We start from the raw sequence: 137,025 nt of genomic DNA, 5'->3' as shown, positions 1-137,025 counted from the left end.
TTCTTTATTTTGGAGAAAATCGGATTTGTCCTGAACTGCGGCTCCCCTGGGGGAGTGAGGGCGCGCAGTCACAGCTGCTTCCCACAGCACAGCAGGCCATGGCCGCTAGGTGTCTCTAAATGTTAAATAGAAGTAGTTCAGACAGCCGCTAAGGCTGCGTGAGAACAGATTCCAGACACTGGAACTTCTCTTTCGTAGGTTACAAACCTGCACTTCACAGGCCCTGGTTGTGGTGGGGATTTCAGCTCCCCTGATGTTTGTGGGAAGGACGACCCGGCCGGCAGCCACGGCCTGGGAGGTTCCTCCAGTGCCTTGACGAGAACTTTGTGATGCAAAGGAGAGGAGCTGCTGGACCTCGTCCTCACTGACAACGAGGGGCTGGTCGAAGCGGTAAAGGTTGAGGGCTGCCTGGGCTGCAGCGACCATGAGATGGTGGAGTTCAGGATCTCCTGTGGCAGGAAGAGGACAGCACGCAGAATTGCAAGGACCGAACTGTTCCAGTTTGTAGTTTTTGTCTCCAATACTGCTCGTAGTTTCTCAGGGTGTGAAATCAGCTGACAGGTTTTCTGCTTGTCCTGTTGCTTTGCTCTCTCTCTTTATACCATGCTTTGTTACAGAGCTCTTTATTTCTATCTTCTATCACTTATGGAGTCTACTGAAAATTATAGTATACACCTGGGGATGCACAATCTGGATTTCTGAAAGGTAGAAATGAATTGGATGGAAAAACTGTGTGGGTTTTTGTTTTATGTGTTTTTTTGGTTGGTGTGTGTTTGGGTTTTTTGCGTCCCTGGTTGTGAATTCCTTCTCATTGGTTTCCGTTTTCTGTGTTATCACAATGATGATAATATAGTTGTTGATCTTTGAATTTGATCTGCCTGTTTTTTTCTGTAATAGAAATCTTCTCTCACTAGCTCTCGTTTTAAGCAAAAGATTGAATCAAGGGGAAGGCAAAAAAAACAGTATATCTCGCAGTGTTCTGAGGTGACTGGTACATTTCTACATCTGCTAATGGAAAGAAATGGTGACGAATGTTGATCAGCTGAAGATTTCACTGACTATATTAATTTGCAAAGGAGCAAATTTCCCTTCTTCTCAAGGCAAGAATTTCAGAAGAAAGATAATTTAAAGTGTTTGTGCTCCAAGGTCAAAAGTTCTTTAAAAGGAACCTAAAAGTAGCCAAGGAAAGATGGTTTCAATATGTTCACAGGTAGAAATGTTGGAGATGCAAGGAAACTGCTCCTACACTCTATATTTGTAATATCAGTTGAAATTTGGCTGCTTTTTCCCACCAGGTTTATTTTTAAATATTCTTTTCTATAACTAATATCTTAAACCAACAACAGGCTGTGTTTTCTTTTTCATGTGAGAGTTGAGATTTTTGTCTTCCACATGTTTTTGCAATCAGTATTCAAATGTGCTCTGTTCCTTGTTTTCCATATTATATTAAAATCCGTATTCATGGCCATAGCTGTTGCATTACAATATCCTGTAGAGGAGGAACTTCCTGAGAAGAACAATATGTAGTTTTAATGCCAAGTACGTAAATCATCAGACTGAAAGGTCTTCCGCTGTTCCATCTCAAGAGTGTGTACGGAGGGAGGAAGAACGCGTTGGTCTTTGCTGCCCATCAGCTGGCTGCTTTTCCTCTGCGAAGCGTGGGAGGAGCGCGCAGCAGAAGCGAAACACGCTTGGAGTGAGGAGACAGGAGGAAAAGCCTAACTTAGTCTGCAAGCCAAACTGCTTTTTTCCCATTTGTAAAAAAGCTTCATTTCAATTTATGTTCCTTAAAATATTTTTCTACTGAAATGGAACTTCTTTCTGTAAAAGGTAGGTTTTTCTTAGCATATAAGCTCCTTTGCTAATGTGACAAATATTTGGTAGGTGGCTATAAAAAGCAACTTCACAGACTGCAAATGTGCAGTGCTCATTGAAGCTGATGAGAGTATTTCTTGCAGCACTCCCGTCAAGGGAGGCCAGGCAGGGGCAGCGTGTAAATTCTGCACTCTGCAGCGCAGCTGACCGCAGCGTCCAGCCCTGCTCGTGCCTCAGCAACAGCCGGGCCGCTCCCCGTCTGTCCTGACGGTGAAAGCTTCCTCCGTACGAGACGTGGAGCTATTCGCGCTGTCAGACGTTCGCAAATATGGAGCAATTCCTTGGAGTACTTGGGGATGTTTAGGTCGAGATGAAAGCAAGAATAAGGAAAGGAATGTAGGTGAACTTAGGCAAGTGGGAAGGGAAATGGAACGCAATGGTAAACTTTTGGGAGCCTTTGCGCTGTGAAGTTGCAGACTTGGTGTTTTGTTTTATTGACAATTACTAGCTCCTATAGTAGTGAAATACGATCTATATATAACTATATAGTTAGAGCAGGACTGCAGTGTGATGTTTCATTCAAATTGAACTGAACTGTCTTACGTGCATTGATATGGCAGGAAAATTTAAAGAATATTTAATGATATTATTTCCAAGTTTAAATTCAATGGATTTTAGTAGCCAGACACTTGATACAAAATGATGACCAAGCTAGATTTTCATAGTTACTATCTGAATCACAAGCCTATTAGCTTCATGGCATTTTTCAACAATGGAAGGGATACCATAATGTGGAACTTTCGGCTGTTGAATGAAGCCAGATTTAAAATGTTCACTTTTGAACTGATAATGTGTTTACTGCAGTATGTCTTCTCTAATACGTAAATACGATTCAAAGTGAATACAAATACAGAGGATTCTTTGTAAGATGATAGACACTACTTCAGATTATATGAAGTCTGTAAGCCTGCTGTGACTATTATGGAGAAGCATTCTGAACTAGCGTTATGAGGTGATGGACAGAATGCTATTCTCTCTGGTCACGCAGTCTCCCTTCGTGTTACGTCTGTGTAATTACTAAGTTTCTGTAAACTGCGGGGACTTATGACATGGTTTATGTCCCAAGGAGTTCTGAGTAATCGTGTTTTCGTACTGCGCCTGAGCTTGCATTTTTAGAGTACTAGTTTTCATTTTTGATTCAGGGTTTTCTACCACGCAAATTCCTTAGATTTTTTTTCTTTCCATAAAATGTATGGGCAAGCGTTGATAAGGTATTCTCTGAATATAATATATTTCTCTTTTTTTATATAGTGAAAAAAGGAAGGTTGGATAAAGCAGCTGGTAAGTTTGATTTCTACCTTTTAATTTCTGCTCTACATGCGAAAGGATCATTTAAACCTGGGAGTACTCGCATGCCTTGCATCGTGGTTCAGTTAAAACAAAACAAACCAACCAAAAAAAACCCCATATATTTTAAAGATCAAATTAACAAACAGCACTGTGGCATCACACAATGTGTAGTTTTCAGCTATCGCTATTGTCTCACAAACTAGTGGTATTTAAAGGATATTTCCGCTAAAAAGAATTTTCATATAATTTTATGACCTAAGTGGGTGATCAGTGAAGAGAGGCTATTTTTCTATATAAAGAGAGAGCAGGATTTTAGCTTAACCAGAGCAGCCAGGAGACAGTGTCTGAATTTTCCCAGCGAGGAACTACAGGTGGCAGATCCTGATGGACAGAGAGGATGTAGGCCCTAGGCAATAAACGTGAACCAAATCAAACCCTGCAGGACCCTGTAACTCTGCTTGCAGGAGCAAGATTTGGCCAGAGTGGAAAATGAAGAAATAAGTGGGGTTTAATGCTGTGGTTCTTTCTTTTTCAGATACATTCAAAACCTATGTTGTTTTAAAAGTCCAAAATGTAAGAAGCACGACAATAGACAGAAGGGGGAGTGACCCTTGCTGGGAGCAGGACTTCATGTTGTGAGTAACTGAATTCTTATCAATTGGTTTTGTTGTATCTTCACAGTATCAGGATAGTTTAGAGCAATCAGTAACATCTGAGACTGTGTACAGACTGTAAAAGCAAAGAAAAACCCTTCAGCTCAGAGAAGAGGTGCCAGGCTACTTCCAGGGAACAGAACACAAGTTGCTTTTGCAAGCCACATGGCACGTCAAGGCCAGCAGTCAATAAAGGGAAGAAAATCTTTGTTTCCAGTATCTTTAATTTCATGTAATGTTTTAGGAACATGGGAACCAGAAAGAGAAATCAATCCACATGCAACTTGATTCTTGTAGTACTCGATTTCTTTACTGTATGCTTCATATTTTATATATTCATTTATCTACTTAACTGCCAATTTAAGCAGCTTCTTTATTATTGACCTACTGTTTCTGGCTTCTGTCTACAGCTCTTTGACCTCTTCACCCAACTCTCCATCTCGTTATTCAGTCTTTATCCTCTTTTCTCTGGAGCCCTACGCTACACCTCGCTGGTCGGGGTCTGAGCGCTCGCATACCGACTGATTCTGGGGAAACTCGCTGTCAAATGTCAATTTGAAAGCACTTAAAACCGATAAATATTTAACGTCATTAGATGCTGAGATAATACCTTAATCTCTACTATGTGCGTTCCCTCCTTTCTCCCTGCACGAATCTTTCTGTCAGCTCACGCTCTTTATTCTTGAGGTCTAGAGGGTTTTGTACAGAATTAAACATGTAATTTGCTTTAGTTATTTTTAGGAAAGATGTCCTAATTACAGCTTAATTACAGTTTTGTTTTGGTGTTGGGGGGTGGAGGTCTGTTGTTTTGGGTTTTTTTCCCTCTAATCCAAGTGTTTCAGTATTTTGTCAAAGAATGAGTTGCTTTGAATAACTTTTTGGTACTTTCTGGTTATCAAAAACTATAAATCTATTTGGGCAGGCTCTGTGTGTGTGGAAACCAACATTTTGATTGAAATAAGCCCCCAAATTTAATTTTATTCTACATTAAAACCAGCATTTCTAAAATACTCTCAATTTTTCTTCTTCACTGGTATTTCACGTATATTAATTTATTAGTTTCTTAATCTCACTTAAGGAATTAATCTACACCACAATTTTTTCCTAAAGTTTGAATTGAATTCGGAACACTTTTTTTGTCATTGCGGCAGGACGCAAACCCCTCTCTGCCCCTCCCGCCTTCATCGTGGCGGGAGCGGCCGCATCTCCCTCTCTCGCTGTTCGTCTGGCCCCAGAGCCCCTGCCCAGCGCCCTTAGGAGGGAGCGCCGAGGCGCAGGGACCAGCGTGGGGGTGCTGGGAGGCTGCAGGGGCACCCGCCGCCGGGCGCTGCGGAGAAGCTTCTGGAATGCGCACGTCAGATCTGATCAGCCAATAAAAACGGGGCTCTGCTCGAGACTCCGCCCCTTGCCGCGGGTCTCTCAGAGCACGAGCCAGATGCTGCCGCCGAGACCCCCGGGACAGAGACTGCGCCCGGCCTGCAGCCGCGGGGGTGGGTAGAATTAACCCTCGCAGCACTGCGGGTGCATCTGCTTTCCGTGCACATTTGCACGCGTATTGGTACTTTCCGTGCACATTTGCACGCGTATTTTCCGTACTCAATACGAGTACGTGTATCCCTTCACAATAACCCCACCCCGTGTTCAGGCAGTGTGGACTCCTCCCGGACTCGGGGCGGCTCCGGCATTGTTCTGGAACTCCTGTTGTATTAGTTGTTGCCCCTTAGTAATTGACTCAACTGATATCCGAACCTGTATCCAAGTCACTTTGGAGCGCTAAAACCCTGTTCCTCACCGGTTTACCCTCTTGTCCCTTAAACTAACCTCGGGGTGCCTCCGTGACAGTCGTTCAACTAGTTTCTTAAGACAATTGTAGCAGACAACTAGTTTGTGTAACTGAAGACTGAGGGACTGAAGGGCCTGTTATATTAAATATATATATATATGTGTTGTACATGCTATTTTATGGCTAGATGTAATGACATATCAAAATCATTGCCAAAAATTCTGACTTCTGACCATATAAAACTAATTTTGTTCTGGGGCTAATTCCTCCAATGCTCCCCGGTCATCAGGCTTCTCTAGCAGACTGCTCAGAGCCACAGCCGGAATTATCCAAACAGCAGGATCTGTCTTTGAAAATGCTAAGGAAAATATAAGATCAACAGCTGGCCTTTATAAATAACATACTGCAGCTTTGGCTTTTCTAAAAGGTTGTCATGTTTCAATGTAAAGGAATCATTGCTGTATGATTAACCTATTAACCTAACCTATTAACCTGACTTTTTGGAACTTCACTGATTCAGACATAATAGTTCCATAAAACATTGGTCATTCTGAGTAACTGAGGTGTGTAAAATTTGCACGTGGTCAGTAGGTCAGAGAGGTTCTCCTGCCCCTCTGCTCTGCCCTGGGGAGACCACACCTGGAATATTGTGTCCAGTTGTGGCCCCTCAGTTCCAGCAGGACAGGGAACTGCTGGAGAGAGTCCAGCGCAGCCACCAAGATGCTGAAGGGAGTGGAGCATCTCCCGTGTGAGGAAAGGCTGAGGGAGCTGGGGCTCTGGAGCTTGGAGAAGAGGAGATCAAAACCCGCCTGGACACCTTCCTGTGTCACCTCATCTGGGTGTTCCTGCTCCATGGGGGATTGCACTGCATGAGCTTTCCAGGGCCCTTCAACCCCTGACATTCTGGGGTTGTGTGAAGTAGATAAATTAAATTTCAGCTGTTGCTCTATCTGTTATCTTCAGTGCAGGAAGAAATTAGAAATATTTTAAGGTGACTGTGTGTATACCTGTCCTCCTGAGAAGTGTAAAGTATTATTTAATACATTTGCTTTTCTGTTGTGTATATGTTTTAATGATATTGTAGGTAAATGAGTGTCCCATGACATCAGTGAGAAGTAGCCATTTATTAGGGTTCTTTTCTTAGTCTGCAATTTAGATGTTACAAAACAATACTGAACCACATTTCTAGCAAATATGGAATGGGGCTGGTGTAGCTCCATCTGCTGCCTGCTCAACAACACAGCAGCTTTTAGAAGGCGTTACAAGTAGGCATTCACAAATACATTTATATAGACTTTGCAAAGTCATACTGTAGTTAATTTTCTTCAGGGCTCTCTCTCCATCTCTGTCTGTTGCAGTACATTTGGAGGGTAAAGTAACATGTTCTGTTACATGCAGATATTAACAGCTTGCATTTTAAAAATTATGTATTGTTTAGACTTCCAAAATGCAGTTTTGCTGTTCAGTTGTCAGTGCTATGGTTTTAAAGTAGAGGTCCAAAAATACCAGGAGATAAGAACTCACAGTCTGTCTTCTGTGACATATTTGTGAAGGGAGAAGCTGAACAGAGATTCACTGTGCCTGTTCATCCGCGTGAGTCCAGCAGCCAAGCAGACACCCAGCCAGCCAAGACAGCCTGTTCTGGGGGTGATGTGACAGGTGCAGTGCCGCCTCAGGGGTGGTGCCCTTTGCCCTTCTGCGGTTTCACTTGTCCTTGTCCTGGTGACTTTGAGGATGCAGTAGTTCGTGTAGTGCACCACATGCATCAGGTGAATTCTGTCAAATGTGGGTACATACAATCAGTCACAGCAAAAACACCAGTGCCTACTTTGTTATATTGTTTGTATTTAAAGAACTGGTCTGTAACTGCTTATAGTAATATACAGAGGAAAGGCAGACATTCCATGAGGAAATAACTTCTCTCTTCATTTTAGTTAAGTGTTTCTGGTGAGTCATATGACCTCACAAAATTTGGTTTTAAAATTCTGGCAAAATAAGGTTGTGGTATGGTATAAACGCTAGTTATAAAACGTGTCCTATAAGTAAAACTTGCATAAAGCCTGGATCAGCAACTCTCTGAGTTGAGAGTTGTTTTCCCATTGTATTTTTATTGTATAGTGCAACTTTTCAATTCTGATAAAGGGAATAAGCTCCAGACGTCTTTTATACCCGGAGTCCTTTACAATGAAAACAAGACACTGTTTCTGTTTCCTGTAGGGAGTGGTCTAGCACTTCTTCCTTCTTTGACAACTGGGGCTTCTGTGCCAGGTTTCCAGCAGAGCTGTGCTTGGCAGTTCGTCAGGGCAATCCTGAACAGGAAGAACGGGGACTCGGCTTGTCCGCTCTAACCTTTGCATCACGCCTGCTACCTTGCACTTTGAGTATTACTGAAAGCAAAACACCTCTGTGTCTGCTTTAAGTCACTAACTCAAGTTACTATGGTGGATTACTGAGCAGCTGAGATGGCATTTTCAGTTTAATGGTTTGGGTCTTCATTGTCTTTAGTGAAATCGGTGCTGATGCAAAGGGCTTCATTATAGAGCTGTGGAAGAAAGGCTTGCTCTGGGATAGCATTTTAGGAGTTCTGTGGATTCCCCTTGCGACTGTGGAACATGCAACGGATGTAAGTTGACTTTCTGTGGAAATATAAAACACTGACTGAAGTCTCATATGTGCTATTATAGCTCATAAATGAGTTTCTTATTTTTAGCCTTGCCAAATACTGGTGACATTTATGGTGGATTTGTATTTATTGTAGAGCAAATATTTTATTCTTTTGAATTCCATGCCTGTGAGAAAATTTGAAGTCCTAACTACTACTTACACAAACAAAAGTTGAAAGAATCTAGAATGGATCCTAAGCCTATGAGTGTAATAAAGAAACTCCGATTGACTTAAGGGAACTTTCATTCAGGAAGAAGTGAGTGATGCTATAAATCCTACCCAAGTAACTCTCAGAATGTTTTTCCAGGAAGGTCCAGGTACCTGGTGGACGTTGCATTCTGAAGTAATAAAAAAGGGGAGTGACATTCAAGGCACAAAAACACCAACTTCACATGAGATCTTACTAGATGTCTACTTTGCCTTACCATTTGGTGAGTTACGGGTTCCTGAAATGCGATAGCAAATAGTAATTGTTGTCTAGAATCTGAAATGCTTGTTTGCCTCTGGAGAAGTTGTGTAACATACTGATAAGCCCCTGAGAGCCATTTACCCTGAGGGGCTGGATGAACCATTCCACTGGTTCGTGTTCGTCTACATGTGGATTGTAGAGCTAAAGAAAGAGGTATTAGGACTCGCTCTGCCAGCGCCTGTGCTATGGCTCTGTATCACGTCAGCTTTGACCAGTCTTTGGCACCACGTCGGTTCTAGTCACGTCTAGGACTAATCAGCATTTTCATCTTAGTAGCGAAGGTTCTGTGCCCTGATGAATAGTGCATATGAAGATGGAAACTGCATATATGTGAATGAAAATAGTGTGTGTGAAGGCAGAAACGGAAACTGAACATTAAATAATGTGTGACCTCACATTATTCCCAGATTTAATACAAGGAGATTGACTTTATCAAGATTATCCGACCATTAGCTTAATATTTTACTCTTTAAACAGTCTAATGAACTATGGCTAAAGAGAGTAATCCTAAAATCTATACAATAACAGAATTTAAAAACATGCAGAAATGCTAATGAGAAACAGTATCTTTTGAAAGGCAGAGATAGAAGTCACACCAAAAGTCAAAAGTATGCTCTGCAGCTGTTGAGTGTTCCTTTTCAAACGCGTTGTCTGGAACTGAAGTTGGCAATGCAGTTAATGCTGAGTAGAGCAGACCAGCTGTTCCTGATGTTTCTGTGTGTAGCCTGCATAGCTGCACTCTTGTTGACACGTGGTGGAATGTATACCTTTTCCCACGGTAACTAACGGCTGTTGTGGACTCTTAGGAGCCACAACAGGGCCTAAATCCATTTTTTTGTTTCCCTTCAGACATTGCTCTTTACTCAGTGCTTCTTAGCCTTTGAGAGATCACCTAGGGCCTAGTCACAGTCTGGGGTTTGTTTAGTCTTGTTTTGTTTCATTGCTTCACTGTGTGTTTGGGGATTTCTTTTTATTTGCTGTTGGTTGGTTGGCTTGGTTTTGTTTGTCGTGTTTTGTTTTGTTCTGTTCTGTTTTTTCCCGGCAGCCACAAGGAGTTTTCAGTTATCTGAGCAAAAGTTCCTGTGGCCAGACGTTTTTCTTGCTATTCACATGTGCCTCCATGGCATTTCACAGGATAATTCTATTACTCTAAGCATGATGGAAAGTGCACGTGTGTCAAATAGACTGAATCTTCAAGTATAAAAAGAGAATAGTAGTACAAAGAAGGAGTGCTTTATAAAGAATGTGACAGGAAAGGACAACAGTTTGCGCAGTAACAGTGGAATACCCATTATAAAAGGAAATTGGTACAAATGGTATTTCTTCTATGTGCTGTTAATTCTCCTTGAAACCTCCTTTGAATCAGCAGCGTGTTTTGTGTGTCCTTACAGAGTTTCCGTATCGTATAAACCTGGTGCAGATCTGTTGCAGAAACTCTAATTGTGTTGTTACGAGCTGTAAATCCAGGTTGTTTCTGATTTCAGGCTGCTGCTCGCGGGGAGTGTCGGTCCATAGGTTGCCTGTATTCTGTTTCCAAATATTTACATTTGAATGAGTTTTAAAGGCAGTTCCTGGGAGCTCTGTGGAAATCCTGTAGAGGTCACTAGTACAGCGGGGATTTCTCTGCAGAGGGAAGGCTCCAAAGCCAGTAAGTCCAGGGTGTTGAGAAGCCACATGTTTAACTTTGCCCTCCACCTGCAGCTGGACTAAGACATCCCTTTTGATAGCTTATTCTGTTGAATGGCTCTGGGCTCAGCTGTGACCAGCTGAAACTCTGTCCTTGGCCACTGGAACAGGTACAGCCTCGTTGTTATGAAAAGTGACATTGGAACGGTAGAGGACTGCAGTTATTTTGTCGCCTTTCCTGGAAGGTGTCCGTTTGAGAATGCCAGATACCTGGTGGGAATAGAAGAGCCTTCTACAATGCTTGAACAATATGGCTTCATTTGTACTTGAAGCACTCCCTGTAGTAACAGGCAAGTGGTTTAGCATCATTAGTTCATTCATGAGTGCTTTTGTCTGGAGGTATCGTCTCATGTTAGTTGCAGTAGCAGCAAAGTTATCGTGTCACCATTGCCAGCTAGACTGAACCCCAGTGAAAAAAAAGGCTGCAGAGTAAAATGAGGATCTTGTATATTTAAAATTCTGCAAGCAAATTCACAGTAATAAAACACGGACTCTAGATAAATACTACATCGGAATTGTGAACATGTTAAATATTTCTAAAATATAAGGGTTTTTTTAAAGATAATTAGGTTTTGTTATGAAATACAGTAATTTTGTTTCAAATTTGCTAGGTCACTCTTGTAAGAGAAGACAGAAGAAAAATTAAAGGACATCACTATCTGTCATGCCCCTTAACAGTCAATTATACCTCACATAGAGAGTGTGAGCTGAACAGAATAAAGATAATCGTGCCTAAGTGGAATGTCTTTGGTGATGGCTGTAACTCTGAACGTCATTTGTGTGACGTGGGAGCTACAGTCTCGTTTTGCCAAGTAGCCTACTGAAAGTCGGCACAACTTTGACCTCAGAAGTGATTTTGGTAACTGCCACGCAGGCGTTCACCTTTTAGGCTCTTTATCACATTCTGCCGTATACGTTAATTAGCAAATGAGGATATAAGGTAAAAAGAATGAAGTAACAATGATCAATCCCTCTTTCTGCGATAGGCACCATACTATTAGTCACTGATAGAGCAAGGGACTAGGAAATGAGAACATGAATTGTTCTGATACGATTTTGATCAGCCTGAAACAGGGCCATGAAAACTCATATATCACAGTATGAAATTCTAAGTAGAGAGCACCTTAGTGTCATAGTTCACATATGCTTACAACCTAAAAGCTGGAGTTAATTGACACAGCAGGAAAACCACAAGATCATGTTTATTTCAAAAGTATGATCTTGTATCTTCTCTTTGTTTCACAACAGTGTTGGTTTGATTTGGAGCAAAAGATACAACATAAATTTTAGGGTTTTGGCAGGTAACCATGTGTGGCTAAACAGTGTGAGGGGAAATAAATCAAAACCTGGTTCCTAATGCAGAAGCGAAACATTAAAAATGGAAGAAAAGAAAATTCTTCTAATCAGTAGGGAAGAAAATTTCCCCACCCTTCAGAGCAGAGCAGGAGCCCTTTCCTCCCACGGAAGCTAATCGGACAGTTTGTAGAGTACGTGTTCTGCAGGAAATCGGCTTGTCCCTCCAGTTGCAGCTGAGACTTGCCGGCTTTCTCCAGAGACATAAGCACTTCAACAGAGTTCTAGGCCGACAGCACGTGGAATTGCAGTACAGTTTGATTCCTTACTTAAAACACAAACCGACAACAACAAAAAACCCTAAACCAAACAGGAAAGAGCCTGTCTTGGAACACTGTGCGTGGACACAGAAGAAATGCATGGCTAGTTAAGAACTGAAGTTGGACTGGAAAACGAAGAAATCCATTTTCTTGCCAATCTGCCAATAACTCAGTTTTCAGCTGTAAAATGAACTGTTTCCAAGTTTGTCTAACAAAAAGGTAACTGGCTTAGGCCTGTTTTCAAAGCAGCAATCAGAAGGTAATCTTGGAACTGTTTCAACTATTCTTGTAAAAAGTGATTTAATTGTAATAATGTTTTGTAATTGGCTTGATTAATTCCCTATTACTCTGAACTGAATGAACTGATTTAATGTGCACTCCCTCTTTCAGAGGTTCCTGCTGTGAAACGGGCGGTTTCTTTCCCTGCAGATACCCACAGAGATGTGGGTGGCAGGGGCTGGCACGGGGGGGCGAGACGCTCACATCAAGGTGCACGTGACGGTCTGTTGGCCGCGGGAAGTGGTCTCAGCGTGCAAGAAAGCCAACTAAGGTATTTTAATTTCTCATACCAGATGAATCATAACTTTTTGGTTTGTTTTTGGTTTTAAGTACTGAATGACGTGGATACGTATGCAATTCTTTTAAGCAAGAATGTGACTGGAAGTTTTATAAACATATAAAACCATAAGGCAGATGTTTCCATGATGCTGAGACAGAGCATCATAAATCTTCGTATTTTATTAAAAGAAAAAAAAGCCTGTATCCTGTGAAACCAGTTTGTAAATATGTGTACCTTCCCAAGGAACCTCTGGTGGTCAGAAAAGAGGATTTCAGACGACAGAAAATGTAGATACTGAAGGCAACCAGAAATATCTTGTGTAAATTCCTACAAAACAAGAATGTAATCATCTAATGATTCAAAGAGGCAAATCACATTCTAGAATCTTGTGCAGTAGGTCATTATGTGTATACAGATGGCTTCAGAAGTGCGAACGTTGGTTGATCGGCCTTCAATTAAGGTGATGTTTTAAAGGGTAATATTTTCAAGACAATACGCGTATTTATTGGCTTCCCTGTGTTCTTTAATGACAGATACATGGTAAAGCAAGTTTCTTTCCAATAAAATAAATATCTCACCAGAACTGAAAGTTATTCTTCCAACCCACTTGTCCGTAGACTTAGCAGAGCGCTTTCAAATGTTCTTTTTCAGCATAGATGTTCTGAGTACTTTTTTTTTCCTTCTTCCCTTACCCCGTTTCTGCAGGAGAAATAAAGATCAAGCTGATGGAGGTAATTTTGCAAAAGCAAGATGGGCCAGGGCTATTCAGAAGGTAAGAGCTGCTCTTAAAACTACTGATGTGTTACTGTAATTTGGAGAATTTTCTCAGATGGAGGCAGAATTTGGTGTAAGGGTTGTAGTTGGTGTGAAAGGCTGCGCAGCCGCCGCAGGACCGGAGGGCACGGCTGCTGAGCTCTGCTGGCAGAGACCGTGCCTCCTGTTGGGTCTTAGATCTGCCTGGTCCTCTCACCTCAGGATTTGTTTTATTCTGAAACAGAAGGAGGATGAGATTATGAAACTTCTAGATGCATGAGAAATGACTGTAGTTTGGCCATTTTATCTGTGTTGTATATTAATCCAGAAACCATATCTTCAGACATCTATTTTTTAATAATGTTTGATTTTGAGAAACCTCGGTACTTCAATAATATTTAATAAGAATGGTTTAAAGAACATTGTTTTAATATTTTTTTTCTTAGAAAAATCTCGTCAGTTGTCCTGATGATACCACTGCCTAAACAGATGTGGTAATTAGGGGACGTTACGATGATCACTTGCTCTATTTATGTGGTCAGTGATGGTACCAAGTATTTTCTTTCTTACTGCTGCTCCTGAACTGTACAAACCGTTGTCTCACAGGAACGGTTGAGAATTCAGACCTCATCAGGCTTTGCCGAGGTTGCTCAGTAGTTGAGTCGTCGCGTCAGTTGTGTGCCACTTCTGGGTACGGGAAGAGCTAATAACCCAGCTCTCGAAATGCCACTTTGGCACTGAGCGGTTCAGCGGCGGCTGCTGGCCACGTTCGGTGTTGGCAGGCGGCCGTGCCCCGGGAACCGCGTTGCTCCTGCCCTGGCAGCCTCAGCCGCTCGGGAGGGGGTGGCCAGGAGGCCGTACGCCTGGTAGGACGTTGATACTGCTGTTGTAAGGTTAAAAACTGCCTTAAGTGAATGTTCTCCCCTCCCCGAAAGATCACCGGGCAGCTGCGTGCCCCAGCTGAGGTAGCTAGCGTGCAGCAGTACACCAGAGCGCACCCCCGGAGCTCTTCGGGGGGCCGTGGCTCTTGTGCACAACTATTGATGTTTCTGAGGGGGAAGGAAGTGTCAAAAGCGACTATCTATCATTTTCTGTTGTCATTGGGTTTTATAGGCCTGGTGTTGGGGTTTTTTGCTTTTCTGTAATTCCTTTTGAATACCTCAATTATTTTAAAGGAACCAAGCCCTTTTTCAGCAATGTTTGTCGAGCAGCTGTCTCCACTATATAGTCTTTGAGTGGAAATTTTTTCACACAGCTCTTTCAGATTGGTGTTTTAAAAAAGCTTGAGATAAGTTGTTTAAGAATTTGGATCTTAACTACCCAAGGTCTAGTAAATATGTTGTGCATTAACAAGTGCTGCAGCTGACTACTCACGCGGCGTGTTGTACAGGAGGGCACCTGTCGCTGGAGGCCTTCAGGAACACAGGAGTGACGATGGTGGAGCTCAGGATCTCCTGTGGCAGGAGCAGGGTAGCAAGCAGAATTGCAACCCTGCACTTCAGCAGGGCAAACTTTGGCCTTTCCAGGCAATTGCTGGGGGAAATGCCATGGGCAAGGCTGCTTGAAGGTAAAGGGGCCCAAGAGAGTTGGTTGGTGTTCAGGGACTGCTTCTACCGGGCACAAGATCAGAGCATCCCGACACGGAGAGGTCAAGGAAGGAGCCAGGAGAGCTGCGTGGTTCAACAGGAGCTGCTGGGTGTGCTCAGGTGGAAGAGGAGAGGGCGGGGGGGAGGTTCCTCGGTTGGATGGTCTTTAAAATAGATAACTACAAAATACTTAAAATACTTACCTTAAGCAATAACCCTCTGCTTCTTTATGGGTATTTCCTCACAGGCAAAACAACCATAAATTCTTAGTGCACTAAAAATATGTGTGGATGGCTTAAGTTCCAGTAAGAATATTTTGAATAGTATGCTTTAAATTCTAACCTATGGAAATAAGAAATTGAATTAGGCCGTTCTGATGAAATACGAGATGGCATTCAGCAGTGCACCAGAGGCATTGTAACTAATGAATATTTACTCAAATATTGACCAGATAGGAAAAGTGCCAAATGTTTGTTTTGGAGAAGGTATCGTTTTATATAAGAAGTTGCCTCAGCGTCTGTTTGAAATAGCAATAGTTAGGCCTTCTCACCATCATACAGGATATAGCAGTGCTGAAATAAAAGCGTTAGGGAAATGCTCTCCATGTTTGGGAGGGCAGAGGAGTTCAACGTTTGAGGGAGAACTGCATATCAGAGTGAATAGCTTTTAGAAAGATGGTGCGGGACTAGATAGGGTCCTTCAGTTGTTTCTCTGCTTATCGGTTAGAAACAACAATCCAGACCAGAATTATTTTACAGTAAGCCAATCCTGATATCTATTTTCCAGCTCCCTGTTCGCTGCACTGCTAGGAACAGTGAGCAGTCGGGGTTTTGTTTGTTTGCTTCAGTTCTCTACCGTTTGAAATGAGTGCTGTGAAGTACTGGCAATGATTTTGAAATGGTGCATTTAGAGGGATTTTTTTTAACTTTGTGTCAGCCTTGAGTGCAGTGAAATGGGTTTTCTCCTTTCCTCCTTCCCACCCTGGTTGTGAATGTCACTTTGATCGTGTCTTTAGCTGCTCATCCTGTGTGTAGTAGAGACTGCTCGAATCACTTGAATAGATAATTGCCAGCTCTCTGCGATGGGCGTGCATTCATGAAGTACAGAGCCTAGGAAGCCATTCCTAAGGCTAACATTACACCACTCCTGTGAGTTACCTCCTGTGTCATTCCACAGCCGTGTTCGGTGATAGCAGTGAGTGCTTGAAGCCAAGGGCGGAAATGGGAGGGAAGGTGGCTGGTCCCATAACCTGGAGATCAATAGTGATAGTGACACAGATTTACCTGGGCGTATCTTCCCTACGTGCCTTATTTCTTAGTTTGAGAAACTGGCGTAGGGACTGGTTGGCATTGATATATCAAGATTTGTACCTCATGAATAGTTATTTTCTCTTTTTCACTCTTATTATGAAGTCTTCTTTTTAGAAGAAAACTATGAGATTTGCAGTAAAGAAAATAATCATTGTAAGGAAAAATACATCTTGTATGGAGAATAATGTCCGGCCGCAGCCGGGGCAGCCGCGGGGCCGGCGGAGCCAGCAGGGGGCGCGCTGGGAGCGGCGGGGGGAGCGGCGGGGTCCGGGGGAGCTGGGGGTCCCGGGGGGAGCAGGGGTGTCCAGGGGGGAGCAGCGGGGTCCCGGGGGCAGCAGGGGGTCCCAGGGGAGCAGGGGTGTCCAGGGGAGCAGGGGCGCCCGGGAGGAGCAGCGGGATCCAGGGGAGCAGGGGTGTCCAGGGGGAGCTGGGGGTCCCGGGAGGAGCAGCGGGGTCCAGGGGAGCAGGGGGGCCCGGGAGGAGCAGCGGGGTCCAGGGGAGCAGGGGGTCCCGGGGGGAGCAGGGGTGTCCAGGGGAGCAGGGGCGCCCGGGAGGAGCAGGGGCGCCCGGGAGGAGCAGCGGGGTCTAGGGGAGCAGGGGGTCCGGGGGGAGCAGCGGGACCAGGGGAGCAGGGAGTCCCAGGGGGAGCAGGGGGGCCAGGGGAGCAGGGAGTCCCGGGGGGAGCAGGGAGTCCCGGGGGGAGCAGGGGGGCCTGGGGGGAGCAGCGGGGTCCAGGGGAGCAGGGGGTCCCAGGGGGAGCAGGGGGGCCCGGGGGAGCAGCGGGTCTGGGGAGGTTACTGGCAAGCGACCACAAAAATGCAGGTGGCCCAGGCTGCGATCTGCTCCCTGCGTTGGCTTGGTGAAGGCTGACACGGGCGCCGCTTCAAGAGCCATTCGAGCCATTGGCTCACAAGTACCTGGGCTATCACAACTGAGCATTTTACAGAAGCAAAACTTCTGCTCATATATTTACTGTAGAAAGTTCTTAACATCATATCTGTGTGAGGATCGTGTGAACAGAGGTACAACATAACGTTGTGGTGAAGGTGAATGTGGGTAAGTCCAGTTGCAAGTAATTAGTATGTATTTATACATGAAACTAGATTCTTCATTGGTCCATATCACTATGAGCTAGGTCAGCATTTTGCTGGCTTGGGCAAGTTCTACATGGAATTTTAATTCCAGGGTAGATAAGTCATAATTAGGTATGAATGTGAATTGGTTTTTGTTTTCATGTGGTTGTGGTTTTCCTCTCAAATATCAATGGAGTGGCACCTGTGGCAGAGCAGAATTCCATGCTCCTGCTGGGCTATCAAACAAGTGGCTTCAAACCGAAACATTGAACATCTGGGAACATCAGATTGCTATAAACAACCTCGGTACTTAGCAACTTGCTTGAAGATGACAACATTAACCTAAGACTTATGAGTTAACATTATTTGCATTTTTTTTTTTTTTATTCAATGACCAAACCTTATATTTTTGCAAAACATTCCCAATATTTACTGGTTTTACTGCCTGTAGTCTTAAAACTATTTGCCTTAACCTTGACTGCAAGCCAGTTTATTTCTGTGTTAAGTGTGTATCTGTTGTGGGTGGCCGTGTCTGATTAAGCTGCCAGATTTTTCTTTCGGTCCTGCCGTGCGCAGTCCTGTCTGTTTTGAGTCACTGTTGTTCCTTCTCATGTAATCAGGGCTGTATCAGTCAGTACTGATACCAGCGGAATATTTCCTGTTGTACACTTACATAAACAAGTTTTACTGTATTCTTTCCTGGCTTGCAACGTGGCAGATTTGAAGCATCAGTTTGTTTAGATGAAATACAAAGTAATTGCTGCAGGCTAATAATTACAATGAGATTTGAATAATGAAGTATTCATCTGGTTCTTAACTATAAATCTAATTAGTGGAGTGTTTATAGGTCGCATTCATTTCAGCAGGACAATGATATACAAAAGAATCCAAAATATTAATTTTACCGCTGTATGTAAGATGTTTTATTCTAGAACAATTCCAGTTATAAACTGTACTTAAAAAGCATTGTATCCCAAGTTCTCATTACTGAATAATACAAGGATTGCAGAAATTGAAGGCTACAGCCAATAAGCTTTAATAAGTATTACTAGAAATTATTCAGTGTTTTAACTGCTTCCTTCTATTCTAGGCAATCTTAATATATTTTTGAAGTAAATAGCTGAATGACAAGTTTCACAGATGTGTCAGCTGTTACCAGAAAGTCCAGAGGTATTTTATTTTATACAGGAAACATACATAATTTACTAGCTAAAAACTTGGCGGCACTGAAATGCCGTGTGAAGTGCTGTCTCCCGAGATTACAGGGGGTGATGGTATACCTGTGGGCTCAGGCGTGTGCAGGTGTTTGATGAAACTTGTACACGTGGATTGTGTGTCTGCTTTGTATGTAGACTAGTTTTCCATAGGATCGTTCTGGATGCGTTTCTGTAGTTCTTCGTGTGTCAGAGTTTTAAACATGTCTTCAGTATATGCAAGGCCGAATGTGGCCTTATGCACACTGAAATCAGGAAGCGTTTAAAAACACCCGTTGTATTCTGGACAGGGTAATGCAATAATAAAACATTCTGCTATTTGAGTCCCAGTCAACAAATGCTTGAGTCCTGCTGCCGAGGTGTTAATTGGGAGCATGTGAAATACTTTTCATGGAAGAGTATTTGATATGCTGCTTATTATCTGGAGCATTGTTAGATAATCATGGCACGATGGTAGTTACCTATTTAGCAGCTTCATTGTGAAAACGATCGGCTGTTGATGAAAGCACTGCTGAAAGAAACAGCTGTGCAGTTGTTTCTCTGGGTCATGCCAGACGGATAAATAAAAGGTGAGGTGAAAACGGCCCCGCCAAGCAGGATGTGCTGTCTCACAGTGTCGTCCTGGCGGGCACGGCTGCGCTCGCTCGCCCTCGCCATGCGCTGCGTGTGTTGTTTCCCTGAGCAAGGGCTCTCAATAAGCCTCCTTGGCTCCATCGTGAGCAGAGGAGCTGCCTTCCACGCAGGGGGGCTGTGGCTGTTGCAGCGAATGCTGCATTCAGGAGCGCTGGCAGGAGGAAAACAGCAACGGGTGAAGTTGCCAGCACATAAGTCACCAGGATGATCACTGTTCTGTTGTGTCGATGTTGAATTTGAGCAGGAGTAGGACACTGACTCCCGTTCTGCTATTAGAGAGGAGAAGTGAAGCTGCGCTGCACAATGAATTGGTAGCTAACGCGACAGTTACTCTGAGCTGTTAGCACAAGTTGTAGGTGGGGGAAAAAAGGGAGAGGGAGTCAAAAAAAACCCAACCCATTGAATGCTAGCTGGGGAATAGAGCGGAATTGAGAGCAGAGAGTGCTGCGGACGAGCAGCATGCCTGATTGCACTTGAGTGGAACCGCTGAGCAGCAGCCTCACGCATTATTGTACCGTTTTTAAGGCTGAAGGAAGAACAGCAACATAGCGATGGAGTTGTGTATGGTATTTCTGCATAAATGGAAAACAATATAAAGATGGTGGTATGTAATTTGTGTTTTATTTTTAAGAAGACTTTAATCCAGGTATGTATCCTCTCTGTATTTTTGTGCCTAGTCTACATACATTTTCCTGTTTCCTTTGTTTCCTTTCCTTATTTTCATTCTGAATGTACCTCCCGCTGTTGTAGCTAATGCAATGCATTGATTTGTTACTGATTTGCTTTCTAATGCTGTAATGTTGATGAAACTGCCTCAGCTTGTGGACTTAAGGATAAACACTTCATTAAAAAGCGGGGGGGTATTTTGCAATGTTGGTAAGCTCACAATGTGAGTTGACCAATGCAGTGTAGTATTTGATTTCACAATGAATTGGAACATTTAAGTCGGTATAAAAAGATAATTTAGTATACAAATACATAGTGAAGATGTGGTACATTTTGCTGATCTGCCAGTACTTCCCGGTTCATGACAGGGTTAGTAATAAATTGAGCTTTACAGATGCTTATGTATTTTGGGGTCTTGATTAATGTCCAAGATGAACACTCTGCAGCTCTCTTTTGCTCAGGAGACACACTTGATTCTGTGCCACAGCTAAACCTGTGTTTGAATACCCTCTCATGTAGCTCGCCCGATCCACAGCCTAAAATAACCCTGGAGCTGTTTAATACGTTTCTGTTCATCCGTTTGGGTTCAGGCAGTTAACATTTGTATTTTGCCTTCTGCAGTGGCAGAAGCCAAGTAACATTAGCTGAGACTATTTTCTTACTGTGAGGTTGATGGTTCATTTTGCTTTAAGAGGAAGAATCATGCAGATGTTAAAAAATCCGGCTGTATTCAATAACCCCCAACTTTGTTCAGTCCCCGAGGTCCAACTGCAGTTTCTTGTCTTATTGTTAACATTTCCTTTCAACAGACTACTGACTATGTAATAAAGGAAAGAGAACATAAAGCTATGTGCCCTTAAACTAAGGACACTGAGTTGTCTTCTAATGGGCATGTCTGGTAAAAATGTATTAAAAACATTTAAGGCATTAAAAATAATGCTCATCCAATTGTTCAGTAGTCCTGAGATCTCTTAAAACATTCTGTTGCATTTCTGATTTGGATGCAGCCCAGTTTGAAGTGAGTTGTGGGGTTTTTGTTGGTGACGTGCTTTGCTTTGCTTTGGTTTTAATAACATGTTGATACAGAAAGGGTTAATATCAGCTCCAGCTTCTTAATACTGATGTTAACCCTTGGCTGGCAGGGATTGTTCTGTCATAGAAGTGTTCACTGGTGTAACATTACTTAATTGCTTTCTGATGTGAAAATACACTCTGATTGCAAAGTTGCAGTTATTTTTCCCAGAAGAGGTGATACAATGCTCGTTTCCTGAATGAGGCTGTCAGTGATTATATAAAATAGGTGCCTTTATGCCTTTATTTAGTGCAATACCCAGCTATGATTTGGCAATTGAAAATGTAAGGTTACTTGACACATTAGAGTGTTATAAAAATCAGTGCTAATTCTTACCACAGGAATCGTCATACTGAGAAAAGTGTGGAGAGAATGCTGTTGAGTCTAAAAGCATGAAAGAGTGAAATGTGGTATTTAAGGTTAAAACATCTTTCTTCATCATAAATTACTTTGGTAAAGGCTGTTATGATAGAAATGCTGATTAAGAGTCACCTCAAAGACTTTTAAATTTGGAAAGAAGTCATGGTGCAAGATAAATGGGGGTTTTCTGGTGGGGTGGATTTTCTCACGGCCTGCAGAGAGCTGTGTGAAGGTTTTCTGTCGCTGTACCGCGGGCTCGATCCTGCGGTGATGGCAGCACAGCGCTCTCATGACGACTGTAGCTTGCTGTGGAAACCCTTAGGAGAGCACAGGTGAAGTGGTTCCACAGCGTTATCGAGTCGGAGGTGACTGCTGGCTCAGGAGATCTCCCAGTTCACTGAAGTGTCGAGGAGGATTGAAAATCCCAATGTTTCTTTTAACTTCACTGTTGTGAACATGGGCAGAGTGAAGTAGTGTAGTAGACTCTGCCTGGTGAGACCATTGCGGGAAAACAGATGCTCTGGAGCATAAAAACTCTTTGGCAGCTAAGGAGGTTCTTTCACAGGTTTTGTTTTTGCCGTCTGTGGTGTTAATTGGGTTGAGAGCTCTGAAGCAGAGGTCCTTACTTCCAGGTGGAAATGAGTCTCTCCGTAGCTCTCAGTATATTGAAGCAAAGAAAGCAGGGGATCCTTGTTCGCACGTACCGTTCTTGTCACCGAGAGCCGCTCGTCCTGGCGCGGGCCCGGCCTGCAGGAGCTGCGGCGGCTTGTGCTCCTGGCACTGTTCAAACGTCGGCGTCACAGGTGATCGCAGCCACTTACCGTGCAAAAGACTTCTTTATCCAAAACAACGCGTTTAATACTTCTGTGTTCTAAACATTTAATGGAATCGTTAGTTAACTGCATTTTAGAAAATATTTCAAACCTTTTTGGAGGGAAGGATGGAATCCAGGGAGCCTAAAAGTAACGTTTTGCCCATTTAAAGTTGTTCCCTTAATCTAAACATTTCAAAGAGAATTTTTGCAAGTAGTTTAAAAAATGATCCCTTGGGGGAAAAAACCCCACAGGTCTGTAAACGAATCTGTTCCGTGGAGCGCACGCGTGGTCGCAGGCTCCGTGGAAGGCTCTGTCCAAGGCAGACGCAGTTGAGGGCGGAGAAGTGCCCATCCCAAGGCTCAGCCCAGAGCAATCAGAGGATCAGAATTCTATACCTGGAAGAAAATGGCTGGATTCTCTGAATGTGTTTGGATGCCATGGTTGTACAGATTGTTTACAGTGGCAGAAAAGTTTGACATGTTAGTGTTATATGGGACTTTGGTTGTACTCTCAGTATACTGTGAATATATCCTCTGCATACGTGTTATGCTTCAGTGTTAGTTAAATCACTTGGGCTATCAGGTTATAATGCTCTAAAGAAAACTCCCAATTAAGAACACTGACAAACTTAAGGACAGAGCTGAGATTGGGTCAAATGCATGACGATGCTTTCTGTTGTTTTAAAGGCACTAAATAGGTTCTGATTATTCTGTACTCTATACAGTAAATCTTTTGTGTGTTTGTAGTAATCTGACATAATCGCCGGTGTGTAAGAGTCTGACTCATACTTAGAAGCTGATGTACCTGGTACCGACTCAGGTATGTCAGTGATACAGTTAGCACCATATTGCCAGCAAATAACTTCTCCCTCTCCGGGTTTTCCGGTCCTTTTGTAGGTACATTAAATAGGAATGCGCTAACGAGTGGAGTGATCTCTGAATCGCAGCAGCTGTTGAAGTGAGAGTATTGGCTAAACATAAGTTTATATAGGGTGGAATACATCATATATACAGCTGTAAAAGGGGGGAAACCAACTCTCAGTTTCACTATTGCTGCTGCCTTCATACGCTGCAATCTCTTTCTATTCTCTTCATTTAAAAGGTTGAGGAAACAACTAGAAACATTAAAGAAAAAAAAATAGCCAAATAATAATGAAGCTGTGTTCCAAATCATCTGCAGTCTCCTCACCCCTGTGTGCGTTAATATATCCAGCTATGCTCTACTAGGCTGTCTGCTTCTTTAAATGGAGCTCATGTTAACTGTAGGAGTCTGTTCAATCGCTCTTTACATTGAAGTATTCATCTACTATATTGGGCAAATCTCTTCCTTTCGGTTTTAGTTCCACTCAAGGCTATTATCCTTTAAGGACAATCACTGCAAATTTCATTTTCATATTTGTAATAGAAATAGCGTACTACACAATTGTTACTGAAGAGATTAATGGTGTTCTAAATGTCTTCAGCAGTTTTACTTGTAATTCATCAATAATTGGCAGATTCGACGTCACAGTTACTCTAACTAGACTTCTCAGAGAGAAATGTAGATATTAGGAACAAACACAAAGGTGCAGAGGGTAGTGTCACTAAAAGAGTAAGAGAAGTATTGCAGAATAAGTGTGTTTGTTTCCTGTGCAACTCGTGCCTGTCTCCCGCTGAGGCTGAGGACAAGCCCTCTGCAGCGCGCGCCCTGCCCTTCCCGCCCGGCTCGGAGCAGGGAGCAGCCCGGGACACTTTCAGGGCGGCTGCTCATTCCACTTAACTGCGGATGCACCGTTCCTTGGAAGCTGGCCTGAAGAGAATATGCTCTTACGTGGTACAATGTAGTTTAGTTGCAGATGACTGGTAAACCACTGGGTTAATTCACTGGTACACAAGGCGTTGCATGTTTCAGGTGCTGTTCTAAATCACAATGAGCCCAAGTCAGTTTTCTTAGCATGTACTACTTGCATCTTGATTCAGTTGTATGCTGAAGGAACAGGTAAGTCAAGTAATAGCTGTGAATGACCGGTTTTGCTGTACGCCTGTTACTATTTAGATTGGATTCCATGATGTACTTCTTGGCATATGTGTAAGCTCTTCAGGACAGCGGTAGGTCTTGCGGGTTAAAAAATCAGCAGATTCTAGTCTCTTTAGACTGGGCTGAAACAGCAGTTTGGTGGTTAGTTTTGTTGGTGACATTCCCCATGAATAGAAAGGGAACATGTTTAATGGTGTTCAGATCCATTAACAGCAGAAAGGAGCAGCTTTGTAGCCAGAAGGAGAGTGCTGTTAGCGCTCCACACCTCACCCCGGTGTAGGATAGGGCAAAACTGTTGGTAAAACCCGAGGAATTCCTGGAACAAAGAGTAATGGTCAAACAGAAGGCAGGGCTGCTGTCTCGCTGCCGTCCTCGTCAGGTCTGCAGGCAGCAGATCTGTGTAGCTGCACAGTATTGAGTGTCACCTTCCCTCAAGAGACTCAGCAGTAACACAGGTCTAAAGTGTCCATGTTTAAGAATACGAGGAGAATTTAAGAAGAATATAGAGCGGCAGATAATCGTGAAGTTCTTCTGCATGAGGTCATCTGAGATGATCCTCAGTATAGTGCTGGTATTACAGTAAACTGATGAAGCAATCTGGAATATACAGTTGTGCTCGTCCAAAGGTAGCAAAGTTTTAGCCCAACAGACATACACTGGTGAAAGGTGCAGTTATGGCAGGATAACCTTATTCCCAGCTGACCATAAGACCAGTCGAAGACCATACTTGAGAAATCTGTAGATCTGACTCCTAGTTGTTCTGTTGCTGACAGTAAGAGCGCCTCTCTTAGCCTCGGCCTCTGGGGTGCCGGGTGCACTGGTTACGGTTTCTGTCCCGTGGGATGGACTTGTTTCTGTGAAGCATGTTGCACGTCACAAATAGCTGTTACTGCCCGTAGGCAGCAGTGGCTGCTTTGGCAGTGCTGCAGAAAAAGACTTTGAGGTTTGTTGTGTTTCCCCCGGTGTCTTGGTGTTGTGAACAAGTGCCATGTGCCTTTCTGCAGAGAACGACCGCTTCAGTCCCTCCTGCCTCCCTGTCCGCCTCCAATGCACGCGGGCCCCTTATAGTTCGTTAACAGTGAGCAGGTTAAGCAGGGCCGTGGTCCTGCCTGTCTCCTGCTTTTCTGGGGGACAGTCTGCATCCACAGAGCTGCCTCTGAATGGAGAGGATGCTGCTCCACAGCTCCAGTAACTGGGATCTCAACAGACGGTCAGCAGTGATCTAGCTCTTTTTTTTAATACTGAAATCATTTTAAGATTATTCAATTTTCTTTATAAAAATAAAGGGCTGGATCTTATAAAATGAAAAAAAAAAACGGGAATCTATGAGGATTATTTTGCAGACGTGTAACTAAAATACACTGCTTGCTTTATTTAAAAAGCTACTGTTCTTCACCCAGCCCACTCCACCCCCTTCTACCTGACACGTTAGTTTTAGGCTTAGGACTAAGATCCTTTATACCCGAAGCTTCCAACTGACAAGTTTTATTTTGACAATGCTTTGTTGTCAATGCTGTCCCTGAAATCAATGCAAATTAAAATACCTGTTCACAAAGCTGATTCACAAAAGCCTATATTCGGACTTGCTAAACAATTCAAGGAATTGTCATTGTGTCCTCTCTTTACAGAGGGAATCCATTAACCATTTCTTTTGTTTCTAATCTCGCAATCCGTAACACTGTGCAGTTTCCTGCTCTATAGCTGTCAAGCATGTAGTCTGTGTTGCTCTAACATCTCAACTCAGTTCCTTCTGCTTAGAATGGGTTAACACATCTGTGTTCAACTTTATCTTATAAATTGACTTAAATCAATAAACAAGCAAAGTGAAGATAAGAAATGGGGTCATGATGGCTTATTGGGAGACCTGGATAAATCTGGACAATTGCTGAATAACAACTTGCAGCTCATTCAGATAATTGACTCAGTCCTGTGTCTTCTCCAAAGACTGTTCCTTATTTCCTAGTTTTAGCCTACACTGGTTTTAAAACGGTAAGAACAACCCAATACAAATCTTTACAAAAAGAAATGTATGAGACTTATAATGACTAAAGCTTGATTCCGTATGTAGATACACCATTTTAGAAAAGGGGTATTTGACAGGGCAATGGTAGGCTGTAAGCCGATGAACAGATCATCTGACTAATATAGCTGGATGGAATGGAACTCGCATGAGAGAACATAAATCTGCTCCATTTAGCAGATCTGTGTGTGTCTGTAACAGTGCAACTTCTAATTTACTATGGCATTGTCAGAAACGGGGTGCAGATCAATTGAGTATTGAATTTGCAGCTATTTGTAATACTTTCAATTACCTCTGATAAAAAGCATAGGTTAGGCTTTGGATAAAACATATATATGGCTGGCTATGAAATCAATATTCTTCTACAGGGAATTAAACCTGATTTAAAATGAATGGCAATGTTCATTACTCCAGCGTTAACTTTATTATTTCTTGATGTTCTGTAGGCTGAGCCAGTAAAGAAGCCCTCTGGCTTGTTTATATGTCATTGGTTTGAAGTCTTTTCAATGAGAAGAAGGTCCAAGTTATCTGAGCAGAGTTTGTGTACGAGGGTACTTCAGAGCTTTGGTTGTGCGTGCAGAGGAGACAGGCGGTCCCGCTTGAGTCTTGTCCGACAGACACTGTGTCTCCATCTAGAAACAGCCTTTGATACTGAGAAGTATCTCAGGATGGTTCCTTCCTTTACTAATAGTTTGTGCAAACGAGGCAGCCTTGGCTCTGGTGACAGCTTTGAAACATTCCGAGAGGTGCTCTCAGCTTGCCTTGAAATCGCATGTAGACCCATGGAGCATTCTTTTCCTTCCAAACATTACTTGCTCTTCGTTCTCTCTTAATACTCTGACTTTAGGTATAAGCCTGGATGTAAAAGAGGTCACAAGAGCTATGCTGATGCATATATGTTAAAAATGTGATTCATTTTCCACAAGTATTTGACCTTTTCTAAAATAACAGGCAACAACTTTGGGAAGGATCAGGAACATTGTTCGCTCTCCTGCTTTATCCAAGTTTTGTTTTAACTGGACCAGAAATAAGTCTGTACATCCTGCCCTCCAGGGTTCCAGAAGGCAGCCCAGCGTTGCCAGCTCAGCCTGGGCTCAGAGGAGCGGGTGCACTTTGCTGCCCTACGAATCGGTGGTTCCCGTGTGTCACTGACCGTAACACGAGTGTGATGGCCACGTCAGTTAAGACAGACTTTGTGATGAAAGAGCAGAACTCGAGCTGTGGAGGGGCCATAACATTTCATGCAGTGCCATGATGTTTGCAGACAAGGAGGACAGCTCATAGCCTTTACTTCTCGTAGACACCACAGAGCAGGTTTGAACCCTTCATATGTCCTGTATCTAAACAGACTTCTTATTCTGCCAAAGAATTTTTAGCTGGTTTGGAAAGGTGAAATGGCTGTTTTAAGAACCGCTGCTTTGCTGGATTTTTCGGAACTGTATACCTTGATGTTATTCTGCAGCTGCAAGACTGGGAGGTGCATGATACGCTGTACAAATAAGTACAATTATGTGTTTTAACTGCATTGACTTTGTTTCTGTGGAATACAAGCTCTTGTTTTACGGAATAGAAGTTTCCAGATACCCCATTAAATATTTTCTTACTCTTCTGTATTTTAGATCAAATTGCTGTGTCGTTATAACGGCACCTGAGACTTATCAGTCATGTTGGTTTCTCCCTCTTGTTTTGTGTGGGTTTGTTGTTTTGGTGGTTTTTTAGGGGGGAGGAGGGTTCTCGTTTGTTTGTTTTCCCTGCGACCAAAAATCTGTACAAATTAGTAACCTGGGTAAGAACGTTCCGTTAGTTTCATTATGATTTTCTGTTATTTCTGTAGTGATTTGGTTTTGTTTTCCTTTAAGAAGGGCAGCAAGGATGTCTGCCCACTCTGAGTCCTGGCTTACTGTAATATGTGTTAGAATCTGGTATAAAAAGAAAGCAGCTATTTCTCAAACCATAGTGATGTGCACAATTCAGTCTCAAGATACAATAGTACTTCGTGAATACAATACTGGTTCACTGCTCAGAATCCCGCGTTGCTCCAAAGGTGAACCAAGGCAGACCTGTCTGTTTCTGTTTTACTAGCGACAAGCACCTTGTTCCCGAGTCGGCTCTTTGAGCACTGCCGAGTGCCCTATGGATCTGAATTGAAAGGTCGTTACTCTGAAAGAATGCTGACGACATTAGTGCCAAATATCTCAGTCAATGAATCAAACTGGACAAAGAAGCCAGTAAATGAGTATAGCTCATTCATTTACGTTAAAAATATTTGTCTAGAACTGCTTTCAACTTCAATTTTTCATGCAAAATTCTATTCAGGCAATTATGGGGAAAGTATAAATGCTTAAATGCTCTGTGTTTCCATTGTAATCCAGTAAAAACAACATTAATACTGTTGAATGAGAAGTTTGGCAGCCATTGTAATGTCATTCCCTCCTTTTTAGATACTCCAAGAAGACACGTGCAACAGAGGGAGGTTTGCAGGACTTACAGAATCCCTCCAGGATTTGGGTTGGAACAAGAGGATGTGTCGTTTTTTTGGTTTTTTCCTTCTCTCTGTCAAATGATCAGTAATTTATACATCTAATATATACGTCTGTCGTGTCTGTTGATGAAATATTTGCGGATGACCCTGCTGGAGATACAAATACTTGTCTGGATCAAAAGTTGTGTTCCGCGGAAACAGTTTAATATAAGTTGCGTTCCATGGTTTCTTCCCTCCTGAAGAGCCTGATCTCAGCTTACATAGATAAGATTTGCAAAGGAATGTTTACAAAGAAATCGGGAACTAGTACAAAAAGGAAAGAGAGTTGTCAGAGCAAAAAGGACCAAGACTTAACTCAGATTGGACAAACAAAGAACCCAACGTTTTCCAATACTTTAAAAAGCACCGTCAAGAAGATTACCAAGTGTCCGTCTGCCCGCAACCTGTCAACCGAAGAAGAGGAAAGTAATAGAGAATTTTCGCTTTCTCCAACATTCAGTTACAGAGTCGCTATTGCCAATGGACTGCAAAAGCACATTTTTGTAACAAACAATAATAATGAAGATATAATTCAAGATTTGTCTTCAAATGATAGCTCGTATTCTGAGTCACTAAGTGAAATCAAGAGCAACAGCAAAAAACCCGAGTACTTGTCACACACGATGCCGGTGAGACGCAACAGGAAGAGCCTGAGCAGCCTGGCGCCGTCCGACGGGAGTTCCGACGGGGAGCGCACTTTGCACAGCCTGAAGCTGGGAGCCCTGCGGAAGCTCAGGAAGTGGAAGAAGAGCCAGGAATGCGTCTCATCAGACTCGGAACTGAGTACATGGAGGAAAACATGGGGCCTGAGAAGCAAATCTCTGGACAGAACTGGCCGTCACCAGAAATCACATACTCTTGAACCTGGCTTTAGCTCAACGAGTTGCATTAGTCAAACCCATGATGTTATGGAAATGATTTTTAAAGAGCTTCAGGGAATAAGTCAAATTGAAACGGAACTCTCTGAATTAAGGGGACATGTTAATGCTCTGAAACAATCAATTGATGAGATTTCTAGTAGCGTAGAAGTTGTACAAAATGAAATCGAACAATTGCGGACTGGATTTGTACAGTCCAGAAGGGAAACTCGGGACATACACGACTACATTAAGCAGATAGGCCATCCAGGAAACAAAGCAAGTCTTAGGTTTCTAAATGTGCCTGAAGAGGGACTTGAAAATCCTGAAAGCACAGTTTACAAAATCCTAATAGATAAAATGGGCTTCTCAGAGGCACAAAGCACTATTAACATTGAGTTTGCCCAAAGGCTGGGGCACCAAAGAGACTGTCCAAATGCCAAGCCAAGGCCCATTCTCGTTTACTTTGAGTCATCACAGCAAAGAGACTTGATTTTAAAAAAGTCTTATAAACTTAAGGGAACTGGCATTGGAATTTCTACAGACATATTTTCCCATGACATAAAAGAGAGAAAAGAAAGAGGACTGCCTTCCTCCCAGACGTACGAGAGCATGGACATGAAACCTCTCACTGCGGAGGCAAAAGCTAAACCGCACGGCTGGGAGTCACCCGACAGCGATAAAGACCTGGAATCCGATATCAATCAGAACAGTTACGCAAAGGTATCCAAATCAGCACTTCAAACAAAAACAAGCGCTGCAAAGGGCAATATTGAGTCACCAAATACTCAAGACCTTAACACAGCTGCTGACAGCAGCAGCTTTTCAAACAGAAGAGGTTATGGTAATCAGTCACCGGAATTTGACAACGTGGAAAAACAATCAAAGAACTATTATTCAGACATGACTCCTCTATGGCATTTACAGAATGACTTTGCAACACCAAAACTTAGCCGTTCAGAGTCAGATTTCTCAAAACTGTGTCAGTCTTACTCTGAGGACTTCTCAGAAAATCAGTATTTTAGCAGAACAAACGGCAGCTCGCTGCTGTCTTCCTCTGATCGAGAGCTTTGGCAGCGAAGGCCAGATGACTCTACAAACTGGTATGGCAGCTCCCAGGAGCAGACTTTTGTCCAAGACACACAGCAGTATCCAGAGCCAAACGAAGCAGAGAACACAGCAGCTGTTGACAGTGGAGTGAGCAATGGACTAACACGTGCATCTGGAGACAGAAGCCACTATAGTGGTTCTCAGCTTTCTTTACATGGTGATCTTTCACCATGGAAAGGCTGGAATCAGCTGGACCAAGGGGCAGATTTAGGCCTAGACACATCCAGACAGGAGGTTTTCGTGTATGATATGAGCAGCCCTTCAGATCAACAGACAGACTTTGCAAAGTGCCAGAGTTCTGACCTCCAGTACGATACCGAAAGCTATGATTTTACTCTTGATGGTACTTCTCCGTCATGTCCAGGCCTTGATAGTGAATCACAAAGTCAGTGGACTAGTCAATATGAGGATTATCAGGAAACAAATTCTATCTCCCCCTATCAGAATCAAAACAGTTTGCCTATGATGTACCGCAGTCAGAGTGAGCTCCCAAGTGATGACTCGGAAGAAACAGCCCCGAAGTCATGGCACAGCCGGCTAAGCATCGATCTTTCTGATAGGACTTTCAGCTTTCCTAAATTTGGATCTACACTTCAGCGTGCTAAGTCGGCTTTAGAGGTAGTCTGGAATAAAAGTACACAAAGTTTAAGTGGGTATGAAGACAGTGGATCATCTTTCATAGGGAGGTTCAGGACTTTATCGCAGTCTACTGCAAATGAATCCAGTACGACACTTGATTCTGATGTTTATGCTGAGCCTTATTGCTACAAAGCAGAGTATGAGGAAGACTTAATGCAAGCGCCTGGTGAGAATGAAACAGACTATGTAGAAGTAATGGAGCAAGTTCTTGCTAAACTAGAAAACAGAACTAACAGTAGTGAAACTAGTGAGCAGGTCCAAGAATACGAGGCGGGGCAGCCTTCTTACGAGCCCCCGTACACGGTGGTGTCGGAGGGGCAGTTCGACAGCCAGCCGGACTGCGTGCTCGCCGCGGGGACGCTGGACGTTGAAAGCGACACGGCTGCTGACACGGAGGTAAAGGAAGATGAGAATCAGAATGTCCCAGAAATGCTCACTGAAACCCCAAGGAAGAAAAGAATACGACCGTCATTTAAAGAAGCCGCTTTAAAAGCATACAAGAAACAAATGAATGATTTGGAAGAGAAGATCCTTGCTGGAGGTAACAGTGTTTTAATGTTGTCTTTCCAAGTAAAACATCCTTCTTATTAGAGATGGACATTAATTGCTGTGTGGTACCTGATGCTGCTTCCACTGAATTTGGTGGCAGAAGTTCCGCTTATGTCTGGTTTTTGTTCCTAGAGTGAAACAGGCCCAAGAAAGTCAACAAGCTAAAATTGTTTCTTTTGGAGGAATTGTTGAATTTCAATAACTCAAAAGTTAAATTTCACTACATTTAAATCCTTTAGAAAGAGCTAAACAGTTCTTCGTTTCCTTATGGCTTTGCAAATGTATTCACAGGAGTAATCCCTCCTGTTCAGACACCGCAGTGCTTCCTTTAGCAGTTTCCAAGGCAGGGTTGATTCTATATTCATCCTGACGATCAGTGTTCTGCATCCTGGATGCAACCTATAGCTTGTTACATACTTGTGGGAATGTAAGCCTGAACTGACTTTAATTGTGTTCCCAGCTGTACCCCTCAAACAAGTAGTCAGCCCCAAAAACGGGACGGGAAGGGCGTGCAGGAAAGAGAGGGGTCTAGAAGGTACCAGCCCCGTGTGAAGAGGCTGTAGAAAGGGACTTAACTCAGTGTGTTGGCACAGTTTTATTCATGATCTTTTGCATCTGTCGTAACAGACTTCAAAACAGACAGTCACATACGTAACTTTAATAACTGTAGTATTACACAAAAATGGTGTTTTTCAATATTAACACCCACCGTATTGCAGTTGTTGTAATATTGTATGTTTATTTAATTGGGAACACGTAATTACTATAGCTCGCCAGATGGTAATTGTCACCTTGACTGAATCTTCCATTTCTTTATCTGCCTGGAAAAATAACCAGCTGATCCATTCATTTCAAAGCTGGAGAATTGTGCCTTTGGCCAAAGATTGTATTAGTAGTAGTGAGCGTCCAAAGCTCCAGCTACTGTAAAGTTCCTTTGTACACGGACAACTTGCTTTGCAATATAGTCAAGTTGAAAATATGTTACACAGTTAAATATCGCTAATCTGAAAGTTTATTTAAAATATTCTTATATTCAAATAATGACACTAGATTGTAGATTTGCATTTGGCAGATATCTTTGTACAGTAATAGACACTAGATGGAGTACGTATGAAAAACAGCCATCGATAACTAGTGTTTTTATGACTTTGTCATGATTTTATGTGGTATGGATGGGGGACCATAGGCATTTTACCTCGTCATTGTTGTACAGGAGGAATGTAAGGGTCTGAGGACCTAATTAAAGAAAGCACATGGGAAAGGTACAAAATAGTGCAACCTGAATTGGTTCTATTCTTTAAAGTCTGTACATTTGTATATGTTAGGGGATAACATGGGCTGTGAGAGAACGAGGGGTTATTGGACAGGATGGTCTCAGTGGTCCCGTCCAGCCTCAGCTGTTCTGTGATAAGGACATACGGTTTTTAATACCTTGTGTGCAGCTTTGCAGAAGGATGTTTTCTTTGTTCTCTAAGACGAAACACGTTTAACTTCTGTTTATTACTTGGATTGCACATATACTTTGATTTAGTGTGGGAGACAACGTTTTGTAGGCTAGTTCTGCGAGGAGTTGTGTGGCACAGACAAATGCAGTCCTCAGCCTCTCGGCTTCCGCAGCCTGCCCCTCTTCTTTACGTGCGATTCGTGCGTGCCCAGAGAATACCTCATTTACTATTCACGCAGATAGTAGTTTGGGGTATTACATCTTTGTATCTTCCTTTTCGTATTTGTAGGAGCACTAATAACTTAAAAGAAAAGTGACTGATAGGTGAACTCTAGATCAGCTTACTTTTATAGATGTTTGGGGGTTTTTTGGTGGTTTTTCCACTCTTACCCCTGTAACTGATTCACAGTCATCTTCCGATTTCTTAAATACGGATGGCAAAGTACTAGTTGCAGATCAAATTCCTTGAATTAATCTTTACTGTATAACCAAAGCATAACCTATTGTTCAGTGAATTCTTTTCCCTCTCCGTGTAGGCAGGAGCAGGTGGACAGCAATCTGGCCAACCAGAGATGTAGACAGATCAAGCAGTAGTGTTATTTCTCCAAATTAGTGCAAAAGAAAGGTTTAGAATACTATTCTTTTCATTCTAGTAACACATGAGGTAAGGTTATGGAAACTTTGGTACATAAATAATTGATTAGTGTGCAAGAGCCCCATTGGATAGTCTCGTTCTCTGTCTCCAGCTGGTGAGAAAAAATACGCTATGGGCTGATTGCTTATGTATTATTTATTACAACGTGGTTTTGGAGACACACTGGAGTGAAAGTAATGGGTGTATGGGCGAGAGGAGATGTGAGTGGTACACGAGTAATCCTCGGATTTGAAGGTCTGTAAGGACGTAGCGGCGTTGGTACAATGCGTGTATATTACTGGAAGGATTCTTGGCTCTTCAGAAGAACAGCAGAGAAATGCTAGCCAGTGGTTTTTTCTTCTATTGCTGTAATCAAGAATAATGCTTACCCTTTGTTTGTTGTTTCAGGCCTCGCTTGATGTTTTCTAGCTTTCTGTTTTCCTGGTGGCTTCTTTGGCTCCCTCCCTATCTGGATATCTTACACAGGTGCTTGGAGTGAGCATCGTTGTCTGTCCTGGGGAGCCTGTCGCTCTGGATGAGCGTCCAGAGCTGCGTGCGCCCTGCCGAGCTGCTTGTACTAGCACAGACTGTTTCCGTGAGCGGCACTTTACAGGCAATACCTTCCTGATCTGGTTGGTGAAGACCTTGCTGATCGTTAGTGACTGGTCAGGCTCTTAGAAACCTTTGGTGTGAGTTTTCTGCCACAGGGTAACCTGTGGGTTGCTTGTGGTGTCACGAGGGGTGAACTCATCTTTATACAGGCACACGGTGGCAGGTCAGATCACAGGGACCAGGTATGTGCGTTAACTTTATAACACGTGGATGAAGGTTGGTTTTCTGTTGTTCTATAGGAAGGATTAGTGTTACGTTTAGTGGTGTCTGACTGAAGAACAGAACTTAGAGATCGGTATCCATGCAGCCTTCTTCTGTACGTGCCTGAAGGAGGAAACGCGACGCTAACGTTGGGAACGGCAGGAGTCAGTAACGCGTTGCCGCGCGCCCCTCGCGGTGTGCTCGTTTGGTTCCACGCGAAGGACGGCTGTCACCAGAACAAGTTACTAATGCGTATTTCAAACTCTGCTAATTCCGACTATGGTCTTTTGAGAGAAGTGGATGTTTTCTTGTTCCGACAGCTTTTCTAGCCTTTTTGTCTAGTCAGGTGGTGGAATTCCAGTTTATTGTATAAAATACCACAGTAATTAACAAAAATAGGACACGTATATTAGCATGTATTATGCCAAACCGAGCTGCTGATTCTTTCACTGACCAGCGGTAACAGCTAATGCCAGGCAATCTTGTTCACGCCGGTAGAAAAGACGATGTTGGTAACAGTTGTATTTTCCCCTTTTTAATGAGCCTGCCATTGTCACAACAAAAGTAACAGTTTGTCATCTTGCAGGAATCTATTGAAATCTCTAAGACCCTCCTGTTGTCGTAATCACCTCATTTCTTCAGCCTGCAAGTCAAATGTTCTGTGGCAATGTTGGCTGTATGATATGGAAGACTTGCAATAGTCAGTTATCTATTTGCTTTCATAGGCGATAATTAATTACTTGGTTCCATTTACTGTTATAATTGGTATCAAAAAAGCTAAAGTACCCCTCTATCTTTTATAGATAATCTGTGCTTTACCATTCCAGTGTGTTCTGGGGTTGGATAGAGCACTCTGCATTTACTCCCCCCCGTCACTCTGTCAGGCCAGAGACGGTCAGGGAAGAGGACCTTGGTTCTTTGAGACCACCAGAAGCCAGGCAGCGGTGGTATCGTACCGCGCTCCGTAATTGGATCGCTCTGTTCATAGGCCGTAATTATTCTCTTAGGCACAGGTTTCAGAAGTTGGTAGAAGTATCTAGCAGCTGTGAAAGACGAGAGAAAACATGAGCCATTCGAAGTCTAATGGGACTTAATTTCTAACCACCAGAGATGTTTTCAAAGCATGTCCCCTTGTTTCAGATTTGCAGACCGGTTTATTAATAAAGACACGAATGCAGTTTTATTTTCGCCAAGCTGACCTCTTGTTTTGGCTCTCGATGTATCCGCTAGTAATTTTTCTACATGACTGCTAGTGAAGTGCTAGCAGCAATCCTTCTATTTCTGCTGTCAACTAAGCTTTATTCAAGCCTGACCTTCTCTTTGTCAGACAAGCATCGCTCATCTTTTATGATGTGCTAGCTTGAACATTATCGTTCAGGCATTATACGGTATATCTGCCGAGAATGCGCTTCAGCAACACAACATCCTCTAGGCTTACATACTGTATACATTCTGTTCCGTGGTGACAATATTGGCTTCTGGCTACGTTATTATTTTAGCATGAGTTAATTTGTGTTATTGTTTGGACAAACAATCTACTACTTCAATGTGCTGCTTTTATTTGACCTGGTTTTCATCCTTTATTTCCCTTCCTTAGCAATACATGCTAATTAGAATTGTCCGGCACTGCCTACAGACTCCTGACTAAGGGTGCTTTACACGTTATTTCCATGAACAGCTGTATTGTTACCTAATCCCAGCCAGTGTTGTATCTAAAGGGTTTGCTTCCAGGAATGATGTAATTATCAGTCAGTTTGACATTCTTGCTGCTGTTTTGCAGCATTAAAGATTAAAATGATACTTTGAGAGACTAATTAGCTTCAAATCTTTTTCCAGTTTGGTTTTGTATAGTTATGCACACTTATAACAGTGGAAAATCAAGGTAATAATACCATTTCAATGCTAGGGTTTCCTAACAGTTTGGATTTTTATGACCTTATTACAGTTCTTGTGTTATGGTGGGGGATGGTGAACTAAATTTTTGCGATCATCAAAGAAAGAGAACTATATTAGGAAGATGTTCTGCTGCTCAGAAAAATACAGAAGTGGAATAACGACGAAAGCTTGAAGGACACTAACGACGGGGATGGGGGAACCTGCCAGACCGCCGCGATACAAATACCTGTGCTGACTGATGAAACTACTGTCCAGCCAGATTTCTGAGGGTTTCATAAGCCGCACAGCCGAAGGTCTGTCTTCGCTTCTCTGTCTCCCGTGCTGGTTTATCTTCCAGGCTGGAAGAAGCTGCTTTTTCAGCATCCTTGAGATTTATTTTTATTTTTCTCTAGGAAGTTTGGATATAGAACCTGTTCATCTTGCATGGTGAACTCCTGTGTTGTGTGGTTACAGCCAGCAATATTGCCATTAAAAGTGGATAAATCAGACCAGGTGTTGCCATCAGAGACCTGGACAGGCTGGAGAGCTGGGCGGGGAAAATGTAATGAAACAGAACAAGGGCAGGTGTAGAGTCTTGAATCTGGGCAGGACCAACCCCAGGTTCCAGTGTAAGTTGGGAATGACCTATTAGAGAGCAGCGTAGGGGAAAGGGACCTGGGGGTCCTGGGGACAGCAGGGTGACCATGAGCCAGCACTGGGCCCTTGTGGCCAGGAAGCCAATGGTACCTGGGGTGGGTTAGAAGGGGGTGGTCAGTAGGTCAGAGAGGTTCTCCTGCCCCTCTGCTCTGCCCTGGGGAGACCACACCTGGAATATTGTGTCCAGCTGTGGCCCCTCAGTTCCAGCAGGACAGGGAACTGCTGCAGAGAGTCCAGCGCAGCCACCAAGATGCTGGAGGGAGTGGAGCATCTCCCGTGTGAGGAAAGGCTGAGGGAGCTGGGGCTCTGGAGCTGGACAAGAGGAGACTGAGGGGGGACTCATTCCTGGGGATCAATATGGAAAGGGGGAGTGTCAGGAGGATGGAGCCAGGCTCTTCTGGTGACAACCAGTGACAGGACAAGGGGCAATGGGTGCAAACTGGAACACAGGAGGTTCCACTTAAATTTGGGAAGAACCTTCTTCCCGGTGAGGGTGGCAGAGCCTGGCCCAGGCTGCCCAGGGGGGTTGTGGAGTCTCCTTCTGTGCAGACATTCCAACCCGCCTGGACACCTTCCTGTGTAACCTCATCTGGGTGTTCCTGCTCCATGGGGGGATTGCACTGCATGAGCTTTCCAGGGCCCTTCAACCCCTGACACTCTGGGGTTCTGTGAACATAAACTCTTTTAAGGTCGTTGTCACTCAGCAGTATAATCTGAGATGTCTAACCTTGGTTTCTTACATAATCACAGTTCATTCCTTATCTCCATCAAGGACACATTGCTGTCGGTTCTGGTAGCCTGATGACTACCAAAGGGAATTGCCTGGTGACTGTACAGCTCCCGCTCTCACACACAGCTCAGATTATTCCACAAGAAGCAATAAACAATGAAGTTGTGAACCTAATTTTGTTTTTGAAGATGCAGTCGTTTCTTACAAAAAAGAGATGCTCTCAGAATCTCATTTTAGGGAATTTGTGTCAGTGTTCTTTTTTCTGCGTTACACGATTTCTATCTAGCAAAGAGAAGTTAGCCTGCTTGCCTTTTTTGTTTTTATTTTTTTTTAAACCAAGCATGTAATAATTATTTTTTTCCCCTTCCTAAGTTTTGGTTGTCACTCTCCTTCCTAAATTTAGGCTAGATGATGCTCCATTACGGGAGGTGTAGTGAAATTAGATACAGCTTTCCTGTGGCCACCCGGAGGAGAGACGGCTGCATGGCTGCGTTTGCTGCGCGTTCCGGTTTGGTGATGTGACGTTGTTAATACCTAGCAGCTCAGTCCTTTTCAGCCTGTTTGAATCATACAAAATCAAATATAATCTGCCCGGTAAAACATGTTTTGAACAACTTATCTCCAGTTTCTATTCTGACTTGTTCTGTATGTGCTTTGCTTTGATCACAGAAGTAGCCTTTAAAGTTAGTGGCACAAGAGCCTGTTGGTTCCCAGGGTTGTCGGTGCTATGCTGTACGTACCTTACTTTTGCCAGTCTGTTTTTCATATTTGTGTTTGAATGTGATATTTTCTTGTGCATAAACAGGTTTAAAAATGCAATACGACACACATTTAAGGTGTAAATAATAATTTTGTAACGTGTGTAACGTGAGATATCTCCAAACATCTTAAATACCTGAACTATGTCAAGGGCCTGTAGAACATGTGCTCCCTTTGGGGAGGAAAAGTGGGAAGATCAGCAAGGTGACAATTAATACAGTTTTGTGTATGCACTGTATTATAGTGTCCAAAAAAAGATACATTTGTCCGTGTAATAGTATATGAAAACAATTCTAATGCACTGGTCTTTTAAAATGGACCAGACAGTAAAATAAAGGTAGCGTTTCCTCTCTGCAAATATTTTCTCTCTTGATAGTAAATGTGAATATGTCACATTTTTGCATTAAGCCATTGATGAGATATATGTGTATCGTATGTTATACTTTGACAATTGTAGTTCATCTGTTAGCGTTTGGGGGGTAATCTCTGTCATTATATGAATAGCTGTGATGGAATAGAACAGTCACAGTTCAGGAGATGGTTGGTTGGTTTGTTTACCTGTATCCTTGGTCGAACACTCGTTTGTTGAGAATACAACGTGATGGTCTTGCCACGAGGGTGCAGCCAGTCTCGGGTGTTACTTGGGTTCTGCTCCGCGTTAGGAGGTTAAAACAGTGACAGCTTTTGATAGCATAAGATACTTTCTGAGAAACTTCTGTCTAACCTGTATTCCCCTTCTTCCCGATTCTCTTTCAGATAGCGGTTCTGTGGATGAAAAGGTTTAAAATCCTGTCTTTACTATAGGGATTGTATATTTTGTTGGTGCTTGTTTGTGACTGATTTGACCCGTTTGGTTCCTCCATTTTATTGTGAAATGCGCATGTCTCTCCCAGCTTTCCGCTCTTTTGTTCTCCTTTGAGTGTATTGCAAACGTGTGGCATTTGTTAACAGGATAAGTCTCACTGTTGTGCTTCTCATAACTGCCAGCACGGGGGTCTGCTACTGTCAAATACCATATCTGGGATTTTTGCCTCCAGTTATCATCTACACTGTATACGCCATAGGACTTAAAGGAAATTATTTGGGAAGCGATATCTGATCTTCCCATGGGTTTTCACGTGAATGCTACCAAAACGTGTTCCAAAGTAGCAGTGACTCTGGCTTTGCCTGGAGCTGACCCTGCTAAGCATTGTCATACTGGGTGTTCTGTGTTGGTGCAGTCACGTTCTGCCCCAGACTCAGAGCAGCCCAGTAACCGCACTTCTTCTGCTCTTTATTAAAGGCTCGCTTAGTAAGTGGAAGTTCCTTGGATCCTTCAAAGCTTTATGCAGTCCAGGCATTTAGTGGGTAAGTACTGATATGACTTTGAGTTTTATTTGTATCTGCAAATTAGTCTCGTAATGTTATAGTGTTTTTTCCAAGTTTTGTTCTTGTAAGAAATTGAATTATTTTAAAAGGAAGATAATCAGTTTCATTGTGAACATCTTCTTTTAATTTAAGTCCTTAATTTTTACGAATTTAATGCAGCAGTTCAGTTGCACAGGTCAACCGGATGACAATTCTTTACCTCTTTGCATACAAAATAAACGCGCTTTGAAGCTGTAGTTTGATTTTATGTCTTCATTTTAGTAAATGTGTAGCAATGTAGCAATATCAGTCCAATATCTGAAATCTTAAAGATCTTGCGGTTGCTGAGAGGGAGCGTGGCAGAAAGCTGTTCGTTTTGTCTGTCTGTCTCCAGACAGCGCTGTCTTGCAGCCAGTTCTAGAGGTTCCTTCCCCAGTGCCCGCTCACGTTTGCAGGTTAAACCTTTCTCCTCTTGCTGACAAAATTTACATTGGGCCAGACCAGGAGTTTAAACTCCCTTTGCTGTCTGCAGTGTCTCTGCACAAACTTCTGTTTCACTGGGACTCCCTGAAAACAGGGATGCAATTTTAACTTAAGTTCCCATTCAGCTGAAGAACCCGACATCTCAAAGACTCTTGTGGTTCTGTTTTAATCACGCCCTCCGCTCTAGTCCTGCATGCAAAACCTAATCCTGAATTCCAGAATCCCTCAGCCTCTTCCTTTTCCCTCTTACTGTCTCACGAAAGGTGTTGCCATTTGAACTGAGGTGAGATTATCTCCCTCACAACCGTTGGATACCTTGCTTTATCTATATAGCATTTTTTCAGTTGCCTCTTTTCTGCTTTAGTCTCCCCTCTTCTCACAGCACGGTGCTGTGAACCCATCCCACATGCACCAGAATATCTCAAGTCCGTAGCACAGACTGCCGCTCGTCATTCTCTGCAATGATCTGCGCTTGGCTGCATGAAATGAGAGAAAAGACCAAATACAGTTTTCCTGGGGCTTCTTATGCTACTTCCCTGTTAAAAGGCGAAAGAAAAGCTCCGTCTTTCCTGTTCTTTCCGTGCCAGTATCCAGTAATATCTTCATCATTTTATTGGAGACGAGACACTGGGAGTTTGTTGTCTCGGTATTTCTGAGGAGCACATGGAGTCGGTTGGGTTCTCCGTCATGTTTATGAGTCCATGCAGTACTGTTCCGCCTTTGCAGAGACTTGCTCTGGATCAGTTCGCTGCTTGCTTGGTAGCAGTGGTGTCAGACACTGATCATTTTACCACAGGCCCTCATCCATCCTGAAATTCGCTAATGGTACCAGATGGTGCTGCGTGCAGATGATTACTCCTTCCCTCCAGTGCCGTATTCTCAGCGGTAAAACAAATGTGTTGTTCTTGAACTCTCTGACAAATTCAAATAGATTGTTGTTGTGCAGAGTGTCTTTGGAAGCACACCGAAATCATCAGCTTGCTTTGAATGATAACTTGTGTGCCTTCAGCTTCACCATCTTCTGTGTCAGGATGTTGTTGCGTTGTTATTATTGGAGGTGGGGAGGGGAGTAGAGAATTTAACGTATAACCTACATATCATGAACAGTTTGTCCATGACCGTAGTGTTTAATGTTCCAGAGACTATACACAAATACTATCTTTTGCTGTCAATAGCATATTGCCCAGTTTTAGTTCTGGTTTTCAGCAGAATTCGAGCTCACAACGCAGGTCGGTGTACGAATCTGCACTTGCAGCTGATGGCCAGCCCGCTCAGCCAAGGCAGGAAACGGGTGACTATTTTTTCTCTTATAACGAGAAGGAACTCTATACCTTCATTAAGGTGCCACTGATGTTTCAGTATTGCTTTTAATCTGTTTTATCTCTTTATGCTCCAGGAGGTTTAGATTCTTATCTTGATTAGATGCTATGACTCTGTGATATGACAGCCACAGAGGCGCATACTGTCAAAGGTAGACTAAGTGTGGCATGTTTTACGTCACCTGGCTCTAGGAAGGCCTCCAGGCTGGTTTTGCAAGTGAATGTGTCTTTTGGAGCTTCCTGTCTGCACCGTATAACTTCTCACAAGCTTTATGCAAATCCCTTCTTTTCTTTCCCTTGTTGGTCTCTTTTCATTATGACCACATTGGTACTGAGGAAACCATTCACACAGCCTGCAAGGATAGTAGAGGGAATTCAAATGGAGTCCTTGGGTTTATGGTATTGCAACAGTCCTGCTAAGGGAGCATTAATTTTGAGAAGGATGTTCGGATTTTTCTCTTTGCGTGTTAACATTTACACCAGGTTTTCCTTCTAGACAGTTTTGCAGCGCTGTGAATACTGTGTCGTTAGCATCACTACTGATTCCACGGGTTAAGAATATCAGCAAACGTAGTTTTAATGCTGTTCTGCTGGTGCTTGGTTTTTAATGCTTAGGAAATAGTTGAAGTGTTTTGGAGGGGTTTGTCTGTTTGTGGGGTTTTTTGTGGTTTTGTTTTGTTTTCCAAAATACTGGGGGGGAAAAAAAGGTTTACAAGATGTGATGGCAGTGAGGCCACGTTGCCTGAGGCTAGCATCAAACCATTTAGTTGGCCAGCATCATCTCCCTGTGACGTGACAGGCAGTATGACAGGAACATGGGGCCAGAACTTCTTCGCAAGCAGCTTTATTTTCTCCAGAAGCTGGGGCGGCCCAGAGGCCCGTTAGCGCGGGTCAGGCCTCTGGCGCCCGCCTGGGCCCGTTAGCGCGGGTCAGGCCTCTGGCGCCCGCCTGGGCCCGTTAGCACGGGTCAGGCCTCTGGCGCCCGGCTGGGCCCGTTAGCACGGGTCAGGCCTCTGGCGCCCGGCTGGGCCCGTTAGCACGGGTCAGGCCTCTGGCGCCCGGCTGGGCCCGTTAGCACGGGTCAGGCCTCTGGCGCCCGCCTGGGCCCGTTAGCACGGGTCAGGCCTCTGGCGCCCGCCTGGGCCCGTTAGCGTGGGTCAGGCCTCTGGCGCCCGGCTGGGCCCGTTAGCACGGGTCAGGCCTCTGGCGCCCGGCTGGGCCCGTTAGCACGGGTAAGGTCTCTGGCGCCCGCCTGGGCCTGTGCCTGGCGCCGCGCTTGGCAGCCTCGAGCTCAGACAGCAGAGGGAGGGAGGGATGGAGGGAGGGATGGAGGGAGGGATGGAGGGAGGGATGGAGGGAGGGATGGAGGGAGGGATGGAGGGAGGGATGGAGGGAGGCTCGAAGCTGTGGTCACAACGTTGGTTTTGCGGCCTCAGCCGGAATCTGAGCATCTGTTAATATATCCTAATGTATGGCTAATTCATATCTTATCTCCCACTAGGAAGTGAAATTTGTTCTCCTAGCGGCTATGTGACACTAGTTGTTGCTTCATGATCATGCTAACGAAATGTGATTTTTTTTGAGGTTTTTTTTTCTAATGGGAAAAGGGATACAATTTATGGAAAAACTTCAGCAGTTAAATTTTTTTTGAAGAAAAGCATTGCATTTTAGTACTCCAACTTTGGCATCATATGAAACCCAATTCTGAGTTCTTGAGACAGGAGAGGCGCTCTGCAGCGCGGCTGGCGGTGCCGGCAGAGCTGGGCACGTCCTTGCTGAGTTTGTGGAGAAAGACTCTTGACTCCACAGCATTTTTAAAGTTAAACCAATCAGTTTGGGGGATTGAATTTTGTGTGTATCAGTGTAAACATTAGGATATCCTTATCAAGGTCTTTGCAGGTATGATAAGCTACAAGATTAAATGAATGTGAAGATGATCCTGAACATGGATCTTTTAAAATCCATATGAGAAACAACGTTCAGAGTGCCTTTGTTTGTTACAAGACATGAGAAATGGGCTTTGTTCCCTCTGTGGGCCTCGTCTGTGTATCGACGTCTCCCAGTGTGTAACATCCGACTGACTTTGCGGATCGCCGTTCGGCAGCTGTGCCGAGCGCTTCATCACAGCAACACAGTCTGGGACCCGTACAGGGAGATGTGATCATGTATTTTGTTAGATATTTTACTCTTTGTGTCAAATTCATGACAACAACATCCTGTACAGTGTTGGGCTGTATCTCAACTACCAAAGATAGTAATCATTTTGATGGAAAACTTGTTGTAATTTCTAAATCCATGGTAAAACATTTTAGGCAATACTAAGCAGCATTTCAGCCACTCTTTGCTTTGGGTTAATGCTAGGAGAAAAAGTCAGCCACACCAGGAACACTCTCATTCATTTTTCATAATAATTAGAACACTTGCCTTCTTTAGCTTCAGTTTTGACTGTAAGTACAGCTATTGTAAGCAGTTCTCAGGGGTGTGCGCCTGTGAGCCGCAGGGTTGATTTCTCCTTTGCCTCTCCCCCGCAGCGCGGGCCGCGGGCTGTACGGGATCGACAGCATGCCCGACCTCCGCAGGAAGAAGTCTTTCCCCATTGTTCGGGACGTGGTGAGTGACCTCCGAGGCCGTAGAACTGTTGAATCGTTTGCCAGTTGTCTAGATCTTCCTTGTAATTACTGTTAATGTGAACAGTGACTCGTCAACAATTGCTTTATGGGAAAAAAGGTATCTTGAAAGAATGGATTGAGGCCAGTAAAAGTCAATGATGCCATTGTTACAATATACTAGATAACTCTGAATATTTCATCAGGTGTTTACATATTACTTGTGAAATCAAATAATGTCCATTTTGTGCAATAATTACTAATTTTCGTGTTGAATCGGGTTGCGAGGACAGCTGTTGTTGAGTGCTTGGCGTACCCATTGACTGGATTTATTGTGATACAGAAAGAGGAAGAAAATTCCTTGTTAAAAAAGCAGCCCAGGTTCAGTATAAATGTGTTAAAGATTTGTGCATCCTTTTGGGACAAGATGAGGTATGTTATTTTAGGAGTCAGTGTAGACAATAATGATCTAGGCAAATAAATTTCATAAAGGTGAAAAGAATGGTAGTTCCTTTGAGATTTATTCTGACTTCCAGTCTCAATAAGATTAAGTAGAATCTCTGTGCTCTGAAGAATTTTAAAGTGCCATTCATATTTCTCTTTTTCTTTTCCTGAAGTATGGAATTCATAATTCAATAAAATACATGTTTAGTTCCTGGTGGTGGCGAGCGCCAAAACCAGTTTCTCATTATAAAGAAAGGGCATCAGCCAAGGTAAATGATTGCTGTCGTTGTCTTTGAAAGATCAGTCTTTGCTAAGTCACTGCTGCGTGTGTTCTCAGCTACTCCGTTCAGTTACCCTGCAGTGCTATACCGTGCTACCCGAAGGGCACAGAGAGAGGGCACAGCACAAGTTTAGTGTAGAATTCCTTTGGAAATGGATGAAAAGTTCCTATTTATGGCATAGTAGAGCCACATCCATTGCAACCATCTTTTTGACAGCAGCCACTCCTCTGTAATTTGTATTACACACAAGTATAATTTACAGGTACATTGATATTTTAATGCATAGTAAATAGTACTTAGCTTTATTCTTAATTATTGGAACTGTTTACAGACAGGTATTGCTCAGAACAAATTAAAACATCAGAATCTTATTGTTAATTATTCGCTTAGAAAAACAACGTAATTGTGGAAACAGGTAAAGTGAAACAAAAAAGCAAACTCACGTTTTGAGTGGTGGGATAAAACATCCCTTGTGTTCATCTTCTGTGTCATGATTACAGTGGAACGATCGCCGCTTTGTGTCCAGTCGCTGAAGGATAACGCCTCTTGAGAGCATTTCGCTTGTAGTGAGGGCAGCTGCAGGGTGTTAAAACGGAAATTTGTTCTGGAATTCAATCAGTGTGGACTTAGAGTATAGCTCTTGACTGTATGCTCATTAAAAATAGCCAATTCTTTCCAGTTCTGCAGCTGTAAAGTTAAAACAATTTTACCAGCTTAAGAGGAACCTATTTCACAGAATCCCAGGATGTCAGGGGTTGGAAGGGACCTGGAAGGCTCGTCCAGCCCCATCCCCCGCTGTTTGGAGCGGCGTCTTGTAAGACCAGCCGCTGTCCAAGAGCCCCAAGCCCTGCCTGTAGCACCAGGCTTAGTGTAGGTCATCTTAATCTTTGAAAGATCCTTTGTATTTGAAGGCATGTGCATTTGAGGGAATCTCCTGTGAGTTCTGAGCTTATAATAGGTTGATTCCAAAATACCTCATTTAAGTCAGTAAATTAATTCTCCAGTCCTTGTAAGATCCGATACATTGTAAATGGTCTTTTTTGTTTACTTATACAATAGTTTGAAAAATACAGCAATAATATTGCTAGAACTGAGTGTTTGACTCTTTTGACTGACTGAAAGGAGATATCATTTGATATATTTTTTTTGCTGCAATAAACCTGACTTAATTATTAATACCCTTTTTCATTTCTTTCCTGTCTTGGCTGGATTTCTCAGGCTATGGTAAGTGCTTTTATACTAATAAATGTTCTGAAATGTTCATAAGAATTCTTATGGATTTCATGAATATCATATTTTATGCTGACCTTTTATTGGACAATAGAAAAGCTATTGTATGACCAAGAAGTAAATCCTAAGTGCAGTTGTGCCTCATGTGAATGACTTGTCCGCTGCTTCACACATGCCAAAATTATTAGAAGTTTGTTACAAGTGTATCTGTGTATTCTAAATATCCTTTCTAACGATACAAGCAGGTTGTTTAGGACCCAGTCGTGGTGCGTGCTCTGTGGAACTGAACAACCTTAGATATCGTGGTAAAGAGAGGAGTGGCGGTAATTACGCTGAAGGTTCTTTGCATCCATGTTAACTGTAGTAGGACAGGTACGAATCAGACCAAATATTTCTGTGCCAAAGATGATTTCTTACCCTAGAATTGATTTCACAAGATTACTAATTTTGTGTTTATCTGCAAGCTTAATTATCATCAAGGGAAGCTTATTGAAAATGGAGTGGGTATGTTCTCACAGGAAAGTGAACATTTAAAATTAAAATGAATAGTCTCAATATCTCTAAATAATAAAAAAATCCATTTAAATTATGTGAGTGTTTAAAATTCTAAAATGAGAAGAAATGGTAATTGTCTTGCCATCCAAAGATTAGTGATGCGGTTCCTCTGCTGATGTCAGCCAAAATTGCTTCTGACATAATGTGTATCTCACAAAAATAAGAATGTCACATGCAAAATATAATTGTAACTTTTACTGTAATGGCTCTGTCGTGGTGGACCGCACAGTAAGGGGAAAATCTGTGTCCTCGCAACAAAGGTAGAAACAGACTGATGGTTATAACTGCTCATCCTCACACTGCTGGACTACGAGGGCAGCAACGTATGACAAAGCAGCCCCTAGATTACAGAAGAACAGTGATAAAGTGCAGGTATACAGGCACCCTTGGAATTATTTAGAATTGGGAAGGATGCATGAGCTCAATTTTCCAGGTAAAATACAGTAATATAATAGTGTTATAGTTAATATTGTGTACAGTGGAATAAATCTTACCTGTTTCTGTCAGGCCAAAAGGACGTTATAGTAAGAGTTGAAATATTATTTGGAAAACAAAAAGAACTCGTTTCCCCAGGTTCTTTTTTCTTCTAATCGTTATACTCTCTGATTAATTCTCAAGGACCCATTTAAATTACAGGAATATTGCAGTAAGGAAGAGAAATATTCCTTGTTTATTGTATATACTTCATTTCGAGTGCCCTTGTTTGTGCCATGCTGGAACAAATGAGGCTGGCTGTAGTACCGAGGCCGCGGTCTTTGGAGCTGGGAGGTGTTCATGTGCCTGGCACATCCTGTGGGCAGAGGACAGACGGAGACAGTTCCAGCCTTGTCCCTCCCTCCAGGAGCCGGAGTGCTTGTCCATGTGGCTATTCAGAGTATTGGATTAATATTGTCTTCAAGGAAAAAAATCAAAGGCTTTTTAGTTAAGAGAAGTAGCATTTTATATACCTGCACTTAGTCTAGAACTGCTCAGTGAGTTACAAAACCTTATCCAGACTGGTAGCTTGAACTGTAAGACTATTGCAGAATGATGTCCCGTGTTGCTGCAGGCACAGACAGCTTCCAAATGAGGGCGGAACGCCCATCCTCGTACCACGTTCATTTGGTTGGCAAAGCGGAAAAACAGTGACAGCCTGTGGTTTAAAAAACCAGAGTCATAAACCTCTGAATAACAGGTTGTATATTAGAAATGGCAGTTGAGCCAGGCACTTCGGAAAGAAACAGTAATGATGATGGAAAGTGCGCTTGCATTATGGACTGAAACCTTAAAAATTGTGTGCTACAAACATTAGCGAGAAGTTTTTGTGACTCCTACAGTTTTGCTTAAATCCAGTAGCAAAATCAAGTGCTACTTGCCTTCCATTAGATTCTCCCATCAGAATTACTACTGCGAGTTTTAACGTTTGCATTTGTTTTAAACAGACACTTGCAGCTCGAAAATCTGGTATTTCCATGGCCATGCTCATCCGGACCTCCATAGACAACGATGAAATGGTAAGTGTTTGCAGTGGAAGTTTAGGTCATTTAAATAGTGGAGACGTTTTTGTGTAAAGCTCTTTAGAAATTAGGCCAGCCTAGACACTCCAAACTGGGTAAAACCGAGTGTAGAAGCATTCCATGGCTTGTGTAGGAGTGTTCAGGGTCTCGAGCAGGATTTGCTGCCCGGTGCACGGTGACAAGTTTGGGTTGGCTTCTGCGGCCTCACGTGCATGACAGTCAGAAGAGACTAGGCAAGAAACCTTTGTTGTACAGGAGAGTTACCTGGGAAAAGCTTTATTTCAAGTAGCCCGGCCGCACCATGCTTTGCCCGCCGTCTTTCAGCGTCCGTCTGTCTTCATCACACCTCGAGTACAATTAGAATGACAGGACTCTGTGGGATTATTTTGTTTCCCCGTCCTTGCAGGTGGTCGGGACATTATTTGATTTTCTAAATGCAACTCCTGCCAATGACTCAGTTGATTCTAGATGGAGAAATATTTGATTCATGCAAGAAGTGACCAGGAAAATATTTTGAAAAATCTTTTTCTCATAGCTCGTAAAACCTGTGCGCTGCGGTTTTCCATTATTGACTTCACTTGGTTGTGCAAAAGGAATCTGTTTCAAACGAAAGCACAACGGGCACCATTTTCCTCAGGATACTTAGCGTGATGCATGCGGATTCGCATGCTGGACCAAGCAAAAGCACTGACTGGGAGCACTGGAGGCGCCTGAAGGCGACAGCCCCCTGGGATGTACCCGACACTGAGAAAGGAAGGGGTGCATTTCTCTTACACTCTTGCTAAGCTCCAAAGTAGAAGAATGGGGGAGCAGAATATGTTGACAGGTTTTTGGGGAACTGAAACCTATGGCACAAGTGCACATACGTCCATCAGTCTTGTCTGATGTATTGTGAACTTTCTGTGCCTATATGGCAATAATAAGGGAACGGTTTGGTAGTGCTCAGGGGTGAATTGATGAGGCAGGAAACAGCTGGGGTTTGAAATGATCTTTCAGCAGGAGCAGTAATCATTTTGTTCCTCTATCTCAAAATGGCAACAAAGTTTGATAGAATGAAGGAGAACAATTAAAGAGAAGTCAAGGCAATTAGTGCAAACTGGTGCCTTTTCCCTTTAACGTCACAGCTGTTACAAACATACCTAAGTTCAGCACAAGACCCTAAGATACTCCACATGCTTTACTCAAAGATTTCTACTAAACAAATGAATAAAACCGTTTATAGGTATTACTACCTTTTGTGACAATCAATGAAGGTTCAACTATTCATTTCCATGCTGCCCTTTATGCAAAATCTACCAGGCTGTGACTTTGGAGAGCTAAAGGTGCAAGTTTGAGAGATAATACTAATTACAAATGCAGGACAAGAAAGAACAATTTGACCTCCACGTACAGATTTTGACTGAAGTGGTGCTGTTCAGAGGAGAAAGAATGTAAAAAGTTGATCTCAGAAGAGGTGAATAAGAAACCTGTCTTACGTCCTCATTAAACACACTAGAGGGAAGTGGGTATTGCTTGAAGAGTAAACGTGGTGGTACAGCCAGTAAAACCACTTGCAAGATATTGGGAAGAAGTGAAAGGTGATGCTTTCCCGCCTGGTCTCTCAGTAGCCAGTGGAACTTAATGCCCTGGGGGATCATCACAGCTGAGTAGAGCGAGGTTGGGAAATAAAAAGAACAGACATTTTCAGGCACAAAGAACTCTAGAGATACTCTCCACAGAATAGATGAAGTGCAGTCGCTGATGACAGTTAGGGAAGAAAATCCCCTTAGGGCAAGTTATTCCTATGATGAAGACTTTTCTGGATTCTGCTCTCCCTCAGCCTTTCTGGAGGGAATCTGGTCGGCTCTGATGGAAGCAGGTCATTTGGCTGATGAGATTCAGTATGGAAATTGTTTGAACTAAGGACTCCTATTAAAAATGAAATGCCATTTACTCCAAAATTGCAAACCTGAGGGTGAATGCTTTGAGCCTGGCCGCACGGCGCTGCTGCCGTTTGGGTGCGACACGCTCGTGACACAGCGGGCTTGTGTGTTCTCAGGCACTGATGCAAACACACTTTAAGCAGCGTCAAAGTATTAATTTTGGTGGTGTTTAAACACACACTTTGAGCTGGGCATTCGTTTATTGCCTTGCTGAACAGACACAGAGATGCAAGTTTGTGACAATAATATGCAGATGACATTGAAAAAGTGTCTCAAGCAGTATATGGCAGAAATAAACTTCATTTCAGAGGATAAACAGATAACTAAATAATCCTGCTATATATCAGCAGTTCTAAATGTTGCCATTCCCAGAACTCAGTGAGTGCATATAACAGATACATTTAAACAGAGAGGAGCATTAGCCTCTAGACAGTAAGAAATAAATTCTGCTTCACAATTGTGGTTTGCTTTATTAATAACAGGGGAAGGATCGTGTTCAGCAGTAAAACCGATCTATAAATGGTGTTTTTCAACTGAAACCTTCATTTACCCTCAGATGTTGATTTCAAGGCCTGTGGAGCCGCACCATTTCATTAGTTACTGCCGTTTCAGAAAGAGAGGGGGGCTAATGGCAGAATTCTGGAATGATTTGTAATGTGAAGTAACAGCGAAGCTGAACGGGGTGGAAGGGTGGGATTTGTAGTGATACCACAAGGTGGGCGAGGGTGAATCTGCAAAGGTTTCTGAGGAATACGACTCCACAACAAGCTGCACAGATTCACTTCAGGCCGTTGTTGAAGCTGTCGTGCTCTCTGCAGCCGGCAGTCGCAACGCGGGAGGCAGGGGCAGAGAAGCCCCCGGAGGTCAGCCTGCCAGCTGGAGCGGCCGTGCGGGCCCGGTCCCTCTCGTGGTCCGCCGCCTCAGGCCACCGCAGGCCTGCGCTCCTCTCCAGGAGCGTCACTGGATGGTTAATGGTCTAGGATACGCTAGAAAAACACCCGGAGAGCAATTCGATGTTTGTTTCAGTCCTTCCTGCGATATCAGCTCCTTCGTTCGCTTCCACAGTGCTCTCAGAGGGGATAGGATCAAACATCCATCAAATATCTAAATTCCATGGGAACTCTTCTGTTTCCACGGTCAAGACGGTCATCCAGGCTTCTTTTGTCTTCAAAGTGCAATGCAAAATGAGTAAATCGGTATTTCGCAAATCAGTTCGTACTTCTATGTATATTCTGATACTTTGTAACCTTTGAAGTGTAATAACGTACACTTTAGCTCCAGTTCACTTGTATTAAACAGCACTTCAACCAAAGTCTTGTTTACGTTATGTTTCTTATCCAACAGAAAATACATGTCTTCAAGAAGACCTTGCAGGCTTTGATCTACCCAATATCATCAACTACGCCTCACAACTTCGAAGTCTGGACAGCTACAACTCCCACGTACTGCTACGAATGTGAAGGTCTGCTTTGGGGCATAGCCAGGCAAGGCATGAGATGCACCGAGTGTGGTGTCAAATGCCATGAGAAGTGCCAGGACCTCCTGAATGCTGACTGTTTGCAGAGTGAGTATTTCCTAGCAGCTAAAGCTTTGCAATACTTCACACCTTTTGATTTTGTGTGTACACCCGGATGTTTCCTGAAATGAGGGGCCAGATGGGAGGTGTATCCATCCATGTATTGCTGAAAAGCTGCAAAAGACATGCAGAATTGAAGTATCCTCTTTATCTTTGTTTTCACCTACCTGAAGCAAAACTCAGCCCAGAGGTTCCCTGGCCCGTATCACCAGCCCCGGAAAACCATAACGAGTGGTTCGGAGTACCATGTCGTTTTTGGAGAGGTTTTGCAGCTACGCACGTGACAAGGTAGAGAGAGCCGGCAGAAGTGAAGAAGGCTGCACCGTCTGTGGTGTGAAGGGTTGGGAAACACCGAGAACTGAGCCTGGAAAGAGTAAACTTGAGAGGGCAGACTGCAGATAGGAAAACCCATTGAACACGCCTAAGAGGTCCCGATCTTGCCATTAGTGTGCAAATTGTTTTGAACATCCTGTCATATTTTTTGCAACAGATTAATCGTTCATTGAGTTGAATATTGTAGTACTTGAAAAATGAGGTTCATGCAATTTACTTCATTTATATTAAAAATACTTATTGTTCCATTAAAAAAATGAATTGACCAGTGCAGTTAGTTAAATCTGTATTTCTAAGAAAGCTGATGCTAACAGTGCCGTAAAGTGAAGTGAATGTGGTTTTATCACAGTCGTCCTTTTGGCCATCTCACGACCAGCTGGAAATTTTGGCCTCCAAGCTTCTGTGGTTTGTTGTTTGTGTTTTTTGATATGCAGTGATTGCTAATATAGGCTGTAGAAATGAATTAACATCTCGAGGTCTTTAAGGTCAATATCTGAGCTTGTTCTAAATTAGGTTTTAAAAAAATCAGTAGTACTTTCATTAGGCCTCTCATCTTCAACAAAACATCCCTTTGTAGCAGTAGGTGCGATATTAAATCAGGATTGATTTTGATCATGTTGAGTTTGTAGCAGTCCCTGGGGTAGAACGGGCTTGTTAACTTCCTGTGCAATATCAGCTACAATATTGTCTTAATTAGTCTGATCAATACTGTGTGAAAAGAGCTGTTGATAGACTGTCAGCAATAGAGGATGTAGAAGTAGCTGCGATAAATGATTTAGTAGAAATAGAAGGCTATGCTGATTTTTCAGTAAAACTTAAAGAAAGTTGCATTTTAACACATATTCCAACTTTATCAGTAATGTCTCAAAAATAAGCAAGATTTTCAACTGGAATATGCACATTATGCCTTCCTACTTTACTGTTTACATCTGTCTGTCTTTGTGATCCTCCAGTGCCCTAGGAAACCTTCAGACACAAAACAGTAAAGAAGACAAAGTATAGAATATATTTCTGTGAGACTCCAGCATGAGATGACCCTTTGCAGCTCCATAGATGTGCTGCTCGTTTTTTCTTTGGCCGTTTCAAGCTGAAGTGCCTCAGCAACAAACGCCATCAAAAGAACATCATGGTGTTTGGTGGTATTGTAGAAATATCTGAATTCTGATTGCATAGTAAGTTATTCAACATAATTTTATCTTAATTTTACTATCCATTGAAAGGGAATAATAGTACTGTATTTGTTTCTTTAAGGCTGGCATTTGGTAGTACATGCTGTCACGTTACACTCTGGGTGAGTTAGGGATCACTGCCAGCGTGTCAGCAAGAGAGAGCAAGTGTTGCTGCATCTCGGAACCGCCCCGCAGTCGCTGTGTTCTGCCGTAAGGTTTCTCTGCACGACACAAGCCTTTGGAGCAAAGCCATACATTTCTTACTTGAAAATAGATTGGTTTAGTTAGAAGGTTCTCTGCTCTCTGCTGCCGTGACGCTTACAGCTGTTAATGCATCTGCATCTTCCTGTCTCAAAAGAGGAAGGAGGCTGCAGTTCTCTCCCGTGAATCCTGTCCCTGGCCTGCGGCTCCTAAGAGCAGGATAATGCAGGTTCACGTCACTCTTCCTACAATGAATTTGCAAAATCAGATTTCATAAGATTCCATATCCCCATCTCACTCTTTCCAGAACATTCTTTGTGTCTACTAGACACAGTATTCTTTGGAGAAATTCCCTAGGTGCTTCCAGTGTTAGAATACTTGGAAAAGCATTCCCTTTACTCTCTTCAGCTGCAACCTGAGCATAGTGTTCTGTCTATGAGACAGAGACAGGGCGTGGAGGAGTGGCTTCAACAGCCATCAGACGACCCGCTGTTGCCATCGCGCTCCGTGCAGCACTCTTGCTCGTGCGTGGTGTGGAGAGAGTGCGCTGCTGGTCCGGAGTGGGGGCGGCAAGTCGGCGTCACAGAGCTGTTTGACAGTTAGGGTAATCCCAGACTAATCTAAATGCTGAAATCCAGAGAATTATTACATCCAGTAGATTGTGAATGCTGCTTTAAATGGATTTTTGTGGTAATTATGTTTATTTAATGAGCACTGTTCCAGGAAGGAATGAAAAGCTTTCCGTGAGTGCAGGCAGCGCTGGCAAATATTGAGGTGTATCTCGAGGCCGTCAAGAAAGCATCCAAAGCTGCTATTCGTGTTTCTTTCTACTATTCGCTAGGTTTCCACTGTGAAAGAGCATAGCAGGAGTCTCTGAAAAATGAGGTGGAAACATTATCTGCTTTAAATACTGTTTCTACTAGTATGGGGTGGTTTTTACTTGAAGAGCTATTCATAAATGCACTGTTGAAGTTTAGCTAGTGTCAGAGAAAAGAGCGGAGCAGGCGGACGCACGTCCTGCAGGTTCTGCGCACCTTCTGCACAAACCAGCATGCCTGCCTGTGTCAGAGAAGCTCCTTACTTGTTCAGGGCTGTTCACTGTACTGACCAGTACTGAACAGCACGGACTCAACACATATTTCTAGTGTAACAAATACGTGACTGAAGTCGAATTTTAATGTGAAACTAAATCAATTGATGATTTTAGGTATCACAAAAATAAGAGGCTTGATATTACCCAGACGAAACTCAGCTCTCCCTTGAGTGCTGCAGTGCCGAGCGCTGGCCGGAGACTTCGGAGGAGAAAAAGAACTACGATAGCAACTTTTTAATCAAAGTATTGATCTTTTCCTTTGTTTCAGGAGCTGCTGAGAAAAGTTCCAAACATGGTGCAGAAGACAAAACACAGAATATTATTAGTGCTATGAAGGAAAGAATGAAAATTAGAGAGAAAAATAGACCTGAAGTGTTTGAAGTGATCCGGGAAATGTTTAATATTTCCAAAGAAGACTTTTTACAATATACAAAAGCAGCAAAACAAAGTGTTCTGGATGGAACGTCCAAATGGTCAGCAAAAATTACCATCACAGGTACGTTTTCTTCTGAAAATGTTTGCTTTGAGAGCTCTTTCTTTCCTGTCCCCTGGTTCAGGAATATGATCTATTATGATGAGAGCTTGAATGGTGTGTTCAGTTGCGTACTTGGTGTGTTTATAAGGGCTGAATTTATAGCGTGCTAACTGGAAGAGTTTTAAGTTACTGCTGTTGGCAAAACTGCTTTACATCGCGCTGCTCCAGGAACAAAGACAAGTAAATGGTGTGTGGTGCCTCCTCCGCTCCTGCCAATATCTGCTGTGCTGGCGCTGAACTTTTCGCCACCAATTGCAAGAGCTAAAGTTCGCAGAAGCGTTTACGGGTTTTTAATTACTGTGACGCTAAGAACGCCGCAGCTTGCAATTCAGGCCCCGTTGGGTTGGAACTCATTATCCCTTCTTGTTGCTTGACTGAGGGTGTGCTCTGGTTTAGTGATGCTGAGCCGGACAAAGCTGTGCACCCAGGGCCTGCTCAGGATTGCTTCCAGCTGCGTTAGCCGGGCTTCTCCAAAAGATTTCCAGGTCCTTCAGCTTTTGAATTAAAGCCTCAGCACAAAACGGCTAAATAAAGCTCAGCTGACTACACAGGTCAACCTGACTTTGTGTGGCATCGGAATAGAGACAAGTAGATGTCAAACCGAATAACCAATGAATTGAAAGGCAGTAATGTGAAGCATTAAAGGACTCTGGTCCTTTAGATCTCACATAAAAATTAACCTCAATTTCATTTTAATGTTATGAAAAATAATAAGCCCACTTCTGATATTAGAAGTATATTAAATATTCTCTCTTTCTCTAGCATCTGCATTATTCCTGTTATGGGGGATAAGGAGATAAACTTTAGGAAGTTATTTTTGGCTTTTAATAGGCAGTTTTCCTAAAAATAAGTGAAAGAAAAGCTATATTTTAAAAATTAACAATAGTGTATACTCAAGTAACGTATTTTTCTCACTATTTAACGGCAACTTGCCTAAAAGGTATGTTTAAAACAGCTCCTGGTGGTTCACGCCTCTACGTACGGTGATTTTTCTGCAAGATCAAACACACGCTGTTAAGAGACACAGGAGTGTCCTTTACTACCTTTTCATTATGAAACGTGTGAGGAGGGTACCCTGAGCAGATGGATGGTGCTATTTCAGCAAGTTGTGCAGTAAACCTGCACATGTTTTCACGCTCTATCTGGGTAGACATCACTTTACTAGCGTTGGTACAAAACTCAGTTATATTGCTGGATGGCTTGGTTCTTCTCCTTCAGAAGTAAAACTCGTACTGACTCAGTTTCTGCAGAATCGTGTCCTAATAAATAAATCATAGAATAATTTAGAAAGTGATACTGGAAGGGGTTTCTGCAGTATATTCAAGTTTTCTGCTAAAGGCAGGGCTAATTTCCAAGTTAGATTAGCTTTCCCGGGGCTTTGTCCAGACTGGCGCTGAAACTCTCCCGGTTCTCCCTGGGAAACGTGTCCTGCCTCCTGGACAAGCGGTGGCGGATGTCAGCCACTCACGCTGTAAAGCTGTTTCCCACGCGTCCGGCTGGGATCCTCCTGCTGCGGGTTGTTATTCCCCTGTGTGCCTTCGGGAAGGGCCTGGCTTCTCAGGATCCTAGGAAAAGAGCGGCCGTCCTGCGGGCCGTGAGCCAGCGCCACAGAGCAGTTGTTGGACCTGGGACTGTCACTGGGCACTGGGAACACAGGCACGTCAGGGAAAACACTGCATTCGTGTGCTGGCCGTTCCGCCTCGGAAGGATGCTCTGCGCTGCCTCGTATTCAGGCCAGTGGAATAATTAAGAGATCTGGAAGACATTTTCTAAGATGCCACTTAATTCTCCTGCAGAAGTAGGAGAGGGACACTTCCTTGCCTTCCAAACATTTCCCTTTGGATTTCAGTGAATAGGGAAGACAAAACATGTTCTAGTTGGTTCCTAGAGCTGGTCTGTTCGGGAATGAGATGTGTAAAACCAAAGTCGGCAGGTATTACTGAGCCCACGGCCGGAGCTGGTCTGCGGAGTGAGAGGTGCCGTTCTCGTGTGATCATTTCCTGAGCGCACCGAGGGAGCTCCATTATCCACAATGACTGACGTTAGAGAACGTTCACTGAGTGTTGGTTTAAATAATGTGTGCAAAATACTAAAGCTGGGAGGCACAGCAAGTGTTTCGGATGCAGCTCTCCGGGTTTGCTAGGCTGCTGTTTGACAGTTTTGCTTCCTCCTGAGATTTCCAGTTTTATGAATTATGATGGAAAATAAAATCATGTGCATTTATATTTGCCATAAAATGCAAAACATTTACTATACACCCACAGTAACTGTCAGCAAGGCTCACAAACACGTAAGCCGTTAATGATAGTTGATCTGAACTGTCATCCTGTCTGTGACACAATAGAAAGTATTCTGAAAATTCTCGTGGTTCATCACTCACACGAGAAGAACAAATGCCAAAGTCCTAGCCATGCCCTTCATGTTTAGTTTCATAGCTCACCGCGCAGACTTTTAAAATGTGATGATGTTTTACTTCAGAATGTCATTTCGATTTTTGGAGAAATTCTGGGAATCATTATTTATTTATCTAATTGGAAATAGGGAAATTTTAGGGAATTCTTAGTCTCAAGCCAGGTTATAGAACAGCCTTATTACTTGCCACGCAGATTAAACCAAAGTTTGAGAAAAGTGTCTGAATTATGCATGGCAAGAAAAGTCTTTGCTTTGTACTCAGTGGTGGATGTGTAATGTATTGCAGTGCAGTGTTGCAGTCCAGGAGGCAGCGGGACACGCCTCGCCTGGCTCCAGAGCAGCAGGCCCGGGGAGTTCTGCAGAGAGCTTTGTCTCGGGAACGCTGGCGGGGCTTTCTTCCTGCCGCTCGCGTCGCTGTGTCCCTTGCTCGCTGCCGCCGCGGGCTGTGAGGGCTCAGGCGCGGTCCTCTCCTTCCGTTGCAGTGCTCTGTGCTCAGGGACTACAGGCCAAGGACAAAACCGGCTCCAGCGACCCCTACGTCACTGTGCAAGTTGGCAAAACAAAGCGGAGAACAAAGACTATTTTTGGAAACTTGAATCCAGTGTGGGATGAAAAATTCTATTTGTAAGTATGGAAGATACTGTTGTTTCTTGCTTTTTAAATTTACATTTAAGTAATATAACGCTACCAAGTGAGATAATTACTTAATTTGAAAATATTTGTTGTCTATACCATGCATATTAATAGCATTAATAAATAAGCAAGCTCTGAACGGAGAGAGCATAGAAGTTTATTGTGACTTCATCATATGGTAGTCATACAGCTCATAATTATGCATTTTGGGAGATCTATTGGTGATATCTATTTATTGCAATTTTGGGGGGAACTTCAGTAACAGTTTCCAGACTGGGACATGAAATACCAAATGTTTGACTTATAGATGCCGTCTGACCTCAGATGCTGCCCATGCAAGTTAAACGTGGTTTTATCCAACATTACAGTTCTCCTGGGTGCAAAGGGGAACTCGATAGGAGCTGGTGTGCCTAGGGCTCTGGGCTGGGCTGTTCGCAGCCCGTCCGTCCCGAGCCCGGCTGTTGTCCAGAAGGCTGATGTCCTGTCCCCTTGGGGTGGCCACGGCCTCTGAACAGGACATGGCACAGCCTGTTGCCGTTGCACCACGGTTTACCCCGCCTGCAAAGTAGATGGTTCAGTCTGTAATTTGTTGACTAAGCTTTCAATGTATTTCATGCCAGTTTGGTTCTGGCAACGTTCCTAGAGCTACTTTCAGAAAGACATATTACAGTGCAGAAATTCCGACTCGCAGGTACTGTTCCTTTCCTGGAAATACCGCCTTAGGACACAGCGCATTCCTGACTGAGAGCGTGACCCATCTGGTAACATCTGATAACAGATGGGGCACAGTAACGTTAGAAGCTACAGAATGTGCCAGACCGGAAGTGAGCTGGCAAAGGTCTCGCACAGGCCTGTCAGTAAAGTTTGTTTTCTACATCTTAGATATAGCCTAACCTCGCTGATTGCTTACAGAATTTCACCAATATAGTCTATTTCATTGGAAAAATGATGTTCTTTAAGCTATAGAAATAATATTTCTTTAGAGTAGTGCGCTGGGGGAATCTCTCCACCTGGACTGACTGCTGAGAGTACGCAAGTTGGGGTTGGCGTGAGCGTCTGTACTGAAGACTGCAAGGAAAGAATGCTGCTATGATGAGTGTGTTTCATTTTGACAGACTGGGAAGTCAGTCTCCATAGATTCTTTACCAGCTTCTTCGTTCATTTGCGTTTATTTCTTTACTGGAAGTCGCACAGTATCAGTTGGTTATTACTTGAACACTGGGTGCAGATCTCTCAGATGAGGTTCTCAGGGCATTCCAGTGCACCCACTATTAATTTTTAATGTGACTACAATAATTAAGTTTATTATTACATTTTTTTATTACTCCAGCCATTAGAATAAGCGGGAATGCCGTGGGGTTTATTCCACGTCTCTGCGGCATTCTGTAAATGCAGAAGTAATGTAGTGTCACCAGATTGTTGATAAATTATTAAAACTGTCTCTTCCATCCAGCACCTCTGGATTTACTGCAGCATTTCCAGCTTTCAGAAGCACTGGTGCCTTCGTTCTCTGTGTGCTAAAGCGCTCACGTCTCACCTTCCAGCGTCACACCTTAGTGGACAATGTAACTAAGCGTATAAAGCTGGCTGGCTAGACGAGGAACACAGAAAGCAGCGTGTGTTGTCTTTGCCTTGAGTTCCCTGGGCTGATTGTCCTGATCCCAGCCAGAACTTCCTGCAAAGCCACAGAGCTTCTGCACAGACTTCCCCAGTGACCAGAGCAAAACGTGTGTCTCACTTTATAGAGCTGCTCCTGGGAGTCTGGACGAGCAAGGAGCATCGTGCAGAGCCGGCTCTGTACATGCGTTAGTCGATCTCCCTGCAGCGTCACTGCTACAGGGCAGGCCTGTACGTGTTCATCCACCCTTCCGTTCTTGCATCACAAATCGATACACATCACAAATCTATGTATATCATGCATAGGAACATTATGAACATATAGCAGAGCTGACTCAGTGCTGAAGATCTGCACACAGAGATGAACATGAGAGTAAAGCCGCTGGTTGTAACAGGTCTCACCATGTTTCACTCATCTAAGGTTAAAGGAGAAAAAGATGCGGGAGAGACAAATGAGGATATCATGGAAAAGTGCAGCCGTCCCAATGAGCTGAATAAATGTTCCTTAATCAGCTAAGTGTACATCAGAGGGAAATCGATGTTGTCTCAGGAGAATAAAAACATGGTATTGGTACTTAAGTACCATTTAATGACCTTCTATATGCAGCATCTCCCTGGGAAGCAAAGCAGGAACAAGGTGTGTACGAACAGCACAGATGTGGTGGGTGATGGATCTTCCCCGCCACTGCAGAAATCCCCTGGGCGATAGTCAGAGCAATTCCGGACTCCGGCAATGCTGTTAGGGCTACATTTTAGGAAAATTAAACAGTTTCTGGGTTTAGCCCTATTTCTCCATTTGTCTTCCAATATTTTATGTATCTCAACCCAGAAGCCTCTTGTTATATTTTTTCTCTCCCCTTTTTAGCTGAGGAGGGGCAACACCTGTCATGCCACCTCAGCTCACCCCACAATAACATCAGGGAGTCCATTTGAGTAATGGGGTAATCTATGAAAATCCCAATTATGGGAGAAGGTTCGATAGGTGATTGCAGGGAAGCCATTCAGAAGACAAAAGGAAACTGTGCTGGATTAATTTTGCTGATCACAGAACAATGTGAGTTTTAACTACTAGAGCTATCTGCAGTGATAAAGTTCTGGAACACAGGCAGACGGAGGCGTGTGTGCGTGTGTGTGTGTGTGTGTGTGATGCCGAGTGATGTCACGGTGAGGCGGAGTGAAAGCCGTGCATGCTGTTTGTGGTGACTGATTGGCCTTGACAGTAATAATGCCATTTAAAGCACTTTATACTTCCAAAGCCCATTACCACCACTAATTAATTCTTAGAACCCCCCTGAGGGTGCCAGTTGGGAGATAAGTTATAGTATTACTGTTTTAATGCTGGGAACACTGAGACAGATCACTGAACAGCGATAGTGCTTGGAATAGAATTCAAATAGGATCTCTTAATCTAGTGTCAAACTAAGACCTTACTGAAGACGAAAATTTGCTGCTGCCCTTTAAAGCTATATTTATTTAAAGATAATCAAGGACCCGTAATATTTAAAATATTTTTGCAGCATTCCTGAATGGGTATGAAAAGCGCCCGGTCAGTGCAGGTGCGCCGGTGGCCGCTGGCAGGGCTGCACCAGCCGGCAGGCGTCAGCGGTTCTTCACCGCCGGGTTCTGCGGCCGGCGCCGCGACGGGCCGCCGGGGTCGGCAGAATACTGAGCGGCAGTGAACGGTCCTCGCTGTGGCTTCCGAGGACAAACAGCGGGAGAGGGGCTTTCCATTGCCGTGCAAATACGTGCAGGATGGTGCTGGGAGTAAGAACTTGGATCCACAGGGCGCTGAAGATTTCAGGTGAACCCGCCTCACTCTCTGGTACGTCCAGTAGTGTCTGAAATCCACTCAACTCATGGGAAGTTCATAAGCCACTGGAATTTGCAAGGAATCTGTTAGGATACAGCAGCCTGTCCCTACTCCTCCTCACCAGGGAATGCATGTCTTGGAGAAAAGTAATATAGCTTCTAAGGGAAGCAGCTACTTGTTTCCCCGGGTTTTTCTGCTTGCCACGTTGTCCTGGTGTGGTGGTTGTGCATACTTGCTGGGGTTTGTTTCAAAACTTCCAGCCACGAACTAGAAATATTCTTGAAGATTTTGTCACTTTTTGCATTATAACATTCTAAGCTACTATTTTGTGGTCTACTGTATGTACTACATAGCATTCCTAAATGAATAAACCTGATCTAACTGTATCTTACCTAAGATATTTGCTAAGTAATGGCATCAAGAAGTACACATTGTAAATTAATTAATAATCTTAATGAGGAGTTTGTGACATTCCTGAACACAATCCATGTGTATATGTAGCACAGTCAAGTGAATATCTTTACTTTCTCTTATAGATGGTAATTGTCGTTTTGTCCCTGGGGGCCAAGGACGATGGATTAGACAGCAGTACGAGTGCGCGTGGCTTAGGTACCACTCACCTGCTGTGTTTTATTATTGTTTTACAGTGAATGCCATAACTCCACAGACAGAATAAAAGTAAGAGTATGGGATGAAGATGATGACATCAAATCTAGAGTAAAACAACATTTTAAAAAGGAATCAGACGATTTCCTTGGGCAAACAATCATCGAAGTAAGAACACTGAGTGGAGAAATGGATGTCTGGTATAATTTAGGTATGATACTTACTGTGTTTTTCAAACGTATTTAGGTAGAAACTCAGCATCTGTAGATTTGGGGCTTCAAAATATATAGCTTTGGTACCAATATACAGCTTTTAAAATCTTGGATGTTAGAGGGTGATTTCAAGATGAAAGATACTTTCTCGGTTTCGATCCGGAGTTATGTAATTACAGAGAGCAGACTGAAGAGAGCAATATGAAAAGAAAATATTTAATATTAATGCTAAAATTAAACTGTGTAAGCAAACAAAACGTTTCAGGTCAGTCCATTCACAGTATCAATCTGTGGGAAATACATCTCTAGAAAAATCTAGCAAATATGTTGCTGGTTGTCCACATTGATTTTGTCACGTATTTGTAAAATTGTTACGGCACATTCTGGGCCCAGCCCTCTTTGTTTTTCACTGCTTGCGCTGTGGTTCCTACGAGCCTTGCTGCGTGGGTGTTGGTTCCGTGCCTGTTGCGTGTGCTGCCCTGCGGCGTCACCCGCTGAAACCAGCCCCCGGCAGCTCCAGGTGCCCCGTGGTCCTGCTGCCTGAACAGGCCTTCCAAGACTTGCCCTGGTGAACCACGTGCTCTGGACTGGCCCTTTAAAAGTTAATCTCCTAGATTTGATAATAAAAATGTAATAGTAACATTTCTGTCTAGGTTGCCTGCTCTGTGAAAACTTTGGGTGAATTATGAGACATAGTTCTGTGAAACTGCAGGTCATTTGTTTCCTAATCAGCAGTCCTTGTTTCCCTGCCTGGTGTTTCATTTCCCAGTGACGTGTACAGGTGTGTCAGGGAACTATTTGATTCTTATTGGCAATGAAAAGAGAGCCTTGCTTTATGGCCTGCTCATAGTGAGATTTTCTTCAAGGTAAGACAAGTGGGTCATTACGAATTCTGAATTTTATTCCTTCAAACCTTTAGTGACTTAAACGGATCTAAAGCTGGGCTTGCATCAGTGGGGCATCACTCCAGAGCTGATGAAGGCCGGGAGGCCTCCCACACCCCCGGGTGAAATGGGTGTGCTCGCTCGCTCTCTGGAATGCCTGCACACCAATGCGCGCAGCACGGGGAACAAGCAGGAGGAGTAGAAACCTGTGTTAGGGCAGGAGATCGTGACCTGGTGGCAATTCCGGAGACACGGTGGGACAGCACCCGTGACTGGAATGTGGCCGTGGGTGGCTGTGGCCTTGTCAGGAGAGACAGGCCAGCCAGGCGAGCTGGTGGAGCTGCTCTTCACGTGAGAGAGCAACCGCAATGTGTTGAGTAAGATTCAGCTTAGCTCTGTAATTGCAATAGTAGTTGGTAAAGTCTTCATAACTAAAGGAAAGTATCAATAATGAAAATTAGTACAGATATCAGGTAGAAGATTGAAGTGATTTCTGTTGAAAAGGGAAAAACGTTAAATAAAGCACTGGTTTGGATTTGGCAGATAAAATAAGACAGATTATTTACTTCATAGTTCGATATTCTGCTTCATGGCCTGAGCCGTATGTGAGGTACTTAAAAATAAAGACCTTGTTCTTGACAGCAGGACCTTCTGGCTTTAAAAAACATTCTTCTGAAGGTAGAATGATTCATGAAAACTTTTCACGTGACATATAGATGTTCGTGGTAGTTACCAATACATTATTTTTCTGCTCTTCAGAAAAGCGGACAGATAAATCAGCTGTCTCTGGTGCCATTAGATTGAAAATCAATGTTGAAATAGAAGGAGAGGAGAAAGTTGCTTCCTACCATGTGCAGTACACCTGTCTACACGAGGTACGTTGAAGAAAGCACACTGTACAGAAGTTACTACTCAGTTGTTGCACTGACAAGGAAAAACAGCTACAAAACGTTAGAAGTGTTAAACAACTAACTGCTGCTGCACCTCAGGACAAGTTTGTGTCAGACATCCCACCGCGTGTTGCTGATGGCGTGTCAGGCTCAGAGTCAAAGGCAGAGCTGTGACACCAACAGGTCATCCCACCAGTGGGGTGAGAAGAGAGGAGAGATGGAGTCAGCTGAGTTCTCCCTGTACCATACTTTATATTAGCTTTTTGATGCTCTGTACATGCTTGCTAGCATCAAAAAAATACAATCATTTCTGTATATTACAGAAATATAGCTAATAATTGTAAAGGGCTTATTTCCTGCTACATTAATTCGTATTTTGGAGAGAGCAAGAAAAAGCAGGAAAGACACAGACAGTATAAAATTTGGTTCTCCTATCCTCTAAATTTATTTTGTCAACATTGAAAAGGAAAATCACTGATAAACCCATGTCTTTGTGTTTCCCAAATGATGATTAGTTAATGCCAGTCTTCATAACTTTTTCTCCTGAAGAAACAACTAGGGATGAACATATTGATGACTATTATATAGTATATACCTTCAGAATGCCACTTAAAAAGCTGAACATTCCTGTTTGAAACATTTCTTCCATTCAGAATCTATTCCATTACTTGACGGAAGTTAAATCGAACGGCATTGTGAAGATCCCGGAAGTGAGAGGTGATGAGGCCTGGAAGGTGTACTTTGATGACGCCGCACAAGAAATTGTAGATGAATTTGCAATGCGCTATGGGATTGAAGATATCTATCAAGCTATGACGTAAGTCGTCTCGTGTCTGGTTTCCTGCTCTACTGTCAGTAACGTCTGAGGGAGGCAGTGAGTCCCAAGCCTTCGTGCATTCATTCTCCATTTCACTCCCGTTCCTGGTTTAAAATTCTTATTGTTTTTGCCCATCTGATTCCGGTTCAAGTGCCTCTATGTGCAGTGGAATGAAGATACAAGCATTTTATAAGCTGTTCCTGATACTACCTCTAATGCATTTCTTAATCATTATGATACCTATATGTGACAGTGTTCAGAAAGATTTCTGCTGTTCCAGATGGGATTAGGATCATAGAACAGGGTTTCACAAGAATATATATACATATCTGTATACGTTGTTTCACTGCTTCACCTGCAGACCTGTGTCTCAGAGCACTCAGGCTTTGGGGAGAATAATGAAAACACTGGATCTGTCATGGCAAGTTTTCTTTAGGACTGTTATCTGTTGTTTTTATTCGTGTTTCTGAAATCACCTTTTTCTCTTTTAATGGCTGGGAAAAGATGTGCAGCTTCTTGGTTTGGAAAATAGAATGATCAGATTCTGTTTGGTAATGATGTGCTCCCACTAAAAGAAAAGCAATTTTCTACCACACAGCAGAGAGAGAATTTGAATGTAATCACTTGGCCCAAAGGAATATTGTGTAAGCATTTTGTGCTCGAGAATCTGGTTGCAGAATATTTCTATTGCATGTCTCACGATAACATTGTAAATTAAAATGTTTGCACTTGTAAATGCGAAACTGACTGTGCTTTAATAGCCCACAGTTCAGACCCCAGAGAGCATCCCCATGCTTCTTATGCACCCGTACCAGGCTCAAGTGAGTTTTAGGGTGCTGCTAATGAGACGCTCTTTTCTTCTGAATGTAATTTTTTAAATTCTTATTTGTTTGCAGTTTTAGACTTACATATTATAGAAAGTTTCAGTGTCACTTAATGATAGGCAGTCTTGACACCTTTAGGTATGGACAGACAGTATATGCTGGTGTAGGAACATATGCTGTTCTGTATTTCTGAACACAACATAAATCTAATTAAGCCTCCCTAAAGTACCAATTCCTAGAACAATTTGGCATCCTGTTCTGCTATGGTAATGAACACCGTCATTGTCTATCATTGCACGTTCATGCTGGTTGGTCTGTCAGCTATGATCCTCTCAGTAAACTCTGAAATTTGTTTCTGGCTCTCAAATTAATACCTATTTATATTTATTTCTTTAGAGCACAGAAATAATATTTCAAAAGGATAGGCTTGATTTTCCAAATACACTGAGTCTACTCATCAACCACAATTGTGGCAGCTCAGCAAAGATAAACAAGAATTTAGATAATTGTGTTGTTTCTGTGCCTGACTGCTTAATGGAAAATCAGTCCAATAGGCGACCAACTTGAAGTCCTTAAAACATGAAGTTCATGCTCTTCTCTCTCAATCAGCATCAGCAAAGAAATTCTGCATTTGCTGCTGTTCAGAACTTGTCACGTATGCGTCAGTGTTTGTTTCTAGATCAGCAGGAGGTTACCTGTGCACCACCAAAGCCTTACTGGAATGTGGATATCAGCCCGGAAGGTGTGAGAGAGGTGGTTATTTACCTGCCTTAATTGTCCCCAATGAGACCTTTTCCATTAAACTTAGAACAAATGTGATTGCATCTGCTGTTGGAGTCCAAGTCAGTTCTTCTCTAAGGATGCCCACTTAGAGCTCCTGCTCTCAGGATGTCAGTTCCAACTGCCCAGTTCCTACGCAAGGAAATCTGCTTTTAAGTTGCCAGATGTTGAATTCACATGAATAGGAATTCAACCGTTGACCCCAAACCAAAGTGCAAGAAGCCTGCTTGTGGTGCAGTAACTGCGGCTCTTTGAAAGGTCTTAGCTGTATAGATTCCACAATCCACTCTTCTTTCCTATAATTATTATATTTGTCCACAAAATGTCTGCATTGGAAAAAGAAATGAAAGACAACTACAGCCTTTCTTATATGGGTCAGAAGGACTTTATTTTTGTGAAGGATAGCAGCCAAATAAATACTTAGCTACACAAATGGTGTGCATGTACTTCCAGAAGCCAAAGTGCTTATCTGTGGGAGAACAGGAAAGAAAATAGATGTGACAGAGAACAGATTAGCAAAAGCAGAACAACAGCTCAGTGATCCAGTTGGCCTTTGTTTTAATGACTGCAGTGATGGACGGTGATTTATGCTATAAATTCAGCATCTTGAGGAATCTGTTAAGGAAGTAAGTTTCTTCACCTTAGTTATCCTGAAGCAGCGTCTCAGGAACAGAATTGTACAGGAAGCTTATTTACCTATATATATTAAGCAACCTCTAGACCACCAACAAACAATAATCTTCTTCCTCTCATTCATCTTTCAACATAATTTATTTCTCTTTAGAAGGCAGAAGGTGGAGCATGTAGTGAAACAGTGTTTGACTAGACACTGACATTACATGTAATGTCAGCACCCTGAATTTACTGTGCAGCGAAGTCAAGTGCAATAAAAGCTCTGTTAATATCTTTGCCTCTTACTGGCACCACAGGTAGACGCTAATGCTTCCAAATCAGCACCAGAGCTCTCATTCCAGCAGGCCTAGGCTCTCTCTAACATGAGCCCTAAAGGCCGCGGGCCTAGGCTCTCTCTAACGTGAGCCCTAAAGGCCGCGGGCCTAGGCTCTCTCTGACGTGAGCCCTAAAGGCCGCGGGCCTAGGCTCTCTCTAACGTGAGCCCTAAAGGCCGCGGGCCTAGGCTCTCTCTAACGTGAGCCCTAAAGGCCGCGGGCCTAGGCTCTCTCTAACGTGAGCCCTAAAGGCCGCGGGCCTAGGCTCTCTCTAACGTGAGCCCTAAAGGCCGCGGGCCTAGGCTCTCTCTAACGTGAGCCCTAAAGGCCGCGGGCCTAGGCTCTCTCTAACGTGAGCCCTAAAGGCCGTGGGCCTAGGCTCTCTCTAACGTGAGCCCTAAAGGCCGCGGGCCTAGGCTCTCTCTGACGTGAGCCCTAAAGGCCGCGGGCCTAGGCTCTCTCTAACGTGAGCCTGCCTCTCCTGCATCCCAGCCCCAGGTGGATCCCTTCTCTTTGCGGTCTCTTTGCCCAGTCACATAAACCGGAGCATGTGGCAGTCGTGCAGCCTCTCAGCCTAGCTCTGGAGCGGGACTGAGGGCCTGATTCATCCCAGCATGCGCTCCTGTTGAAATATTGTGGCTTCAACACTTTGGAGACTCTGGATGATACTTTAAAGTAGCAAAATATGAATATGTGCTGGGATTTCCTCTAGGTACTTGTACATGCATAACTAATGACTTGGGTTTTTTTCTTGGGAATTATGACTTAAATTATAAGAGGATTTATCTTGAGTGAGATGTAAAAGAGCTAGAAAATTACAATTTCAGAAGTTTTCCAGCCAATTGCTTTTCAATTACAGGGTCAATTGGTATACATCTCTTGTGCTTTATTTTTTTTTAGGAAAAAAATAGGAAAATAATTTATGGATCACATTGAGTGAGTTTTGAGCACTCAGTGGAAATTAAGAAACAGTTTAGTATGAATCCCAAACCTTTGTCCTGTGTTAACCAGAGTGACCGTGTAACTGCAGCAGTAGGTGTGTAGCACCCCATTTGCCCTACTGCAAGCACCCGATTCTCTTTCCAATCTCTTACTGCGTTCTGTAGCCGGTCTCACTGACTAAGGGGCGCGGTTGAGCCAGTAATTTCGTGGTGCTCATTTCTGATATCGAGGTGCTGAACAGAGATCAGGTGTGTTAGTGAGGACCGATCCCTGAGCCTGGACACGTGGGCGGTCTGGGAGTTTCCTTCTTCAACCGGGTTGCGCCGGCAGCGCTGGGCGGCACACGGCGCAGGTCAGACGCCCCATCTGCGGCGGCGGGAGCGTTGCGGAGGCTCGCTGGCTGCGTGTGGGGCCCTGGCAGCGCCGGCCCTTTGTAAAGGCGCGTTCTGCATCTGCAGGGGAGCGAGACGGGCTTGATGTGCTGCCTTCTCCACTCATCCCACTCCCCCGATTTCCCTTTTAAAATACATAGGCTAACAGAAGAAGAGTTGTTTGGCAGGTATGAAATTGCAGAGTGCCCTGGAGGGTTATGAAAAAGGCATCTGCAAATATGCTGAGTCAGTGGTGTGAGAGACCCCAGAAAAGATACTGTTGTCTCTTCAGCAGAAGCAAGTTTGTGCAGCCTTGGAGCGTCAGAAAACAGGAGCGCGATGAGCAGGGTCAGTCACAAGATCGTGAGGCAGGCCTCACAGGACCAGAAACAGCAAGAGGGTATCAGAAAGCGTAGAATCATAGAATCATTTCGGCCAGCAGACACCCTCAGGATCATCAAGTCCAACCATAGCCTAAGTAGCACTAAAACATGTCCTTAAGAACTTTGTCCATACGCCTTTTAAACTCCTCCAGGGACGGTGGCTCCACCACTGCCCTGGGCAGCCTGTTCCAGTGCCTGACAACCCTTCCCCTGAGGAAGTTTTCCTAATATCCAATCTAAACCTCCCCTGGTGCAACTCGAGGCCGTTTTTCCTCTTGTCCTGTCACCTGCTGCTTGGGTGGAAAGACCAACGTCCTCCATAATGTAGGTGAGGTGAGTTAGTGTGCAGGCCTGCAAGAATGTGTAAAGAGCTCATGTTTTATACCTTTAGGAGCAGGAATGCAAATGCAAGATGAAATCTTGAATGATGTGGTTGGAAGAATATTAGGGCAGTGACTGCAGTTACGAGTGCTAGGCTTAGGCTCAGCAGGACCGAGTTCAGTTAGTTTTCTCGGGTGGGCTCTGGGGCCCCGGCGGCCCGGGCGCAGCACGCTGCTCTGCCTCGTGCTCCCGAGGACACAGAGCAGCCGGGGACTCCAGCCGAGAGGAGCGTGCTGCCGAACCGAGCCCCTCGGGCGTACGGAGAGCCCCAGAGCCCCCTTCTCTTTGGACGCATGCTCATTGCACCACCAGCTTCTCTGCCTAATGCCGTTCAATCTCTTTCCTATCTCTGTGCATTTACTCCTTACTTCTTTATGTTCCTTCCATTTCTACATTACTATAAACCTTGAAAATCAGATTTTATGTTTTGCAGTGGTGTTGTGTATTCACCATGTTAGATCTATCATCCTTCTTGTATCTCTCTTGTTTTCTTATGTTGTAAGCTCTTTGTGCGCTGTAAGCAAACACCGCCCGTTGTTTTATACAAGTAAACAGTGCCGCTACGTTACAAGTCTGGGTTTGGCTGGTTCGGATTTAACAGACTGCGCAAACTTCACTTGCCCGAATCAAAGGGAACAGTTCCACTTATGGCCTGAATCAAATCAAAGTGACTCAGAAGCTGCTCAATGCCTGACCTGTTATGAATTACGCAGCCTAAAATACATGCCACAGTAAAATTCTGGTTTGAGTCTTTTTGTTGGCATCAATTAAATCCTCCTCCACTGGAGTATAGATCTTTTGTGGCCTTTTATGATTATCAGTTTGTCTTTGATTTTAACTTTGTGCTTAATAATGAATGTTTTGCTTAATAGCAATTAGAATAGTTAAATAATGTTTTGGTATATAGGATTAACAGAGTAAGAAGCAAATGTGAATCTGGTGTGTTCAATTTGAAAATATCAGTGTGCAACAATTATATCAGTTGTCTGGATTTTCCTCCTTTGTATCTGCACAATTGTCCACGAGGTAGCTTGGAAGTTACATTATTGGAACTGAAGGAAATTGTGTGAGAAAAGATCAGAATTCTCACCATCTTTAATAAAGGTCTGTTTGGATTGTAGGCACTTCTCCTGTCTGTCTTCTAAATACATGTGCCCTGGCGTTCCAGCAGTTATGAGTACGTTGTTGGCCAATATAAATGCTTTCTATGCTCATACTACCGCAGCAACTAACGTGTCTGCCTCAGATCGATTTGCTGCCACTAACTTTGGGGTGAGTAGGCGTTCTTTTTGATAGAATTCTGCACGGTTTTGTCCAGTGAGCTATGGAGTATGTTCTAACATGAAGACTGGTAATTAGAATCTCTCATTAGTATTACTTGAGAATGGCACAACTCAGCTGGGTATGGCACAGCAAAATATTTTCACTGCAGCTTTGTCTATCAGGATAACAAGTTCATCTCCACAGTTGAAGGGAGAACAATAACTACATAATAGTACTTAGCTTATTCTCACAAAATCTCCGTTTCAAAGGATAATTTTCAGTCACACTTTTACGCCAAATTCTGCTGTAAATGAGCATCGTTTTGTACACATCAAAGGGAGGGGGAAGTGCTTTCTCCAAGAGTGGAAGCAATTACAGGGCAAAGGTAAAAATGTAACAAGCTTGTCTGTTCTAATAGAGCTTGCTAGCATAGCTGAAGACTTTGGACTTTATACTGAATGGATGCTGTTAGTCCATTTTTGATCAGAGACAGCAGGCAGTGTTTTCCACTTTCTAGATATTGTGCTATTTAACAATGCGTCAGTCATTAAGAAAGGAAAACAGTGTGCAGGAAAGCCCATGTCACCTCGCTGGTAACAGCTGCACGGTGTTGGTGCATACCATGTAAATCGCAATACAGAACAGCAAGAGAAAACAAAGTGATAAAAGATGCGTTGCCTGGCCTTGAAAAACAGATAGCTCAAACCAGCGCTTTTACGTGAAGCAATGGAAAGCAATCAGTTTTTCAAATAAATTAAGAATGCAGAGCAGCTTTCTGAAACCCCACCAGTGACAGGAACCTGCAAATTCTAATGCAACATGTGCTTGTTTTCTTTTTACAGAGGGAAAAGTTCATAAAACTGCTGGATCAGTTGCACAATTCTCTGAGGATTGATTTGTCCAAGTACAGGGTATGTGCAGTGCCTTCTGCCTGGGGGACAACTCAGGGGGTTTCTGTGTCAGTATCCCCGGGGGCTCTATCTGCTGGAAGCTGGAGAGACTAATCCCTCTCGTGGCATAGAAGCTGAAAATACAGGGTGCCAACAAGACACCCCAAATCCTTTGGAACAAAAGCTTACAGATTTTGAGCAGTTTAGCAACAATATTTTTCCAATTTGGGAAAAAAAAAAAAGGTTATTATTTTCTGTCCAAAAGCTAAGAATGGGTCAAGGAATGAGCAGACATTCAAGAGAGAGTAGGATCCAACAACTGATTAATTTAATCCCTAACTTCATTATGTTAATTCCTCTGGGAATTACCTTTACTGACTCAGGTAGTGCAAGTTTCAGTTACTGCTGTATTTATTCTGAGAGGCCGACAACTTTCCTACAGCTTCCGTACCAAGATCCTGGGAGTGTTCCTACATGCTTCCGTGCAATAGGAATTCAGGTTTCGTCTCTGCCTCGGGAAGCCCTTTCGGCTGGGCTCTGATCCAGCGCCGGCCTTTCAGGAAAGCAGCGTCTTTGGCTGATGTTCCTTTAGTACGAAGCCGTTCAGTGCTTCCAGTTGCTCTTCTGCTAACCCAGAGATCAGAGCAAATTTTTATACACGATTTCTTCAGTTAAGCTTGTTAATGCATTTATGCCTACAAGTGATTTATGTACCAGGGATGGCCATCGATGATTTTCATTAGCAACATTTTTAAGTCTTTTTTGTAGTATTTTTTACTCCATTAATGTTTTGGAAATATCACAATATTTAGTCATTCATGTTACGAATACAGGCGTGTTATCAGAAGTGTTCCTATTCCTCTTAAAGCGATACTCATCACTAACTTCAGGTTCACCGTTTCGAATCCTTCCAAGCAGCAGCTCAGTTTTCCTAGGGGGCTGTTTCCCAGCGGCCCAGGTTCCCACCTGTAACTCAGCTGTTGTCATTCCTGTCCCCATTCACCAGGATCATTTTCCTGCCAGCAATTCCGAAAGACTCCAGGATCTGAAATCAACCGTGGACCTGCTTACCAGCATCACTTTCTTTCGAATGAAGGTATCGTCCTTTATTAACACCGTGACTCTAAAAGAAATGCTGTCGCCTTTTATTTTCCAGGAAAATCATACTCTAGTTAACACCCCTAACTCCTTCAGTTTTAAATTAAATACCTCAATGTACTGACGATCATTGAACTCATTCACACTTTGTATTATCAGTTTGGTAAAGCCATTATCTATGATAAATAAACAATTAACTTTTCCTTTTTTAGCAATTACTTTACATCTCCTGAAGGAAACAACAGAAATTACCTTTTAGATCAGTGTAAAGTTAAGTCACATGAAGCTAATTCAGCTGAACTCAGGAACACGTAGAATAATGTTTTCCTACTAGTATCATAACACAGTTAAGCAGCAAAATACATCTGATAACTGCACTTGCCTTAGTTGCTCCAGATTTTGATATTCAGGTGATCAAATTCTGAAAAGTTTTTAGAATAAAATGGTACACATAGTTATTACTGAATGCAAACATAGAAAACCAACATTTGTTGCAATAGCATGTGATTGCACTGCGACAGGCACTACATAAAGAGAATTAAACTAATCCAGTAAGTTGGAGTTCAAATTAACGTATCCCGAAAAGCAGTAAAAAGCTGAACCCTTTGCTTTAAAAAATGAAGAGCTACTTGGCTGATTTTCAGAGGAAAGTACATAATTATATGTCTAAACAGTTCCTAAATAATGGGAAAACTTCTTAAGTGGGAAACATAAAGATGTAAACCCTGGGCACATCTGCCTTTTCCATTATATGAATAGTTTCAGTCAAATAAAACTTAGTGATGCAATCTACTTGCTTAAGTGTATGTTTTATTGCATCTTTAAGCTAAGACCACCTTTGGTTATCACGATTTTAAACATTTATATCATTATTATATTTCTAAACTTTTCATCCTGTATTACAGAACTACGTTAATTGCAACACTTAGATTTTTCGTGTTAAATCCACTTCTGCCATGGTCCCGTTCCCGCAATCTGTTCTCAGGTGCTCGAAGTGCAGAGCCCACCCCGAGCCAGCGCCGTGGTGAAGGACTGCGTGCGAGCCTGCCTGGACTCGACCTACAGATACATCTTCGACAACTGCTGTGACCTCTATTCCCAGCTGGTGGACCAGGTAAGCCCAGTCAGCTTGTTTCATGCCATATTGCTCATTCGTTATTTTTAGTTTAGCGTAAGTAAATACAAAGCATCTCGGTGTTCCTTCATACCAGGGTTATTTTCATGTTATTTATGAGAGAAGGAGCAATGTAACACAAACCCACAGATGCCTGTGAACTCTGAAATGTTTGACAATATGAGTTTCAAAATAAACGTGCCAACTCCTAACTTAGTCATTCACATTGGACATGACTAAAATTTTCCAGTGGCTTTAGGGAAGGTGATGTTAGATTATTACTGTTTATTTAAGATCTGTAATGGGGATCCAAAAGATCCAAAAGTGGGTGTTCCTGCGTGTTATATGTACTATCTCTGTGTGTAACTCATGTTAATCACCTCCTGTATTTGCTTTTGTCTTCAACCTAGAATTTTCAAAGATGCCTGCCTCAGTATTTCTAGAAAATACATTAAATATCTGATTATGTGCAGTTGTCTGATGTGAGGTGAAAACAGAACAATGAATAATGAAATTGAGGGTGCTCAAGCTGGAGTTTTGGGAAATTTATCACTATAACAAGAGCAACAAGTAAATCACAAAATATGCTCAGCAGTCCCCACTTCATCATTTTATTAGTCTCTACTTTCATGTTCGAGAGACAACCACCGTTCTAAAGCAAATATCTTGCAGCAAAACAAAAGCCCTGGGGAACAGCAATATTTCATGGGGTAAAGTACGGTCAATGCTCACAGTGTGCAGAAAATGCCATACTGTAATTTCATACCAGAATACAAAGAACAGCTGACGACAAAAAACCCAAAACAAATGGGTGCTACAGATAGTAAAACATGACATCTTGACAGCCTTACAGACACATACATTACTGTCCTCGTTATTTGAGACACAGCACTCTGATGAGTAACTGCCTGATTCCTTATGCAGCAGATGTAGTGTTTTCTGGTTTTAATTAACACTGATTGGAGTGCAGAGGTACCGCCTTGGATTGAAAAAAAACAATGCCTTGGGTGAGTAGCTTAGGGAGCGCTTTGATAACTTTCTGACTCCTTTTACAAATATGTCACTGTTTCTGTTTTCTTAAGAAAACAGCAACAAAAAAGAGAAGTCTTGGCTGGTGCTCACGATGACTGAAGTCCCCTCAATATTCTTTTTGCTATCTTCTCCACTGCGTGAAACCAATAAAGTGCAGATCAAATTCTTCCTGTTTTTTGAAAAGCTCAATACACATTGATCAGTGCAAATTGTTTCATGACTGATGGTGCCAGCACACTGGAACAAAACACAGGGATGCCCTGTATTTGACACCTGCTCAGAGGAATAGTATTGAAGTTGTAGCTGATTTTGGAGAGCTTTTCTTTTGTCTGTTGCTCAGTTCTGGGTGTTGTCTCAGTGGAGCGCGGTGCAGGAGACCAGGAGCTGGCAATAAACTAACTAGTTCTGGAGCCAGACGTTACACAGCTGTAGCCGCACAGTACTTCTCTCTGCTTAGAGGTCTCACCCCTTGGGGCAGGTCGATAATGTGTTACTAACATCCTAGCTTTCGGGAATCAGAGTTTCTGTGCTAACACGACGCTGCAGGCTGGCGTGTGGATGGACCTGCGCTTGCAGAGCTGGCTCAGTTCTGCTGTGCTCTTCTGAGTCCCTGGTCACCTTTCCATTTGGGATTTGGGAACCCAGGCCACTTAATTGCTTTTGAAGGTGCGCCTCTTTTTCTTTAGTAGACATGACAAAACAATAGTAGGTTATTAATTTCTTACAGAAACGCTGTAAGAATTGAATCCTGAAGCATGTGAAGTATGACTGCCAAATGCATTCAAAAGTATGAAGCGGGAAATGAAATTGTGCAGTAGTGAAAGCTGGGGAATGAGGAAAGATTTCAAGGCCTTGGGACAGATGGTAGAGGAGTCTGGGGCTCAAGTGATTTTCTCTTCCCTCCTTCCAGTTTTGGGTGGTGATATGGGAGGGAACAGAAAATTCAGTCTGTAAACACAGACTAGAAACCGGGTCTCCGTTGATCTTTGCTGACCTGTCATTGCACTGTGTGTGTCCACAGCCCGGTGCCGTCTGCCATACGAGCTGCTCTAAGGTGGATAGAGAGTCCGTCCAAAATTTCTGAAGATTCTTAATACATCATTCTTTCCAAGCAATTAACATTCTACAAATGGAAATCTCAGCAATTTTCTTTAATCTCTCTAATGACAAATATACTCCATCTGGTTTTAACAGAGTAAGAAACAAGAAGTTCCTAAAGAAGAACAGGGACCAACAGCGAAGAATTTGGATTTCTGGGCACAGCTTATTACTCTGATGGTCACTATCATAGATGAAGATAAGACAGCGTATACACCCGTCTTGAACCAGTAAGTTATTACTTTGCCCATAAAAAATAAGAATCATGGATTTATTAAAATAAGGACAGGAAATACACTGGAATCAGTAGTTTTATTTTAAATATAACCTAACTAGAGGTTTTTGAAGTATGGAATGTAACAGTGACATAGTTTGACTTAGCACTGTGATCATGGAAAGAGAACCTTTTGTTTCACGAACACTACAGATACGTGTTGTATGAACCATCCCTACATGTTAAATAGAAAAATGTTATGTGAGAGAGCTAAATGGATGGACGGAAGGGAAAGTTCAGTGAAATAGTGTGATGATACTAATGTTATGATTTTATCTTGGCACATAAAAGGTTCAAGTCATGCTGAGGCTTTTTAAAGCATTATAATAGATTTTTAGGCTTGTGTTTGTAAAATAATAATGAACTTCACAAAAACCCCTCAGAAGGAGTACAAAGGAACATATTTCACATCTTAAGGCTGAAGAAAAGGATGTTGCACTAATAGAAATGTGCCATGATGAAGGCCTAGGGAGAAGTTTTAGATTTTTAGAGCTATTTTACAGAGAGATTCTAGAAAATCTGGGCGTAGTGTAGCTGTGATGACTTACGCAAAAGTTAAAACTGAAACCTATATCTGTGTTAGGCTAAACCATTAATAGAGGTGTGCAGTGGCATTTAATGGAAGGGTCGGAAGGGGGAAAGAACAAGTCTGTTTCTTTCAGCCACAGTGGGGTAGTCGGGTGTACACGCAGATGTGCTCGTCTGTTGGTAAAAGGTATCATACCTTTTGTGGGCTCACAATACATTTACCAAAGAAACCTCTTGGCGATAGTCAGAGGTTGGAAGATATTTCATTACCTTCTGAGTTCTTCCTTTCTTCGCTGCTGTTTTGGAAGCAGAAGGGTGAACACTGTGAATGAAACGTCTCTGAGAAACAGGAGACGCCAAGAGAAAGAGATGAAGAGGCTGTGGGTGGAGAAACTAGAGCAACTATTCACAGTAGCCTGGGAGAGTTTGGTGGGTTTTCTGTTTGTTTGTTGTTTTGTTTTGTTTTAAAGTTTTCCTGACACAAAAGCGCCGTGTAAAAACTGGTAACAAAAATGACAGACAGCCTCTTCCCTCTTTTTTACCCCAGAAAAGGGATAAAAGGAAAATGTAAGTTGGATGCATAAGAATATTGCAAAATCTGTGACTCCTTATCAGCAGTGTGTGGCCACGCGGTGTCTCAGTGGGATACCAGGCCTACATCCATTTGAATCCTGCTGTAGAAACGAGGTTACTGGAGGTCCCCGGGAGAGCTCCAAGTAATCCCATAGTAGTTTTCATAATGGTGTAATATTGCTCAAAATTCTTTTCCTCAACCAGTTTTGTAAACTCTATTTTTAAACGTACCTTGGAGGCAAAGAAGATGGTGTGATGGAGCAGTTTGAACTGTATCAGATGGTGAATCCAGATGACACATGTTGTGATTGCCTCAGCAAGCTTTGCAACAACCGAAAGACCACACCAGCCCATTCAGTGGGAGTTGTGTGGCAACCGCAGCTCTGATGTGATAGCAGAAACTTGACAGGTTCGAGGGGAAAACATGAACTCTGGTGTTAAGGTTGTAAAATTCTCATTCTGCTAGTTAATACAACGTAAAACGTGATTGGAACGATTCCCAAGCAAATCCAGGACTTGCCAGCACTTGTCAATATGCATTGTACACACCCTGAGACAGCAGAGGTTGCTGTCAAAATAAATTATCTGTGCAGCTAAAATGATCAACAAATCAAGAACAAAATCTTCAACTGAAATCTGCTTGTGCATTTGGAAATGAAGATCTAAGCTTTGTGCCACTGCGCATCTTCAGTAAAAAGCTTTCCCTTCAGTTGTACAGCACGTAACTCAGGATAGCCATGTGTGTTGTAATACAGATTTAAGAAACAAGACAGCTGTGGTGGGACTTCTAGATTTGTTATTTACTGATTCTTACATCCCTGTAGTTCTTACGTCCTCTATTGAAAATATTAAGTGTACGTAATATACTTAGAAGCAAAACCTTCTGAACAGATGAATACCGAAGAATAACAGGCATAATAAAATCTCGGTCATGTTCTCCCTTGCAGTTTACATGACCGCTTATTGTGTACTTTTCTAAGATGGGCATTTCTCATAATGCTGATAATTCAGCCTGTCAGTTTAATGGGGCTGCGAAATGAGGCTCACAGAACACAAGGTGCGAGCTGGGGACGAGGGAGGAGTGAGCTTGTTGGAGTCCTGTACTTGGAGATCAGTATCAAACATTAATTGATCACCTGGAACTTTCTTATTTATTTTGTATTTTCTCTGAATATTCATGTAGTAGTATGCGTGTATATCTATTTGTATGTAGGTATGTATATTAAAGCAAACTAGAACCTTGTCCTGGTTGGCAATAGGGCTCAGAAGGAGGATTCAAAAGCTTAAGTTCTCTTGCTGAGTGACACCCACCTGTCACGGGATCCTGAGCAGGGCACGGCTGCTTTGCCATCTTCCCTGTCCTCTGGCTTGTCTTCCTAAGCTGTGTGTTTCGAAGGTCGGGGATTTTTCTCATTACATACTTTAAAGTTCCTGCTTAGTAGTTTTTTAAATCTACCAGAAGCCTCTAAGTGCTACTGTAATGCAAATAATAAATTATAGATTATTATTACGTGAGCAATCTTAGAAATATGAGTAGCCAAATGAAAGTAAACCTGACTACCTCTGAGGAAAGCTGTGTCGGCACAGTGCACACCCTGGCCGCAAGAAAAACGGCTCGCACTTCCATATAGTGCGTATAGAGATAAAATCTTCATCAATACTCTGCAGTGTCAAGCTGTGCATGTGCACTTCCACTCTTAATCAAATGCACAAATGGTATTATGACAGTGGGGTAGATTGTTTAAGATACATAGTAAAACATATATACTTGTGTACACACCACTAATCAAACATGCATTTTTCCCAGACCCAGCCTTACATTATGGCGAGAAGACAGTGTCAATATTAAATCAACTTTTAAGTATTTCCTCAGCGCAGCATTGTCGAAGTTGAGCTGTGGTGCTGAGACAACACTAAGGCTGGACTGGACGTAAAGAAATTAAGATAGTTGAAATACATTTGAGCTTTTGAGCAACAATTAAGTGAGCAGCCATTAGCATAACGAAGCCATATCAGTGATCTGAGCTAACAGTTGCTTCACATTAAAGCAACAGAGCTAATGAGCTATTTAAGCCCTTTTTCTTTGCAGATAAGATGAGGGTCAAATACGTCCCTGGAAAGAAAAGCTCGCTTGGATCACATTGCTGCCACCTTTAAGAATTCTTACATCTTTACAAGAATTGTTACAGAATTTTCAGAATTTGATTACTGCTCCAGCAGGTCACACTGCTTTGGATCACGTTTGCTGCTGCTGCAAAGTGGTGCAGTAAGCTCAAGAGGAAAGCCACACAGCTCCGTGTGTTTCCTCAGGAGTGTGTCCTTGGGGGGTTTATGCAGGGACAGATATTTGGTTGGGTTTTTGTTGGGTTATTTTTGCTGGTGGCGCTGTTGTTTGTTGTAAACGACAGACCAATACCTGTCCTTCTGAATGTCCTGTGACATTAGCGTTCAGTGTCTCGCTAGACGTCAGCTTGGCCAGTCGGTGACAGTGCAGATGGTGACTGAAAGGTCAGATGTTTTCTTTCACATAGAATAAGAAGAAGCTGGGATCTATGGAAAAGTTGGGGAAAATACTTGCTTAATAACAGCAAAGAACATGTAAAAAGGACTGTTTCTGAGAGATGACATGAGGCGTAGGACCAAAACTAAACTTTTTAATTGGAAGTATTTCTTTTTCTACCTTTTATAGTCCTTACTGTTTTATCCATACTTCAGAGTGAAGTCTTCCAACAGTGATTTAACTAGTATAATCCAGTGTTGCTTCACAGACAGCTTCACATTTTGCGGTGTAATAAGGGAAATAAGGAGAACCTGTAGCTGCTGAACGTCTGAGCCACCTGTGTCGGGTTGTGTCATAAGCCATCTGATTTATCTGAAGTTGAAGAATTATCTGTAAGACAGGTGGATGTTTCTTGGTTTACAATGTCATGTGAGAGGACTGGTGCAACACTCAGCTAATTTCTTAGGCCTCTGACGTTAGACACGGGGAAGTTTTTACTTGAAGATTGGGTGGTTCGTGTAATAGTACAAAGCACAAGACAGAACAAGGGGAGTTATTTTGTGGCATACTTGCCTTTCTGCTGTGCAGCTGTAAGCATCATTTCCAGCATCAGGTGAACTGGTGTAATGTGATTGATTACAGGTTCCCGCAAGAGCTGAACATGGGAAAAATCAGTGCTGAAATCATGTGGATTCTGTTTGCCCAGGACATGAAATATGCTCTGGAAGGTAATTAGAATGAACTATTTATTGCACTAGAGAGTTCACCGAGACTGTTTGCCACTGACATCAGATGCCTGTGAATGGTAAGAGTTTTCTGGCATGCTTGTTCAAGGTGTTTACTAGATTACTGGCAGGCCGTTGCAAAGGAAGCGAACTGTTGCACTGCAGCTATATGAAGTTATGTGCGGAAGAAGCAGACAAAAGAGCTGTAGCTTGAAATGCTGCTTGTTCTTACCTAAATCTGACAGAAGAAACACAAATATGCTTGCTAGACAGTGCCGTAGGCATTCCATATTTTCTTACTAGCTGAAAATTGCTGATGGCAAGACATTTTTTTTGCTTTGAATTCTACAAGATTAGGAGCAAGCCCTTAAATATGTCGCACGCGATCCTCATGGTTTTAATGGAGTTCATGAAAATGTATTGCATCCTGCTCTGCCAGTCTCACCTTCCAGGTTATTAACGTAGGCTGCCATCTGTTCATATGTGGTGTCCAGGGCTGCGATGGCAATCTTTCCGTGATTTGATTTAGTGTTAATCACCTGAAGCAGCATCTTTTATGTTACAAAGTTGATTCCTTTCTGCATCCAGTCAAGAAGCAATGCAGTAGTCCAACAACACTGGCAAAAGGAATGCTGATGTGATAAAAAAGATTGAATTAGCTCATCCAAGATCATGTTTCTGGTTTTTCCCATGCTATATATTTCCAAATATATCCAGTCATTCCCATCAGCTTAAATTCAGGAGATGAGTGTGTCATAACTCCATTCTTTAACAGAAGGCTATTACCAGGACCTCCAGTTACGTTCCTTTTCCCCTCTTTTCTGACCTATAGCAGTTTGGAATGGCTGTTCAGACTGCGTCCCGTCCCCGCACAGGTGCTCCTGGGTGTGCTTGGGGCTGTTTGGAGCGGCAGCTGCTGCTGAGGAGGTCCGTGCTCTCCAGCCGCGCTGTGAACCCCGTCCCGGTAGCAGCCGTGATCCCGGCACGGCAGCCGGGACAGCGCCGTGATCCCGGCACGGCAGCCGGGCAGCCCTGGTTCCTGCCCGGCACGGCAGCTGGGACAGCGCCGTGATCCCGGCACGGCAGCCGGGCAGCCCTGGTTCCTGCCCGGACAGCCCGGCTGGGAGGCTGCTGGGGTGCGTGGAGGGGACAGAGGGCACCGCAGCGCCCAGAGCCGTGGCCTGTGGCTCGAGAGGAGCGCAGCAGCAGCTGCTCAGCTCGCGAACGCTGGCAGCGTGTTTGCTGTGGCGGGGTAGGTGGCTGTTGGCAAGAGCTCCCTTGCTGGGGGAAGGAGGAAGGTGTATCCCAAAGCACCGGTCGGGGCTCCACAGCGGCCAAGAACCAGGGCTATACTGTGCCGAACTGGCATGCCTTGCAAACAAAACTGCTGAAGTCTGGTATTGAGTTCATCATTTCATTCTAGATTTTCTTCCATTCTAAATTAATAACAATCTTTAACCTCTGTGTAGTGTTAAAGGTTTTATGCAAACTTTAACAAATTAAGTCGACAGTAGTTCGATAGTTGTAATTTTTTCTGATCTGAGGAGGTGCGGTTATTTTTATGTATAGGTTTTGAATGGAGAAGCTATGACACGTTTCTCTTTGAGACCTGACTTCATTAGATTTACCCCTCTTTTTGCTTTTTCTCTGCAGGTTATTCATAAAGCAACAATGATTTGCATGATAGATTATACATTGTCGTTTGGCATTTAGTTTACACAAGAATATCTGAGCTTATAGGATGTTAATGTTTTTGTACTGTCTGTCTGGTCCTTAAGTTGTTCTGTATTTATGGTGCAAACAAATGAGAACAGAGCATTTCAGCAGCACTGGAAGTCATTTGTTACTGGTATCATATGGCAAGAAACCTTCTACAAGTATGAAGATGTGAAGGTTAAAAGATTATGAAAAAGAGAAATGAGTTGAAATTGGTCATGTAATTTTTTATTCTATGTCCTCAGAAACGTTGTTTTCAGGTCTTTCAGATCTCTTAACTTTTGAATAGGTCAGATCAAATGTCCAAAGCTATCTGGTCTATTAGAAAGAGAACATTCTAATTGCTGTTATTATGACAATCTAATTCTAGTAGTGGCTGGTAGACCTGGATCAGGCCAGAAGTGGATTAGCTGCCGTGTAAATACAGCAATAAACGGTGTCAGTTCTGCAGAGCTAAGATTCCGAAGCGCCAGGCTTTATAGAAATAGGAGAAGAACAAGAAGGTCTTTACAGCATTTTGTGCGTTTACCATAGATTTGTTTTTCGAAGGTTGCTGTTGTCCTCAGTGCATAACCAGATATCGTCATCCTGATTCTCTGACAGATTCCTCTTTCATGACAGGAACTGATAAAGTGATTGGAAAGAGAAGAGACAGGTCTGAATTGATGCTGAGCACAGGGACAGCATGCAACAAAACAAGCAGAAATGGCTAATGCTGCCCAGAGAAATGTCACGGCACTTGGTGTCGGATTGCAGCTCTGTTTTCACTCTAGATTTACAAAGTTCCCCTTAAGACAGGATATAGCCTCAGCTTAGCAGGAGACTCCAGAGCAGATTTGAGGAGGTGGCTCTGAGGTGGTGGGAAGGAGAACACGGCGGCATCAGCCAGAATGCAGGGTTTCACCAGGATATCAAAACATGAGACCTTTGTATTCTGGTGTATCCCATTCTGCGTTCACGCATTTCAACACATGTATTCCATCCCCGTTTCTCCAGAGGCCTGAGGAGTAGAGAGTCATACGCAGTCTCATGGGGGATTCAGAAAGACAAGGAAATTACATTTGGGGTTAATAATAAACTTTCCTTTGGCAGATAATCAGTAAGATTTAATGTGACATGATGGGAGGAGGAGGGGAGTTAGCGATGTCCTTCGGTCGGCGTACAGGCAGGGCAGTTACTGGCAGCAGCCGCATGCCGTGTGTGCCGAGCGCTGAGCATCCGGCGGAGAACCTGTCACGTGCGGCACGCACGTCCCCAGGCTTGCCTAGAGATCACTGTCACCATACCAAATGGCACTGTTCTGTTGAAGTTAATTAGACCAGCTAATGAAGACACATAAAGTGGACAGAACTGCTCCCGGGAGCTAAGTTAATATTTCTTCGTGGCATCATATTGTGCTGCATCACTGTGTCATTTTACCAGGAACTACCGCAGAGACTCCTGGAATGGCATGACCTGGCCCTTGGGGGCATCCCACCGTGTCATTTCCTCATTCCTAACCCATTTTCCTTTATTTTTAAATACTGAACCGTAGTCAGAACAGTTACCACTGAGTGTTCATACTTGCAGTACGAGTCTACAGTAATCTTAGTAAGTTAAAGCTTCTTTATGACTGGTGGTGGTGTCTGTGTGGGGCCAGATGTTACTAGAAAAAACGGAGTGCACCAGTGAATGCCCAGCTTCATTATTTAGTTTTAATTTGTCACTCAATAATAGCAGTGTATATTTCCCCATATACTTAATGAAAGCTCTGGCCTTATTTAATCTCCTTTTAAGCACTTAATATAATGCTGTCCTGAAACATTTTTAGCTCATACCCAAGCAATCACTGACTGTAAAACGTTTGTACACACTTTTCCAGTGTTGCCTAATTGTGAGCAAGACAATTTTGCTAGTCAACGTGTGCTACTGCTACTGTGCTAGATAGGTTATTAGACTGTAAATGATGCTTTAAATGAACCCTACATTGATTAATAATTAGGGGCTATTTACAACTCACATGGCCCTGTCCTTTCCACCAACTAATTAGCTGAGTGTGCAGGTAAGGGCGAAGTGTTGTGCTCAGCTGGAGGGGCTGTATGTCTTCTATAGGAGCAGGGAGAAAGCTGTGTCTTACACCAAGGGGCAGTCAGGGCTTCCCCTGGGGTTTATGAGGTGTCCCGGCCCAGAAGAATAACTGGCCTCTTCTTTCTTCTTTCACTGTTCTTCACCAGTAGCATTCGTAGTTTTGCAAAAGCTAGAGATAAGTTAGACATAAGTCTAACTAAGTCAGACTAAGTGATTGTGACATAATTAACTAGCTACACATAAATATTCTGTGTAGTAGTTATCTCTGAAACATTAAAGCCTGGAAACTGGACAAGTTTGGGGGATTTTTGTTAAATATTCACCTATATTTATGTATATTTAGTTAGTTTGTTCATTTTTACAGCCACATTTCCTTCTTGCAGTTCTTGTTAGTAAGGGTTTGAAATACTCTTTGGAACAGCCTTGTTAGAATCCTTCAGGGAGTTCAACAAAAAACAGGGGCGAGGAAACTGCTGTAAAATAAAATGCTCTCAGCTTTTGTACCAGAATAAAGGAAAATTAGAGCTGAACAAAATATCAGATGGATTACCTGAACATTTAAAATGTTCGTCTTTTGTGAAGGTTATTAGATTTTCCTTTTTAGCAACTAGTACATATCAGAAGTGACGTGGATACTCAGACTGATGGTACCTAAGGTTAAAAAGGAAAAGAGAACCACAGTGAACAGTATTCTACTCCAGTTTGTTAAATGGCATGGTATCTTCAGCGTCATATAGATGGTTCTGTTAACAACCACAGCTATGACTTTATTGACAAAACACCACGACACTACCAACATAAAGCCGGAACATAATAGTTGTATTACAGTTTCTTTTTGTTTGCTGCCTTAAGAAAAGCGTCTTGGCTTTCTTAGCGATTGCTGAAATCAGCCCCGGTTACAGCGCATTGCAGTTTGGTTACCGGCCCGCGAGGAAAGTGCCTTGGATTACAGTGCTTCCTGCAGGATCTTTTTATACATGTTTCTGTAAAAGAAAAACAGCTGGCACATCTGTCTTGCAGAACGTCTGGAATGGATGTATCTGTACAGGACAACATGGGGCCAGTTTTCCCTCCAGGAAGACTGACACAGATCTCCAAACTGCTGATGTATATTCTGTGTCGTCCCACATTTGCATTCACTTGTGCAAGTTTTTCAGAAATTGAGAAAGTGGGTCCTAATCTAGATTTAGAGTTCGTACCGTGGTGCTCCTGTGATTTCTGACAGAAAGGGGTGGTTACTGCCAATAAACCCACCTGATATCATCCATTAAAACTGTCTCACGCAGGCACCATTTTCTCTGTTCTTTGGTTCGTATAGACTGAAGAGGTAACACACGTGGATACACGATGGCTCTGTAGATCACGTCTATTTTCTGATGTTCTGATAGTTAGTATTAGGAATTGAGGGTGCATTTTTCACTTATGTGTAGCTACAATAATATCCTAGGAGACTCTTTTGAAATATTCTTTACAAGTGATAATAGCCCCAAGAAAATACCTCAATTATTCATGATCGACTAGCGCGCTCATTTCTCATGTGTGGTAATTTAGATCTGAACTTAAAAGAGAAAATATAAATGAATGGTATTGTATAAATCGTACCCTTTAGACAAGTTTGCCCATCATTGGCAGCAGCTCATTTCTAAAATGGAAATGAGCATTTGCTTGGTTTGTGATACTATAGCAAACACTCTTCAGTTGCGTTGTATAATCTAATAACCCAGTCATGCAAAAAATGCTGTTCATTTCAGAAATTCCACTCTGTTGGATGCAACAGAAGATGGTTCTTTCTTAATAATGACTTGAGCAGTAGATGTGCAGTCAATTTGATAACAGTAAGACAATTGTCAGAGACTGGTATCACTTGTAAGGGCTACCTTTATTGAGCAAACGTGGTCATCCAGCTGTCTATAGTAACAGATTGTGCAAAAACTCCTACCAGAATGAAACAAAGATTCCTCGGGTCTGTGGGAAGGAGGAATCGTGAGGGTATGCAAACACTTTCTGCCCGTCGCTCTCTTAATAATGGGGGAGAATTCGTAGTGCTCTCAAGTAGTGATGGGGCGTGGACGAGTGCAATATTGCGACAGAAACTGAGTTACTGTCTGAATCAGACCCACAGAGGCACTTCATTAGCTGATTCCCACAAAACTTGGTGGTTCGCTGCATAATAATACACTTCTGAAATATTTATTTCTCGTATGGCACAGTGATATTAGTAGAGTGCTGATTTGGCATCATAATAAAACTACGAATTTCCTTTGAATGTACGTGGTCAGATCTGAAAAACACAGAACCGGGTGGTGTATTCGGGTGTGTGTATGACAGAGGAGGGGACGCTCCTGCTGTTCAATAAAATCAGGTGCACATCCAAAATACATATGCAAAACCGTGTAATACTGTGTTAGCACACAAGCAGAAGCAGGAACAAGGAGGAGGTTTGAAAAGGCGGGTTGGCAGTACGTGCTGTTTACACGGGAACGTCATTGCTGCTGAGCGCCTGTGTGAGGTCACATTTTAAGGGAAAAGACGTAACTGCTTTGCCTAAGGAAGAACGCGCGAGTGACACGAGACCTCAGAGGGATGGAGCTGTGAGCAGGAAGCGCAGGAAGGGTTGCGGTCCGCGGGACTGGTGGGACCTTGGCTTGCTGCTGTGGACAGGGCCATGGGAGAGTTCAGCCAGGAGAAGGCGCCCGTTACCTGGGCAGGGGACGGGGCGGGGGTGGCCTGAGGGCACAGACTGCAGAGCCCTGTGGGAAAGCTGAAATGAGGATCACAGTCCTGGGGAGGAGATGGGCATGTGTTACCAACCAGTTAAATCAGGCCTCAGAAATGCAGAAGGTGGTTACAGGTGGCTCCATGATCTGCATATTGATCCTGTTGAAAACAGGAGACTGAGAAAGTGGAGAAGCCCATTTGAAAAACTTCAGCGCTTTATTAAAGCAGCTTTTCTACTTGTGCCATGCATAAATTAGACGGCTGTAGAGCGGCGGAGCTGTCTCCTTTTTCGTTAACTATATAGGACAAACGCAGCCCATTTAGTAATGCAGGTTTCACAGATTCCTGTAGGACTGTCATTTATAGTTGTTACTTCATTTGGCTACAGAGCTTTATTTGTCCTTTCTAACTCGACACCTGACACAGCTTCCTAAGCCTTGTCTAACACAAGTGCCTAAGCACAGGGGCCCGCGGGGGTGGGGTTTCCTCTGCAGCGAGGAGCTCTGCTCTGCTCTCCCTTCTGTTTTGGTTTTCCGAAGAGCACCGAGACCCTGGAGACTGGAGCGGTGGGTACTTCTGCCTCTAAACCACCCAACTGTTTATCATGCAAGTGCTTTGAGGCACGAGAATGTTATTTACTGTTAGAATGTTATTAAATGCTCTTATTTCAACTCGTTCTGTTACAGAACATGAAAAGCAGCGTTTATGCAAAAGCACAGATTATATGAATTTGCACTTCAAAGTGAAATGGTTTTATAATGAATACGTGAGAGAACTCTCTGCTTTCAAGGATGCGGTGCCTGAATACTCTCTGTAAGTAGTGTAGGGGCATGTCTCTATGTATATAGATACACTACTGAAATTATTCTTACTGCTTTGGGGTAATATTCAGCTGCTGTTTTCATTTTCACCTTTCCTCCTGCAATTGATACATTCAGGCCTCTGCTTTTATATGATCTATCCATAATCTCACTCCTTAATCTGCTGCAGTTTGGCTGATTTGTTGTATGGGATGGGGCCTGTTATCAAAGAAAAATAAAACACAGCTGATGTTTCATTAAAGCAAATAAATGTACATACTTTACAAAATCGGTTCTTATTTTCAGGTGGTTTGAACCATTTGTCATTCAGTGGCTGGATGAAAACGAGGACGTCTCAATGGAATTTCTTCATGGAGCACTAGAAAGAGACAAAAAAGACGGGGTGAGCCTTTACTTTGTAAAGAAGAGAGTAAAGAAAGTATTAAGACAGTTATTTAGTATTACGAAGCCAAACGTACCGTTGGTCCCACGGTATCCTTGTCACACCTCACAAGATGCGCAGTCAGTAACGGTTCTTGAAGATAACCCTGTGGACGAGCTCCGCTGGTTCCATCTGCCCACACTCCCCAGAGACGTCAGTCCATGGCTTCACTGAGCTGATGTGGTACTGATGTCATGAAAGAGAATTTTGTTCTTAAGAGGTTGGAAAGTACTAGAAATGTGTAAAGCCACATTTCTCAGTGTTAGCAGTGAGACTCTTTAATTTCCTTTCTTTCTTTTTAATACTTTTTATGACTCTGCGAAGAATTTCACGTGTAATAAAATCAGTTTATACGGTTTTGATCTCCGAACAAGTATTAACTCATTTGAACGTTTCTCTCTAGTTCCAGAAAACATCGGATCACGCTCTCTTCTCTTGTTCCGTGGTTGATGTCTTCACACAGCTCAACCAAAGCTTTGAGATTATTAGGAAGCTTGAGTGTCCTAATCCAGAAGCACTATCTCATTTAATGAGAAGATTTGCAAAGGTGAATTAAAATCACTGCACCTCAACTAAGCTTCAGAGAGGGTGACATTGTGTTGCCATGTACTTGAGAGCTAAGTAATTCCAGTGTCGTTGAGAATCGATCTCTTCTGCGATCTTTAGAGCCTTAGAAAGATGTGCTGTCTTTGGCTTCAGACTGGTTTTCATCTACTTTGTCAAAATCATTTACTAGTTTGAAGCATTCTAATCTCTCTAAGATTTCATATTTACGTATGCTATACAATCGATTATTAAGCGCTGATTACAGTTCCATTGATGGAGCAATTCAGTGAAATGCAATTATCTCATTATTCGGTGCAAGGGAGGGAGAAGTTGAAGGTATGGCAATAACGTATGGTTGGCAGAAGTCCTTAGGTAGTAGTTCTCATCCATCTGCTGTTGGATAAACTCAGCTTTGTTAGGCCAGCTTTCTGTTTGAATTGTAAGATTTTCTCACAGGACGTAGATTTCCATTATAGTCCTAATGGCTTTAAAAAAGCTTGCATTTACATTTATTCCTGTTCTCCTATTGCAACAGTTTTCCATTGCAAACAAAGTTCCTATTTACGTTATTATTGTAAGGTAAGCCCATATTGCCAGGCTTTAAACAGCGCGCCTTTGGTCTTGTTTCTCCATTATTTGTAGTCTATACATTATAACCCTAGAGGATCTTCTGACCTTGCTACCGTTCCATTAAGTACGGAGCACGTTGCAAGGAGCGGAGCTGTCAATGCCTCTCAGAAACAGTGTGACCAAAACTGAAGTGTCTGTGCCCTGGGCGATTCCATTCCACGCGGAAAAACCCACCAGCTCTTGTGTGGGAATTTGGAAATGTGCTCACGGGATTGCGTGTTTTGTATCTAAAAACATACCATATACTAAACATGGAAGCACCTGTAAAATCGGTACTTTATATAAACCTCATTTTCTGTGTTTTTTAATTATTATATTTGTTTTACATTGTGAAATTAACCATTTAAAAGATTCTTCTCCTCTCCTAGACTATCAACAAAGTGCTTCTTCAGTATGCTGTAATTATTTCAAATTATTTCAGCTCGTATTGTGATAAAGAAGATGTGGTGAGTAAGAAGCGTGTTTTCTTTCTGCCTCAGAAATGATGTATAAGTGACTTAGCGTACTTTTTCAAATGTAATTATTTTTGTCTGTGAGAAAAAGCATGAATGGAGGAAGAGATTTTTGGGTTGCTTTATTTTTTAATAAGGTCAACATGCTTTCATAGCTGCTTACTTTGCTGTGTAAAAGCTGAAATTGGTGGAATTAAGAATTGTAAGTTAAGAATTGTAGTTAATAATTTCAGTATTAAAGTAGAAAAAAAATGCAAGATGATCCGAAACACCCCCTGGTAACAGCCTAATACAGTGGTGCACGTATCTTCATCCTTTGGTTTTTCCAACCAGAAGAAAATACTGTTGTGTTTTCACTTAGCGTTGGCTTGCTGTGTCGCTGTATTCCGCAGAGACTGACGAGGCTCGCTCCCTGCGCAGGGGCGCGGGCAGACTGCCCTGCCCCCACCGCCCGCTCTCGGCTCTTCGTCCCTGCAGCGCTGGGAGGAGAACCGTGCGCTGTTGTGTTGACTCACTGCTTACAAGGGAGCCCCAGTGAAGGACCAGATTGCCATGGACTCAGAAATGAATGAGATATGGGCACTAAAGATGTGGTTAAACAAACCAAGACGTTATCAGTAGCTTAACGTGACTGAGGCAAACTGTTCTTGTAAACCGACTTTTCGATATCACTGATATGCAAAGGCAGTACTGCCAAGGCAGGCAACACTTAGCACTACGTCGCTATGGTTAGTAGTGTGTTGTGCAGATGTGTCAATCTACGAACAGACGAATAACTGCAGCACTGTCCTCATGCTGTTCACTGTGAAGTGCAGCACTGACACAGCTCCCAGTCTGGCCCTGCCCTCTGTAGTGCGAGGCGGTGTCGTAATCTAGGGGTCACCAACACATACACAGTGGTAGAATTCAGAAAGACATTTATTGCAGCTAAATATCAACTATTGGTGGTTCACATGAGCAACATTACAAGAGACTAAACTTATTAAGATATATTCATACATAAAAGGAACAAAACCTGCACATTCTCACATTTGGTGCTCTCTTTGCAGCCCCGTATCTTAATGAACAACATTCAACAATTAAGAGTCCAGCTTGAGAAAATGTTTGAGTCCATGGGAGGAAAGGAGGTGAGTCATAATTGTTTCCTGGTTCATTCAAAGTTCCTTAGAGATCATTAGCACCATGTTTTCAACCCAGTTTCACTTGTGCTTGCAAAGAAAATCAAATTAAAAAAAAAAAAGTCTACAAAAACGATGTAATGTCCTGACAGCACTAGACAGAGTTAACAGCATTTCACAGAAACATGCTAATGATCTGTAAAGTTCAAGCAGCACTGGGTGTTTTGTGTTGTAATCTGCAGTGCCAGCTTTGTTTTACTGTTTGTATTGGACTACGCTTTGCTTTTTTATGTACTGATGTGTTTTGCCTGTATCTGAAAACTCTGTACAATATGTGCCTTGTGCTTTGTCTGTAATGTGTCCTGTCTCTGTCTAATGCCTTTGACTTGCATTCCACTGAGCAGAAGAAAGAAGGAGAGAGATTCTCTTATGAGGTTTGTGATAGTAAGCATCTTTTATTATTCCAGATCATATTTTCTAAGGTTAAGACCAGTCACATTTCCTACTAATTTCCATTGATGCATTTGTGCAATTCCCCGTGATTTAAAATCAAAAAGAGCTATGCCTGGGCATTCAGTTGATACTCTAAATTGAAAAGTTTTACTAGGCAGATAGTGTAAAGTCTTTCGGAATTCCTGACAAAGCTATGAACCGTTTTGCAGTGCACTGTTCAGTACCTGCGGGCCTGCTTGCGGTCAGGATTTGGCGCCGCTTCAGCAAGAGCTGCTGCTCAACAGTCCAGAACGGGCTTGGCTTTATATTTCAGGAGACTTCAAAGTGCCTGAAGCGCTGTCAACAGTAAAGGACATAAACGTGTCCTCCAGTAATCTGCTGATTTGCAACATTTCCTACAAATGTGGTGCAACATGCAACCCTTGGAGAGAATTGAGAGATCCTGTTCTAAAATGCCTTTGTTAGGTACCTTAAGTGCGTCTCTGATAAAATGCAAGAAAAAGGATCTGGAAAATACCTTCAGAGTTTTGTTTGCGTCTCGTTAGGGAAATTTCTTGAAGAAAGGCACATTCATCTTCGATTTTGTGCCACCCCTGTTGAAGTTCTCCTGAAGTGTTTGCCCTCAAGTTGGAATACCTATTGTCCTGGCTATTGCAAGAGCATGAACGCTAACAGCTAATTGACCTCATCGAACTGGTACTTAAAAAACAAAGCCAGCAATAAAATCCGTAAGCAGGTTCCTCGCAGGAATGAAACAGTTTAATTTTTTGCATGTGGAGGGCATAAGAATGCAGGTGGTTTTCAGTGGAATAATGAGACCCATTTCAGTTGGAGCAAAACTAATCCTAAGAAGAATGAAACGCTGTTGATGTCCTCGGTGTCACATTGTGAGCAGCGTGTCTTTCCAGCGGCGCGGTCAGGATACCGCAGGCGAGCCGCGGCTCCCGCTCAAGCAGGGCCGGTGCTCTGGCAGCGCAGGGAGCTCCGCAGCTCCTCTGACACCCAAATAAAGTGGTCTGAGCAACACAGGTTTCTTATTAACTCTCTGCTGCAGCCAAGCAGGGAGCATACCTAAAAAATCATATAAATGAGATCAGCCTGCCTTAATGAAGAGTAGTAAAGTGGGATACAACCCACTGGCTTTCCTTCTTCAAAATCACGTCCTAAATTATGGTCACAGATTATCATAATGTAGAATTTTTGCTTAGATCCTGTTTCTTTCGTACAAAAGTAGTGCATACATTTGCACTGAGCCACTTTTCGTGTCTGACAAGCTGGAAGCTGATAAAAAGGCAAAGACAAAACTGCGTTGCTCTTCACCAGATGGCAGAACAGGCAGGAGTCAGTTACTGCAATTGGCATTTACAATAAACAGGTGGAAAGAAAAAGCAGGTTGGTTGTGTACAACAGCATTACACTGACTGTAGGCAAATCGTGTTTCCTCTCCAGTAAGTTCAGTTACAGCTTTACGTGTAATGCTTAGGAATTCCTATAGGAATCTGTATGTGGTCCTGAAGACTTTGATGGCATGACGGAGGCCGCGGGTTGAGCAGAATAGTCCTGAGGTGTCTGTCTTGGAATCTGTTAAGTCAGAGGCCGAAGCGTTTAAAGAAGTGGCAGCGGAACGCGCGGACTGGGGTTCACTGTACCCCGATGGTCGAGCAGGGCGCGGAGGAGGGGCGATGGCCGTCAGAGGCAAAACCAGCCGCCAACGTGATGGCTCCGAAGTACCTGCATCTTCCCTGGATGTACACAGAACTATTTCTGAACAGAAGTTACCAGGTGGTCCCATTAGGAAACTATAAGCAATTAGACCTGTGGTACTGCAGATAAATGGAATTCAGATTAGAGAGGTTCCATTTAACTCGTGCAAAAGTAATTTGCATCTCTGTAGTTTCCTAGAGAAACATTACCGAATTTGCAGTTGACAAGATTATGTCCATACTAGCACGCATTAAATTACAGCATGGAATTGCTCAATCTAACACGTTATGTCAAAAGCAGCCAAATTCATCAGATCTTTAACGCTCTTCCGAGGCTTGTATGTGTAAAAATGTCACGGTTTTAGACAGGCAGCATTTGGAAACAATGATGTTCAAATACTCCTCATTTCTTTTTCATCTCTTCAGCAAAAGCATTCTCTGCTTCTCTTTAGCATTCAGAAAAAGTCAGACTTCTAATTATCTATTTAATAATCCGTAATTAGCAGATCTTGTGAAAGATTTCTCAGCATGTTCTGTTGGGGGTGAAAATAAAATCTATTATTTAAGAAGGCGGTAAAATAACAGCAATATTTATGAACCTAAGAAAGCCAAGCAAATTAAGAATTGGAATAAAAGTATAATTAACATGTTAACAGGTTAATAGCATTTCCACTACTAAAACAAGTTTGCTCTTTAGAAAGTCCAGATGTTGACAGCTGAGCAGCCTACCCGTGCACTGCAGGACAGCCCGCCCGTGCCGCGAGCTGCGAGCGGAGCACAAGAAGCCAAGGGATAAGTGGTGTTTCTCTCGTTCGATTCTTAGATCAGATATGGCACATTAATGAAACTTGTTTTTTCCCCTGACAATAGTCTGCTCAGGTGTGTGGGGAGAGGTTTCTTACATTTTTCTGAAGAATTGTTCAGGCATGTGGTTTTTTGGGGTTTTTTGTCCTCATCAAACCCTGTGGAACAGCTGAGACTTGAAGAACTGTAGATACTTGATTTTCATAGCTGCGTATCCCCTCGTGACATCCTCTGAGACGCTGACCAGCGTTGGGGCTTCGTCCCGTTTCCGAGCTGTCCCTCGGCCGGCCGCAAGGCAGGGTGGCAGCGGGCCGGGCCCCTGCAGCGCCCCGCCTGACCACGGCCGGGTGCCGAGATCCCTGCAGCTGAGCTGCTTGTGTCCGCTTCCTTACACTGCTGCTGGTAGCAGCGGCGTGAAGAATTGCAGGTTGCATTTACCCGGGTTCTTGTACACCTCCCAGAATAACTCTGCGCTCTCCAGAAACAGACTGGCTCATGCAACAGAGATGGGCGTTTTCATCGTTACTGCCTTGCTCGCAAGCAGTCTCAGCCGAGCCAGGCGTGCTGAGGACTGTCCCTTGTGGTCTCTGGAAAGCCTGATAGACGAATTAACCTCGTCGTCACTGACTTGCGTCACTGGGAAGCTTTCCTCGCTAACATGGTGCTTGGAGAGCCGCGAGTTGCGGTCTCAGTGTGAGCGTTGGGATGTCAACACGCGCAGGTCTTGCAGCTTGCAGCTTCATTAGGCCGTTTGCACATTGCTACAGTGCATTTCCCACACAGTGCTTCCCTGAGAACAAGCAAACCTGGTATGAAATGTGTTAGCAGGAGTGGTTCAAACAATTGCTGAAATAATAAATCCTTCTAAAGCACAGATGAAATTCCTTTTTGAGCTTCTTGTTTCAAAACGGTGATGTTTTTGTGTAGGGTAGTCGTGTTGTGAATTGCAACCTGTTAGAATATTTAGGAGGGAGACGGTAACCCTTCCTGAGCTGACTCAGCTCCACTGCACAAGACCATCCTAAAACTATCTTTGTGAAGTCCCCCCAGAATTTCATAGTATAGAACCATCATTTTTTAATTTGAAAGAGAATGCATAGCAAATAAACAAGTGGCCAATATCAACAGAGCGCCTTTTTGATTCAATATCTGTGCATGGATCCCATCCCTGTAAATGTAAAACCATATTTCTCCCCTGCATTCTCGTTTTCCCATGTTTAGAAAACCCGTATCGGAGGTACCGCAGCTGTTCTCCCTGCGCATCAGAACGTGTTGCGCTGTGCTTGAATTAGGGATGTCCTCGTGGGCTTTAAAACACAAGTACTGAAATGCAGTGGGTTCCCCTCCCTCATGCCGCGTCAGTGGAAGCAGCATGGAAAGCCTTCAAACCACCTTTTCTAGTGCTGGCTGTTCTACTTTTACACTGCATTAATGGGAATATGGAAACATCTTCAACACAAATCACAAAAAATACCAACTGTGCTGAAACCTATGAACGTAATTAAAAGCCAAAAGCATCTGCAGTATGATTAGCACAAACACTAGCGTCTCACACATCCTTCTCCTGGTATGCCCTGTGAGTGTGAGTAACATCTGCCCGATAACGGCAGCTCTGTTCTGTGACTGCCAACCCAATTTGCACCATTCCACAGAAAGCCATTGTTTAATGGCATAGTTTTGGTTTCTAACAGTATAATTCTTCACTATTATAATAAAATGTTTTCCTTTAAATGCAAATTGGATATTTAGGCCTACTAAAGCAATCCTGTGTTGTAACAGGTGTTTCCACAGTTGGTTTTCCATAGTGCAGTGCATCATTGCATACAATTCCTCATTCATCAGTTGCAGTGGAAACCCCAAAACATATTGTATAGGTGAAGATTACGCTACTTATCTCTTTGCAGTTGGACCCTGAAGCTAGCGTCGTTCTGAAGGAGCTGCAGGTGAAACTTAGCAACGTATTGGATGAACTCAGCCTAACATACGCTACAAGGTAAGAAGCCTATTTTACTGCAAACCTCAGAGAAACATTCCTGTTCCAAAATGTACCTCGTTGATTGAGTCCGGGTGGGTGTCTGGATGTGTGCAGGTGCAGCGTGCCTCTGCCCCGATGACGTGGTGTGTATTTGAGTGTGCATGTGAGCGTGTGTGTTCAGACTCTGAAGTACACGGCAGTAACTTCACTGCAAAGAAACGGAAGATGTTATGGGGGCACGAACGGGCTGCAGCAGCGAGGCCAATGGCTTCCCTTTCTGCTTTGGGAAAACAAAAAGTGCTGGTTTGTTCTTGCCTGATGCTGTTACACTTGTACCGCTTTTTCTGAGCGGCCTGCTTCAAGCAGGGATGTCTGCCTGTGTCGGGCCTGCTTCAGACAGCCGTGGGAACGGCCGCCTTTGGTCATCCGCTTGCCTGTGGCTCTGCCAAACTCGTCTGCTGAGCCTTACTCTCCAAATCCTTCATTAAGCAGAGTGCACGCTGCAGGCTCGAATGAGTGTGGTGCTGTGCCAGCAGGGCCTGCGCTGTAAGAAGCTGCAAGTTAATTTTACCTCAAATTAGAATGGAATCTAAGAAAGAGGGATTAGTGCCGTGGTGGTGTGCATCAGGCGAAGTCTGTAGCTGCTTTTTTAATCCATCCTTGAACTGTCTTCCCAGGGCTTCTTTCTGAATGAGCCAGCTGGGTTTCTGCAAAGGAAAAGCAGGGACCGCTCGGTTCAGGGCTGCTTCACACAGCCAGGATGTTCCTCATGGGTCGGGTTATTGCGGGGGTTCGTGGGGTTAAAGGTGTCAGAAAGGCGGCTGATGTCAAGGAAAGCCAGTGTGTCCTCCTGGCTTTCCTGGCAGTGACTGGTGCTGAGGATTTCTGTGAGCAGCATCAATAGCAGCTTCATGTTCATTTTATCCAGGGCTTCGACGTGTAGGTAATTGCACATCCAGGTGTACTTGGAAAAGTTTCCCACTTTCCCAGTGTTTTCACATGGGAATCTGCATTCTCTTTTTATGCTTGGCTGTGTAGCTGGAACAGCTTACTGCCTAATTACGATTTTCAGTCTGTAGCACACGCAGTATCTTGTGTTTGTGAACTTTCCATCTTTGCAGAAAACATTTAAATCTTGTTAAAGAACCTGATGCAAAAATGATAAATATTGCTTTCTTTCCCAGAATTTTCTCATTCTCTCTTTTTTCCCCCATCCTGTAGTTTCCAGTTTATTATTGAAGATTGTGTAAGGCAAATGAGCAATGAGCTGAATCAAATGAGAGGCAATGGGAATGCAGCAGCTAATAAGAACAGTGCGGCCATTGATGCTGAGATTGTGCTTCGACCTCTCATGGATTTCCTGGACAAAACGTAAGCGTGGCAGGGAATGGGCAAATGCTCCATTAATGCACTTCGTAAGATTTGACTATTTTTGCACCACTGTCAAGTGCGGTGTCCGGATTCCGAGTGTGGAAATAATTACCTGCTTTAGCTGTAATTTTTTACCAAAAATATTTATTGATAATATTGCAAAATAACTAAGCTATTGAGAAATCCTTCCTGGTAAAGTTAAACCATAATGGCCATTAATGTGAGCATATGGTGATACAGCACCTCTGAAGTCTTAATGCTACGTTTGCAGACTGATTTGTGTTTTGGTTTTATTTCCAGCCTAAGTGTCTCTGCAAAGATCTGTGAGAAGACGGTTCTGAAACGCGTTTTAAAAGAGCTGTGGAAGTTAGTCCTGAACAAAATAGAGAAACAGATTGTGCTTCCACCTCTGACGGACCAAACGGTAAGTGTCCCAGCTCACACAGTGTACGGGTCTGTAACAAATACTGTGCTTTATGAGCTGGTGGAAACCTGAGCCAGTAACGTTCCAGCTCATCACAGGACCGTGGCCAGCACTTCATTCACTGGATTTGTTCATACTCGCTGTAATGCTCTGGTTTACTATGCATACTTAGAAACAGCTCTCTTTCAATGAATGTGTCAAATTTCTATTTCTGAGACATTTCATTTGCGTTTCAAACATTTTTGTGCAAATTTAATCTGCAGATACAGAAGCAGCATCCAGGCTGGGTAAGTGCCTCTCCTGTCAGGTGTGGGGTGTCCATGAGCTGCGCGCAGGATCACTTGTTGCGCTCTGACTCACGTGCTTCAGAGTTATGGGGTTTTCTGTCGCTTTTTTTACTTGGTTGCCCATAATGCAGAATTACCTGTCAAAGACCTGGACAATAGCACAATGTGGTTCAGTTAGTTAAGATAGTAAATCATTTTTTTAAACATTCCCCTGAAGAGTTTGAATATAGACCTCTACTTTTTACCACAGTGGAAATAACCTTTGAAATCCAGGCACTCAGAACTGCCAAGAGCTGCTGAACTGCCAAGTAACTGCACTAGTAATTCTATTTCTTGGAGTAATTGTAATAAAAAAGGTGAGCATGGAATTTCAGCAGCCTTCTGTTTCTCGAAGACAAACACGTAGGCAGTGGACTTTGCTATCAGGATTTGGCAATTGTAAAATGCTGTTTTAACTTCGTAACACTTCGTTATCTTCTCTTTACAAAACAGCTTTGGGTGCTGTTACGCCGGGTTCCTCACCTGAGCATTTCACTGTAGACAGTTGAGCTTTTGCAGGTTCCTCAGGGCCGCTCGCGTTCCATGATGGTTATTGATATTGGCATAGTACCTGAGAGCTATGGTTATGGACAGATCTCTCATTGACACACTGTATGACAACAGCCCCAGCCTTAGCTTAAAAATACTAAACACAAAATGAGATGGCAGACGGGAGCACACAAAACCAGTCAACAGAATGTGCGCTATGTGTGTCGAGTGTGGGACACTGGAGGGAATCGTGCTGCAGGCATTCAGCTACTTGGCCTTAGCAACTGAATGAAAGTATGTCTCATGTGTAACTGAAATTTGTATTTAGCTTTGCAAAACAGTGATTTTGGCTAACGTCCTAGCAGAAAATAACATCATGTCATAAAAAACAAACACCGTGTAGAGAGGCTGTTTCCTGAATTTTCAATGTGATTACAGGGGCCCCAGATGATATTCAGTGCCGCCAAAGATCTTGGACAGCTATCAAAACTGAAGGTAATGGAGCCAAATAAAGCAGTGAATGGCTTGCTGTAATGAAGAAAATAGATGAAGTGTTAGTGACTGTGAGGCCAAGCTTCGCGTCGCGTTCTTGTGCTTGTTTACTACCTAAGACTGATTGTTCATAGGTGAGTAATGTGATACAGCGCAGACTGTATGCTTAACTGGTAACGCGATCACGAGATGCCCATTGGAGACGCCCTTCCCATGTTGCACAGATAGGCCCTGTAAGCACTGAACCTCACCAGAACACGTCACGTTCCCTTCTAGGATGGGAATACCAGCCCTTTTTTTCTGCTTATTCTTTATGGTATGTAATGAAACATACAACGTACTTCTACAGTTACCTCCCCAGCACTGCATTACTGAAGTCCTTAGTGCGCTCGATGGAGGGTTCAGACAGCTGATACCGAGCTCAGCTCGTCAATTCTGCCATTAAGATTTCAGATTCGTGCAGAAATGCAGTAATTTGTGCTTCTATGAGTAATTGATAAGTTTGCTGGGGGACTTAAAATGTTGCCTAAATAAATCAGTGGATGCTTATTTTAGACAAAGATTTCACAAGAATGTAGTCACTTTATGACTCTATTAAGCTTATGTTCTAATAGGAAACACTTTTATTTTAAACAAACATTAATTAAACAGTCAGGTTTATTTATAACATTGTTTCAGTATCACCTAATAAAATTATTTTAACTTAAAATGTAACCTTTTCCCTGTCCTCCAGAACAGAGAAGTAATATATCCTACAAAAAGAAACAAAGCAACACAGATATTCACTATTAAACATTGGTTCTTTTTCCCTACAATCTATGTTTTTAAGAAACAACATGATCGCTTTAGGTTATAATTTGTTGTGAAAAAATTGGAAGTTGAATTGATCCCCATTAATGGTAGGGGCTCGGGGGCACTTGGCAGTTTGGTTTGTGTGTTTCTCCAGGAACAGGCGGAGCGCAGCGCTGCCTCCTGTTCCGCAGCCGCTGCAGCCCCGTCCTGCTTTGCAGGAGCACGTGATCCGGGAGGAAGCCAGGAGCCTGACGCTGCGGCAGTGCGCCGTCATGGACGTGGCCCTCGCTACCATCAAGGTGCGGCTTGCTCTGGTTGTCTGTTCTGTGCTGGAATGACCGAGAACACGATTGGCGTAAACAATAGATTCTAAAATAGAATTGTCCTTTAGAAGCATGAAGATCCCTTTAATATGTCGAGAACCATTTGATCCTCAGCTGCTTGCGTTGCTTGAAAGCGAATATCTAATTGTCTTCTTGCAGGAAAGTTAGAAATGTTATTCTGCCAGTTGCAGACAGGACAGTGCAGCATCTCCTGAAGGAGGAGGTGGCCACAGCTCATCTGGTTCTTGTGCTCCTCGCAGGCTGAGTCCTTGTGCCGCGGCCGGGCTGAGTCCTCGTGCTGCAGGCTGAGTCCTTGTGCCGCGGCCGGGCTGAGTCCTCGTGCCGCGGCCGGGCTGAGTCCTTGTGCCGCGGCCGGGCTGAGTCCTTGTGCCGCGGCCGGGCTGAGCCCTCGTGCTGCGGCCGGGCTGAGTCCTCGTGCTGCGGCCGGGCTGAGCCCTCGTGCTGCGGCCGGGCTGAGTCCTCGTGCTGCGGCCGGGCTGAGCCCTCGTGCTGCAGGCTGAGCCCTCGTGCCGCGGCCGGGCTGAGTCCTCGTGCCGCGGCCGGGCTGAGTCCTCGTGCCGCGGCCGGGCTGAGTCCTTGTGCCGCGGCCGGGCTGAGCCCTCGTGCCGCGGCCGGGCTGAGCCCTCGTGCCGCGGCCGGGCTGAGCCCTCGTGCTGCGGCCGGGCTGAGCCCTCGTGCCGCGGCCGGGCTGAGCCCTCGTGCCGCGGCCGGGCTGAGCCCTCGTGCCGCGGCCGGGCTGAGCCCTCGTGCTGCGGCCGGGCTGAGCCCTCGTGCCGCGGCCGGGCTGAGCCCTCGTGCCGCGGCCGGGCTGAGCCCTCGTGCTGCGGCCGGGCTGAGCCCTCGTGCTGCGGCCGGGCTGAGCCCTCGTGCTGCGGCCGGGCTGAGTCCTCGTGCTGCGGCCGGGCTGAGCCCTCGTGCCGCGGCCGGGCTGAGCCCTCGTGCTGCAGGCTGAGCCCTCGTGCCGCGGCCGGGCTGAGCCCTCGTGCTGCAGGCTGAGCCCTCGCCGTGCTGCAGCGTGGCCTCGTTTCTTGTACAAACAAGACACTGAGCCCGAAAAGTGCGGTTATTCAAAGCGGCACTTGCCTGCAAACATGTATGATGTGGATTTTTATAGCACATGCATGACATGGGTTTTTATAGCACACCAGAAAACAGGGCTTTTAATACCATGCATCAATTACTGTGTACTATTTTAAATTCTATGTCCAGCTGAATTTGTCAGCTATATTTCATTTGGAATTCACCACCTAATTTACTGTCACTCCTACATAATTCGATTTAATTTAAAGATGCCATTTAATTATTCTACACATTGGTCCCTTTTCAGCGAAAACAAGAAAATCCCATTCATTGCACACCTGTTAAAAACACTTCCGAATAAATTAATTTTTATGCATTACCAACATTGTCTTGATGCAGATGTTGGTAATGTGTAAAAATACTCTAGAAAATCTTAGCATTGCAGTAAATGTTTTACATTAGAGTTTAAAGGAGCCACAATCCATCCAACCTTACCTGGTGCTAATCGCATTTCTAGAAATACCAATGAGTTTGTTGGTTATTGATAAAGTAACGCTGAAAGGATTAGGCCGCAGGGCAGCTGAAATGTTCTGAAAACTTTGTTTTCTCTTCCCCTCCTCTTATGGTTACTGCATTATGCTCCGAAATGTAAAGTGATCAACAATGTCCTTTTTTTGGATTAAAAACTAGAGAATTTTGTACAGTCCTCACAGACTGGATTTCTGAAGTCAAAAGAAATCATTAGTGAATAAGATTAAATGTATTTAACAGTCCTTTTCACTTTGGCCTGGGTCTTTTCTTGATGTAAACAACTGGAAAGGAATCAGTGTATAGAATGAGCAGCATTTTATCTCCGTGCAGCACATTCATGAACCGAGCAAAGCAATGCTCTCTGAAAAGCCTGACTTCACCGTGTAAGCTCTGCTTACACCATACGGCAAAACCTGTTTGTCCCAAATGCTAAGCAAAGAGCCTCGATGATGCAGAAATGGGACTTGGGTGCGAAGTGCTCCACGGGCAGGACCAGCCATCATGAGCACCAAAATAACCATTCTGCTCTCTTCTCCAGCGCCACTAGAACGCTGACGTGTGGAAGCAGCTCTGCGCGGTGCGATGGCAGTTCTCTCACCGCTGTAATCGCCAATCTAGCCACACGCGCTGGGTGTTAAATACTTGTCTGTCTGTAACTGGATAACTCGCCTCTCTGAACAGCCGTGCTGGTGTTGTTTCAGCAATACTTCCACGCTGGAGGAAGTGGCCTGAAGAAGGGTTTCCTGGAGAAGAGCCCAGACCTGCAGTCCTTGAAATACGCCCTGAGCCTTTACACGCAAACCACTGACGCCCTGATAAAGAAGTTCATAGACACCCAGACGTCTCAGAGTAAGTGACCTATAATAGACAAATAAGTGCGTCAAATGATGTTTTAAGTGTTCTAAACGGTTGGTTGCCAGTCACATTCTCCAAACACTGTGGTACTTTAGAGTTTACTGTCACAGATTTGCCCCTGTGATGTTACCCTGTACCAAGTGCTGTTGTCAACCAGTGGAGCTTGTCCGAGGGCAGTGAGTTCATCAGCTTGTCACCTACCAGGAGGAATAGTTCCTATAGCTGTATACGAACACCGAATATCTGGGTTATCTATAGGAGCACTCCACACGCAAACAGGGCAGTAGAGGCCATATCAGTGTGTATTATAATTGCAGAAACAGAGTAAATTCTTAGAGTTCATTGGCAGCTCTAGGTACTTTCAGAGCTGGAGGATATTAGTTACTAATTACAAGTAAGGCATATGTCATGATTTTTGTAGTTAAGGTTTCCTGTGGGGATTAAGAACAAAAAGCTTTGAGCAGCATGTCCCTAAGGCAGTCACTGGTTCCACGATACGGAACACACACTTCTCTAGCAGGTGGTCTGCGGATTCAAGAGGAACAGGGGGTTCTGTAGACTAAAATGCAGCAGAACTCCTTTGTAAGTCCTGAAACAGAAACCTGGGTTTTCCGATTCCCATCAGGACTCAGTCCGAGGTCTGCGTGTTTCCGCTGCGCACCGTGGGATGCCTGTGCTTGCACACCAGTTCTATCAGAACTGTAGGAAAACAAGAAAAGCCTGCCAGCACTTGATCCATTTTAATACTCACCCACAAATGTACAAGTTGTAGAGCAGCATGCTCTTCTGCAAACAACATTGTTTGGTGGCAAAACATTACAATTTTACATACAACTCATTATAAACTGCTAACTAAATTAATTTCACTTACCTGAAGTTCACATTCAGTATTAACCAGAAGGTGTCCGGGTGATTCTGCAGCGCCTGTTGTAAGCACATTGTTCTGGATCACAGTCTTCTTCATTTTCAACCATACACTACTGTTAGCACTGCCAAGAGCCATTTTGTGGAGCAGGTCAGCTTTAGCATCTCTAAAATGGACACCGACGTAGAGCTGAAGTCAGTTTAGGGAACAGAACGGTGTTTCAGACCCTGAGTGACTCCCATCTTCCGCAGCATTTCAGAGCCTGACTTGTATCTTACACACTAATTGTGACTGATGCCTCTGCAAAGAGCACATAAAGCACCGCCAGGCGAGTCTCAGAGCGTCCGTGCACCATTACCAAGCAGGTGCCCCGAGGCTCCGACCTGCGGTTGATTGTTTCCTCGGGACACGCTCCGCTCTGAACTGTCACTTCCAGATTGGACACTCCTGTAAAAGTGATTTTTTTTCCTCCTCTAAATTCAGTTGCAGGACACAATTTTGGCACAAATGTAGACTGTGATATGGATTGTTCTCAACATCTTTAGTGACCGTACCACTGTTCTGCGTGCTCCAGTCATGTCAAGCGTGGATCGGTTGTAGAACAGTCGCTCAGCTGCAGGACCTGGGGCTCGGTGCTGCCTGGCTAACACACACCACAGCTGGCTAACAGCTGGATGGGATGGAAGCCAGCACAGAATATCATCAAGGAAAGCTCCAAATGACCATGTATTAGTATATTTATGTATTTATACAAGTTCTCAACCTACATCAACTCCAGACAAGAAAGTCGGATTTCAGTTCAGGCAGGATGAGTTAATTTTAACTAAACTTGAGCCAAATTCAACCACAGTTTCACAATCAAGACAGAACTATAAAGGACGACCTCTTACTGTATGTCTGCATTTCAGAGAAGGGGAAACAGAACAGTGAAGTAAAACTACATCCATATCTGTGGGTCCCACTCTATGGTATATTTGCCTTACTGTTAATGCTCTGACCAGTCCTGGTGATGCTTCTCAGAATTCATTCCTTAAAAATGAGAATTTTCAGCCTAGCAGTCACCTATTGATTGAATTAAGTTATACATTCACCTTTTAGAGTACTTTAAAGGATAAAAACATTGAAAGGAGATTTATAGCTGTGATTTATTTTAGCAACTCTCTTAAATCTTCAGTAATTTCATAAAGTAGAGCGTGTGTTGTGAATGGCTGCATTTGATTATCATCAGCTCTAATAACATTTGGATTAATATGATTTTAGTTTTAACAAACAACGTAAAAAAGACCACTTCAAACATTAGTGTTCTGAATTTGCTCTCATTCATTACCACTAATATCTACAAAGTAAATACCATCTAAAGTAGTTACTTATTGGAAATAGAGAAATACATTCACAGTAGCTTAGTTCCATAAATACCACCACAGAATGCTGTTGTTATGGTAAGGTGTACGATACAGCCATCCATAGTGGCAGGGCTGCGATGTACGTTTCAGCTTGCGGTGCCTCAGCAGGAAGATGAGCGCTCGCGCTGCAGTTCCGCTTCGCCTGTCAACGGCCGTAGGAAAGGCCGTTCCCTGCCATCAGCTGATGTTCAGTGCAGTTCTTCATTCTTATGGTGGGCAACTGAAAGGAAAAAAGGGAAGAAGCATCTGAAAACAGTAAAATATAGTAAGCAGAATGTAAAATATTCACCTAATGAGAATGAGTAGCTGTAACAGTTACTCCATACTCACCTTGTGAAGCCACCAGCACGAGGGAGGGAAATGACATGATCAAAGTGAAGGTGAACTCAAAGCCAGAGCTGCGCTCCATGTTCTCCTGCAACCCAACGGCACGAGGCAAAGCAGAACCTCATCATCTTCTTAAATAGATGGAACCAGGTTCAGGCACTGAACTTACAGTTAACTTGGCGAACAGCAAACGCACCATTGTTTTCGCGAGCAGATCGATGACATCGGACTATGGGAAATAGAAGTTGTTTGGCAGCTCTTGTAAGTGAAAAAGCAACTTGTTTTTCCTGGTCTTTCACATGTCAGAATTGTTGTATTATTTACTGTCATATTTTGAAAGCTGTGCCTGTTCTATTATGAACTTTAAGTCCTACAGAGCATTTCCAGTTCTCTCATAACCTACACTGCAGACAGAATTTTGCTCAAGAAATAATTCCCACTTCATCCACTCTAGTTTGAAATTGAGGTCACGATCATGTGTTACACAACCTTACTTCAAGAAAGAAAATAAACAGAGCCGCCTTAGAAGCTGCAGAAGGCAGCACACAATTGCAGGGAATTGATAGTAACGAACAACAGAAAACAACAACAAATAAACTTGCAGAATTAAAGCCAATATAGGTATTCTAGCATAGGCTAATATCAAAATCAATGCGTTCAAAAGAGTGGCAGAAAATAACCATTTGAAAAGTTCACGTATTGAAAAGACTGCTGGTGAAGTGTAACTTGTAGCACTTTGTCTGTGCCAGCGCAGAACTTTAGTACTTGGCTTAGACTTCAGCCCCAGCAAAGGATTCATCAATAGCAATACAGAGATGACTTCCCAAATGTGGGCTTGCGAGAAGGTGTCTGGGCTGCACATGCAAACGAAGTCTGACCGAACCACCAAGTGTTACACCTCAGGATACAAACACAATGACAACTGGAACGCGAGGTTCCAAATGAAAGGGGGTTTTATTTTACTGAGGCACTTCACATAGACATTTGCACTTGCAAGGTGCAAATCACTTATGACTCTGTAACTGATTCCCACTTAAATGTGAAGTGTGTGTCAGAAATTCGCAGTGTACATGACAGAAAATAGCACTTACTTACCTTCTTTCATTGTCTGTTTCTCTGGATGTGTAGAGAAGCCAGGTGTGCTAATCTCCTCATTATTATTTCAGGTCACAGCACTAATAATACCGTGGGTGAGATATCCATACAGGTGGACATTTCTACACATCCTGGAACCGGCGAGCATAAAGTCACTGTAAAAGGTAAGGTTCAAATAGCTCATTTGAAAAGAAAGCAACTACAGAGTGCAAAACCCCAAAGCACTACATCATAAGTAAACCATACCAGTAATGAAATAACAGTGTTAAGTATTATAGGACTTGTAAATCCCTGAGCGTGGCTCACGTGATTAGGGCTGTACTTTTTCCTTGCTCATCAGCAGAAGGTAAGCTGATGTGGCAAGTAATTTACTACAAGAAGTCATGGAATTATAAATTCAAATGTGCCAATTACACTTCTGAATTAATTGCATATCCTTTGATTTTCCAGAAGCTGTAGCAAAGCTGGGTAGTGAATGATTGCATCAAGACTTTAAAAGTTAAATTGTTAACAAAATGTCTTTGTTTTGCACAACCTGAATTGCAGAGGAAACCCACTATCATTTATATTAGTATAAGCTATTTTTTTAATTACAGTGAATGTAGCAGACCAAAGAGCTGTTAATGTGAAGCATTTGTAAGGTACATGTGTATATTTGCTACTGTTGTAACTGAAACCAGTGGGACATGGCACAGAGAACAGGCAGCGCTCCTTGCAGGCGTGCTGGGGATTGCACCCTGCGGCAGAGCTCTCCGGTCACCTTTCGCTGGCTAGACGAAGCCATATGGACAGTTGTTTGGACCTCTTCCAATGCAACTGTATTGAACTTCTTTGCTTTTATTTATTTATAGTTGTAGCAATTAACAAACTAAACTGGCAAACGACAGCCATGTTCCGGCCGTTTGTGGAAGTTTGCATATTAGGTCCTAACCTCAGTGACAAGAAAAGAAAACACGGAACCAAGACGAAGAGCAACACCTGGTCACCAAAATACAATGAAACTTTCCAATTGTAAGTCTTTTTTTGTCTGTTATTTGCACATTGTATGCAATTTGTCAGAATTTTTTGCAGTTTAACTGGCAAGAACATGACAAAACATCCCAAGGCCTCTATACATATCAGATGGACACAACTTCAAAATTATTTAGTAACTTGTATCTTTGTTTTATATTAATGACAACACCAAGCTTTCAGTGTTACAAAAGCTAGTTAAAATGTACAACTCATTTCCGTGCACAGGAATAACTGTTCATGTACCAAATGAATCTATTTGCCCCAGTAGTTACCTGGACTGAAGCCTTAATTATTTCTGCGAGATAGCTCGGCTTTTCTGACTGTTGAGCTATCTAGGTATGTAAAGGGTTGTACACGTGTTAATAGTATTATTATTAATCCCTAAGGCACTAAGGATTATTCAGCTGATGGCAGTCGGTACTCCCGACAGCCCCTTTCCCTGCCCGCGCCCCGGCCCCGTAACAGGCGGAGCCTTTTCCTCCCCGCGCCCCGGCCAGGGCGCCGTGCCCTGCCGCGGGCTGCCCTGTTCCTGCCGTTCACTGAAAGGCGTGGTTGCTTATGACGGCTGCGGCACCATTCTAGGTGCTTTCCAGGAAAGGTAAGAGTGTTCGTTTCAGCCGGTGAGCGAATGGTGAATTACCGTTTCTGTTCAGGTCAGTGGGCAACAGAGGCTACATCACCAGTAGCATCTGAACAGTTAACTGTGTAGATGGATCTACAAAAACTAAACTATTACTGTCACTTGAATTTTTACAAGGTTTCTAGAGTAAGTTCATTCCTCAGGGGAATTAAACCGAACTGCTTGTCCTAAATCCACATTTTTAATCCATGCAGCATCTTGAGTAGCGAAGACAAGCCAGGAGCCTACGAACTGCACCTGTCCGTGAAGGATTACTGCTTTGCGCGGGAGGACCGCGTGATCGGGATGACCGTCATCCAGCTGCAGAGCGTGGCAGAGAAGGGCAGCTGTGCCTCCTGGTACCCCCTGCTGAGGAACGTCTCTGTGGATGAAACCGGGCTGACGATTCTCAGAATACTTTCTCAGAGGAACAATGATGAAGTTGCTAGAGAGTTTGTAAGACTTAAATCAGAAACACGATCTGCTGAAGAAACGGCCTAAAATACCCAAGCGATGCAAGATTGTCGCCGCCAAGAACTTAGATCCAGTGCTGTCGTCTGAGTAGTGCATGCATGTGCAAATCTGTGGGAATGTTTAACCATGTTTTCAGTGTTCGCCAGTACTTCTGTACTATATTTGCAAGGTATGTCAAGGAGCTGTACATCTTTTATACATATTTTGGTCTTTGGTAAAGTAATTGTCCCAATGAAGTGCCAAAACTAAGATTAAGAGTCTATGTTTCATCATATCTTTTCAAATGTTGATTTCACCTCATCACAATTCCTTTATTTTTTAACCGTTATTAATAAATCATTAGCTTTTTTAAATTAATTAGTAGGTTGTCTCTGTTAAACTACTGTGCTGCTTATTCTAAATTAAGTTACCTCCCTCACTGTTATTTTAAAAATACGTACCTAGTTTTCTTCAAACTGTCATTTATGCAAGCCTCATTTTCGGTGTCTTACAGATAACTTTTTCTATCATTACTACAGATGCAGTTACTTATAGAAAGTGTTTGTAATTTTATAATTAACAGTATAAAGTAATGATTTTTGCATAAAAACTGAAAAAGGATGGGAATATTTTATGCTAATCTTTTTCCAACCTTTCATAACTATCACTGTGAAGAAATGCTGTTAAAGTTCTCAAGAAGCTGTGCTTATCAGAGTTTGTTACTGATGTTTGATATCTCAAGATAACTTTGTTCTCAAAACTGCCAAGGTAATACCATATTTGTATTAAAAGAGTCAGTACCCGCAGGAAAAGACGGCGGCGCAGTGCAGCACGCGCGCTCTTAAGTCGTTCTAAATGATCGGTGCTGTACAAGGGCTCGTGGTCTGAACAGGAGATGCCGCTTGGGGGTTGTTTGTAGAGGCTGTTTGCGAAGAGAAGAGATGCTGTTAGCGTCTTCACTCAGTTAGTACCGTTGCTTTACATACTTAGCTGTGACATCAGTTAAGTGCTTTATTTCTTATTTATTTTTTTTAGAAAAGTTAACCGTTTGTACTTATGCAACATTACTATGTATTGCACTAAAGCAAACTCTGTGTTCTGTAAATATATTTAGTGAGAAATTGTAAAATAAAGTATGAAGAAACTGCTTTCTAGTTTTGTTATTGATGTACCTATAGGTTTTACATGCATGTGAAGTCCATGAAGCGGGTTTACAATACAGCTTTATCATGTATCAAAGGATGATTTCCAGTGTCTAACATCTGGCTCTTTCATAAGTGTTAGAGTTGATACGTCAGCCTCCTAAAAATCTATGATGAGGAATGCACATATACATAATATAATGTTCTGTAATAATACACTTATTTGTCATTGGTTTTGATTAAAAGTGTTTCTAATAACACAGGTTGGAGTTTTGATCTTGGCTTCGGGAAAAACGAAATAAGAGGGATGGAGGGGACATACGTGGCGTGTTGATGCCAGTCTTGAAATGCTGGACAGGACTCCACACAGGTAAACCGGGTTCTCTCCAGGGTACCCTCTGCGAGACATTTACATGGGACTTCAAGGACGTCTTTCAACACCTCAGTCCTCTTCCTTGAATAAAAGTAGAAAGTGGATTTGCCAGAAGTGGATTTAGAGAAGATCTGCACAGCCTTAGAGCGCTAAAAACACTTCACTGAGACCACAGCAGGGAGAATCAGACCAAGGTACCTTACTGGTGTGCGTCCTGCAGACCGCGCTGCGCCGCAGAGCGCCGTACAGCACAGGGACGTTCCAACGGGGACGTGTTAGCTCGGCGCTTCAGAAAGCCGCTCCTCCCTGTGAAATGTTGTGCTGGTAATGTCACATTTCAAAACGTCATTCATTAATATAGACATGAAGTGACAAAAAGAATGCACCTTTAACAATACCTACTAAATAGAGGTTTTGTGCAACTGTGAACTTGTGCAGCTTCTTCACAGGCATTTTCATTTACAAAGAGGTCATTTACACAAGCCTAGTTAACAGAAGTATTCCACACTGCAAAGGAGAGTTAATTCCAAGAAGTTTTATAAGTCATTGTATTTGTTTACCTGTAAATAAAGAAGTCATTTGCACAACTTATTCACATCAGCTGTTAACAGGAATGGTTGGCCATTATAAATCTCATGTTTAAAGGAGAAGCTGAGTTGCTGCTGTATTTTACTGTCACACTTCCAGAACAGACACGTGGGCAGACAAACCTGCTCTCAGTGAAGTCAGGGGGAGCTCTGTCCAGCGGCTGCTCTTCGGTCATTTAAGTCAAGCTGAGCAATTTAGTTTGAGTTACTGTAACCATTCAGGACATGGTTTTCCAGTTCACAGGCTGAATGGAACTTTGAAACTCATCAAAAGATGAGCTTAATCAGAGTCATACATCAGAGGGAGCTGAACTCCTCCTCCGAGTGCTGTACGTGTTCTCATGAACAGATGTCAGCGTCAACACGGTTTGCATCACGGGTACAGGTTTGTACAAGAAACGGGAGGAAGGTGCCAAATGCCTCCCCAGGATCCCCGAGTAACTTGGGTTGGAAGGGGCCTCTGGAGACCATCTGGTCCCCTCCTGTTCAGCGCTGGGCCCACGAGAACAGGCTGGTACCATGGGGAACAGCAAAATCAGATGGACCTTCGGGTTTTGCACCTTCAGGTAGATGCAGTTAGGCTGACAGACTGATTCTAACGAATAGCCCACCCATGGCTGTGACATATGGCAAACAGTTCTTACGAACAGTCGCTTCCATGGCTCTACAGCCAACTTGAGGTTGAGTGACCCCCTAACAAAATCAGCATCATGGGCTTTTAATAGTGGTAATTACAAAAATCTGTACAAAGTCTCTGTATGAAGATCTTTCATTATGAAATCAAGATGTAAAAAATTTAGACTATGGCTGAGTTTATGGATTAATCATTATCGTTAATGTTAATCAAGAATATAATAATTATTTTGATTTTAAGCTCTCCATTAATTCATAGCTGTCCAAAAGCAGCTCTAAATGGTACATCTAACTTCTCACACTATTTTATGGTCAGAAAGGGACTGCGCAGGATTTGCCTGTAGAGCCCGTTGTCCTTTCTGCACGCCTTTTGCGCTCTGTGATTAATGCGTGATGATCTGCAAGGTGCAATCAGCTGGAAAGTTACCGCATTAATGTATATAAAAGAAAGACTTATGTCTAAGTTCTTCTGTCTTATGGAAATTGAGACAAAAATGTTCTGTATCAAATGTGCACAACAGGAGAGGAAAGTCCTGATATATGAACCTGCAGATCTTGGTGGATAATAATCCAGTATTTTTAAACCAAGTATCAGTTTCCCTGAGCAAGAAAAACCGGACTCGAACTTCCGGAGTCAACACCAACACGAGTCTCTGGGCCACATACAGACCGTACACGCAGCACAGTTCCATATGGAAAGCCATCCCGTCAATCAGTGCGGAAAACATGCCAACTAGTCAAATGGGAGAGAGTATCTTTAACTCCAAGAGATTATCAACAGAATTGCTTGAGAAGCTTACAGAAGAGAAATAATAAAATGTTCACTGTTTCATCTATTTTAGTAGTTTTCATTGATATTCTCATGCTAACGACTGTATAAATCGAATTTGTAGGCAAATACTGAAAACAGAAGAATAATTTAGCATTACTGCATTAATCTGAATTAAGTACCCATTTCTTACAAATCCCTTGAAAACTAAAGGAAAGAGCTGAACAAATACGTGGAAACATTAAATTATGGTATTAAATTAAATTTAGCTAGCAGGCACCAAATGAAGGTAAATGGATTCGTGTTATTTCTAGCATACAACTGGGCAAATGTCGGAAAGGATTCCGTTGTCACAGCTTATTTTGATGGTATTTTCATATCATTGTGCTTGCCCTTTGGCATCGCATTTACCTGATCGACTCGTACAACCAGAATTCCTAGAAACGAAGTTTCAGAAAACAAATTATTTTAGCAATTAGAATCAAGAGACAGGATGCAGACATGAGACTGTGACTAATAGGCAGAACTTGGATGCTACAAAAAGATGTCACTAGAAGTATTTTTTGAAATAAAGAAAAATTAAAGCACATACCTGGAGAATATCCGCTGCCTTTTCTGTGCTACTGTGAATAAACACACGCTCTGCAGATTATATGTCAATCTGTAAATGATGAATCTACAAAACCTAATTTGAAGACAAACTCAATCAAGAAGAAAATGAACAAAAAGGTATTTTCAAACACGTTGTGTAGCTGAAAATGAGCTTACCCAGACTGCTCCTAAATGACTCTTGGGCTATGGCCCTTCTGGAATAATTCATGAGCTTACCTAGACTGCTCCTAAGTGACTCACGGCCTGTGATCATTCTGGAATAATTCACGTTCAGGTTTCAAAGACTGCAGCAATTAAAGCTGGAAACGCTTCCCTGCGAATTTAGCTAAATAAATTAATCACTACAGAATACAAAATAACAAGCGGGCATACTATATAGTTTGTAGTGAAAGCCATGAAAATGTCACAGATTAATTTCCAACTAAAAAAATACAAGATAATCTGAAAAGGTAATGCAAGGAAGAGACAGAAGTCTGCTTTTTACTGTTCTTCTGTTGCTTATTTCTATTGCAGCACTGCGGGTATAGCAGTAACTGCAGCACAGTGCCAGGCTGCACTGGCTCGGGGTCTCACATAGGTTAACGGCTATCTTTCTAGTTTTTCAGAGCAGTGCCGGAGTCCCAGGCCAAGAGGACAACCCAGAGAGCGCTGCGGGCCGTAGCACCGGCTCACTGAGCGGCTCACAGCTCTGCTCTGTAACCTGCGCCTATACTGGGTTTGGACTAAATGCACCATGGAGAAAACATACTGAGACTGGCAAACACAGCTGACTTCACCGGAGCTGTAACAGAGCATACGCGGGCAACAGTCAGACAGCCCGTCTCCCTTCGCCGGACACACGAGCCCGGGCTGCCCGTTCCGCTCCGGGTTCAGCAGCTCCTGGCGGTCGCGGGCGGCCCCGACTCGGCCTGGTGAACAGGCCGCCTCATCGCTGCGGTCAGTAACGTTCACCCATTTAAGCAGGAAGCTGTTTTGTTGCTGAGTGATGGCTCCTGACTGCAATGTGAGTTAAGCCTCCAGGCCTCAGGTCATGACACTAAGAAAACAAATGTCAATTACTGACCAGCAGAATCAAAAAATGAAAAGGATTTGCCAGAATATGCACTGACCAGTAGAACACTGATGGAAAATGACAGCGCACTGAACATGCTCCCCTCCTCTCGATAACGGCCTCCTAGCTTCTCTGAGTACACAAAGCGCTGTACGTGCGCAATGCCTGCCAGCGGGGTTTTCATTTACAATGCATGGCAGGGCTTCATCTCTGAAAACCACAGAGATTAGATGCATTACGCAGCCGTCACACACAAAAAGCACTGAGCACAAGTAAACTGGATACACAGAATAGCTGCACTGTTATGTTTTAAAATTCTTAAGTGACCAAAATGTTAATATTTGAAATATATATTAAAAAAATAAATGGAAACGCAAACCATGACCTTGCCTTGCTTGGACAACTGAAGTGACACAGTGCGGGTGCTCTGAACTCATAGCTGTGAGCACTGCTCTTGAGATCGAAGAGAAGACCCTGGCAGACGACGAGAAAGGGAGAGGAGTGCCGCAGGGATGGCAAGGGATGGAAGGGTAAAGAGCACGAGCACTGGGGTATTTTAAAGAGATAAGGAGGGAAATAATCTCCTTTGTGACATAACCAGTCAGTGTGTATCTCTTCACACAGTCACCTTCACGGTGTTTTCCGATGGCACGAAGGGACACTCAGGAGAAAAGCTGGGGCGGAAGAGAAGGCGGATGTGGGCGAGGGCTGACGGGCAGCCCGGCCTCAGCCTGCGCTCCCGACCCTCCGCAGGACCGCGACACGGCACACACAGGGATGCGGATGGGTCTGCACTGGTGTCGCGCCCTGGTCTAGCGCAGGAGTCACTTCCACTGATTGTGGTTTCAGTGGAGGTGCCAAGTTCAGTCCGCATACACAAGTTCTGCATTTCATTACCATCCAGCACAAAAACAAATCAAAAACATATTCCCAACCTGAAGGCCATTACACACAAGTTCAACCTAAAGAGACTGCACAGGTTATTTCCCTGGATAATATATATTCAAGACACAACAGCATTAAGTAGACAGGATATTCTCTTGAGGAGCTTGAGAAACAACAGCAATTTGTGTCTAATGATGCATCAATGTTGCAACATGCTACTTTGCTAGGTGACAATATTAAATCAATATGCCCTTAAAATGCTTTCCTCTTTTCCTGTGTAACTTGTGAGAAACTCACGTCCAGACTGAGCTTCCCCAGCACAGCGACCACCGTGAAATCAGGTCAAATCCCTCATTCTGCCCTACTCAGCTGGACATCAGGGATGACACTGGAGCCGCTGGAGTGAGCTGGGGCCAGCGGCAGCAGTGAACTCGTACCAGTTATGCTCTAGAACGTTCAATAGCCCATATAATTGCAGCCCGTCTTTCCTCTGCTGCAGAGAATTTCATTTCTGATCAGGGAGAAGTTCTACAGCAGAAGAAAGTGGCAGCCAGGAATAGTTTACATTTAACACCTGCTTACTGCATTTGTATTAGACGGAGACGAGTGTGTAACTCTGATTACAGGCCCTTCACTGTCACACAGACAAGCAAAGCTTAGGTACAAAATCTATTGCATTAATTGAATCTCATTTCTATTTAAAAAGTGCTTATGAAACCCTGCAATTTTGGTAAGTGCTGTTATTTAGACTGGTTGGCTAAATAAACTGCGAGGAGCTAAATCTTCATGTAATGCTCCAGGCTGGCTATGGAGGCTGGTGCTGACTAGCAGAGCCCTGTCTGGCTGAATGCCAGGGCTAGAATCAGCCCATTGAAACACACAACAGGTTTAAAATTCAGCACCTCGTACATTGTTTCTATGAGCAAACGCAATTAACTAGAATACTTAGAGAATGAGATCTGCCTTTTTGCAGAGAGCATAGCGAGCACATTAGAAACAGAACCTGCCGAACAGAGGAAACCTTGGGAGATATTATTTACAATACCAATTTGCATCTGGACAACAGTATCAAATAAAGTATCACTGAAAAGAAGACACCCCAAATCCAAAACAAGGTATGTTGCAATAAAACAGAGAAGGGCAGAACTGAAAGCAAAGGGCCTTTCTCCACAACAAAGTCTGTGCTATTCTAAATCAGACCTGTCAGCCAGTGAGTCCTTTGAGGCTTTGACACAGTAAATCGTTTAGACAACTGGCTGGAACAGGATAATTAGCAGGTATCTATATACCAAGGTGACTGTGACAAACCACAGGAAAGAAACACAAAACTCTTCAACCTGTATTGGGAAGGAGGTCCAGCAGGAGGAATAAAGTTAGAGACACATTTGGAGATCTCATGATAAGAACAGAATCTGTTGGATTTATATCAAGTACCAAATATACTTTCAATACTTCTTTGGTTAACATATGATAGGGAAGTGCTACAAGAGGCTTTTCCCATTCTTTCTGCCTACACTCCAGGCTCATGAAAGGTTTGTTGTCAAAGCACTATTTGAATAGAAATTACAACAGCCTACTGAACTCAGTGGTAAAAACAGTACAGCATCTTCTACTATGCAAAATTATAGTCAGACAATAAGATAACTTTAAGATAACAATAAGATAACAAGATAACTTTTTTTTTTAAAAAAAAAGCTAAATTATGGGAGGACACCACAAAATCCTTAATACGAGTTGGACTCTGCTCAGTGAGAGCTGAGCGCACGTGGTGTGCGTGAGACAACACAGACAACAAACAAAGGCTGGCCCGTATCCCACTGAACAGCACGGGTGTTCTTCTGGTTCAGGTATTCTACACTTCTTCCTAAGAAAGAGATGTGTCACGCCCCGTGTGCAAGCATGTTTGTGTAGAAGCAGATGTGTCCATAGAACAAGATAATGTGCAGGCCCATGTGTAGTAGATTGGCTTACAGTCTCCATTACAGAGGTTGCTCTAACATGCAGCCTCATTTTTTGATTCGTATTTCCCGGTGCTGTTATAAAAACAGACTTCGGTCACATCGGTGAGCCAAAGGTCACAAGTCGGCATTCCAAGAAGAGCGAGTGTCTCTCAGCATTCTTCCTGTGCTGCTAAGCTATCCACAGCCTTCGTCTCCGGGGGAAACAGTGTCCCATCGTAATTATTCACACACGGAGAAACTGAGGGAGCAGCACTAAATGATTTGTTTGAACTACAGAGGGCTGGTGACAGAATCAGAACAGAACTTCAGGCAGCCCTAGCTTCCAAATTTCTCCTCTAAGCATTGCACCTCGTTTTTCTCCCGAGGCCAACATGGGGTATGTCACTACCCCGGCCTAGAACTACGGGTGTTTACTGTTTGATACGCTTCAATCACTTTACTGGACCAAGCAGGGAGACTTGAACTGACCGGCCAAGCAAACCTGCCCCTGGCAGCTGGAGGCAGTAACTGAAAAAAAGAAGCCCACAAATAATCTGACTCCTTGAAATTTCCAGAGGGCGATATCAATAAGAGTAGTAAATCCATTTTCGCTGTAGCAACAGTACCAACATTCAGAGGCAAACAAATCATTAATTCACAATTCAAATGTCATCACTGGAGAATATTGGGTAATGGTTCTTTACCTATACATTTAATATTTCCTTTAAAAAGAAAATCTTCTAAAGATCTAGGAAATCCTCTAGGAAAAAGTAGGAAGAAAGTTATCCGCTTACATTTGTGTTTTAGCAGAACAAGTTTTATAGCATACCTGGTACAGATACACTTTCCATATGCCAACTACTACCTGTAAAAACGTAACCAGAAGTAGATATTTTTACTGCAAAGGTATTATCAAAATAGAGAAGTCACTAGAATGAGAAAGGGACAGGAGCAGAAGCAGGTTCCTAACGTCCCCCGGTGAATCTGTGCCAGAACAAGGAGCAGAGCCAGGCTTGCCAGCGCCCGTTCAGCCACCCCTCTGCAGGATACAGGCCTCTCGGTTACTTACTCCGAACTCAAGAACATGAGGGTTTCTCTTCACCGGCAGTGACCGCACCAGTTGTGAACTCTAAGTACGGTGTTGCTAAAAAGTATTCAGAAACACACCGAGGTAGAGAACTGAGGGTCACCTGGAAACACCAGTACGAACATTTCTGTAAGTCCACACGCACAATCGTATCGCTATCGGATACATTTGTACCGGTGTTCAAACCGCAAAAACACAGACTGCGAGTCTTATTAGCCGGAGCTCTTCTTTCAAAATGTGAGCGCGCTGGCTGGAAACCAGTCTCCCCTGCACCTCTAAAAGCCCTTTAGCTCATCCAAGACAATTTCTATTATTAATCTTGAATTTGCCCAGTAATTAAAGGAGAGGAGGTATTAAACATTATATGGTAAAGATTTGCTATGACTGCTGGAGAGGAAGGCATGTCTGCTGGACGGTGCGGATTCGAGGCAATTCTTTTTCATTAAAGATATTTCATGTTTAAGTTATTAACCAGGAGCTGCATTTATGTTATGAATTCAACTTCACAGAAAATAGCTTAGATTAAAAATGAGATTTCTTCAATCATTGCTGAAGTAATTAACTCCCATTGGATGGTCCTAGGATAGCAGAATAAATATGCATGAAAAGAAGCAAAAGCCAATATCTACGCTCTGTCAAGGTTATTCTGACAGCTGGCAAGAGCCACACAGCACAAAACACATGTTTAAAAAGATGTATTTGAACTTGAACTTACCTTAAACTGTCAAAGAAGGAAACTTCTACACTTGAAAAACCAACACAACTCCAATTTTAGTCTGGCTTTTCTCACTAAATATTTGAAACATAACGTGTAGGTCTTTACACAGACAAAGTGGCCCGGGTCCATTATAAGAAGGATGCATGTATAACACAGTGCGCTTGTGCAGTTCTTTTAGATGGAAAGCTTGGAGAAGAAATAAAATTTAAGTAAATGTCAATCCAAGTACTTGAGAAAGAAAAGAGACCAAGAACAGAAGAAAGCTGAATGTGAAGTTTGTCAGCAAGGCTACTACACAGAACACATTCACTGAATATATCCAAAGACTCTGAAGTATTTAGTATATAGTTAGCTTTTAAGTCTTGACTACACCTCAACTTTTTCTAAACAATAGTTCAGAATAATTAATTGGGATACTGTTTCAAAACATGCTCAAGAATATCCCTCAAGGAGCTCTCCATCTCCGTAAAGAAGCATTCTTCCTTTGAAAGTTAGTAATCTAAAATAAATGTGTGTACATATTATATCTCCCCTTCACAAACCTACTATCGAGAGTCAGGAAAACATGGAAAAGTGTTCCTACCAGATCATGTGAAATTAACACCCAAACTGCAGAGCTCACGGATCTCGCTTCAGCAGGATGAAGGTCACAAGGGGGTTCCCTCCCGCGCATTCGGAGTTGCTCGTGCAGTCTGGCACCGGCACCGGCACCTGCGAAACCGGACTCTGATACCAGAGTATGTAACTGGACCCGCTCCCGCCCGCCTCCCAGGCGTGGGACATCAAGACCCCAGCACATGCACACAGAACAACATCTAGAAAACCAAGCTCAGATAAAAAGGGAAGCAGTGCAAACATTTCAGGAAACCAAAAAGAAATAACAACAAATTGTAAGAAACACATGAAAAAAGTCCAAAAAAACACCACCCCTGCCTCCAATGCCTTGATGGACATTAAATAATTCTACCTATTTTTCTAATTTTTAATATATATCACATATCCATATGGAAATAGATATTTGCCAAGTATGGTATCTGATTCTAATAGTACTAATTCAAAGAAAACAGAATCTCTACTATCCTGTAACGTTCAGCTGAGTAACTTGTGTTGCATTTAGTCGGGGTGGAAAAGCACTGACATTTCCAGTTATTAGTAGGAGCACCTTTCAGAGGCAGGAGAAAATCTCTTCCTCAAATGAGATATAAAATGACAGATGGTCCAAATGTAGGGTGATTTTTTTTCTTCAGTAAATACACATGATCTTTAACATTACTATAGAAAACCATGTTTTAATTTCCCTGACCCTTTCAAAACATTCAGCAATAGACACACTTCCAGGCCGTTTAGAAAACACCTAAACCACACATTAACCACTATAGCCTCTAGCCATGAAGTTCTCTTTTGTTGGATTTTAGCTTAGTAAAGCAATGGTTCATCATCTCTCAGTAGCTAAACTGCTATTAGGTCATGCATCAGTTTCCTTTAATCGCATCGCCACAGCATTCCCATGTTTTCACAAGGGTTTCAGATTCTGGCTCAGCTGCACAAAAGCACTTCACATACACATAAAACTATAAATGAGTCCATACAGACTGTCAGTCTCATGAGCAGCCGCGTGCGCCGTCCTTGTGCCAGCGGCTGTGATCTGCGGAGCGCGGCCGTGGCAGCCACGGCCCCACCGCAGCGGAAACAGCTCCCCGGCCGCCGCACAACCGCTGACACAGCTCCTGCTGACGGGGGTACCAGCTCATAGATTTTGCATCTGCAAGTATAGAGCAGGCATATATGAAGTTCTATTACGCAGTTATGTTCTGAATTCACATTTTGCAGAACAGATTCCACTGAAAAACATGCATACACAAAGCAAACATATTCGGAACCAAGACACTAATTTCAGAACTTTTACACCTGCAGCAAGTAAACATGAAAAGGAAACACCACCTGTGTGTGAAGATTACAAGTGGCAATCAAGTTCAGCTCAAAACCAAGCCCACCACCCGAGGAATGTACAAACACCTGTCCACCCCTGGGAGGCTGTGCCGAACCTCTGAGGAGCGCCGACGGCCCCCGCGCTCCGGCGCTCGGCGCTCGCGGCAGCGGCTCGGTAAGGCTGGCCGCGCCGCCATCCCCGCCTGGGGAGGGAGAGACGCGCAGACAGAGCTTCTGAATACACGGGGCCTTACCTGCTGCTGGTGATGCGTGACTGAATCTTTCCCAAGCAGCCTTTTTCGTGTCTGTTTCATTTGTTTGCCTTTGAGCTCCGAGAAAAACATCTACCAAGATAAACATTTCCCAAGGAAAGAAACTAAACATTTATGGAATTAAGGCAAATTTTGTAAATCAGAAAGACAGATGATTTGTTCATCTAGTGCAGGAGAGAAAGATGAAGGACATGCTCACACCGTCTGACTCAGTTTCCCCTTGCTTCCTGATACAGCACTCTACTTTATGCACTGACAAAACAGCTCCAGTCACTTACTGTCCAGACAACTTGTCACTCACTGCGGTGACAATAAACAGCCTTTATCCTCCACAGACTCAGTGTGCTGTGATAAGAGAACATGCGTTTTCAGAAGGAGTTTGGAACTGCATCAATGGGAAAATCAAGATTTGTGATTCTCCGTGTTTAAGCAGTGGGTCAGGAACACATCAAGATCAGCCACCTGTGCCTTTATGAGAGTTTCGTTACAGTGATTGTCGGGTGTCAAGAACAATGGAAATATAGGCTGAGAGTTTTATTGTGCGTTTTCCAACTGAAAACACACACTCACCATCAAAAAACACAAACAAAAACAACACCACCACCACCACACCTAAAACCCCCCAGCTGGCTTCTGGTAGAAACAGTCCCCAGCCACGCACCTCCCAGTCGGGACAAATGGAAGCTGGATTCATTTGGATGCAGGCGCCTATTATCAAAGATACCAACAACAAATTTGCTTCTAATTAGATCCCACAGGGAAGCCGAGGGATCAGAAGTTTAGGACTGCCCGTCTGCTTGGCCTTTTCATCGTCTGATTTATGAGCCAACCAATCCTGGCAAATATTTGGCCCTAGAGATTATATTACGTGTTCTCAAAGTCACAGTAATAGAACAGATTCTTGATTAGGCTCACTACAACTGGAGAATTCCGCTGCGTGTGATATTCCTTCCGCCTTGAAGTCTGTCCACACAGAACAGGACGTCAGTACCAGGTTAAGGCACCTGCCTGGAAGAGACCCAGACTACACAGCACTTCCCCCCCCGCTTTCCCTCAGTCTTATTTTTCACAATTAATCAGACGCATGGTACACGGATTTCTACAAACTGCACAGCAAAGCCATCGCTGTCATAAAAAGCTATTTTTACATCATCTGATAACCAGATTTAACAAGCCATTTGTCTTCATTACGTGGCTCCCAGAGTTGCAACTCCCATTACGCAGCTGCGTGGTTTAGTTCTCCCTCATGCTGATTGGCTCTTACAAAAATAAACAAGTTTTAGAGCATCCACATTTGTTGATATAAATAAACAAGAGTTGAAATATAGAGAGGATGATACATAACTCTACTTCAGTACAGGATATTCCCTGAAAGTATATATATATTTATATATATAAATAAATATATATACACCAGAGGCAGTTTGCTTTTCCTCCTTTTTTTTCTCAAAAATATGTCTTCATTTGAACTTCCCTTCACCTATACATACAGCACTTCACCTATACATACAGCACTTCACCTAATCAATGTGCATTTCAAAATATGAAATGTGTGCAGACTTCAAGTATTTCCTGGAAAGACATGAGAAATAAAATTGCAAAATTCACCATAATTATCTACAGAAACAGATGAGGTGGCCTTAATATTCTGGAGCCCGCTAAGCCCAAGTCCTCTTCAAAGCCTGTTCCAGGGTGCCGAGGGAAGAATGCAGGTAAATATTTGTGACAAACCAAACCTCACGTGCTGATGAGGAGGCCATTTATTCGGTTTAACGCTAACACCTGCCACAGATACAGCCAACATAAAGATGAGTTCTGAGCCTTCTTAAAAGACCGGTTTCTCTGCAGACACACAAATGTGTGGAGATTTCATCTGTGTGAGCCATATCCAAATCCATTACCTATAGAACTCTAAACTTAAGGAATTCCTTGCTCAATTGCTTCATTTCCTCTTTTGCCATATAAAAATTGCATCACTGTCTATGAGGTAACGCACTGATCATATTTGCTTGCCAGAACACGGGCATATTCAGAATTTGTCAAACGGACCATTTGAATGAAATACCATACACAATGTATATGACACTCTGAAATACCATCATTCATCCTAACACCGCTCTTCCAAACGATGGCAGGTGTCTGGAGCCTTGCAGGTCGGAGCCCAGCGGAAGAGAAACCAGTGATGCCAACTCTGGGTTTAATTTAAGTGCGATTTCTGCTATTTATGCAGAACCTCTGTTCAAGGCTTGCAACAAAAATTACCAAATTGCCTCTAGGCACTCTGTTCCGTCAGCAATAAGCTCAACAGTCGAGTGCAGGGCTCAAAGAGCAGCCCTGCCTCAGGAACCGAACGCCATCAGAACCCTGGGTAGAGCGCATCCTCCCGCTGCTCCCCCGCGCCCCCTCCCAAAGACGTGTCAGCACACAGAGACTTGCACCACCACAGCCAACAGCAGCACGGCGCGTCTTCCCAGCACCGAACATATGCTCGTGGGCTACGAAAAACACCTGCCTGGAAGACTGCACGTCGTAGCACCGTGTGCTGCCACCTACCACAGCCCTGCTACTCACTGCTCACAGAAACAGCACCTGCAGGTCAACAAGTTTGAGGCTGTGTTGTGCTAGACCTTTACAAATGTAACGAACATGACAGTCAACCTCTCTAAACATTTATACAGAGCACAGAAGCACCAGCATCCACTTACCAATGAGGAGCAAAATAAGGACACTTTCACAATTTTTGCATGTAACAGCTCTTCAGATATATTTTTCAAAGTGATTTTTCCAATTTCCCAATTTCACTCACAGGACCTACATGAACATTTGGCATTAACTTGAATGTTACATGAGCTTCCAGAGTTGTCAGTCATCTGATGTTCCAGTGGAAATACACCCAGAAATAACACGGAAAAAGGACAAATAAAGAGACAGGCTAGAACCACACACAGAATTCCTGCTGAATAAATGACCCCAAGGCTTTCTGTTACTTCCAGGGTAAGTTCTCTTCCTGGACAAAACACAACTGTCTGCAGAGAAACCATTTTAAATTAAAAACCAGCTCTTAGATCTTAAAGTGAGCTGTTTTCTGACCTTGCCATAGAACACATCATCGCCACTATCGCTCAAAGGGTTGACTGAAAGCCCCAGTCCCTGTGCAGCTGCTGCAGATTCAAAGTGCTCAGACACACGAATAAAACATGACCCCATGTCTTTTTGTAGGATATTAACGAGAAAAACAAACAAAAAACCCCCAAAACAACAACAACAAAACCACCACTCAATTTATATTCTGGATTTGACTCGGAATTATAAAGATCTAAATCCTTAGAAGTAAAATTAGGAATACAGTGTATTAAAACAGCAGTAGTATGCTTCAACATTCCACTTGGTTGTGTTCACCGCGTTTCTGTTTGAGACTCTTCCAAAGAAAACAACATAGGTTTCACTGAGCCAACCATATGACAGGACCCAGGGACAGATGGAGAGCAATGCTGCCTCAGCGCACTCACAGACGGAGGAGATCGGAAAGGATGTTCTCGAGACATTTTACAGCACTCTCTATCTGGAGCAAACAATGAAATAAGATACTAAAGGCCATCACTGTTGTTGGTACAAGTGACAGATCCTATTCACAGAACTGTGCTAGCATGCTATACTTGAAACGTGCCACCTTCAACCAGTTCTAATTTCTGCAATGCCCCCGTTCCTCACTTCCAAGAGACCGGATTCAGCCACTGCTGGGTACAGCAGCTTGATCTGATCCAATGCCAGGTGACTCAGCAACAGATTCCCAGCAATTCTGCAATCGACTGCTCTCAAACGGAGGAACATCAAGAGCACCGGCCCCACGCTCGACAAGTCACGTAAACAAAGGTTTACGATTTAAATGGAGAGATCATGTGACCTAACGAGACCAACTAAAGTAGTAAATGAGTCTATCTCAGCTACAAAACCAAACTGCACTATTGAGCTGCACCAGCTGCAGTCGTCCACGTAACGCTCTCCCGCGCCCCCTCGCTAAGGGCGCCTGCGGTGCTCGCTGGGACAGCCTGCGGCAGTTTCCTCTCACAAATTATCAGAGAGGGAAAAATTAACAAAGGTGAATGCAGCTCAAAAGAGGTTCATAGGAATTATTCTTTCCAGACAAAATCTCTAACATCAGCTTCTTCCTTCAGAAAAGACAGTATCACAGTTATATAAATATGAGTGCTTAATACTCTGTCTGCAATGAAGCATTAATTTCAAGGGACTGTCATTAACATTCTAAGCACCTAAGAAGCTTTTAGATTATACGGTATATTTGTTCTAAGGAAACAGATCTATTGGCTTTACTGACTAAAAACGCAAAATGCTGGAGTCTTGAACTAAGATTAAGTTAAGCAAAGAGTTGTAATCTATACAACTTTAATATAATAGATATAATCTGATATTACATAATTTTAATTGATTTGTGCTGCAGAGATATACAGAATCACCTTTAGTCAAGATTAGAAACAAAACAAACATTGAAACGGTAACTGCAGTGGCAGTACATCTCTGAAAACTGTTATGGTGTGTTCAATAAGGTTAATAACTCCAGCACCGGTATTAATACAGTAGATCCATTGTTGGAGGAGGATCAATCCTGCAAACTGACCAGGCACCGATGTGACAGGGAGGTGCACGGAAGGGCACACAGAGCAGGGCAAGACTCGTTACTTCTCATTATTTACTACGCAACCCATAAAACAGCGACAGTACCATGAACAGCTGGGCAAGTGTACCGCTGGTTTGTCCCTTCATTTAAGCCCTGCATAATCCGACCCATTTCTAAGCCTCCTTTCAGTGTTAGCTTTTCTGACAGTTGTCTCCTCTCTCTACAATAACTTGTTTTGATCATCCAATGCAACAGGTTATTCCCACAATTGCAAATTATGGCAGGATCATGTAATTCATTCTTACTTCTCTTACTCAAAAGATACAATCCCAGGAGACAGTTGGATACTTGCTGCTTTATTCACCAATACAAACGGTAAATGGTAAGAATTAAACTCTCAATTAATCCTTTATGCAAATTTAAAAACATTTGTCTGAAAATTCTTTAAAGATCAACTGTTATTTTTAAATAAAATGCAATCATATTTCTTCATTAATATTATGAAAGCCATAGCTAACTTTTTATGACACTAAATGGAGTTATGTCAGCACAAATTGGGCCCAATGAATCATTAAAAATAGCCAATGAAAATCCACAAATATTCATGATCTAAGTGAAGAACTGAAATCTTGATCCACTGTTCTGCCGAAACCCACACACGGTTATTCTCACAGCTGAACAGACCGTTTTTCTGATAAGCAATGTTGAGATCTATATACATTGTGTGGCTTTAAAACATTCCGTAATCACATTTTCTGTAGCAGAAATCACCTACTAGGGTGCGGTGGTTAACTGCGGATCAAATACACTACCTACGTGTCAGGAATGAGCAACGACACTGATCTTACAGTGCCAGTCTCTTGAGAGAACAACTTTCCTGCTACTCTAAGAATTCCAATACTGCAATTAATGACCCTAGGTATAATGTTTAAAATAACTAAATAAACTCCTATAATACAATAGAAGGGGAAGCATTTATGTGCTGACGAGGTACAAGAAAGCAATCTGCTCATACGCTTTTGTGCAATTTCTCCACGCAATCACTTCTGCTTCAGAAGTATGATGTAAAAGCCCCAAATTAAACACAATTAATTCAGTGGATTAACTTCACACCAATGACATATTAACGCTCCCAGAGGACTACAATACCCTCCCGTGCCAGCGTCCAGACAGTTCTATAAACCCTTTGGCCTGGGTCAGCCCGTCCTCCTCTCCTGTGCTGTGCCCGTTCACCCCTGGCACCAGAACACCCGTCTCGACCTCGCGTGTGAGCTCCGGCGCCGACGCGCAGCGCGGCTGTGAAACAGCGGCCGTCCGCTGCACCCAGGACAAGGAGCAGCTCGGGCCAGGAGCAGGCCGCGGCACAGCCTGGAGGGACACCGCCGCTCCTGGGGTAACGGTCGCACAAGCGGATGAGAACCCCGAGGGACAACCTTACGTTTTCAAGTCTCCTACCTCATACAGTCTCCTCACCAGCACGGGTAATACAAAGAGAGTGGTATTATAAAGCCACTAAAATGTGCTTCCAACTCAGGATGTAAAACACTCTGGGGTATGCCTCAAAGCAGGAGAACCTCTTAACAGATCATCTAAATCCACTGGGTACACTCCAAGGGTGGCCCTGCACCATAAGACATTGTGTATCTTTGAAAATGTATGGGGCAGAAGAACTAAAATCTGCCAAAGCACCCTTCCATGGTAAGATCGGGCTAAATTTAAATAACATTCCATGACCCAAAGGATATTTTATAAGCTCTCAGCTCAGAGTTCCTTCACTTGGGTTACTGATCTCCGGTTGGAACAGTTGATTTCATGAAGCCTCCAGATGACTGTTCATAGCAGTCGAAAACGTAAATTGAATACAAGGCAGCAATAAAAAAGACAAAAAGACCACACTATTATGCAGTTCATAGTGGACTCATCTTAAACACCAGCAATTTTTGGTCTCCCTGTCCTCAAGAAGCACAAAACAGAACAAGAGGACGTACAAAGAGGGCTGACAAAGATGAGCAAAGCTATTGAACAGTTTTGTATTAGAATCAATAAGGCCTCCTCAGTCTTTAAGACCGAGGGAGAATTTTGACAGAAGCCTATAAAACCAGGGGTGGCATGGACAACAAAGCAGATCAAATGACACGGACAGATGGCAGGTTCCAAACAAACCAAATACGTGTTCCTTCGCAATAGCCGGGAACTGCACTAAGGAAGAAAAAACCCCATGCTTTTGCTTTCTGCATTTATAAGAATTCTTTCTGATTCAACATTGTGAGCAAAATCTCAGAGAAAACCAAATCAGGTAAGGTGTAAGTTCAACAGAGAATCATAAATCAGTAAAATAAGGAGTGTTCCTTTAAAAAATAGGTCAGATTACATTGCAATATTAATCCCCCTCTAAGTACAAGTTGCTTTGTCTACATTCTCTTCTACTGCAAATGCCTTCAAGTGTCATGAATTATTTTACACAGAATAAGTATCATATTAGTGTCTAAGCAGTTCAAATAGCACAGAACTCTTCTTCAGCACTGGACGGTTTTCTCATATTTTGTCAAACAATGAAAAATTATATATATACACATGGAGAGACGCACAATTTCTAGGGAGTTACTGATGAAGCAGAATAAATGGGTCGCACCGTGTTTTTAAAAGTCTATTACTGTGAAAATACATGCCCACTAATGGCATGTAAAACCAGATTCTCAGTAAGTAGGTCAAGCAGCATCTTTATACTCTATCGGAATATACACAAGCATACTAATGGAATACAAAACTGGATTCTGTAAGAGTAAGAAGATTAGAGAGTCCAAAAAAAAACCCTGTGGCACGCACGGGGTCTGCGGAGGTTGCTCTGTTGGACAGCCGCGTGTATTTGTCAGGGATAATCTGTTTCCTGAAATATTTCTGTCTGTTTTCTTACAAAGTTGTTTGGAACAACCTCTAGGGGAATCGCGCTTTTCTGTCAGCTCAGAGCAGTAAAAATATAGCTCACTTACAAACTGCACGTTAGGAAGTAATTCTGCCTCTAGAGAGCATTACTTTAACAAGTCCGAATTTTGGGAAAAGGAAGCTAGAAGACAACAGAAACAAAACTAAGCATAAGGTCACACTTGAGGCTATCACCCATTCTCCTGTAATCGTGTTGACTAAGCTTATAAAATAAAAAAATACATTCAATTGGCAAAATAGATATCTATGATAAAGAAAACTACAGCAATATGATATAAAGGCTGTAAAATGATGTGACTAAAATATAAACATATATCTTCTATATTTATAATTCATGCTCATTTTATTTTATATCCAAATATATTTGAAACCTATCAGACAAGTTCATAATTTCACAGAACCCCAGAGTGTCAGGGGTTGAAGGGCCCTGGAAAGCTCATCCAGTGCAATCCCCCCATGGAGCAGGAACACCCAGATGAGGTTACACAGGAAGGTGTCCAGGCGGGTTGGAATGTCTGCACAGAAGGAGACTCCACAACCCCCTGGGCAGCCTGGGCCAGGCTCTGCCACCCTCACCGGGAAGAAGGTTCTTCCCAAATTTAAGTGGAACCTCCTGTGTTCCAGTCTGAACCCATTGCCCCTTGTCCTGTCACTGGTTGTCACCAGAAGAGCCTGGCTCCATCCTCCTGACACTCCCCCTTTCCATCTTGATCCCCAGCAATGAGTCACCCCTCAGTCTCCTCCTGTCCAGCTCCAGAGCCCCAGCTCCCTCAGCCTTTCCTCACACGGGAGATGCTCCACTCCCTTCAGCATCTTGGTGGCTGCACTGGACTCTCTGCAGCAGTTCCCTGTCCTGCTGGAACTGAGGGGCCACAGCTGGACACAATATTCCAGGTGTGGTCTCCCCAGGGCAGAGCAGAGGGGCAGGAGAACCTCTCTGACCTACTGACCACCCCCTTCTAACCCACCCCAGGTACCATTGGCTTCCTGGCCACAAGGCCCAGTGCTGGCTCACGGTCATCCTGCTGTCCCCAGGACCCCCAGGTCCCTTTCCCCTACACTGCTCTCTAATAGGTCATTCCCCAACTTACACTGGAACCTGGGGTTGTTCCTGCCCAGATTCAAGACTCTACACTTGCCCTTGTTATATTTCATTAAATGTTTCCCTGCCCAGCTCTCCAGCCTGTCCAGGTCTCTGGATGGCAGCACAGCTTCCAGTGTCACCACTCCTCCCAGCTTGGTGTCATCAGCAAACTTGTTGACAGTCACTCTATTCCCTCGTCCAAATGGCTGATGGATATATTGAATAACACCGGCCCCAGCACTGCCCCCTGAGGCACTGCACTGGGTACAGGCCTCAGTTGGACTCTGCCCATTGACCACGACTCTCTGGCTTCTTCCCTTCAGGGGTTCCCAGTCCACCTCACTCCCCGCTCATCCAGACCGCACTCCCTCAGTTCAGCTGTGAGGGTGCTGTGGAGACTGTGTCAAATGCCTTACTCAAGTCAGAGTAGATCACGTCCCCCGCTCTGCCATCATCCATCCATCCATCCATCCACCTGTCTTGTGTCCTCATAAAAGGCTATGAGGTTGGTCAAGCACGACTTCCCCTTGGTGAAGCCATGTTGACTGCCCCTAATGACCCTCTGATCCCTGACATGCCTTGAGGTGGCACCAAGGAGAAGCCGTTCCATCAGTTTCCCAGGGACAGAGGTGAGGCTGACCGGTCTGTAATTACCCGGGTCCTCCTTCTTGCCCTTTTTGAAGACTGCAGTGACATTTGCTTTCCTCCAGTCCTCGGGCACCTCCCCCGTTTCCCAAGACTTGGCAAAGATGACGGAGAGCGGTCCAGCAATGACCTCAGCCAGCTCCCTCAGCACCCGCGGGTGCATCCCATCTGGACCCATGGATTTATGGATGTCTAGATTGCCTAACTGCTCCCTGTCACGGAGGCACCCCGAGGTTAGTTTAAGGGACAAGAGGGTAAACCGGTGAGGAACAGGGTTTTAGCGCTCCAAAGTGACTTGGATACAGGTTCGGATATCAGTTGAGTCAATTACTAAGGGGCAACAACTAATACAACAGGAGTTCCAGAACAATGCCGGAGCCGCCCCGAGTCCGGGAGGAGTCCACACTGCCTGAACACGGGGTGGGGTTATTGTGAAGGGATACACGTACTCGTATTGAGTACGGAAAATACGCGTGCAAATGTGCACGGAAAGTACCAATACGCGTGCAAATGTGCACGGAAAGTGCCAATACGCGTGCAAATGTGCACGGAAAGTGCCAATACGCGTGCAAATGTGCACGGAAAGTACCAATACGCCTGCAAATGTGCACGAAAAGTACCAATACGCGTGCAAATGTGCACGGAAAGTACCAATACGCGTGCATACGTGCACGGAAAGTACCAATACGCGTGCAAATGTGCACGGAAAGTATCAATACGCGTGCAAATGTGCACGGAAAGCAGATGCACCCGCAGTGCTGCGAGGGTTAATTCTACCCACCCCCGCGGCTGCAGGCCGGGCGCAGTCTCCGTCCCGGCGTCTCGGCGGCAGCATCTGCCTCGTGCTCCGAGAGACCCGCGGCAAGGGGCGGAGTCTCGAGCAGAGCCCCGTTTTTATTGGCTGATCAGATCTGACGTGCGCATTCCAGAAGCTTCTCCGCAGCCCCCGGCGGCGGGTGCCCCTGCAGCCTCCCAGCACCCCCACGCTGGTCCCTGCGCCTCGGCGCTCCCTCCTAAGGGCGCTGGGCAGGGGCTCTGGGGCCAGACGAACAGCGAGAGAGGGAGATGCGGCCGCTCCCGCCACGATGAAGGCGGGAGGGGCAGAGAGGGGTTTGCATCCTGCCGCACTCCTAACCCAGACCTCACCAACCGAGGCCAGCTCCTCCATCGTCCTGCCCTCCTCTGGGGCTCAGCGGTACATCTCAAAAATGAAAATGAGTTGCAACTTTACATACCAGATGGTGGTTGCATGCCAAGAAACACCAATTCTCATGTTACTTCTAGCTCTAAGGAATCCCAAAATAACCAATGGAAGAATAACAATCAACATGCAAAATAAGAATACATCATCCGCAGTAAGCTGTCTGCATGGGCTGCTCCCAAACAGCAGCATGTCAAATAACGTTAAAATTGCAGCTCTCGATCAGAAATGAAATTAAGGTTGGCTGAAAGCACCACCGAGGTTTTTGCATGGTATTCTCTAGTAAAATGCAGCTTCCCACTCACTCTGCAGAACTATCTATCAGTGGATATACAAATTCTTTTTCACGCTGAAGCACTGAAGCAAATTCCTCTAAGAAATAATTTGCATTGCAGTCCCTCTAGGTGACCTTTATGGAGCCACCATACCCACACGGAGTTTTCCTGCGAGGTCTGGACGATTTAAAGCACATAATACGAAGGGCCTTGCTTGTCCCTCGAACGCTCGCGCCTCCCCAGCCTGGCGCGCTGCCCGCAGGTGACCCCGCGGCTCGGCGCCGGCGCTTCGCGCTCACGGGTGCGTTCCAGAAACACAGCAGAAGTGCAGCTCGTGTGGAAAACCTCTGTCAGAGTCATTAAGCAACTACAATGATTTCTCAGAGGAATATAACAACCCTTCTTGTACTAGCACCCTTAAAAACAACTATTTGTGTAGATGCACCGCATTGCTCCGTAATTCCCTGTCTCATAGAGCACCTCAATAGAAAATAGTTCAAAAGCTATTACATGGTGAGTTCTGACCAGGTTCTCTCAACATCGAGTAGTATTTCAAAGATGTCACCACAACTCCTCCTCTACATGAAAAGTTGTTTCATTAAAGATATTTTTGGTTTAGTTTTGTTTCGCTTCTTCGGTCTGTTCTGAAAGCAATCATCTGGTTTTGAGAAATGCCATCATTTAAGCACATGTAACGTCAAAGCCTTTGCCAAGAGTAAGATACAAGGAAAACACATAAAACAGAAGTTTGGTGTGAGAGGGGGACAGAACAACGTACTATACAAAACGCAAAGAGAAAAAAGCAACTGCTTTCATCCCATGCCTTTTTTCCAAATTCGCCTTCATGGGATAAACACCACCCAAACTACTAAGTAGCACCATACCACCTTTTTTGGAACGTCAGAACGCGAGGAGAGAGGAGTTGGGGTTTGGTTTGAGGAAAGGAGTCGGCGTACGTGTTTACTCTCTATTAAAGAACACCTGAGAAACACGGTTAAATCCCAGGAAATACTCAGTCGGCCTGTGACTCTAAAATGATCTGAGTTTTTGGAAACACTGTGAATTCCAGAAAGACTTGCTGTGTCATCACAAATATTCATTTCAACATTTAAATCTCCAAAGCCAGGAATGGTTACACTGCTCTTAAATTCAGAATAAATGGTTATAAAAATGTGAAACTATGCAAAAGCTAAAATTACTTTTAATAGCAAGATCTCACTGACTTCACTAATTCAATTAACAAGAAGTGGTCTCCAGTAAATGTAATTTTAAACAAGGAAGTATTCTACACGGGTACCCGTCCATCTGGTTCCTCAGCACGAAAACACCGAAGATCTTAGTTCACAACAGTCACTCTGTCATGGGAAAATTCCACACACGTTACGTGAAACAGGAAGATGAGTCCAGAACACGACAACCCAAATTCATTTTAATACATGTAAATGCAGGGCACAAAAACTAGACACATTGTGCAGATTTCATGCTATGAGAAGCATAGAAAAAACATTCATTTTTTACATAACACACTTAGAAATAAATGAGAAATAAAAGATATAGACTGACTGCAAAGGAAATTGGTCCTGACGAGAGTCCTAACACAGAACTGCATCACCTGTGCTCAAATGAGGAGTGAAAGCCTCTTCCTGCTGACTTGCCTGTAACGTCAAAGAACAACATGGAGAAAGTTAGTAGGAATAATTGCTCTACTCCTCTGGTTACTTCCAGTTGAAATGTTTACAAGCGTATGTGATTAATGGCAATCTGTCACCTCCATTCCATCTCTAAAGAAGAAAAGGCTAATATACAGCACATCTACCACCATATATTTTATTGTCAGAAGAAAACAGAAAGTCTGAAGCTAGCCATTAGACTCCACAGAGCCAGAAGCTGCCAAGTACTAAAGCAGCTGCCGAGAGGTCCCAGAAGAAAAGCTGGCTGGTGGCCAGTGGAAAAGATTAGCCCCAGGCCAGAAAAGCTTTCAACAAAACGTGTAGAGACAAAAGAGTTCACCTCCTATTCATCTGTTTATCAACAATGGTGAGGAGCGCAGAGCAGAAAGAGGGCAGAAGGAAAGCTTTTCTCTGCAATAAACAGGAAGGACAGAGAAATCTTGATTGTACCTACATATGCGTCAGTGGATTTGTTAAAATCTTCTATTTCAACAGGAAACAAAAGATGTAAAAGATTCACTAGAGAGCAGTGGCAAAGAATGAAGCTGCAAATGTCTACACACTCCAGATTCAGGGCTCTCAGGCGGAATTCGAGCAGTTGGAACGCTTACAGCTGAGGTTAGAACACGAGAATGGCGAGGCAGAAGATCTTCTTAGGAAAGGGAGGCAGCTAGAAAAATTTAAGACTTTGTATGAGAACATGGAAGAATCCAGAGGAGGAGAGTCTGAAGATGGTTACTATTCAGATTTACTGCAAATGAAACTTGACAACTCACACAAGGAAACTGAAACCTTGAGAAATGAACTGTCTTTGCAGAGGATGAAAGCTCTGTTTGAGAGCCAAAGGGTTCTGGAAGTTGAAAGGAAACTCTTCACGAGTGAGAGGCATTTGCAAGCTTGTCAGAGTGAGAATGTGAACTTGCGAGTTATGCTGGATGAGCTAAAAATGAAATAGGAACCTGAAGAATTACTTAAAGGCACTAAAATGAAAACGAAGGGGGAGAAAATGCCAGTGGACAGTACTTGTGAATACTTGGACAGCAAAAAAACTTCAGTAAAAGAAGCTGCTCTCACTCAGTTGCCAAGTGAGAAAGAAACAAAGATGACCTACAAGAATGTGGAGCAAAGTGATTCATCTCTGAAAACACGTGCTCTTGAAGCTCCACCTCTGAAGACAACTCTTCAATCAATGCAAAAAGCAGTTGAACCTGACAGAGAAAGAAAGAGTTAAAATTAAAGATGAGAATCATGGTGCTTTTACTTCGTATAGCCCAAGTGGAAGTAATTCCTTGACTTCAGCTGCCCCCGGGGTTAACAGCTGAATCCAGGTTTGAAACTATGGAAAAAGAAGATAAGAAAGAAAACAAAATTGCAATGTATCTTCTAAGCCAACTTCTGAAACACAGTGTGCTCAGCAGTTAAACTGAAGTTTCTGGAAGGAACATGAACAATTTGGAGTCCTGCTTCGGCAGGAAGTACGGAGTGAGCTTATGTCATACAGAAGGGTACAGGTTCCTAACTTATCGATCTGCCTTGTTCTGTGAAGAGTATAATTGCAGTAATGAGAGTTGCACTTTTGGTATCTTAACTTCCCAGAGGGCACCTGTTGAGCTCCTGGCAATGCGACCAGAAGTGTTGCCTTGTCTGGAATCTCGGCGAAGTCTCTAAACACTTGTTAATCCTTATTTGTTTGAAGGATGGTGCTATTCTGAAAGAGAAGTACTTGCTGCAGCTCCTTAGTTGTGTAAGACACAAGCCAACCCTGAGCAAGACAGAGTAGACAAGGTTGATGCAGAACTCAAGTCGTGTGCTCCTGAATTCAGAATTCTTAAAATACAAGGTAAATGCTGAACTTCCTGAAGGACCTTACAGAACACTATACAAACATAAACAGACAAAAAGAAATCCAAATAAAATATTTAGCTCAATGTATTTTTCCATTGTTTTCCATTTTAATAAAAGCCAGTAAATGTCTTGAGCCAAAATGAAGTAACAGAACAGGTAAAACCTCTCCTAGTTACACACATAGATTGTACTGGTGACAATTTAAAGCAGAATAAGTAGATATACCCCTCATGTAAAACTAATCCAACAGGCTTTAAAATCCTGCTACTGAAATCCCAGGCGTTTGTAGTAAAAGAGGTGATTTATGACCTCTGCTTTGAGACAGATGCTAAAAATTGATTTGTTCAGCACAAGTCTCACAGCGAAAAAAATCAATTATGGATTTCAGTGAATGAAGCAGTTTGGTAAAGATTCATGAGGTTTATATATAATGATCTAAAAATCAAAGTTGTGTGGAAGAGGATCCACTATCTTTCATACACTGAATGATGCCATTTGATACCTGATATCTATTGGTTTAAATATTCCAGAAAAGAGTAGTCACTTCAAAAGACTGCGCTTCTGGGAACCATGCCATATAAATCAGCACGGCTCACTGCGTGTCCCTGCTGAGACGGACTGCACCGGGTTTAAGGGTCGCCTTTTAGATCCCGGTGCTGCTAGGCTCAAACTAAATGGCGCTTTATATTCTCACAGGCTCCCAGAGCCAGTGCTGCCCGCAGTGAAACCCTCTTTCTGTCCTGCTCATCACGCACCATCTGTGACCACGTTTGGTCTCCAGCACCACTGAGTTACAACGACCAAGCAAAACCTCAAGGCAATGGGGCTGGACTTTGCACCAACGCAGTGGAGTCAGGGGCCATAAATTGGACTTAATCATCATTCAGAGCAATTTAAGCCAGAAAATAAAACAGATTCTTAACTGATTGATTTGTCTATTTGTAAAATGAATACATTCACCTGAAAGACATTAAAACATATAAGCAGGTCTCCAGAACTATATAATTATTCATACAAGAACGGACACACGCAGTTAGCATATTATTTGAACAGAAAAATCCTTGAGATTTTGCAGATCTGAATCTTCTGGGCAAACAACTTCAGCTAATTTTATCTGCAAAACAGAGACACGGTTTCCCTTACTATTGCAGAGGAATCTCTCTATAAAGACATTTCAGATCATCTTTATATTCAGTGCAGCAGAAATGAAGAAATGCATCTCGAAACTGTCTTCTGTGACTAAGATTTGGGATAAGAAATATGTATAAAAGAAAAAGACAAGACATCAAAATAGTCTGCAAGTACTGACTTTTGTAGATCTTTATAACCCCTGCAGCCCCTGTTCCATACAAGATAACCGGCTCCCGCAATTGCTCACCAAAGGCGGCCGTTTCATTCAGGCCTCCTCCCGTCCTCAGTACCCTCGACAAGGCGGTCTGAGCAGCAGCCGACTTCAGTGGGCTCTGCCATTGCCAGCGCTTCCCGAAAACGTCCCTGAGCTGCACTGGTGTCATCTTTTCAGCACCTTACCGGCAGCAGAGAGGTTTCCTGGAACAGATCTCTTGTACGGGGAGGCTCTTAGACCACACTTGCTTTCGTTTTGCTTATTTCTACTTACAAAATGCAAAGTTCCATTTCACCGGATACAAAATTTCCTCCCTAAACTCAGAATGACCTTTCTCCACACAAATAATTGCAGATAGATGAAACCAGACACTGGCCCATCCTAACTTTTTTAAAATTAGTTGCTATCATTGAACAACAGTCCTAAAATTAAATACTCTTGTTGTTTTGGTTCATCTAAGCCAGAAGTAACCCTTGGGAAATGGTGGTGGCATTGTTTCATCCATTCACATCTCACCTGGGGGAAGAACAGCTCAAGAAGCAAATCAGAACATAATCTTGCTGCTTCTGTGTTACAAAAATGCTGCATGACGGTGTCATTGTGCTTTACCCTAGAAATACACTGGCAGAGCAATCAGACTGTTGTCA

At 43.3% G+C, this 137,025-nt stretch overlaps 1 protein-coding gene across 5 annotated transcripts; it reads left to right on the top strand.

Moving 5' to 3' along the window:
* Positions 1-19,126: 19,126 nt before the first annotated feature.
* UNC13C (unc-13 homolog C) lies at positions 19,127-109,884 on the top strand. Of its 5 annotated transcripts, none has more exons than XM_065076365.1 (33): positions 19,127-19,807; positions 28,552-31,778; positions 39,455-39,477; positions 39,981-40,045; positions 44,379-44,457; positions 48,385-48,456; positions 51,726-51,945; positions 55,022-55,249; positions 58,183-58,324; positions 62,408-62,577; positions 64,222-64,337; positions 65,006-65,169; positions 70,919-71,069; positions 71,903-71,971; positions 72,957-73,046; positions 74,034-74,162; positions 76,389-76,522; positions 80,810-80,895; positions 88,080-88,206; positions 88,500-88,596; positions 89,039-89,182; positions 90,180-90,257; positions 91,313-91,390; positions 91,786-91,815; positions 96,246-96,334; positions 97,538-97,687; positions 97,988-98,111; positions 99,365-99,421; positions 100,429-100,509; positions 102,807-102,954; positions 106,722-106,814; positions 107,502-107,661; positions 108,499-109,884. In XM_065076365.1, the coding sequence occupies exons 2-33, from the start codon at positions 28,814-28,816 to the stop codon at positions 108,782-108,784; spliced, it is 6,645 nt and encodes a 2,214-aa protein (XP_064932437.1). In that variant the 5' UTR covers positions 19,127-19,807; positions 28,552-28,813; the 3' UTR covers positions 108,785-109,884. The 5 variants fall into 5 exon arrangements, with proteins under 5 accessions (XP_064932437.1, XP_064932440.1, XP_064932439.1 ...); XM_065076368.1 differs by lacking the exon at positions 91,786-91,815 and adding an exon at positions 46,397-46,402 and having other exon boundaries at positions 19,132-19,807; XM_065076366.1 differs by lacking the exon at positions 19,127-19,807 and adding an exon at positions 19,857-27,424.
* The last annotated feature ends 27,141 nt before the right edge of the window (positions 109,885-137,025 follow it).

This window comes from Columba livia, chromosome 11, assembly GCF_036013475.1.
Source record: "Columba livia isolate bColLiv1 breed racing homer chromosome 11, bColLiv1.pat.W.v2, whole genome shotgun sequence".
Lineage (NCBI taxonomy): Eukaryota > Metazoa > Chordata > Aves > Columbiformes > Columbidae > Columba > Columba livia.
Note: the sequence above shows the minus strand (reverse complement) of the source record. Positions and strands in the feature narration are given on the sequence as shown.

What these genes read in the sequence shown, in the direction of transcription:
- UNC13C (XM_065076365.1), top strand. Translation starts at nt 28,814, where the DNA reads ATGGTTTCTTCCCTCCTGAAGAGCCTGATCTCAGCTTACATAGATAAG. An exon ending in GCGGTGCCTGAATACTCTCT is followed by an intron (nt 88,207 to 88,499) that starts GTAAGTAGTGTA and finishes TCTTATTTTCAG; the next exon opens with GTGGTTTGAACCATTTGTCA. An exon ending in AGTCCATGGGAGGAAAGGAG is followed by an intron (nt 91,391 to 91,785) that starts GTGAGTCATAAT and finishes TCCACTGAGCAG; the next exon opens with AAGAAAGAAGGAGAGAGATT.